The sequence below is a fragment of the Pseudophryne corroboree genome (genome assembly GCF_028390025.1).
Source record: "Pseudophryne corroboree isolate aPseCor3 chromosome 3 unlocalized genomic scaffold, aPseCor3.hap2 SUPER_3_unloc_68, whole genome shotgun sequence".
NCBI classification, from domain to species: domain Eukaryota; kingdom Metazoa; phylum Chordata; class Amphibia; order Anura; family Myobatrachidae; genus Pseudophryne; species Pseudophryne corroboree.
The window spans coordinates 263,532-407,710 of NW_026967561.1; the positions used below are offsets into that span (position 1 = coordinate 263,532).

At 47.2% G+C, this 144,179-nt stretch overlaps 2 protein-coding genes and 1 pseudogene across 2 annotated transcripts; 2 read left to right on the forward strand and 1 right to left on the reverse strand.

Moving 5' to 3' along the window:
* Positions 1-18,657: 18,657 nt before the first annotated feature.
* LOC134984585 (oocyte zinc finger protein XlCOF6.1-like) lies at positions 18,658-24,036 on the reverse strand. The gene is made up of 2 exons (XM_063950136.1): positions 23,939-24,036; positions 18,658-20,137 (listed from the first exon to the last, which is right to left on the reverse strand). Exons 1-2 carry the CDS (start codon positions 24,034-24,036, stop codon positions 18,976-18,978), a joined length of 1,260 nt encoding a protein of 419 aa, XP_063806206.1. The 3' UTR covers positions 18,658-18,975.
* A 29,198-nt stretch (positions 24,037-53,234) lies between these two features.
* LOC134984586 (zinc finger protein 260-like) lies at positions 53,235-95,243 on the forward strand. Its single transcript, XM_063950137.1, has 3 exons — positions 53,235-53,310; positions 90,741-90,852; positions 92,809-95,243. The coding sequence occupies exons 2-3, from the start codon at positions 90,768-90,770 to the stop codon at positions 94,710-94,712; spliced, it is 1,989 nt and encodes a 662-aa protein (XP_063806207.1). The 5' UTR covers positions 53,235-53,310; positions 90,741-90,767; the 3' UTR covers positions 94,713-95,243.
* A 5,331-nt stretch (positions 95,244-100,574) lies between these two features.
* On the forward strand, positions 100,575-100,693 carry LOC134984590 (5S ribosomal RNA; annotated as a pseudogene).
* The last annotated feature ends 43,486 nt before the right edge of the window (positions 100,694-144,179 follow it).

Here is a 144,179-nt window from a genome sequence, read left to right on the forward strand (position 1 = left end):
AATCGTAACAGATACTTGGTAACACACAATAGTAGAAATAACAGGTTTGATCTGGTATGGGACTGCCCTTGAAAACCAGGCTCATAAAAGCCTGGTATTTGTATGAGCAGACAAAGGTACCCGGCACAGGGTAATACGTATCTATGCAAACACATAACAGTTCATATAGCATGTTTTAACCCTTCATTAGGGAAGTAGAAATATTCACTTTTACACTGTAACTATTATAAGGAAATTGATCATATAAAAAGTAATATTTACAAAGCACAGAAGAGTTAACCCTTCACCAGCCCACACGCAGCAAGATGACAGCAGCGAGTCTCATAATGAGTCTCTGTCACTATCCCCGGGACCTGTATTCCATAGTATACAACCTGGATCTCCCCCCCCCCCCTCTCCTCTTCTCCCTCCTCACCCTTATACTTTCCCTTCCACTCACAGTCACATGCCTTGTCCCTGTCTGTGTAACCTCCATCACCCCACATCACTGCCTGCACTGCTGAAAGAGGACTCCAGCCCACACGCAGCAAGAGGACAGCAGCGAGTCTCATGAGTCTCTCTCACTATCCCCGGGACCTGTGTTCCATAGTATACAACCTGGATCTCCCCCCCCCCTCTCCTCTTCTCCTCACCTTTATACTTTCCCTTCCACTCACAGTCACATGCCTTGTCCCTGTCTGTGTAACCTCCCTCACCCCACATCACTGCCTGCACTGCTGAAAGAGGACTCCAGCCCACACGCAGCAAGAGGACAGCAGCGAGTCTCATAATGAGTCTCTCTCACTATCCCCGGGACCTGTGTTCCATAGTATACAACCTGGATCCCCCCCCCCCACTCCTCTTCTCCTCACCCTTATACTTTCCCTTCCACTCACACTCACATGCCTTGTCCCTGTCTGTGTAACCTCCCTCACCCCACATCACTGCCTGCACTGCTGAAAGAGGACTCCAGCCCACACGCAGCAAGAGGACAGCAGCGAGTCTCATAATGAGTCTCTGTCACTATCCCCGGGACCTGTATTCCATAGTATACAACCTGGATCCCCCCCTCTTCTCCTCACCCTTATACTTTCCCTTCCACTCACACTCACATGCCTTGTCCCTGTCTGTGTAACCTCCCTCACCCCACATCACTGCCTGCACTGCTGAAAGAGGACTCCAGCCCACACGCAGCAAGAGGACAGCAGCGAGTCTCATAATGAGTCTCTGTCACTATCCCCGGGACCTGTGTTCCATAGTATACAACCTGGATCCCCCCCCCCACTCCTCTTCTCCTCACCCTTATACTTTCCCTTCCACTCACACTCACATGCCTTGTCCCTGTCTGTGTAACCTCCCTCACCCCACATCACTGCCTGCACTGCTGAAAGAGGACTCCAGCCCACACGCAGCAAGAGGACAGCAGCGAGTCTCATAATGAGTCTCTGTCACTATCCCCGGGACCTGTGTTCCATAGTATACAACCTGGATCCCCCCCCCCCTCTCTCCTCTTCTCCTCACCCTTATACTTTCCCTTCCACTCACAGTCACATGCCTTGTCCCTGTCTGTGTAACCTCCCTCACCCCACATCACTGCCTGCACTGCTGAAAGAGGACTCCAGCCCACACGCAGCAAGAGGACAGCAGCGAGTCTCATAATGAGTCTCTCTCACTATCCCCGGGACCTGTGTTCCATAGTATACAACCTGGATCCCCCCCCCTCTTCTCCTCACCTTTATACTTTCCCTTTCACTCACAGTCACATGCCTTGTCCCTGTCTGTGTAACCTCCCTCACCCCACATCACTGCCTGTGCCCTGTGTATGCTCTCTTGTTATTTACTACACACCCTGGCAGGGTGTCACTTAGATTCGGTGCAGCTGCAGCTCTGGTTTGTCCTGCAGGAGAATGTATTTTGCATAAAATTCCATCAGTGGAGACAGAAACTTACTCCCAGCTAGACATTACCGTGGACAATGGTAGACACAATGAAATTGCCAAGGACTGTCCAGCTTGGGGCAGTACAGATGTAATGGTAGAACAGGCATTACTCACAGCACTAAGGTCATGGATTTGATTCAAACCATGGCCCTAACTATGTGGAGTTTGTATGTTCTCCCCATGCTTGCGTGGATATCCTTTGGTTACTATGGTTTCCTCCCACAATCCAACACTATATTGGTCGGTTGATTGACTCCCCAGTGTGTGCGTGTACATGGCCAGACTAGATAGGCCAAGTGGTTCTTATCTGCCGTCACTTTCTATGTTTCTATGTGTGTGTTTGTGTAGGCTGTATGTGTAGGGTGGCACTGACCCCTGTGGGTGTGTTTAGGGTGGCACTGACCCCTCTGTGCCCTAACAGTGAAGGTTATAACAATAAGTGACAATAGACCCGCCCACAGGTGGAGCTAGACACGCCCTTTAGGCGGAGCATGACACTCCCTCAGCGGTGCATCGCGGAAACTCTTGTACCATCCAGAATCTCCCTGAAACTAGTTTTCTAAAGTAGGCAAGTATGCACTACAAGTGACACATTAACAGGAAATTGTTTCTGTCACCATAGCGACAATTATCTGGAAATAAGATAATACACAGACACATAAAAAGACTCAATGGGAATCTTTTGTTTTTAAACAACTTTATTTCATATCTTTAATACACAGATTTTTCTCTATATTTTAAACTTAAAAAATACTTTACTCTGCACAACATGGATAAAATATCCTTAAATCACAGAAACAATTCAAGTTACATTATAGTATTGCAGGTAAGTATAACAGATAGATATCAGGAGAGCCAAAACCCTATGGGGGTCATTCAGACCCAGCCGCAATAGCGGCCGCAGCACAGTTTGCTGGTGGTGACAAAATGCACATGCGCAGCGGCCGTGCGGACACACACATTGTGGCCGCATCCCTGAGGGGTGAACGCGGGAGGGCCGGGACCATTTTCCAGGGGCTGCATGATGTCACATCTGCGTTCATCTCTGATTAACCCCCTATAAGCTTCCAGAGTGCACCTCATATCTCATCTTTTCCAAGTTACTACAAATGATATGAGATCGGTAGCAGCACTACTTTCAGGATTATTACACAGAACACACATAAAGGCTGACACAGCAAATAACAGTAACACACACAAGAGATTAATTAGAAATAAGGAAGCATAATCATCATTAAGTCTAATTATCAACTGATTCTGTGTGGGACCCATACACCTCTTTACTGCCTCCAGCAGCCCCTGGTACTGTACTGCGGCCATCCACCCTGTCTCCCCCCCAGTACTGCCTCCCACCTTATCTCCCCCCACTACTGCCATCACCCTATCTCACATCACTACTGCCACCGCCCTGTCTCCCCTTACTACTGCCTCCCACCCTGTGTGCCCCCACTACTGCCACCCGCCCTGTCTCCTTCCACTACTGCCATCCGCAATGTCTCCCTCCACTATTGCCACCAGCCGTCTCCCTCCACTACTGCCACCCACCTATCTCTCCCCACTACTGCCACCCGCAATGTCTCCTTCTACTACTGCCACCCACCTATCTCCCCCCACTACTGCCACCCCGCAATGTTTCCTACTACTGCCACTCACCTATCTCCCCACACTACTACCACCCACCCTGTCTCCTCCCACTATTACCACCCACCTTGTCTCCCCCCAACTGACATCTGCCCTGTCTCCCCCAACTGCCACTCACAATGTCTCCTTCCACTACTGCCACCCACCTATCTCCCCCCACTACTGCCACCTGCAATGTCTCCTTCTACTACTGCCACCCACATATCTCCCCCACTACTGCCACCCACCCTGTCTCCTCCCACTACTGCCACCCGCCTTGTCTCCCCCCACAACAGCCATCTGCCCTGTCTCCCCAACTGCCACCCACAATGTCTCCTTCCACTACTGCCACTCACCTATCTCCACCCACTACTGAGACCCACCCTCCCTGTCTCTCCCCACTACTGCCATCTGCCCTGTCTCCCCCCTACTACTGCCACCCACCCTGTCTCCTTCCACTACTGTCACCCACCCTGTCTCTCCCCACTACTGTCACCCACCCCCCTGACATCTAAAGCACTGCTTGGGGATTTATGGTACTACTAACAATCCTTCATCAACAGATGGAAGTACCCAGGGCAGTACAGAGGCAGAAGCTGCTTCTGGTACATGGACCCTGGTCATGTAGGGCTGGGAGAGTCAGTAAGATTATGTAATAGGGCCCTACAGTAAGTCAGTAAGGAGGCAGAAGCTGCTTCTGGTACATGGACCCTGGTCATGTAGGGCTGGGAGAGTCAGTAAGATTATGTAATAGGGGCCTACAGTTAGTCAGTAAGGAGGCAGAAGCTTCTTCTGATACCATGGACCCAGGTCATGTAGGGCTGGGAGAGTCAGTAAGATTATGTAATAGGGGCCTACAGTAAGTCAGTAAGGAGGCAGAAGCTGCTTCTGGTACATGGACCCTGGTCATGTAGGGCTGGGAGAGTCAGTAAGATTCTGTAATAGGGGCCTACAGTAAGTCAGTAAGGAGGCAGAAGCTGCTTCTGGTACATGGACCCTGGTCATGTAGGGCTGGGAGAGTCAGTAAGATTGTGTAATAGGGGCCTACAGTAAGTCAGTAAGGAGGCAGAAGCTGCTTTTGGTACATGGACCCTGGTCATGTAGGGCTGGGAGAGTCAGTAAGATTATGTAATAGGGGCCTATAGTAAGTCAGTAAGGAGGCAGAAGCTGCTTCTGGTACATGGACCCTGGTCATGTAGGGCTGGGAGAGTCAGTAAGATTGTGTAATAGGGGCCTACAGTAAGTCAGTAAGGAGGCAGATGCTGCTTCTGGTACATGGACCCTGGTCATGTAGGGCTGGGAGTCAGTAAGATTATGTAAGAGGGGCCTACAGTAAGTCAGTAAGGAGGCAGAAGCTGCTTCTGGTACATGTACCCTGGTCATGTAGGGCTGGGAGAGTCAGTAAGATTATGTAATAGGGGCCTACATTAAGTCAGTAAGGAGGCAGAAGCTGCTTCTGGTACATGGACCCTGGTCATGTAGGGCTGGGAGAGTCAGTAAGATTATGTAATAGGGGCCTACATTAAGTCAGTAAGGAGGCAGAAGCTGCTTCTGGTACATGGACCCTGGTCATGTAGGGCTGGGAGAGTCAGTAAGATTGTGTAATAGGGGCCTACAGTAAGTCAGTAAGGAGGCAGAAGCTGCTTCTGGTACATGGACCCTGGTCATGTAGGGCTGGGAGAGTCAGTAAGATTATGAAATAGGGGCCTACAGTAAGTCAGTAAGGAGGCAGAAGCTGCTTCTGGTACATGGACCCTGGTCATGTAGGGCTGGGAGAGTCAGTAAGAATGTGTAATAGGTGCCTACAATAAGTCAGTAAGGAGGCAGAAGCTGCTTCTGGTACATGGACTCTGGTAATGTAGGGCTGGGAGAGTCAGTAAGATTGTGTAATAGGGTGCCTACAGTAAGTCAGTAAGGAGGCAGAAGCTGCTTCTGGTACATGGACCCTGGTCATGTAGGGCTGGGAGTCAGTAAGATTATGTAATAGGGGCCTACAGTAAGTCAGTAAGGAGGCAGAAGCTGCTTCTGGTACATGGACCCTGGTCATGTAGAGCTGGGAGAGTCAGTAAGATTATGTAATAGGGGCCTACAGTAAGTCAGTAAGGAGGCAGAAGCTGCTTCTGGTACATGGACCCTGGTCATGTAGGGCTGGGAGAGTCAGTAAGATTATGTAATAGGGGCCTACAGTAAGTCAGTAAGGAGGCTGAAGCTGCTTCTGGTACATGGACCCTGGTCATGTAGGGCTGGGAGAGTCAGTAAGATTATGTAATAGGGGCCTACAGTAAGTCAGTAAGGAGGCAGAAGCTGCTTCTGGTACATGGACCCTGGTCATGTAGGGCTGGGAGTCAGTAAGATTGTGTAATAGGTGCCTACAATAAGTCAGTAAGGAGGCAGAAGCTGCTTCTGGTACATGGACTCTGGTAATGTAGGGCTGGGAGAGTCAGTAAGATTGTGTAATAGGGTGCCTACAGTAAGTCAGTAAGGAGGCAGAAGCTGCTTCTGGTACATGGACCCTGGTCATGTAGGGCTGGGAGTCAGTAAGATTATGTAATAGGGGCCTACAGTAAGTCAGTAAGGAGGCAGAAGCTGCTTCTGGTACATGGACCCTGGTCATGTAGGGCTGGGAGAGTCAGTAAGATTGTGTAATAGGGTGCCTACAGTAAGTCAGTAAGGAGGCAGAAGCTGCTTCTGGTACATGGACCCTGGTCATGTAGGGCTGGGAGTCAGTAAGATTATGTAATAGGGGCCTACAGTAAGTCAGTAAGGAGGCAGAAGCTGCTTCTGGTACATGGACCCTGGTCATGTAGAGCTGGGAGAGTCAGTAAGATTCTGTAATAGGGGCCTACAGTAAGTCAGTAAGGAGGCTGAAGCTGCTTCTGGTACATGGACCCTGGTCATGTAGGGCTGGGAGAGTCAGTAAGATTATGTAATAGGGGCCTACAGTAAGTCAGTAAGGAGGCAGAAGCTGCTTCTGGTACATGGACCCAGGTCATGTAGGGCTGGGAGAGTCAGTAAGATTATGTAATAGGGGCCTACAGTAAGTCAGTAAGGAGGCAGAAGCTGCTTCTGGTACATAGACCCTGGTCATGTAGGGCTGGGAGAGTCAGTAAGATTCTGTAATAGGGGCCTACAGTAAGTCAGTAAGGAGGCTGAAGCTGCTTCTGGTACATGGACCCTGGTCATGTAGGGCTGGGAGAGTCAGTAAGATTATGTAATAGGGGCCTACAGTAAGTCAGTAAGGAGGCAGAAGCTGCTTCTGGTACATGGACCCAGGTCACGTAGGGCTGGGAGAGTCAGTAAGATTATGTAATAGGGGCCTACAGTAAGTCAGTAAGGAGGCAGAAGCTGCTTCTGGTACATAGACCCTGGTCATGTAGGGCTGGGAGAGTCAGTAAGATTATGTAATAGGGGCCTACAGTAAGTCAGTATGGAGGCAGAAGATGCTTCTGGTACATGGACCCTGGACATGTAGGACTGGGAGAGTCAGTAAGATTATGTAATAGGGGCCTATAGTAAGTCAGTAAGGAGGCAGAAGCTGCTTCTGGTACATGGACCCTGGACATGTAGGACTGGGAGAGTCAGTAAGATTATGTAATAGGGGCCTACAGTAAGTCAGTAAGGAGGCAGAAGCTGCTTCTGGTACATAGACCCTGGTCATGTAGGGCTGGGAGAGTCAGTAAGATTATGTAATAGGGGCCTATAGTAAGTCAGTAAGGAGGCAGAAGCTGCTTCTGGTACATGGACCCTGGACATGTAGGACTGGGAGAGTCAGTAAGATTATGTAATAGGGGCCTACAGTAAGTCAGTAAGGAGGCAGAAGCTGCTTCTGGTACATGGACCCTGGTCATGTAGGGCTGGGAGTGTCAGTAAGATTATGTAATAGGGGCCTACAGTAAGTCAGTAAGGAGGCAGAAGCTGCTTCTGGTACATAGACCCTGGTCATGTAGGTCTGGGAGAGTCAGTAAGATTATGTAATAGGGTGCCTACAGTAAGTCAGTAAGGAGGCAGAAGCTGCTTCTGGTACATGGACCCTGGTCATGTAGGGCTGGGAGAGTCAGTAAGATTGTGTAATAGGTGCCTACAGTAAGTCAGTAAGGAGGCAGAAGCTGCTTCTGGTACATGGACCCTGGTAATGTAGGGCTGGGAGAGTCAGTAAGATTATGTAATAGGGGCCTACAGTAAGGAGGCAGAAGCTGCTTCTGGTACATGGACCCTGGTCATGTAGGGCTGGGAGAGTCAGTAAGATTATGTAATAGGGGCCTACAGTAAGTCAGTAAGGAGGCAGAAGCTGCTTCTGGTACATGGACCCTGGTCATGTAGGGCTGGGAGAGTCAGTAAGATTATGTAATAGGGGCCTACAGTAAGTCAGTAAGGAGGCAGAAGCTGCTTCTGGTACATAGACCCTGGTCATGTAGGTCTGGGAGTCAGTAAGATTATGTAATAGGGGACTACAGTAAGTCAGTAAGGAGGCAGAAGCTGCTTCTGGTACATGGACCCTGGTCATGTAGGGCTGGGAGAGTCAGTAAGATTATGTAATAGGGCCCTACAGTAAGTCAGTAAGGATAGCAGAAGCTGCTTCTGGTACATGGACCCTGGTCATGTAGGGCTGGGAGAGTCAGTAAGATTATGTAATAGGGGCCTACAGTAAGTCAGTAAGGAGGCAGAAGCTGCTTCTGGTACATGGACCCTGGTCATGTAGGTCTGGGAGAGTCAGTAAGATTATGTAATAGGGTGCCTACAGTAAGTCAGTAAGGAGGCAGAAGCTGCTTCTGGTACATGGACCCTGGTCATGTAGGGCTGGGAGAGTCAGTAAGATTATGTAATAGAGGCCTACAGTAAGTCAGTAAGGAGGCAGAAGCTGCTTCTGGTACATGGACCCTGGTCATGTAGGGCTGGGAGAGTCAGTAAGATTATGTAATAGGGGCCTACAGTAAGTCAGTAAGGAGGCAGAAGCTGCTTCTGGTACATGGACCCTGGTCATGTAGGGCTGGGAGAGTCAGTAAGATTATGTAATAGGGGCCTACAGTAAGTCAGTAAGGAGGCAGAAGCTGCTTCTGGTACATGGACCCTGGTCATGTAGGGCTGGGAGAGTCAGTAAGATTATGTAATAGGGGCCTACAGTAAGTCAGTAAGGAGGCAGAAGCTGCTTCTGGTACATGGACCCTGGTCATGTAGGGCTGGGAGAGTCAGTAAGATTATGTAATAGGGGACTACAGTAAGGAGGCAGAAGCTGCTTCTGGTACATGGACCCTGGTCATGTAGGGCTGGGAGAGTCAGTAAGATTATGTAATAGGGGCCTACAGTAAGTCAGTAAGGAGGCAGAAGCTGCTTCTGGTACATGGACCCTGGTCATGTAGGGCTGGGAGAGTCAGTAAGATTATGTAATAGGGGCCTACAGTAAGTCAGTAAGGAGGCAGAAGCTGCTTCTGGTACATAGACCCTGGTCATGTAGGTCTGGGAGTCAGTAAGATTATGTAATAGGGGACTACAGTAAGTCAGTAAGGAGGCAGAAGCTGCTTCTGGTACATGGACCCTGGTCATGTAGGGCTGGGAGAGTCAGTAAGATTATGTAATAGGGGCCTACAGTAAGTCAGTAAGGATAGCAGAAGCTGCTTCTGGTACATGGACCCTGGTCATGTAGGGCTGGGAGAGTCAGTAAGATTATGTAATAGGGGCCTACAGTAAGTCAGTAAGGAGGCAGAAGCTGCTTCTGGTACATGGACCCTGGTCATGTAGGTCTGGGAGAGTCAGTAAGATTATGTAATAGGGTGCCTACAGTAAGTCAGTAAGGAGGCAGAAGCTGCTTCTGGTACATGGACCCTGGTCATGTAGGGCTGGGAGAGTCAGTAAGATTATGTAATAGGGGCCTACAGTAAGTCAGTAAGGAGGCAGAAGCTGCTTCTGGTACATGGACCCTGGTCATGTAGGGCTGGGAGAGTCAGTAAGATTATGTAATAGGGGCCTACAGTAAGTCAGTAAGGAGGCAGAAGCTGCTTCTGGTACATGGACCCTGGTCATGTAGGGCTGGGAGAGTCAGTAAGATTATGTAATAGGGGCCTACAGTAAGTCAGTAAGGAGGCAGAAGCTGCTTCTGGTACATGGACCCTGGTCATGTAGGGCTGGGAGAGTCAGTAAGATTATGTAATAGGGTGCCTACAGTAAGTCAGTAAGGAGGCAGAAGCTGCTTCTGGTACATGGACCCTGGTCATGTAGGGCTGGGAGAGTCAGTAAGATTATGTAATAGGGGCCTACAGTAAGTCAGTAAGGAGGCTGAAGCTGCTTCTGGTACATGGACCCTGGTCATGTAGGGCTGGGAGAGTCAGTAAGATTATGTAATAGGGGCCTACAGTAAGTCAGTAAGGAGGCAGAAGCTGCTTCTGGTACATGGACCCTGGTCATGTAGGGCTGGGAGTCAGTAAGATTGTGTAATAGGTGCCTACAATAAGTCAGTAAGGAGGCAGAAGCTGCTTCTGGTACATGGACTCTGGTAATGTAGGGCTGGGAGAGTCAGTAAGATTGTGTAATAGGGTGCCTACAGTAAGTCAGTAAGGAGGCAGAAGCTGCTTCTGGTACATGGACCCTGGTCATGTAGGGCTGGGAGTCAGTAAGATTATGTAATAGGGGCCTACAGTAAGTCAGTAAGGAGGCAGAAGCTGCTTCTGGTACATGGACCCTGGTCATGTAGGGCTGGGAGAGTCAGTAAGATTGTGTAATAGGGTGCCTACAGTAAGTCAGTAAGGAGGCAGAAGCTGCTTCTGGTACATGGACCCTGGTCATGTAGGGCTGGGAGTCAGTAAGATTATGTAATAGGGGCCTACAGTAAGTCAGTAAGGAGGCAGAAGCTGCTTCTGGTACATGGACCCTGGTCATGTAGAGCTGGGAGAGTCAGTAAGATTCTGTAATAGGGGCCTACAGTAAGTCAGTAAGGAGGCTGAAGCTGCTTCTGGTACATGGACCCTGGTCATGTAGGGCTGGGAGAGTCAGTAAGATTATGTAATAGGGGCCTACAGTAAGTCAGTAAGGAGGCAGAAGCTGCTTCTGGTACATGGACCCAGGTCATGTAGGGCTGGGAGAGTCAGTAAGATTATGTAATAGGGGCCTACAGTAAGTCAGTAAGGAGGCAGAAGCTGCTTCTGGTACATAGACCCTGGTCATGTAGGGCTGGGAGAGTCAGTAAGATTCTGTAATAGGGGCCTACAGTAAGTCAGTAAGGAGGCTGAAGCTGCTTCTGGTACATGGACCCTGGTCATGTAGGGCTGGGAGAGTCAGTAAGATTATGTAATAGGGGCCTACAGTAAGTCAGTAAGGAGGCAGAAGCTGCTTCTGGTACATGGACCCAGGTCACGTAGGGCTGGGAGAGTCAGTAAGATTATGTAATAGGGGCCTACAGTAAGTCAGTAAGGAGGCAGAAGCTGCTTCTGGTACATAGACCCTGGTCATGTAGGGCTGGGAGAGTCAGTAAGATTATGTAATAGGGGCCTACAGTAAGTCAGTATGGAGGCAGAAGATGCTTCTGGTACATGGACCCTGGACATGTAGGACTGGGAGAGTCAGTAAGATTATGTAATAGGGGCCTATAGTAAGTCAGTAAGGAGGCAGAAGCTGCTTCTGGTACATGGACCCTGGACATGTAGGACTGGGAGAGTCAGTAAGATTATGTAATAGGGGCCTACAGTAAGTCAGTAAGGAGGCAGAAGCTGCTTCTGGTACATAGACCCTGGTCATGTAGGGCTGGGAGAGTCAGTAAGATTATGTAATAGGGGCCTATAGTAAGTCAGTAAGGAGGCAGAAGCTGCTTCTGGTACATGGACCCTGGACATGTAGGACTGGGAGAGTCAGTAAGATTATGTAATAGGGGCCTACAGTAAGTCAGTAAGGAGGCAGAAGCTGCTTCTGGTACATGGACCCTGGTCATGTAGGGCTGGGAGTGTCAGTAAGATTATGTAATAGGGGCCTACAGTAAGTCAGTAAGGAGGCAGAAGCTGCTTCTGGTACATAGACCCTGGTCATGTAGGTCTGGGAGAGTCAGTAAGATTATGTAATAGGGTGCCTACAGTAAGTCAGTAAGGAGGCAGAAGCTGCTTCTGGTACATGGACCCTGGTCATGTAGGGCTGGGAGAGTCAGTAAGATTGTGTAATAGGTGCCTACAGTAAGTCAGTAAGGAGGCAGAAGCTGCTTCTGGTACATGGACCCTGGTAATGTAGGGCTGGGAGAGTCAGTAAGATTATGTAATAGGGGCCTACAGTAAGGAGGCAGAAGCTGCTTCTGGTACATGGACCCTGGTCATGTAGGGCTGGGAGAGTCAGTAAGATTATGTAATAGGGGCCTACAGTAAGTCAGTAAGGAGGCAGAAGCTGCTTCTGGTACATGGACCCTGGTCATGTAGGGCTGGGAGAGTCAGTAAGATTATGTAATAGGGGCCTACAGTAAGTCAGTAAGGAGGCAGAAGCTGCTTCTGGTACATAGACCCTGGTCATGTAGGTCTGGGAGTCAGTAAGATTATGTAATAGGGGACTACAGTAAGTCAGTAAGGAGGCAGAAGCTGCTTCTGGTACATGGACCCTGGTCATGTAGGGCTGGGAGAGTCAGTAAGATTATGTAATAGGGCCCTACAGTAAGTCAGTAAGGATAGCAGAAGCTGCTTCTGGTACATGGACCCTGGTCATGTAGGGCTGGGAGAGTCAGTAAGATTATGTAATAGGGGCCTACAGTAAGTCAGTAAGGAGGCAGAAGCTGCTTCTGGTACATGGACCCTGGTCATGTAGGTCTGGGAGAGTCAGTAAGATTATGTAATAGGGTGCCTACAGTAAGTCAGTAAGGAGGCAGAAGCTGCTTCTGGTACATGGACCCTGGTCATGTAGGGCTGGGAGAGTCAGTAAGATTATGTAATAGAGGCCTACAGTAAGTCAGTAAGGAGGCAGAAGCTGCTTCTGGTACATGGACCCTGGTCATGTAGGGCTGGGAGAGTCAGTAAGATTATGTAATAGGGGCCTACAGTAAGTCAGTAAGGAGGCAGAAGCTGCTTCTGGTACATGGACCCTGGTCATGTAGGGCTGGGAGAGTCAGTAAGATTATGTAATAGGGGCCTACAGTAAGTCAGTAAGGAGGCAGAAGCTGCTTCTGGTACATGGACCCTGGTCATGTAGGGCTGGGAGAGTCAGTAAGATTATGTAATAGGGGCCTACAGTAAGTCAGTAAGGAGGCAGAAGCTGCTTCTGGTACATGGACCCTGGTCATGTAGGGCTGGGAGAGTCAGTAAGATTATGTAATAGGGGACTACAGTAAGGAGGCAGAAGCTGCTTCTGGTACATGGACCCTGGTCATGTAGGGCTGGGAGAGTCAGTAAGATTATGTAATAGGGGCCTACAGTAAGTCAGTAAGGAGGCAGAAGCTGCTTCTGGTACATGGACCCTGGTCATGTAGGGCTGGGAGAGTCAGTAAGATTATGTAATAGGGGCCTACAGTAAGTCAGTAAGGAGGCAGAAGCTGCTTCTGGTACATAGACCCTGGTCATGTAGGTCTGGGAGTCAGTAAGATTATGTAATAGGGGACTACAGTAAGTCAGTAAGGAGGCAGAAGCTGCTTCTGGTACATGGACCCTGGTCATGTAGGGCTGGGAGAGTCAGTAAGATTATGTAATAGGGGCCTACAGTAAGTCAGTAAGGATAGCAGAAGCTGCTTCTGGTACATGGACCCTGGTCATGTAGGGCTGGGAGAGTCAGTAAGATTATGTAATAGGGGCCTACAGTAAGTCAGTAAGGAGGCAGAAGCTGCTTCTGGTACATGGACCCTGGTCATGTAGGTCTGGGAGAGTCAGTAAGATTATGTAATAGGGTGCCTACAGTAAGTCAGTAAGGAGGCAGAAGCTGCTTCTGGTACATGGACCCTGGTCATGTAGGGCTGGGAGAGTCAGTAAGATTATGTAATAGGGGCCTACAGTAAGTCAGTAAGGAGGCAGAAGCTGCTTCTGGTACATGGACCCTGGTCATGTAGGGCTGGGAGAGTCAGTAAGATTATGTAATAGGGGCCTACAGTAAGTCAGTAAGGAGGCAGAAGCTGCTTCTGGTACATGGACCCTGGTCATGTAGGGCTGGGAGAGTCAGTAAGATTATGTAATAGGGGCCTACAGTAAGTCAGTAAGGAGGCAGAAGCTGCTTCTGGTACATGGACCCTGGTCATGTAGGGCTGGGAGAGTCAGTAAGATTATGTAATAGGGGCCTATAGTAAGTCAGTAAGGAGGCAGAAGCTACTTCTGGTACATGGACCCTGGTCATGTAGGGCTGGGAGAGTCAGTAAGATTATGTAATAGGGAACTACAGTAAGTCAGTAAGGAGGCAGAAGCTGCTTCTGGTACATGGACCCTGGTCATGTAGGGCTGGAAGAGTCAGTAAGATTATGTAATAGGGGCCTACAGTAAGTCAGTAAGGAGGCAGAAGCTACTTCTGGTACATGGACCCTGGTCATGTAGGGCTGGGAGAGTCAGTAAGATTATGTAATAGGGGACTACAGTAAGTCAGTAAGGAGGCAGAAGCTGCTTCTGGTACATGGGCCCTGGTCATGTAGGGCTGGGAGAGTCAGTAAGATTATGTAATAGGGGCCTACAGTAAGTCAGTAAGATTAGAAGAATTAGCAATCCTTTTTCTAGCATACTGGGGGCCACCCATCGCAGGGCAAAGCCATCCAGTATGCTGACCGGCGCCTCCTCCCATTGATGAAACAGAAAATAGTATTTTAATACCTACCGGTAAATCCTTTTCTTATAGTCTGTAGAGGATGCTGGGGTCCATTTTAGTACCATGGGGTATAGACTGTTCCGCAGGTGCCTTCGGCACTTTAAGACTTTTTAACAGTGTGAACTGGCTCCTCCCTCTATACTCCTCCTCCAGAACTCAGTATAGGAACTGTGCCCGAGGAGACGGACAACTTTGAGAGAAGAATTTACATTAAACTAGTGGTGAAATTCACACCAGCTCACACCATACAAAACATGCCACCTTACATGGCCATAACATAACCCATGGTAACGTGCATGCATAACGTAACAGCAACAGCTGCAAAACATCTTAACACATGAGAATCAGTGTAAAACGATAAAACGTAATACTGCAGGAGAAATGAGCACTGGGCGGGCGCCCAGCATCCTCTACAGACTACGAGAAAAGGATTTACCGGTAGGTTATTAAAATCCTATTTTCTCTTACATCCTATAAGATGCTGGGGTCCATTTTAGTACCATGGGGATGTACCAAAGCTCCCAGTACTGGCAGGAAAGTGCTAATGTTCCTGCAGAACTGACTGACCAAATTGCAGCCAAGGTATCAAACTTGTAAAACTTAGCAAACATGTTTGCACCTGACCAAGTAGCTGCTCAGCAGATTTGCAATGCCGAGACACCCCGGGCAGCCGACCAGGACGAACCCACTTTCCTGGTAGAGTGGGCTTTTTCCGAACTCTGTAATGGCAATCCTGCCGTGGAATGAGCGTGCAGAATGGTACCTCTGATCCAGCGCGCAATAGTCTGCTTAGACGCAGGACCCCCAATCTTGTTGGAGTCATAGAGGACAAAGATTCTGTTTTCCTTACCCGATATGTTCTAGTAACATAAGTCCTCAACGTTCTGACGACATCCAAGGACTTTGAAACAGTTGAGGTATCAGAAGCCACTGGCACCACCACAGGTTGTTTGATATGGAAAGAAGACGCAGCCTTCGGAAGAAAGTGCTGACTTGTTCTCAGTTCAGCCCTATCTTCATGAAATATCATATAAGGACTCTTGTGTGACAGAGCCCCTAATTCAGACACTCGTCTGACTGAAGCCAAGACCAACACCATGACCATTTTTCAGAACAGTCCCCCCCCACGTAGTGAGAATGGGACCTGATCAATTATCTTATATCTTAAAGTAGCCATCCCATGCTTGGCTAGCATGAAATGTCGAGCCACCGGTTGATCGCTACTGCCAGTCTTAATAGCCTCCCGTATGGCATAACGATGCTGTGCCATCCTGGTTTTAAAGGTACAATCAGTTTTACCCACATAAGCTAGTCCACATGGGCATGTCAACAGATAGGACTCTACACGTATTGGACTCTATATATATAAAACACATAAATACCCCCACATGTACACACACACAGATTACTGTATGGGATTTCAGGGAGCTTAAACAGTATTATGAGAACCATGCTCCCTGCACCTTAGTGCGTCTCACTACAACATATGGCTGCCAAGATATAAAGATGTACCAGAAGTACCATGCTCCATGCACCTTGCTGGAAGTGGGGAGCGCTTATGGAAGCGGCGCTGTTATTCCCTATAGAACACGCTCCCTGCACCTGCTGTATAGCCCACGCTCCCTGCACCAGCTATGTGCAGGGAGCGGCGTGTGGGAGTGGGACGCAGAGCGGCATGTGGGAGCGCTTATGTGCTGGAAGCGGCGCTATAGAACACGCTCCTCTCTCGGGAGCTGAGAAGCGGCGGCGTGCCTCAGCGGCCGGGCACCTGCGTCAGTGGACGGCATGAGCGGCCAGGCGGCAGGTGTAACAGTGTCCGGCCTGTAACAGCGACAGGTATATCTATATGAGCAGCTGGGCGGCGGGCGGCGTGGGTGCTCTGAAAAAGCAGCGCAGTCTCCTATACACGGCGGGCGGCAGCGAGAGCTGACCTCCCCTGCACTGACCTTGCGGCAGCTGTTGGAAGCTACCGTATGCGGCTTCCGCCACTCAGTTCTCCTGGCGGCAGCGGCGCTGTAAGCGCCCTTAGATAGAAAACCACTCCTGTTTGAAATCTCCTCCACCCAGCGCCTCTGGAGTCATCATGTGGAGGAGATGGCCGTTCAATCCCGGACCTCACTTCTCTGTAAGTGGGAAAGGATCATATGCTGCCTGGCTGACACGGCCGTGCTTCTCCTACAAGCGCCCACGTATCAGCAGCGGCTGGAGGGAGTACAATCCCGGACCCACACTTCTTAGTAAGTGGGGAAGGAATTGTCTGTAAAATAAAATAAAAAAATGAACGTGTAAAAAAGTTAAATCAAAATGGAGCCTTAAGCTCATGATGTGCTTCCCTGAGGCACATAAAAAAACCTGAGGATCTTGGGAGTATGGAAGAGGGAAGAGGAGGGTTACACATTTAAATATTTAAATGCACCTTCCCTGCTAATGCACCGTCCATATCCCTAAGAGTACTCCAGTGACCCCTAGTGGATGAAAAAGAAATATACAACCACAGCGCTTTTATCCAATATGAAGTCCGCAGACCTCAACACAGTATGTGCTCCCCTCTCCTTCTATAACACCCTGGTACTTGTAACATCGATGTGTGAGAAGCAGCGTTCAGGATCAGCACTCCGGCATCTCTGCAGGAGAAAATGGCGCCCAATCAGTATTACTGGCAAGTCTGAGGAGAAGCCCCGCCCCCTGTAATGGCGCGAGTCTACCTCAGTAATACAATATTTATACTGGCAGGGGTATGTACCTCAGTGGCACACATGTATGTACTGTTATGCCAGTGAGAGTAAGGATTTTACCATGTTCCCCAGAGCGCGCCACCCTGCGCGCTCTGCACACTGTGCTGAGACATGTTTGTGCGCAGCGTCCCATGCTGCGCTGGTACCTTTATGCCGCCATGATGACCGGAGGACCCCTCTCGGCAGGTCTCCGGTAAATACTCACCAGCCTTCTGACTTCTGGCTCTGTTAGGGGGTGGCGGCAGTGCTGTGGGAGTGAGCGCTGGCCAGGCTTGGGCTGTGTTCAGTACCCTTCAGGAGCTAATGGTGTCCTGTCAGCGGAAGCAGAACCATTGAACTAAATGAGAAGTTATTCCTACTTCCCCCCCTAAGTCCCACGAAGCAGGGAAGCTGTTGCCAGCAGCTTCCCTGTACAATAATAAACCTAACAAAGTATTTTTCCAGCAAAGCTCTGTAGAGTTCCACTGGTGTGCATCCAGTCTACCGGGCACATTTTCTAAACTGAGGTCTGGACGAGGGGCATAGAGGGAGGAGCCATTTCACACAGCTAAAAATTCTTAAAGTGCCGAAGGCTCCTGCGGAACCATCTATACCCCATGATACTGAAATGGACCCCAGCATCCTCTAGGACGTAAGAGAAATTGCGATTGCTTCACAATTTCTGTTTCATCTTCACAGCTTAGCTTGTCCCCCGTTTGTCCGCATCCCGTTCGCTCCACACCGCACTTGCAATGCTCTATTTTCTCCCTGGAAACGGAGCATTGCCCCCCACCCCATGACCGTCTCTGCCTGATTAACACGGAGCAATCGCATTTTCTGCGCCCCCCCCCGCAGAGAATGCAGACACATGCGCAGGACGGGCGCAGTGGATGCGCCCGCAACTTTTTCTCAATACTTCCATTTGGATCGCACACTGCAACCCAACCTGAATTAGGCCCAGAGTCACCATCTTACAGGCAGCCGGTGAAGGGAGTAGAGAATGGGTGTTATGTGGCAGGGACGGGCTGGTTAAGTAACAGTCTGGCTGCTGCATTCTGTACAAGCTACAAGCGGTGCAATTCTTTTGCTGGGAGACCCAGGTAGAGGACATTGCAGTAGTCTATGTGTGATTATACAAGTGCATGTATGACTGTAGGTAGATCTTCTGAGGGAAAGAAGTGCAGGAGTCTGGCTATGTTTCTCAGATGAGGATCTGATTGTGGCTAATACCTGATGTCAAGTGTCACTCCACCATCCAGGACACCAAGATTCGGTACATGATCAGCATTTTGTAACTCTGAACCCACAAGTGGAAGTCTGGTTGGTTTGCAAAGCTGAGCTGTAGCCCTGCGCTTTGTTGGTGAGCTTCTATCATAAGGACTTGTTTCGCCAGGACTGAATCACAGCCAACTGGCATCACCCACACCTGAAGCTCAGCTAGACAACCATTTAGGATTGGGACTGGTTACTCAGTATCTGGAGCAAAAGACAGGTCATCTGCATAGCAGTGGTAGATGAGGGCATGACATCTGATTATTTCACCCAGTGGTAACATGTATATTGCACAAAGCATAGGAGATAGGATAAGAACCTCGAAGAACATTACATGGCAAGTAGTATACTCCAGAAGACTAAAACGGTTCCTCATACAAAGAAAAAGGTTGCAGGTGCACAATTCAAACATTACCAATTTATTAATAATAATCATTGCAATAAAATTTTGCATTTTTAGCGAGGTTCTTCGCATAGTTATAGGATTGGGACTGGTTTCTCAGTATCTGAAGCAAAAGACAGGTCATCTGTATAGCAGTGGTAGATGAGGGCATGACATCTGATTATTTCACTCAGTGGTAACATGTATATTGCAAAAAGCATATGAGATAGGATAAGAACCCTGAAGAACAACGCATGGCCATGATAAGTATACTCCAGAAGATTAAAATGGTTCCTCACCGGAATGATGTCTATTGTGTCCAACAAGAGCTGATTTATTTCTCAGAACATGGAAATGGCCTCTCACCTGTGTGACTTCGCTGATGTATAACAAGATGTGATTTCCGGATAAAACATTTCCCGCACTCAGAGCAAGAAAACGGCTTCTCACCTGTGTGACTTTTGTTATGTCTAACAAGATCTGATTTGCGTGCAAAACATTTTCCACACTCAGAACATGGAAATGGCTTCTCACCTGTGTGACTTCGCTGATGTATAACAAGTTGTGTTTTCGAGGTAAAACATTTCCCGCACTCAGAGCAAGGAAATGGATTCTCACCTCTGTGACTTTGCTGATGTGCAACAAGTTGTGATTTCCGTTCAAAACATTTCCCACACTCTGAACATGGAAATGGCTTCTCACCTGTGTGACTTCGCTGATGTGTAACAAGTTGTGATTTCTGTGCAAAATATTTCCCACACTCAGAGCAAGAAAATGGCTTCACACCTGTGTGACATCTCTGGTGTATAACAAGAACTGATTTGCATGCAAAACATTTCCCACACTCAGAACATGGAAATGGATTCTCACCTGTGTGACTTCGCTGATGTGTAACAAGTTGTGATTTCTGGATAAAACATTTCCCGCACTCAGAGCAAGAAAATGGCTTCTCACCTGTGTGACTTCTCTGATGTGTAATAAGATATGATTTCTGGATAAAACATTTCCCGCACTCAGAGCAAGAAAATGGCTTCTCACCTGTGTGACTTCTCTGATGTGTAATAAAATATGATTTCTGTGTAAAACATTTCCCACACTCAGAGCAAGAAAATGGCCTCTCACCTGTGTGACTTCTCTGATGTGTAACAAGATTTGCTTTCAATGTAAAACATTTCCCACACTCAGAACATGGAAATGGCCTCTCACCTGCCTTAGCTGCCTGATGGGTGATAAGCTTTGTGTTCTGTGTAAAACATTTGGCATCTACAGAACAGGGAAACACTGTATCTACTGTCAGAGCTGTAACAGATGCACCAATATCAGAGTGATCAGGAGAATATTTCCCAGGATCAGAGGGACCAGCTGATAGAGCTGGATGTATAATTGGGGTAATGGGATTATCTCCTGGAGAATCCGGTCTACTGTCATTATCTTTTATGTCACAATCGGGGATAACATTAGATGTCCTTCTGTGATATTCCTGCTTGTGTGTCCATCTGCTGGAAATAAAATACATTATGGAAATGTGACATTTTCTGTAACAATATTAATCTTGTAAACAAGCGGAGAAGACGACTCTCTGGGACACTTAATTGTAAATGTGTGTATATAATAAAACATAACTTTTAATGAAGGCTTTATCATATTGTGTCTCAGAGTATCATTGTGTCCTCCCTCCTGAGAACACTCACAATAACAAATGTAATATTATAATAAGACTTAGATATATCTCTCTCTTGTACTGGTAACTAACCATGAAGTATAAATGGAGATGTAGTCACTCGCCAAGTCCTATGTCAGCACCAATGTAAAACAATGGATGGGGAACATATCGTATGAATTGGAGATTCTAGCTGAACAATAACATCAGTCGTATGAGCTGATGGATCAGAGAAATGTCTCCTAACGTTACTCCTGGAAGCATTGGTAAGGTAGAATTCCCTTATGTGTGTGCTTATACGCTGGTAAGCCTGTACATGTGTTACTCACCCTTATATAAGGTATATTGCTACAGCAGAGTAGGTGTGGAACAAGGTACTTTACATGCAATACACCATATGATATCCTGTAATCATCATCATCTGCTAGGTTATAATCCACTGTTACACCCTCATCATCAGTGTCTTACATCTATACCCTCAATAGTAATAAGGAAGATGTGTGTACGGTATGATACAGAGAATTACATATCAGAATCTATACAGCTGCCGCCATACTTCTGCTTCTCATACGTGTGCTACTGACAGCAATGAACATCTGAGTGAGAGTGCAGGGAAGACAGCAGAGTCTGATGAGAAAGAGATTGGATCTGCCTTTGCAGAGATGTACCACACCTGTCACCCCTGTTAGTATATAAAATAATAAATAAGAGCGGCGTGGCCTGAGTCCATCCAGACGTACTTTCTGGAGCTCTCCTCACTAAGTGGCTTCTTATCTACCTAATAGCTCTCAGCCGCTGCTGGAACCAAGACCCAATTTATTAAGTCCCCCACTCCTCCTGCCCTAAAGCCGCTCGCTCTGCTCACTCCGAGCACTGTTCACTGTCGCAGCCTAGTGACGCCGCTGAAGCCACTGGCTGAATTTTAGGGATAAGTGCGCCCAGTCTTTCCTGCACGCTCCAAACACCTGACTTGGAGGCAATTTTTCCTTAGGTGGGGGCAAATGCTCTCCCACTCACATGGGTGCGCAGCTCCCACTATTGCTGGAGACAGAACGGGCTGCCCACAGTCACCGAGCCCGGCAATGATATTGGAAAGTGAGGTGGCTGCCATTTTGAATCCTGGTACTCGGCCATCACATGCTTTGCCTTCAATAAGGTGTAAAATTGATATAAGCTACTAAATAAGTGTCCTGATGGCTGGATTGGGGTCACTGCACTAAATTGAAGCATTTGCCTGGAGGTGAAACTACCTTCTATTTATATGGTACCACTATAATCTACTTCCTCTCAGTCTACATGCAGAGCCCAGTATCAAGTATCGTCTGAGTACAGCTCATTACACTCTGATTACAACCTCACAGTATATTATTTTGTGGATTTATCCACTGAATATATTTTGCCATTTGTGTCTCGCTGTGCTGAGTACTTCACGTCTGTGATCACGCTGACCTCTAGTGGAATTTCTCACTCATTACTGTGTTATTTGAGTTGCATTACATCAGGTTTACTTGAAATTTTGTCTCAAACCCCCCCCCCCCCGTCTCCCCAAGAATGTCATTGTGAACAGAGTCATCTTGATGTAACCTCCTGACAGCGTACTACTGCTCCTTTTATTTATAGATCGTTAGTATTTTCCTATCTCTGAGAGGTCTGTCTCTTTGTAGCCGGCTTTCCATACCTCCAAGAAAGGTTAAAAGATACCAAATCGGCCCCACCTGTCCATCTCTTTGGGGGTGTAGTATGGCTGACCGGCATTCTCCTGGCGACGCCGGGATCCCGGCAGCATACCGACGCCGGGATCCCGGCGGGGAGGGGCGAGTGTAGCAAGCCCCTTGCGGGCTCGCTGCGCTCGCCAAGCTGCGGTCGCCACAGGTTCTATTTCCACTCTCTGGTTGTCGTGTACACCCACGAGTGGAAATAGTCCCTGTTGGTAGATATGCCGACCATCGGGAAAGTGAGCCGTCGGGCTCGTGGAGGAGGTTATGTGACTGTCGGTCAGCTGACCGGCGGTCACATGAATACCACCCCTCTTTGGTATCTCAAATTCAGGTGGTCCATCTGAGACCGCTACAACATCATCTGCTTCTTCTTGTCAGGCGCACAGCCCAGCTGTAATGGCTGAAGACATCTTAAGACATCCTAGATGATCCTATTACTCTACGCTCTATACATTCTATGTTATCTACACTTAAGGACTGAAATAACCTCACAACTTAACTCTAATATTCAAGCTTTGAGGTCCAGTATCAGTGAGATTGGCACTCGTACAGACTAAGATGAAAGAGATTGTTGCGTCTCACAAAGATCTGATTTCAGCTCATGACACCCTTCAGGAAGACCCGGTCTCTATTCGTGATAAAGTCATTGATTTAGAAGACAGGTCTCAGAGAAATAATATCAGAATAATGGGCATTCCGAATTCTGTTACAAATGCTGAGCTTTATGATTATGCCATGGTCCTCTTTTCAGAACCTTCCACCAAAGGCTTCTGCCATGGACCTTCTTATTGATAGGATCCATAGACTCCCAAAGTCCAAACAGGCCCCTATCCAAGCACCGAGGGACACTCTGCTCAGGGTCAACTTTTTTCATATTAAAGAATGCATTCTACAAGTCATTTTGTCTTCTTCATCCACAGCTGAGTGCCTGGATAATCTGCAGCTATTTCTGGATATTTCTCATGTGACGCTGGCCAAAAGGCGTCTATTCCACCCAAGGAAATGTGCAATACAAATGAGGCTTTCCTACTAAGATTATTGTGATGCGAAATGGCGCCTTCACAGTGATACCTTCACCCGAGGATGGCCCTGCTATTCTGAAAAAGTGGGATATTCCTGTAGACAGTCTTTCATGACACTTTACCTAAACCAATCCCGGAGGAGTTGTCTTCCGTCTCGAAGTAATATGCTAAAGGAGTAAGACTGTTACAGACACTCAGAGTTTGTTTCCTACTGTAACATGTGCCAACTGGGACTAAGTTACTGGGCATGGATCTATTTTTGGGCCAGATTTATTTGTTCTTATTATGGGTATAAAGCATACAGTATATTTTTTGCTTTATTTCCTTTGCTATTTAATTGCTATATAGTATATGGCCTGACATTCTTCCCACTGTTACGTTTCATAATACCTTTCTAGAATGTTTGGGTGTTCAGGCAAAGCATGACTGACTCGTCTAAGATACTGTTGCCCTTAGAGTGTGGAGTTGGGACTGGTCAGACGTCTGGGCTGGTAAAACACACAGTGACATGATGTAAGGAGAAGAGCAGGAGTATAATAGGGGCTGATGTCTCCTGACTCCCCAACGGGGAAAATACATATTCCTCATTAGTTTGTACTAACAGAGGCTGTAGTATAAGAGATTGCTGTAGTGACTGAGCAAGGAGAATATGTCACTATGTGACTCTGTTCTGTAATAAGTGTTTATTACTCACCTGTGCTGATATCTGTAGGGATCTCCTCCTCCTTACACTGCTGATCGCCCCTCACATACGTCTCTTCTTCTCCCTCTGTATCTTCTGCCTTCATATCAGTCACATACGTCTCTTCTTCTCCCTCTATATCTTCTGCCTTTATATCAGTCACATACGTCTCTTCTTCTCTCTCTGTATCTTCTGCCTTTATACCAGTCACATACGTCTCTTCTTCTCCCTCTATATCTTCTGCCTTTATATCAGTCACATACGTCTCTTCTTCTCCCTCTTTATTTTCTGCCTGTATATCAGTCACATACATCTCTTCTCCTCCCTCTATATCTTCTGCCTTTATATCACTCACATACGTCTCTTCTCCCTCTATATCTTCTGCCTTTATATCACTCACATACGTCTCTTCTCCCTCTATATCTTCTGCCTTTATATCAGTCACATACATCTCTTCTTCTCCCTCTGTATCTTCTGCCTTTATATCAGTCACATACGTCTCTTCTTCTCCTTCTATATCTTCTGTTTTAATATTAGACAGACGTTCTACCTAAAAAAAAAAAAAAAAACACTATAATGATATTTCAATACAGTCAGATTAAACTGAGGTGAAACAGTATAATATCAGTGTATAATACACACAGCTTCTCTACAGATCATATAGTGACAGTCACTTTGGTATATTGGGGAGACCCTAAATCCCACCTACCTGATCCTCCTGTGGGGTCCTGTGATTCTCCTCTGTACAGTTCTGGGAATACAGAGGACAGGGACATCTTTCTGGGGTATCTCTGTTACTGGGCCCATCTGTAGGAGACACACAGTGACTGAGTACAGTGTATATATGTGATTATCAGGTGATGTGGGTATATAGGGGCCCCCATACCTGCTCTCCCCTGTACAATACATGACAGTCTCCTCTTACCCAGTGATGTGAGGGGCCGGTGATTCTCCATCATGACGTTCTTGTACAGACCCCTGTGTTCCTCTATATACTCCCCCTCCTGCATGGAGACATAGACAGTGACATCCTGACACCTTATAGACACCCAACACACACAGTGATACAGTCCTCACCCAGACACATCCCCTGGTGTTACTGTATAATAGCCCATTCCCTGCAGTCATCACCCAGACATGACCACTGGTGTTACTGTATAATGTCCCATTCCCAGCAGTCACCTCTCCAGTCATCGCCTAGACACGACCCCTGGTGGTACTGTATGTCCCATTCCCAGCAGTCACCTCTCCAGTCATCACACAGACACATCCCCTGGTGTTACTGTATAATGTTCCATTCCCAGCAGTAACCTCTCCAGTCATCACCCAGACACATACCCCAGTGTCACTGTATAATGCCCCATTCCCAGCAGTCACCTCTCCAGTTATTACCCGGACACGTCCCATGGTGTTACTGTATAATGTCCCATTGCCGGCAGTCACCTCACCAGTCATCACCCAGACACGTCCCCTGGTGTTACTGTATAATGTCCCATTCCCAGCAGTCACCTCTCCAGTCATCACCCAGACATCCCCTGGTGTTACTGTGTAATGTCCCATTCCCGGCAGTCAACTGTCCAGTCATCACCCAGACACATCCCCTGGTGTTACTGTATAATGTTCCATTCACAGCAGTCACCTCTCCAGTCATCACCCAGACACATCCCCTGGTGTTACTGTATAATGAACCATTCCCAGCAGTCACCTCTCCAGTCATCACCCAGACACATACCCCAGTGTCCCTGTATAATGCCCCATTCCCAGCAGACACCTCTCCAGTCATTACCCGGACACGTCCCCTGGTGTTAATGTATAATGTCCCATTGCCGGCAGTCACCTCTCCAGACATCACCCAGACACGTCCCCTAGTGTTACTGTATAATGTCCCATTCCCAGCAGTCACCTCTCCAGTCATCACCCAGACATCCCCTGGTGTTACTGTGTAATGTCCCATTCCCGGCAGTCAACTCTCCAGTCATCACCCAGACACGTCCCCTGGTGGTACTGTATAATGTCTCATTCCCAGCAGTCACCTCTCCAGTCATCACACAGACACATCCCCTGGTGTTACTGTATAATGCCCTATTCCTAGCAGTGACCTCTTCAATCATCACCCAGACACATACCCCAGTGTCACTGTATAATGTCCCATTCCCAGCAGTCACCTCTCCAGTTATTACCCGGACACGTCCCCTGGTGTTACTGTATAATGTCCCATTGCCGGCAGTCACCTCACCAGTCATCACCCAGACACGTCCCCTGGTGTTACTGTATAATGTCCCATTCCCAGCAGTTACCTTTAAAGCCATCACCCAGACACATCCGCTGGTGTTACTGTATTAATGCCCCATTCCAAGCAGCCACCTCTCCAGTCATCACCCAGACACATCCCCTGGTGTTACTGTATAATGTTCCATTCACAGCAGTCACCTCTCCAGTCCTCACCCAGACACATCCCCTGGTGTTACTGTATAATATCCCATTCCCTGCAGTCATCACCCAGACATGACCCCTGGTGTTACTGTATAATGTTCCATTCCCGGCAGTCAACTCTCCAGTCATCACCCAGACACGTCCCCTGGTGTTACTGTATAATGTCTCATTCCCAGCAGTCACCTCTCCAGTCATCACACAGACACATCCCCTGGTGTTACTGTATAATGTCCCATTCCCAGCAATCACCTCTCCAGTCATCACCCAGACACGTCCCCTGGTGTTACTGTGTAATGTCCCATTCCCGGCAGTCAACTCTCCAGTCATCACCCAGACACATCCCCTGGTGTTACTGTATAATGTCTCATTCCCAGCAATCACCTCTCCAGTCATCACCCAGACACGTCCCCTGGTGTTACTGTATAATTTTACATTCCCAGCAGTCACCTCTCCAGTCATCACCCAGACATCCCCTGGTGTTACTGTGTAATGTCCCATTCCCGGCAGTCAACTCTCCAGTCATCACCCAGGCACGTCCACTGGTGTTACTGTATAATGTCTCATTACCAGCAGTCACCTCTTCAGTCATCACACAGATACATTCCCTGGTGTTACTGTATAATGCCCCATTCCCAGCAGTCACCTCCCCAGTCATCACCCAGACACATCCCCTGGTGTTACTGTATAATGTCCCATTCCCAGCAATCAACTCTCCAGTCATCGCCCAGACACATCCCCTGGTGTTACCGTATAATGTCCCATTCCCAGCAGTCACCTCTCCAGTCAGCAGATGAATAATCTTGTTGGTGAGTTCCTAGAACTTCTGGTCACTGTGTCTCTCATGTATCAGTGAGTGAGGTGGAGGCACCGTGATGGGGCTCTGAGACCTGCTCAGTCCTCCTGACACACGAGGATGGCTGCTGGGTGTCTCATGCTCACCAGATGTCTTCTTCACAACTCTGTGAAATGGGGAGACAGCAATATAACTGTAAATACGCCCAGATCCCCTCACCTCCACAGTCATGTACTTACCAGATAAATCCTTTTCTTTGAATCCACAGGGGGCACTTGAGTACTCTTGGGATATGGACGGTGCGATAGCAGGGATAGGCACATTTAAAAATTTGAATGTGTAACATTCCTTCCCCTTCCATACTCCCAAGATGCCTTAGTGTTTTTTTGCTGATCCAAATAGGAGTGAAAGAGAGGATGAACAATGGAGAATTACATATAACATAACGGACAACTAGAAAGTGGACACATAACATAACAGACAACTAGAAAGTTGACACGACAATAGATAACAATCACCTTAGCATTTGATCAAGTCGGTGAAAATGTGTTACCATAAGAACTATTGAACTTACCACCAGCCAGGAGAAACTGCTCTGGGTGGGTGTCCAGTGCCCCCTGTGGATGTAAAGAAAAGGATTTATCTGTTAAGTACCAAAATCTTATTTTTTTCATCCATTAGGGGTCACTGGAGTACTCTTGGGACGTACCAAAGTTTCCCCCTTGGGCGGGAGAGCTGTTTGGCACCTGTAACACTAGACGGCCAAAGCTAGAAGCTGATGCCGCATAATTATCAAACTTGTAAAAGCGCACAAATGTGTGCACCGATGGCCATGTAACTGCACAGCAAGGTTGTGTCGTAGAAGTTTCCCGACCTGCTGCCCATGACATTCCCACAGAACGCGTGGAATGTGCTGAAACAGATGCAGTCGGTGTTAGACTAGCATGAAAGTACACCGGACGAATGGTCAGGTTAATCTATCTGGCCAAGGTCTGTTTGGAAGCTGGCCAACCTATCTTGACTGCATAATAGAGAACAAAAGTATCCGTTATACGTACTGTTGATGTTCGGGCTACATAAACGCGGAGTGTGCGTACCACGTCCAAAGTAGCCGGAGTACCTGAATCTTCTGAAAAACAGGAACTGTGATTGGTTGACTGATGTGAGAGAAGATACTACCTGTGGTAGAAAAGTGGGATTTGTCCAAAGTTCCGCTCTGTCAGTATGAAATACCAGATACGGTGGCTTGCATGACAAGGCACCCAATTGTGCAACACGCCTTGCCGAAGCTAAGGTTAGGAGAATCACATTTTTCCTAGTTATAAACTTAACATCCACGTGTTGCAAGGGTTCAAAACTTGACTGCAAAAACATGCAAAACTAGATTCAAGTCCCATGGAGCTGTAGGTGGAATGAATGGAGGTTGAACACCTTGCAGGAAATTATGAACTATTGGCAAAAGAGCCAAACTCCTTTGAAAGAAAACTGACAAGACAGAGACCTGCACCGTTAGTGTCGCTAAACATGGTCCTCCATCTAACCCCGTCTGTAAAAAGAGCAAAAGACGGGATAACTTGAAAGAATATGTCGGAAACATCCTAGCTTCACACCAACCGCTCGCCAAATCCTGTGATAATGAGCTGCTGAAACTGGCTTCCTAGCACGTAACATGGTTGGTATAACCAACTGCGGAATGCCCTGTCGTCTTGAGAGTGGTCTCAACAGCCACCCCGTAAAATGCAGCCGCGCTAAATCGGGGTAAAGGAACGACCCCTGCTGTAGTAGGTCTGGACGTAGCGGAATCAGCCAGGGATCATCTGCAAGTAGACCGTGGAGATCTGAGAACCACACTCTCCGTGGCCAATGAAATGCCACTAGTATGACGGTCGTGGACTCTCGTTTGATCCGCTTTAGCAACCGAGGAAGAAGCGGAAAATAAGATTTTACTTACCGGTAAATCTATTTCTCGTAGTCCGTAGTGGATACTGGGGACTCCGTAAGGACCATGGGGAATAGACGGGCTCTGCAGGAGACAGGGCACTTTAAGAAAGAATTAGGATACTGGTGTGCACTGGCTCCTCTCTCTATGTCCCTCCTCCAGACCTCAGTTAAGGAAACTGTGCCAGGAAGAGCTGACAGTACAAGGAAAGGATTTTGGAATCCAGGGTAAGACTCATACCAGCCACACCAATCACACCGTATAACTCGTGATAAACATACCCAGTTAACAGCATGAACAACAACAGAGCATCAGATAACCCTCATGCAACCATAACAAAACCCTTATTGAAGCAATAACTATATACAAGTATTGCATAAGAAGTTCGCACTTGGGACGGGCGCCCAGCATCCACTACAGACTACGAGAAATAGATTTACAGGTAAGTAAAATCTTATTTTCTCTAACGTTCTAGTGGATGCTGGGGACTCCGTAAGGACCATGGGGATTATACCAAAGCTCCCAAACGGACGGGAGAGTGCAGATGACTCTGCAGCACCGACTGAGCAAACACAAGGTCCTCCTCAGCCAGGGTATCAAACTTGTAGAACTTTGCAAAAGTGTTTGAACCCGACCAAGTAGCTGCTCGGCAAAGCTGTAATGCCGAGACCCCTCGGGCAGCCGCCCAAGAAGAGCCCACCTTCATTGTGGAATGGGCTTTCACTGATTTTGGTAGCGGCAATCCCGCCGCAGAATCGTGTTACAGATCCAGCGAGCAATAGTTTGCTTTGAAGCAGGAGCACCCAGCTTGTTGGATACATACAGGATAAACAGCGACTCAGTTTTCCTGACTCTAGCCGTTCTGGCTACATAAACCTTCAAAGCCCTGACTACATCCAGTAACTCGGAATCCTCCAAGTCACGAGTAGCCACCGGCACCACAATAGGTTGGTTCATATGGAAAGATGACACCACTTTTGGCAGAAATTGCGGACGAGTCCGCAATTCTGCCCTGTCCATATGGAAAACCAATTCTGACACACGCCTAGCTGACACACGCCTAGCTGAAGCCAAGGCTAACAGCATGACCACCTTCCACGTGAGATATTTTAACTCCACGGTTTTAAGTGGCTCAAACCAGTGTGATTTCAGGAAACTCAACACCACGTTGAGATCCCAAGGTGCCACTGGAGGCAGAAACGGGGGCTGAATATGCAGCACTCCCTTTACAAAAGTCTGAACTTCAGGAGAAGAATCCAGTTCTTTTTTAAATAAAATGGATAGGGCCGAAATCTGGACCTTAATGGACCCAAATTTTAGGCCCAAGGTCACTTCTGCCTGTAGGAAGTGAAGGAAACGGCCCAGTTGGAATTCCTCTGTAGGAGCATTCCTGGCCTCACACCAAGCAACATATTTCCGCCATATACGGTGTTAATGTTTAGCCGTCACATCCTTCCTAGCTTTTATCAACATAGGGATAACCTTATCCGGGATCCCTTTTTCTGCTAGGATCCGGCGTTCAACCGCCATGCCGTCAAACGCAGCTGCGGTAAGTCTTGGAACAGACAGGGCCCCTGCTGCAACAGATCCTGCCCTAGAGGCAGAGGCCATGGGTCCTCTGTGAGCATTTCTTGCAGCTCTGGATACCAAGACCTTCTTGGCCAATCCGGAACGAGTATTGTTCTCACTCCTCTTTTTCTTATGATCCTCAGCACCTTGGGTATGAGAGGAAGAGGAGAAAACACATAACTGACTGGAACACCCACGGTGTCACCAGTGCGTCTACAGCTATCGCCTGAGGGTCTCTTGACCTGGCGCAATACCTCTGTAGCTTTTTGTTGAGGCGGGATGCCATCATGTCCACCTGTGGCCGTTCCCACCGACCTGCAATCTGCGCGAAGACTTCTTGATGAAGTCCCCACTCTCCCGGGTGGAGGTCGTGCCTGCTGAGGAAGTCTGCTTCCCAGTTGTCCACTCCCGGAATGAACACTGCTGACAGTGCTCGTACGTGATTCTCCGCCCATCGAAGAATTCTGGTGGCTTCCGCCATCGCCACCCTGCTCCTTGTGCCGCCTTGGCGGTTTACATGAGCCACTGCGGTGATGTTGTCTGATTGAATCAGCACCGACTTGTTGCAAAGCAGGACCTCTGCTTGTCTTAGGGCGTTGTATATGGCCCTTAGCTCCAGGATATTGATGTGAAGGCAAGTCTCCTGACTTGACCACAGCCCTTGGATATTTCTTCCCTGAGTGACTGCCCCCCACCCTCGGAGGCTTGCATTCGTGGTCACCAGGACCCAGTCCTGAATGCCGAACCTGCGGCGCTCGAGAAGGTGAGCACTCTGCAGCCACCATAGAAGAGACACCCTGGCCCTGGGGAATAGGGTGCTCAGCCGATGCATCTGTAGATGCGATCCGGACCACTTGTCCAACAGATCCCATTGAAAGGTCCTCGCATGGAACCTGCCGAAGGGAATGGCCTCGTATGACGCCACCATCTTTCCCAGGACTCGAGTGCAGTGATGCACCGACACCTGTTTTGGCTTTAAGAGGTCTCTGACCAGTGTCATGAGTTCCTGAGCCTTCTCCGTCGGGAGAAAAACCTTCTTCTGGTCTGTGTCCAGAATCATGCCCAGGAAGGGCAGACGCATCGTAGGAATCAGCTGCGACTTTGGAATATTCAGAATCCAGCCGTGCTGTTGTAACACTTCCCGAGAGCGTGCCACACTGATCAGAAACTGCTCTCTGGACCTCGCCTTTATGAGGAGATTGTCCAAGTATGGGATAATTGTGACTCCCTGCTTTCGCAGGAGCACCGTCATCTCTGCCATCACCTTGGTAAATACTCTCGGTGCCGTGGACAGACCAAACGGCAACGTCTGGAATTGGTAATGACAATCCTGTACCACAAATCTGAGGTACTCCTGATGAGGTGGATACATGGGGACATGAAGGTAAGCATCCTTTATGTCCAGAGACACCATAAAATCCCCCTCCTCCAGGCTTGCGATGACCGCTGTGAGCGATTCCATCTTGAACTTGAACCTTTTCAGGTATATGTTCAGGGATTTTAAATTCAATATGGGTCTGACCGAACCGCCCGGTTTCGGTACCACAAACAATGTCGAATAGCAACCCTTTCCCTGTTGAAGGAGGGGAACCTTCACCACCACCTGCTGGAGATATAATTTGTGAATTGCTGCTAGCACTATTTCCCTCTCTATGGGGGAAGCCGGCAGGGACGATTTTAGGTAACGGTGAGGGGGCATCACTTCGAATTCCAGCTTGTATCCCTGAGACACAATCTCTATAGCCCAGGGATCCACCTGTGAGTGAACCCACTTGTGGCTGAAATTTCGAAGACGCCACCCCCCTTCCCCCTGGCATGGCCTGTGGAGCCCAGCATCATGCGGTGGATTTAGTGGAAGCCGGGGAGGACTTCTGTTCCTGGGAACTAGCTGTGTTGTGCAGCTTCTTTCCTCTACCCCTTCCTCTGGCAAGAAAGGACGCACCTCGGACTTTCTTGCCTCTTTGTGATCGAAAGGACTGCATTTGGTAATACGGTGCTGTCTTAGGTTGTGAGGGAATATATGGTAAAAAATTCGACTTTCCAGCCGTAGCTGTGGAGACCAGGTCTGAGAGACCGTCCCCAAACAATTCCTTACCCTTGTAAGGTAAAACCTCCATGTGCCTTTTTGAGTCGGTATCGCCTGTCCATTGCCGAGTCCACAGGACCCTTCTGGCAGAAATCGACATAGCATTTATTCTAGAGCCCAGAAGGCTAATGTCTCTTTGGGCATCTCTCATATATAGGACAGCGTCTTTTATATGCCCCAGGGTCATTAATATAGTATCCTTATCCAAGGTATCAAGTTCCTCAGATAAGGTATCCGTCCATGCTGCTACAGCACTACACACACAGGCCGACGCAATTGCCGGCCTTAGTAAGGTACCTGAATGTGTATAAATGGACTTCAGGATACCCTCCTGCTTTCTATCTGCCTCATCTTTTAGGGTGGCCGTATCCTGTGACGGCAGGGCTACCCTCTTGGATAAGCGTGTTAAAGCTTTATCTACCCTAGGGGAGGATTCCCAGCGTAACCTGTCCGATGGCGGGAAAGGATACGCCATAAGCATCCGTTTGGAAATCTGCAGTTTCCTATCTGGAGATTCTCAAGCCTTTCTCACATAACTCATTTAACTCATGTGAAGGGGGAAAGGTCACCTCTTGCCTTTTTCCCCCATACATATAAACCCTCTTGTCAGGGACAGGGTTTTCCTCTGTGATGTGTAACACATCTTTCATTGCTATAATCATGTAACGGATGGCTTTAGTCATTTTAGGCTGCAACTTTGCATCATCGCCATCGACACTGGAGTCAGAATCCGTGTCGATATCTGTGTCAACAATTTGGGATAGTGGGCGCTTCTGAGACCCTGACGGCCTCTGCGCTGTAGGATCAGGCATGGGTTGAGACCCTGACTGTCCCAAGGCTTCAGCTTTATCCAACCTTTTATGCAAAGAATTAACATTATCATTTAAAACCTTCCACATATCCATCCAATCGGGTGTCGGCACCGTCGGCTGCGACCCCACATTCATTTGTACCCGCTCTGTTTCCACATTGCCTTCCTCATCAAACATGCCGACACAAACGTACCGACACACCACACACACAGGGGATGCTCTTTTTGAAGACAGTTCCCCCACAAGGCCCTTTGGAGAGACAGAGAGAGAGTATGCCAGCACACACCCCAGCGCTATATGTCCCAGGAATCACACAGTAACTTAGTGTTAACCCAGTAGCTGCTGTATAATTGTTTTTGCGCCAAATTTATGTGCCCCCCCCTCTCTTTTTACCCTCTTTCTACCGTGATTCTGCAGGGGAGAGCCTGGGGAGCGTCCTCTCAGCGGAGTTGTGGAGAGAAAATGGCGCTGATGAGTGCTGAGGAAGAAGCCCCGCCCCCCTCAGCGGCGGGATTCTGTCCCGCGTTCTGTGTAAAAATAATGGCGAGGGCTCATGCATATATACAGCAGTGATCGCGCTGAGACCAAAAAAAAGTGGGTCCCAGGGACCCCTCACTTTTAAAAATTGGGGTCCTACCTGTCCTTTTCTGGGTCCCATCGGAATGAAGGTTTTAATTAGTCTTATTAATGATTCAAATCTAAAAACACAAACTTGATTTGGATACTATAAAAGGGGTGCAAGGGGGAGGATGGGGTGACGATGCTGCTGGGCTGTGTAGCATACAGGACACCCCGCACTTTAGATGTAATTAGACATTTTGGTGACCTTGTGGCAGAAAGAGAATCGGTTCTCCTGCACCGATACTGAAAACTGCGGCAGTGCGCGGCGAAGGCGCGCTGGAATTTTTTAGGGGCGTAGCTTCGTGGGGAAGGGGCGTGGTCACATAATAGTACCAATTCACATTATTCCACACAGTATACACGTTATACACATTGCAGCAGGTAGAGCACGTTATACACATTGCAGCAGGTAGAGCACGTTATACACATTGCAGCAGGTAGAGCACGTTATACACATTGCAGCAGGTAGAGCATGTTATACACATTGCAGCAGGTAGAGAACGTTATACACATTGCAGCAGGTAGAGCACGTTATACACATTGCAGCAGGTAGAGCACGTTATACACATTGCAGCAGGTAGAGCACGTTATACACATTGCAGCAGGTAGAGCGCGTTATACACATTGCAGCAGGTAGAGCACGTTATACACATTGCAGCAGGTAGAGCACGTTATACACATTGCACCAGGTAGAGCACGTTATACACATTGCAGCAGGTAGAGCACGTTATACACATTGCAGCAGGTAGAGCACGTTATACACACTGCAGCAGGTAGAGCGCGTTATACACATTGCGCCAGGTAGAGCACGTTATACACATTGCAGCAGGTAGAGCATGTTATACACATTGCAGCAGGTAGAGCACGTTATACACATTGCAGCAGGTAGAGCACGTTATACACATTGCAGCAGGTAGAGCACGTTATACACATTGCAGCAGGTAGAGCACGTTATACACATTGCAGCAGGTAGAGCACGTTATACACATTGCAGCAGGTAGAGCACGTTATACACATTGCAGCAGGTAGAGCACGTTATACACATTGCAGCAGGTAGAGCACGTTATACACATTGCAGCAGGTAGAGCACATTATACACATTGCAGCAGGCAGAGCACGTTATACACATTGCAGCAGGTAGAGCACATTATACACATTGCAGCAGGTAGAGCACGTTATACACATTGCAGCAGGTAGAGCACGTTATACACATTGCAGCAGGTAGAGCACGTTATACATATTGCGCCAGATAGAGCACGTTATACACATTGCGCCAGGCAGAGCACGTTATACACATTGCAGCAGGTAGAGCACGTTATACACATTGCAGCAGGTAGAGCACGTTATACACATTGCAGCAGGTAGAGCACGTTATACACATTGCAGCAGGTAGAGCACGTTATACACATTGCACCAGGTAGAGCACGTTATACACATTGCAGCAGGTAGAGCACGTTATACACATTGCACCAGGCAGAGCACATTATACACATTGCAGCAGGTAGAGCACGTTATACACATTGCACCGGGTAGAGCACGTTATACACATTGCACCAGGTAGAGCACGTTATACACATTGCAGCAGGTAGAGCACGTTATACACATTGCAGCAGGTAGAGCATGTTATACACATTGCACCAGGTAGAGCACGTTATACACATTGCAGCAGGTAGAGCACGTTATACACATTGCACCAGGCAGAGCACGTTATACACATTGCAGCAGGTAGAGCACGTTATACACATTGCACCAGGTAGAGCACGTTATTCACATTGCGCCAGGCAGAGCACGTTATTCACATTGCGCCAGGCAGAGCACATTATACACATTGCAGCAGGCAGAGCACGTTATACACATTGCAGCAGGTAGAGCATGTTATACACATTGCAGCAGGTAGAGCACGTTATACACATTGCACCAGGCAGAGCACATTATACACATTGCAGCAGGTAGAGCACGTTATACACATTGCAGCAGGTAGAGCACGTTATACACATTGCACCAGGTAGAGCACGTTATTCACATTGCGCCAGGCAGAGCACGTTATTCACATTGCGCCAGGCAGAGCACGTTATTCACATTGCGCCAGGCAGAGCACGTTATTCACATTGCGCCAGGCAGAGCACTTTATACACATTGCGCCAGGCAGAGCACTTTATACACATTGCGCCAGGCAGAGCACGTTATTCACATTGCGCCAGGCAGAGCACATTATTCACATTGCGCCAGGCAGAGCACGTTATTCACATTGCGCCAGGCAGAGCACTTAATTATATGATTAAAAAACAGGACAACATTATTAAATAATACATTTTCTGTATGTAATGGCTTTATGGTGAATGGCTTTATGGTGCCGCTATAATAGGAGCCCCAGACTGGATTTAGACACTACAAAAGTGTTGTGGGGGAGGGAGGGTGGCAATGCTGCTGGGCTGTTATCATATCAAAAGTATGCATTCAGGATCCTGGCTGTTGGGATCCCAGCAGCCGTAATTCCGATGCCGGAATCCTGACAGCCACCACAATACCAACGCTGGCATCCCGAGGAGATCAGCATCCCGGCAACGATATCCTGACAGTCAGGATCCTGAAGGGAAGTATGCACTACAGCCACTGGTTTAGCTTGCGGGTGGGGGGTTAGGATATGGTGTTGGGGAGGTTAGGGTTAGGCTGCAGAGAGGGGGTATAAGTGTTAGGCGCTAAAGGTGGGTACACACTATTAGATATATCTGCAGATCAATTGATCTGCAGATATATCTATGTACGGATCGGGCAGTGTGCTGTGCATACACACTGCCCGATCCGTCGGGGGACTGACGTCATGAATTGGGCAGGCGGGCACTTGCGCCCGCCCAGTTCACCTGTCAATCACCGCCGGCCACCGCAGCATGTGTACGGGCGGTCGGACGACCGCCCCGTACACACACAGCGACGCGCCAATATATCGTTAGATATATTGGCTGTCGGCTGTGCTGCGGGGCTGATGCGATACGTCTGTGAACGACGGAGTTCACAGACGTATCGCCCGTACACACTGGCCGACGGTCCCGCGATGTTTCGGCCGTTCATGAGAACGGCCGATACATCGACCAGTGTGTACGGGCCTTAAGGGGGTGGGTTAGGTTTAGGCTGCGGGAAATGGAGGGTTAGGGGTGGGAGGTTAGGGTACCCTCTGCACTCGTCACTCTTGTCAGCTTTGCTGCGATCGAGATGCTGGTGTCGATATACTAAATGCCAACATCCTGACCTGATGACTTTGGACACTTGGTACAACCAATGGATTTGAGTCATGCTACCTGTAATTTATGTGCTGACTGATCAACTTCAGTGACACTAACTGTGCTGGCTGCCTGTACAGTAACCAGCGGCAACCAGCAGTAACCAACAGCAACCAACAAAGGCAGCAAAAACAGTGAGTGTCACTGAAGTTGATCAGTCAGCACATAAATTACAGGCAGCATGACTCAAATCCATTGGTTGTATCAAGGGTCCTGTATGCTGCAGAGACCAGCAGCACTGTCACCCTCTCGCCTCACCCCCACTCCATACCACAAAAATGTTGCGTTTAATACATGTTTGCCGGCGCCATGCAGCCCCCATCTCCGCCATCCCACCGATATGAGCAGCCCCCCAGCCGCCACCGTAAGTCCAGCTCACCCTTCCGCGGTCTCCGGCGTTCAATTTCCCCGCAGCACAGTGTGTAGCGCCGCAGAGCCGTCCTTGCTCTCTGTCCGGCTCCCGTGAAGCTGCAGCGGGTGATCGGCGGGGGGGCGCGTCCTCACTCTGTCCGGCTCCCGTGAAGCTGCACTGGGTGATCGGCGGGGGGCGCGGGCGCATCCTCACTCTGTCCGGCTCCCGTGAAACTGCACTGGGTGATCGGCGGTAGGGGGGGGGGGGGGGCGTCCTCACTGTCTGTCCGGCCCCCTTCAAGCTGCTGCAGCAGGTGATCGGGGGGAGTGTGGGAAGCCGTCCTCACACTCTGTCAGGGGGGAAGGGGGGGGGCCGCGCTGCGCTGCCACAAGAGAACTTAAACAAGATGACCAGCTTCAGCGGAGCGCGTCCCAGGGGACTCACACAGTTTAGAAAAGTGAGTCCTCCGGAGCACAGATCAGGGTAAAATACGCGCTATAGTGCGTATTTGCGAACACTGTACAGTGCCCAGTTGTATATATGCTGCTTTTGCCAAGAGGTACCTAATTGCTGCCCAGGGCCCTCACCCCCCCCCCCCCCCCCCAGGGCCCTCACCCCCCCCCCCCCCCCCTGCGCCCTACAGTGACCGGAGTGTGTGGGTTTAGTATGGGAGCAATGGCGCTCATATGAAGACTGGAGTCTTCTGACGCCGATTTCAAAGTCTTCTTGCTTCTCACGCTGGCTTCTAGCTCTGCGAGGGGGATGGCGGCGCGGCTCCGGGATCGGACGACCAGGGGTGCGTTCCTGTGTATGATCTCTCTGGAGCTAATGGTGTCCAGTAGCCTAAGAAGCGCAACCTAGCCGCAGTTAGTAGGTTTGCTTCTCTCCCCCTCAGTCCCACGTAGCAGAGAGTCTGTTGCCAGCAGATCTCTCTGAAAATAAAAAATCCTAACAAAATACTTTCTTATTAGCAAGCTCAGGAGAGCTCACTAAGGTGCACCCAGCTCGTCCGGGCACAAATTCAAACTGAGATCTGGAGGAGGGACATAGAGGGAGGAGCCAGAGCACACTAGTATCCTAATTCTTTCTTAGAGTGGCTTGTCTCCTGCGGAGCCCGTCTATTCCCCATGGTCCTTACGGAGTCCCCAGCATCCACTAGGACGTTAGAGAAAAGGTGGAAATAGATACACGAGGCTGTACGGCCACGCTATGGTGAGAGCATCCACTGCCGCTGTCTTTGGATCTCTTGTTCTGGACACATAACTGTCTGATGATTATGGCGAGAAGCCATTAGATCCACCTTTGGGTAACTCTACCGCTGGACTAACATCTGGTACACTTCTGGATGTAAGGCCCATTCACACTTGATTTTTATTTTTAAGTTGACAATCCAAACGTACTGAACTGGTACACTGTACAATAGTAAGGCATGTTTAAGAAGTATTTGTTGAGACGAAGCCTTGATGAGAAGGTCATCTAAGTACGGAACGATTATCACTCCCAGGGATCTGAGATGAACTATCATCACAGACATCACCTTTGTGAATAACCGAGGCGCTTGTTGTGCTGCAAACTTAAGTACGCCTGATGCGGTGGCCAAATTGGAAAGCAAAATCATGAATTGCTGTGGTTCTAAACCTGCAATCACTGACCGTAGGGATTCCATCTTGATTGTGTAGTAAGTGATGTACTGATTGAACCCTTTTAGGTTCCATATCTGTGTGACCGAGACATCCGCTTTTGGTACTACAAAAAGATTGGAATAAAACCCTTGACCTAGTTGGTGTACTGGAACCAGAACCAAAACTCTGTACGAGAGACTGAATAGTGGTCTGCAGACCTGCTCACTTGTCTGCTGACACAGGCAGACGTCTTGAAAACCGCAGCGGTGGTAGACAATCAAACTCAATTTTGAAACCTTTGAAAACAAAATTGCGGATCCACCTGTCTGTGATATCTGAAGCTATGCAAAGTGAAACTGCTGAAGGCGTGCTCCCACAACTGAAGAGCCAAGATGGGCTGGAAGCCCGTCATGCCACTGGCTTGTCAGCGCCCTTTGTGTCCTGACGACGGTTAGTGGTTTGTTGAAAACCACGTCCCTCTGCATGGTTGCTCCTCTAGCCCAGCCTCGAAATGACCGAGGTCTAAAAGATTTGTACGCTGGTCCATCGTATTTCCTTTTAGGAACCGGTGCAGGCAATGGCAGGAAAACAGATCCCCCCCATCCCCCATTGACTGAGACTCTATTTGTTCAAATCAGGACCAAATGACATCAGTAGAAGGCAACGCCTCTATTCCTCGTTTTGACTCTGCCTCGGCCTGTCAAGAATGCAACCACAGCGGCTGTTGGGCCGCAAACCAAGAACAAACTTGTCCAACATCCAACGAGGCCATACCTAAATACTCAACCAATTCACAAATGGGATCGGTAAGAAATATAAGCTGGTCTGAGGGAAAACCCTGTTGTAGGCCTAACCTGAGTGCACCGCACTGTGTTATAGAGGAAATCTATGATGGTCACTGTGCCACCTACTAAACACCCCTGCCCCCTCCAGTGGCCGTGTGTTGTAGGACTGACATATTGCTGTAAGAGGAAGCAGGTGTGTAACCTTTGTGTGAAAATGGCGTCCCAGCATGTGCATGGCTATAACCTATGTACCCCCAAAAGCACTAATAACCTAGGCTTAATAGCCTGTTATGTCCCTTATAGCCCTGGCAACCATCCCTTATATTTAGTGGAACCGCTGAACTAGGGACTGCCATGACCTCCCCCAATGCTTAAAGCAGTGAGCCGCACCTAGCTTCTTCCACCCCCCCCCCGCATTGTATACCAAGCGCCGGCTCTGAGTGACGGTGCCCTGCAGCAGCAGCACATACCCACCGTGGTCTGTGCGCTTGTGGAAGCTGGAGAGCGGGTAGATGTGTGATGTGATGGGCGCCCAGCAACGGCAGTGTGATCTGTCCACTGCTGGGAGCCGCGAGGTGTAGCCTGACAGGTGCCCAGCGGCAGAATTATTTGACCTCTGCTGGAAGCCGCTTCCCAGTTGTCTAGAGGGGCAGATTATAGAGGTCAGTGGCAGTGCTGTTTGGAGCTGCGCTGCCAGGTGTTGGGGAGTGGGGAGGTGTGGAGCGACACAGAAGCCCAGTGGCAGTATGTGTCTGACCGCTGGTGGGAGCCGGGAAGAGGGGGAGTTTGATCCAGTAAAGCTATACCTTAGTAAGCAGCTCGTGCAAATCACGTTTCCCGCACATGGAGGGGCGGCAGCAGGAGCTAACTGCCCCACAATCACAGCGACAAACAGGTCCAACGGAGCGGCATAAGCTGACCGCCCGCTCCTTACCTCAGTGTAATGTGGAGGTTCTGACGGGGCTTCTCTCTAAGCTCCGTCCAGCTTTTGCAGCCATGGCTGAATCAGCTAATGCTGATGAAGGTCTATGGGGGGCTTCTCTGTCTAAGCACCAACAAGCCTTCGCTGCACAACAGCAGCACACACTCCCGAACCCACGCTTGTTAATAAGCTGGGAAGGGAGTGTGATTGACACAAGAAAAATTATTTAGAAACATTTAAAGTAAACCCTGGAATGACTCCAGGATGCGACCTTCACTGGTGAAGGCACAAAGAACACTGAGGCATCTTGGGAGTATGGAGGGGGAAGAGGGTTACACATTTAAATATTTAAATGTGCCTATACCTGCTATCGCACCGTTCATATCCCAAGAGTACTACAGTGCCCCCTTGTGGACAAAAAATAAATAAGTGATGTCACCGTGACACTCCCAGATCCCCTAACCTCCCCAGTCATGTCCCTGTATTATTACTATAGATATAAGTGATGTCACTGTGACGCTCCCAGATCCTCTCACCTCCCACTCACGCCCCTGTATTACTACTATAGATATAAGTGATGTTACTGTGATTCTCCCAGATCCCTCTCACCTCCCCAGTCATGTCCCTGTATTATTACTACAAATATAAGTGACATCACTGTGACACCCCCAGATCCCCCTCACCTCCCCATTCATGTTCCTGTATTATTACTATAGATATAAGTGATGTCACTGTGACGCTCCCAGATCATCTCACCGCCCACTCATGTCCCTGTATTATTACTATAGATATAAGTAATGTCCCTGTGACACCTCCAGATCCCCCTCACCTCCCCAGTCATGTCCCTGTATTATTACTACAGATATAAGTGATGTCACTGTGACACCTCCAGATCCCCCTCACCTCCCCAGTCATGTCCCTGTATTATTACTATAGATATAAGTGATGTCACTGTGACACTCCCAGATCACCTCACCTCCCCAGTCATGTCCCTGTATTATTACTATAGATATAAGTGATGTCACTGTGACACCCCCAGATCCCCCTCACCTCCCCAGTCATGTCCCTGTATTATTACTATAGATAATAAGAATTTACTTACCGATAATTCTATTTCTTGTAGTCCATAGTGGATGCTGGGACTCCGTCAGGACTATGGGGGATAGCGGCTCCGCAGGAGACTGGGCACAAAAGTTAAAGCTTTAGGACTACCCGGTGTGCACTGGCTCCTCCCCCTATGACCCTCCTCCAAGCCTCAGTTAAGATACTGTGCCCGGACGAGCGTACACAATAAGGAAGGATTTTTGAATCCCGGGTAAGACTCATACCAGCCACACCAATCACACTCAAAAACTTGTGATCAAAACCCAGTTAACAGTATGATAACATGAGGAGCCTCCAGAACAGATGGCTCACTACAACAAAACCCGAATTTTTGACAACAATAACTATGTACAAGTATTGCAGACAATCCGCACTTGGGATGGGCGCCCAGCATCCATTACGGACTACGAGAAATAGAATTATCGGTAAGTAAATTCTTATTTTCTCTGACGTCCTTGTGGATTCTGGGACTCCGTCAGGACCATGGGGATTATACCAAAGCTCCCAAACGGGCGGGAGAGTGCGGATGACTCTGCAGCACCGAATGAGAGAACTCCAGGTCCTCCTTAGCCAGGGTATCAAATTTGTAGAATTTTACAAACGTGTTCTCCCCTGACCAAGTAGCTGCTCGGCAAAGTTGTAAAGCCGAGACCCCTCGGACAGCCGCCCAAGATGAGCCCACCTTCCTTGTGGAATGGGCATTGACAGATTTTGGCTGTGGCAGGCCTGCCACAGAATGTGCAAGCTGAATTGTACTACAAATCCAACGAGCAATAGTCTGCTTAGAAGCAGGAGCACCCAGCTTGTTGGGTGCATACAAGACAAACAGTGAGTCAGATTTCCTGACTCCAGCCGTCCTGGAAACATATATTTTCAGGGCCCTGACTACATCCAGCAACTTGGAGTCCTCCAAGTCCCTAGTAGCCGCAGGCACTACAATAGGTTGGTTTAGGTGAAACGCTGAAACCACCTTAGGAAGAAATTGAGGACGAGTCCTCAATTCCGCCCTATCCGAATGAAATATCAGGTAAGGGCTTTTATATGATAAAGCCGCCAACTCTGATACGCGCCTGGCTGAAGCCAGGGCCAACAACATTACCACTTTCCATGTTAGATATTTTAAATCCACTGTGGCCAGTGGTTCAAACCAATGTGATTTTAGGAATCCCAAAACCACATTGAGATCCCAGGGTGCCACTGGGGGCACAAAGAGAGGCTGTATATGCAGTACCCCCTTGACAAAAGTCTGGACTTCAGGAACTGAAGCCAATTCTTTCTGGAAGAAAATCGACAATGCCGAAATTTGCACCTTAATGGACCCTAATTTTAGTCCCATGGACAGTCCTGTTTGCAGGAAATGCAGGAAACAACCCAGTTGAAATTCCTCTGTCGGGGCCTTCCTGGCCTCGCACCACGCAACATATTTCCTCCAAATACGGTGATAATGTTGCACGGTTACATCCTTCCTGGCTTTGATCAGGGTAGGGATGACTTCATCAGGAATGCCTTTTTCCTTCCGGCAGAAATGGACAGCGCACTTACTCTTGATGCCAGAGTGCAAATATCCCTCTGTGCATCTCGCATATATAGAAATGCATCCTTTAAATGCTCTATAGTCAATAAAATACTGTCCCTGTCCAGGGTATCAATATTTTCAGTCAGGGAATCCGACCAAGCCACCCCAGCACTGCACATCCAGGCTGAGGCGATTGCTGGTCGCAGTATAACACCAGTATGTGTGTATATACTTTTTAGGATATTTTCCAGCTTCCTATCAGCTGGTTCCTTTAGGGCGGCCGTATCAGGAGACGGTAACGCCACCTGATTTGATAGGCGTTTGAGCGCTTTATCTACCCTAGGGGGTGTTTCCCAGCGCGCCCTAACCTCTGGCGGGAAAGGGTATAATGCCAATAATTTTTTAGAAATTATCAGTTTTTTATCGGGGGAAACCCACGCTTCATCACACACCTCATTTAATTCATCTGATTCAGGAAAAACTACGGGTAGTTTTTTCACACCCCACATAATACCCTTTTTGTGGTACTTGTAGTATCAGAAATGTTCAAAACCTCCTTCATTGCCGTGATCATGTAACGTGTGGCCCTACTGGAAATCACGTTTGTTTCCTCACCGTCGACACTGGAGTCAGTGTCCGTGTCGACTGACTGAGGTAATGGGCGCTTTAGAGCCCCTGACGGTGTTTGAGACGCCTGGACAGGCACTAATTGATTTGCCGGCTGTCTCATGTCGTCAACAGTCTTTTGCAAAGTGCTGACGCTATCACGTAATTCCTTAAATAAGACCATCCACTCAGGTGTCGACTCCCTAGGGGGTGACATCACTAATACAGGCAATTGCTCCGCCTCCACACCATTTTCCTCCTCATACACGTCGACACAAACGTACCGACACACAGCACACACACAGGGAATGCTCTGATAGAGGACAGGACCCCACGAGCCCTTTGGAGAGACAGAGGGAGAGTTTGCCAGCACACACCAGGGCGCTATATATATGTAGAGGGACAACCTTATATAAGTGTTTCTCCCTATATAGCTGCTTGTATAATTATTTTTGCCAAATGAGTGCCCCCCCTCTCTTTTTTACCCTGTTTCTGTAGTGCAGGACTGCAGGGGAGAGTCAGGGAGACGTCCTTCCAGCGGAGCTGTGAGGGAAAATGGCGCTTGTGTGCTGGGGAGATAGGCTCCGCCCCCTTCTCGGCGGCCTTTTCTCCCGCTTTTTTAAGGAAAACTGGCAGGGGTTAAATACATCCATATAGCCCAGGAGCTATATGTGATGTATTTTTTGCCATAAAAGGTGTTTATATTGCGTCTCAGGGCGCCCCCTCCCAGCGCCCTGCACCCTCAGTGACCGGAGTGTGAAGTGTGCTGAGAGCAATGGCGCACAGCTGCGGTGCTGTGCGCTACCTTTATTGAAGACAGGACTTCTTCTGCTGCCGATTTCTGGACCTCTTCTGTCTTCTGGCTCTGTAAGGGGGCCGGCGGCGCGGCTCCGGGACCCATCCATGGCTGGGCCTGTGATCGATCGCTCTGGAGCTAATGTCCAGTAGCCTAAGAAGCCCAATCCACTCTGCACGCAGGTGAGTTCGCTTCTTCTCCCCTTAGTCCCACGATGCAGTGAGCCTGTTGCCAGCAGGACTCATTGAAAATAATAAAACCTAACTTTAACTTATTTTCTAAGCAGCTCAGGAGAGCCACCTAGATTGCACTCTTCTTGTTCGGGCACAAAAATCTAACTGAGGCTTGGAGGAGGGTCATAGGGGGAGGAGCCAGTGCACACCGGGTAGTCCTAAAGCTTTAACTTTTGTGCCCAGTCTCCTGCGGAGCCGCTATCCCCCATGGTCCTGACGGAGTCCCAGCATCCACAAGGACGTCAGAGAAATAAGTGATGTCACTGTGACACCCCCAGATCCCCCTCACCTCCCCAGTCATGTCCCTGTATTATTAGTATAGATATAAGTGATGTCACTGTGACATCACCACCACTCCCAATGTATAATAATAATAAAAAATAATACCAGGACACCACAAGCTGCTCCCCCGTTATAATAATAACCATACATAAAAACCTGCTCCCCCTGTATTATACTAACAACAGGACACCATATTCTGCTCTCCCTGTATACTAATAATAAAATGACACCATAGGCTGCTCCCTCTGCAAAAAAATAATAATAATAGGACACAACAGGCTGTTCCCAATCTATAATAATAATAATAATAATAATAACAACCACAACAACAACAACAAGACACCACAGGCCGCTCCCTTTTGTATAATAATAATAATAACAACAACAACAGGACATCACAGGCTGCTCCCCCTGTATACTAACAATAACAGGACACCACAGCCTGCTTCCCCTGTATAATAATAATGACAGGACATTATTATTATTATTCTAATTATAATAATAAGTGGATACCACAGGCTTCTCCTCCTGTATAATAATAATAATAATAATAATAATAATATTATTATTATTATTAGTAGTAGTAGTAGTATTATCATCATCAACAACTGCACACCAGAGTCTACTACCCCTGTATAATAATAATAATAATAATAATAATAATAATGCTTCCCCTGTATAATAATAACAGGATACCACAGGCTGTTCCTACTGTACAATAATAATAACAGGACACCACAGGCTGCTCCCCCTGTATAATAATAATATTAATAATAATAATAACTGTACACCACAGGCTGCTCCTCCTGTATAATAATAATAATAACAAGACGCCACAGGCTGATCCTTCTGTATTATAATAATAATAATAATTACAACAACAACAACAACAACAGGACACCACAGGCTGCTCCCCCTGTAGAGTAGGATGCCACAGGCTGCTCCTCCTGTCTATTATGACAACACATGATGCTACCCCTGTATATTATTGCAACACAGACTGCTCTTCCTGTATACTATGACAACACAGGTTGCTCCTCCTGTATATTATGACAACACAGGCCACTCCCCCTGTATACTATTGACAGCACAGGATGGTACCCCTGTATATTATGACTACACAGGCTGCTCCTCCTGTATACTTTGACAACACAGGCCGCTCACCCTGTATACTTTGACAACACAGACCGCTCCCCGTGTACAGCACAATGCCACAGGACACAACACCTGCAATGTCCCGTGTATAAAATTACGGTAACGGTGGGGTCTGCGCCACCTGTAGTATGGTAATGGCGGCGTCTCCTCCACCAGTATTACGGTAACAGTGTGGTCTTGTGCCACATGTATTAAGGTAACGGCGGGGTCTGCGTCACTTGTATTACGGTAACGGTGGGGTCTGCGCCACCTGTGTTACGGTAACGGCGGGGTCTGCGCCACCTGTATTACGGTAACGGTGGGGTCTGCGCCACCTGTATTACGGTAACGGCGGGGTCTGCGCCACCTGTATTACGGTAACGGCAGAATCTGTGCCACCTGTGTTACGGTAACGGCGGGGTCTGCGCCACCTGTATTACAGTAATAGGACACTAGAGTGTCAGCCACCTGTACAGGGATAATGCAGCACCAGAGGCTGCTCCAGCTGCACTATAACAAGGCACCAGAACCTGACACCAGAGCTGCTCAGCCTATAGAATAATAATAATAATATCATTACCTGCTGCCAGACACAGCAATGGCTGCTCTCTGCTCCTGCTGCATTGTGGGAATGATAGAAGGAAGGCGGAGCTCAGACCAGTGGAAAATGGCCGCCCCTCCTGACGTCACTACACGGCCAGGGAACCTATTGCTGCTGCAGCTGATGCCGGACTGGTCTACAAGAAAATGGCCGCCGGACTCCGGCACTGAGGACATATGTGGTAATATTCCTATTATAGCTTTACAGAGGACGGGGCTGTGGCCTGTGACAATACTTCCGAACTTAGCGTTCCACATACAGTGTCCGTGGAGATCAGGTAATGGCGTCTTACTATACAGGAGGAGCAGCCTGTGGTGTCCTGATATTATTATTATTATACAGGGGGAGCAGCCTGTGGTGTCCTGTTATTATTATTATACAGGAGGAGCAGCCTGTGGTGTCCTGTTATTATTATAATACAGGAGGAGCAGCCTGTGGTGTGTTGTTATTATTATTATTATAATAATAATACAGGGGGAGCGGACTGTGGTGTCCTGTTATTATTATTGAGAGGGAGCAGCCTGTGTTGTTGTTGTTGTTATTATTATACAGGGGGAGCAGCCTTTGGTGTCCTGTTATTATTATAAAGGGGGAGTAGCCTGTGGTGTCCTGTTAATAAAGACATATGTTATTATTTTTATACAGGGGTGCAGCCTTTCGTGTCTTTGTTATTATTATTATTATTATTTTTATTATATGTAATTGTGGGGATTGAAAATATTGCTCAAATTCTAGGCTATATTAAAGCAGAGACCATAATATCCCTGGCATGTGAAACAGATGATAATTGGAGCAGTATGAAGCAAATGTATATCACACACCTGGGAGCGTCACTGTGACGTCACTTATATCTATAGTAATACAGGGACATGACTGGGGAGGTGGGGGGACCTGGGAGTGTCACAGTGACATCACTAATATCTATAGTAATAATACAGGGACATGACTGGGGAGGTGGGGGGACCTGGGAGTGTCACAGTGACAAGAGAAAGAACGTAGACTTCTTTGTGGGCGCACTCTTGTGAAGAAATAATGAGATATTCTCAAAGAATAAAACATAACTTTTATTACAAATTATTAACAATTTATTCAATCTCCTGAGAACAAATAATGTCTCTTGCCGCCTTTCCCCTGCCTGTCTCCTGCCACCTTTCCACTGCCTGTCTCCGTCCGCCTTTCCCCTGCCTGTCTCCTGCCACCTTTCCCCTGGCTGTCTCCTGCCGCCTTTCCCCTGCCTGTTTCCTGTCACCTTTCCCCTGCCTGTCTCCTACCACCCCCACCCTGCTGCCCACCTGCCTGTCTCCTGCCGCCTTTCCCCTGCCTGTCTCCTGCCACCTTTCCCCTGCCTGTCTTCTGCCACCTTTCCCTGCCTGTCTCCTGCCGCCTTTCCCCTGCAACATTTTCCCTGCCTGTCACCTGCAACCTTTCCCCTGCCTGTCTCCTGCAACCTTTCCCCTGCCTGTCTCCTGCAACCTTTCCACTGCTTGTTTCCTGCCACCTTTCCCCTGCCTGTCTCCTGCCTATCTCCTGCCGCCTTTCCACTGCCTGTCTCCTGCTGCCTTTCCCTGCCTGTCTCCTGCCACCTTTCCCTTGCCTGACTCCTGCCGCCTTTGCTACACCATCGGCTGGATGTGTGAAACCTGAGGTCACGGAGACTGTACGCCGCAGCTCCATGAATAAGGCCATGAAATTTCCCTCAGGAGACCCTGTCCCTTCACAACCAATTCTCACCCTTACACCACTCAATGGCTGCAGCCATACTCGTCTGACAACTCAGGACACATAGAGCACATGCTCCGTACGGGTCCTGCACATGAGCGGTATACCGAACATCAGTTCATTGTGACTCCACCCACAATAGCGCTACAATCTAGATCAGGCCCACTATGCAGTACAGCCTTATGGGGCTGGGTCACAGGAACCTCGGAGACACTGACCAGGACTCTATGGCTGTGGGGAAATAGGAGACTTAATGGCCACTCTATTCCACATTTACTATGTACATGTGCAATATGTTTTATGTATTATATTTATTCTAAGGAACTCCAGCTGTCGGGAACGGAGTTTTTACTACACATCACACGTTCTGTATTCTCTCTGATTCACAAGGATGGACAAGGACAGGAGTCACAGGACTGAGAGTATAATAAATATCACCCTGGAGATCATCTACCTGCTGACTGGGGAGGTGAGTGGATCTGGGAGCGTCACAGTGACCTTATATCTATAATAATACAGGGACATGACTGGGGAGGTGAGAGGATCTGAGAGCATCACTGTGACCTTATATCTATAGTAATAATACAGGGACATGACAGGGGAGGTGAGTGGTTCTGGGAGTGTCACAGTGACCTCACTAATATCTATAGTAATAATACAGGGACATGACTGGGGAGGTGAGTGAATCTGGGAGTGTCACAGTGACATCATTTATATCTATAGTAATAATACAGGGACATGACTGGGGAGGTGAGGAGATCTGGGAGCGTCACTGTGATGTCACTTATATCTATAGTAATAATACATGGACATGACTGGGGAGTTTGGGGGATCTGGGAGCATCACAGTAAAATCACTTATATCTATAGTAATAATACAGGGACATGACTGAGGAGGTAAGGGGATCTGGGAGTGACACAGTGATGTCACATATCTATATTAATAATACAGGGACCTGACTGGGGAGGTGAGAGGATCTGGGAATGTCACAGTGACATCACTTACATCTATAGTAATACTACAGGGACATGACTGGTGAGGTGAGGGGATCTGGGAGTGTATATATCGATATTTGATGTCTCCACCATTACACAGGATTACACAATAGTGAAGAAGACATCCAATGAGTATGAGACACCCAGCAGCCATCTCCGTGTATCAGGAAGACTGAGTAGAACCCAGAGCCCCATCACGGTGCCTCCACCTCACTCACTGACACATGAGAGACACAATGATCAGAAGATCCTGGAACTCACCAACAAGATCATTCAGTTGCTGACTGGAGAGGTGACTGCTGGGAATGGGGCATTATACAGTAACCCCGGGGGACGTGTCTGGGTGATGACTGGAGAGGTGACTGCTGGGAATGGAGCATTATACAGTAACACCAGGGGACGTGACTGGGTGATGACTAGAGAGGTGACTGTCGGGAATGGTAGATTATACAGTAACACCATGGAATGTGTCTGGGTGATAACTGGAGAGGTGACTGCTGGGAATGGGACATAATACAGTTACAGCGGGGGACGTGTCTGGCTGAAGACTGGAGAGGTGACTGCTGGGAATGGTACATTATACAGTAATACCGAGGGACGTGTCTGCATGATAACTGGAGAGGTGACTGCTGGGAATGGGGCATTATACAGTAACACCAGGGGATGTGTCTGGGTGATGACTGGAGAGGTGAGTACTGGGAATAGGACATTATACAGTAACACCGGGGAACTCGTCTGGGTGAAGACTGGAGAGGTGACTGCTGGGAATGGGATATTATACAGTAACACCAGTGGATGTGTCTGGGTGATCACTGGAGAGCTGACTGCTGGGAATGGGACATTATATAGTAACACCAGGGGATGTGTCTGGGTGATGACTGGAGACGTGACTGCTGGGAATGTGACATTATATATATAGTAACACCAGGGGACGTGTCTGGGTGGTGACTGCTGGGAATGGGACATTATACAGTAACACCAGGGGTTGTGTCTGGGTGATGACTGGAGAGGAGACTGCTGGGAATGGGGCATTATACAGTTACACCAGGGGATGTGTCTTGGTGATGACTGGAGTGGTGACTGCTGGAATGGGGTATTGTACATATTATACAGTAACACCTGGGGATGTGTCTTGGTGATGAATGGAGAGGTGACTGCTGGGAATGGGACATTATACAGTAACACCAGGGGATGTGTCTGGGTGATGACTGGAGAGGTGACTGCTGGGAATGGGGCATTATACAGTAATACCAGGGGATGTGTCTAGGTGATGACTGGAGAGGTGAGTGCCGGGAATTGGGCATTATACAGTAACACCGGGGATGTGTCTGGGTGATGACTGGAGAGGTGACTGCTGGGAATGGGGCATTATACAGTAACACCAGGGGACGTGTCTGGGTGATGACTGGAGAGGTGACTGCTGGGAATGGGACATTATACAGTAACACCAGGGGATGTGTCTGGGTGATGACTGGAGAGGTGACTGCTGGGAATGGGACATTATACAGTAACACCAGGGGATGTGTCTGGGTGATGACTGGAGAGGAGACTGCTGGGAATGGGGCATTATACAGTAACACCAGGGGATGTGTCTGGGTGATGACTGTATCACTGTGTGTGTCATGTTCCTATAAGGTGTCAGGATGTCACTGTCTATGTCTCCATGCAGGAGGGGGAGTATATAGAGGAACACGGGGGTCTGTACGAGGACGTGATGATGGATAATCACCGGCCCCTCACATCACTTGGTAAGAGGAGACTGTCATGTATTGTACAGGGGAGAGCAGGTATGGGGGCCCCCTATATACACACATCACCTGATAATCACATATATACACTGTACTCAGTCACTGTGTGTCTCCTACAGATGGACCCAGTAACAGAGATACCCCAGAGAGATGTCCCCGTCCTCTGTATTCCCAGGACTGTACAGAGGAGAATCACAGGATCCCACAGGAGGATCAGGTAGGTGGGATTTTGGGTCTTACCAATATACCAAAGTGACTGTCACTATATGATCTGTAGAGAAGCTGTGTGTCTTATACACTGATATTATACTGTTTCACCTCAGTTTAATTAGACTGTATGCAAATGTCATTATAGTGTTTGTTTTTTTTCTTTTTAGGTAGAACGTCTGTCTAATACTAAAATACCAGATATAGAGGGAGAAGAAGAGACGTATGTGACTGATATAAAGGCAGAAGATATAGAGGGAGAAGAAGAGACGTATGTGACTGATATAAAGGCAGAAGATATAGAGGGAGAAGAAGAGACGTATGTGACTGATATGAAGGCAGAAGATATAGAGGGAGAAGAAGAGACGTATGTGACTGATATAAAGGCAGAAGATATAGAGGGAGAAGAAGAGACGTATGTGACTGATATGAAGGCAGAAGATATACAGGGAGAAGAAGAGACGTATGTGACTGATATAAAGGCAGAGGATATAGAGGTAGAAGAAGAAAAGTATGTGACTGATATAAAGGTAGAAGATATAGAGGGAGAAGAAGAGACATATGTGACTGATATAAAGGCAGAAGATACAAAGGGAGAAGAAGAGACGTATGTGACTAATATAAAGGCAGAAGATATAGAGGGAGAAGAAGAGTTGGATGTGAGAGATATGAAGGCAGAAGATATAGAGGGAGAAGAAGAGACGTATGTGACTGATATAAAGGCAGAAGATATAGAGGGAGAAGAAGAGACGTATGTGACTGATATAAAGGCAGAAGATACAAAGGGAGAAGAAGAGACGTATGTGACTGATATAAAGGCAGAAGATATAGAGGGAGAAGAAGAGACGGATGTGAGAGATATGAAGGCAGAAGATATAGAGGGAGAAGAAGAGACGTATATGACTGATATAAAGGCAGAAGATATAGAGGGAGAAGAAGAGACGTATGTGACTGATATAAAGGCAGAAGATATAGAGGTAGAAGAAGAGACGGATGTGAGAGATATGAAGGCAGAAGATATAGAGGGAGAAGAAGAGACGTGTGTGACTGATATAAAGGCAGAAGATATAGAGGGAGAAGAAGAGACGTATGTGACTGATATAAAGGCAGAAGATACAAAGGGAGAAGAAGAGACGTATGTGACTGATATAAAGGCAGAAGATACAGAGGGAGAAGAAGAGACGTATGTGACTGATATAAAGGCAGAAGATATAGAGGGAGAAGAAGAGACGTATGTGACTGATATAAAGGCAGAAGATATAGAGGGAGAAGAAGAGACGTATGTGACTGATATAAAGGCAGAAGATATAGAGGAAGAAGAAGAGACGTATGTGACTGATATAAATGCAGAAGATATAGAGGGAGAAGAAGAGACGTATGTGAGGGGTGATCAGCAGTGTAAGGAGGAGGAGATCCCTACAGATATCAGCACAGGTGAGTAATAAACACTTATTACAGAAGTCACATATTCTCATTGTTCAGTCACTACAACAATCTCTTATCCTACACCCTCCTCTGTCAGTGCAGACTAATGATGGAAATGTATCTGCCCAGTGGTGCAGTGGTGTAGTCTAGGACCATCAGCCCTGTTTTCAGTTGGGTGTTTATAAAACAACTCTTGTGGCTGGCCCCACCATTGGATACAATGGAGTGCCTATGCGCTACATTGTATCTTCAGTGCGCAGCCTGACTGACAGTTCAGGCACGCACAGCCAATCAGGAGAGTGCCGTGACGTGGCGCTCCCTGATTGGCTGAAGGGACCTTCTGTGACAGGAGTCACGGGGGGTCCCGCTTGACGGGAAAAGGGGTCCCATGTGTAAACATGGGACCCCTTTCAGTGCGTGGTCCGGGTAATGCGTTTTACTATTTTGCCAAGTACGTGGATTACAAACAGAAGAGGACCGATCTACACAGGATTGTTGTGAGTATAATTTTATTTACAGGTACCACGTGGATTCTACGTGGAGAAGGGGACCGACTCTTTGTGTCAACATAGGTAAGTATGTGTGTATGTCGGTGTGCATGTATGTAATAGAGTTGTACTGTCACGGTGTGTGTGTCCTGTTTTTATTTGGGTATTTTTTTGTAGTAGAACTACAGGTACCAGCGGGCCCGTTTCCCCCCCGCATGCTGGTACTTGTGGTTCTCCAAGTACCAGCTTGCGGGGGAGGCTTGCTTGGACTTATAGTTCTGCTACAAAAAACAATATTCTTTTTTTTAGACAAAAGGCTATCAGCCTCCCATCCGCCGCCCTTGGATGGGGGGGGACAGCCTCGGGCTTCACCCCTGGCCCTTGGGTGGCTGGAGGGCCGGGACCCCTTGATTTAAGGGGTCCCCACTCCTCCAGGGTACCCTGGCCAGGGGTGACTAGTTGGGGATTTAATGCCAGGGCCGCAGGGACCTATATAAAAGTGTCCCCCGGCTGTGGCATTATCTCTCTGACTAGTGGAGCCCGGTGCTGGTGTTAAAAATATGGGGGACCCCTATGCTTTTTGTCCCCCGTATTTTTGGCACCAGGACCAGGTGCAGAGCCCTGTGCTGGTTGTTAAAATAAGGGGGATCCCCTGACAATTTTTCCCCTGTATTTTTACAACCATGACCGGCTCAAAGAGCCCGAGGCTGGTTGTGCTTAGGAGGGGGGACCCCACGCAATTTTTTTCTGAATTTTTACCACTTTAAAAACTGATTTAAGGTACACAATGAAGCCCTGCACGGATCTCACAGATCCGGCCGGGATTTCTTGTGTTTTGTCAGGCAGTGTTTTACTCATCACTCCCGTAAAACACTGCCTGACATTACGAATCACATCGACATCGGAAAAAACGAATGAGGAAAACTCGGTAGCTTAGTAAATGACCGTATCAGAATTCAAAATTTGCAGCAAAATGCACCCGATACCATTCGAGATCAAACACCCTTAAAAACGGCTAAAACACGAATATTAGTAAATAAGCCCCCTGGTGGCTACAGATGTCATACTTAGAGAAAGGACATCCTTTTTTGGATTCTGGATTGGGTGGTCCTCACATCTTCAAGGTCGGTGTACTCCAGACAAAAGTTGCTTGCCAATCAACGTCCTGGAACTTCGGGCACTCTACAGCGCTTTCTTTCAGGCTCAGGATCTCCTCCAAGGCAGGCCTGTTCAGATTCAGTTCGACAATGTCACTGCAGTTGTCTATCTAGACCACCAAGGGGGCACTCTCAGCCATCTGGCTATGGCAAAGGTGGAGCGCACGCTCCAGTGGCCTGAGACTCACCTTCCAGCCATCTCAGCTGTGTTTCTACCAGGAATCCTCAACTGGGGAGCAGACTTCCTCAGTCGGCAGAATGTCCACAGCAGCGAATGGGCTCTGCACCCTGAAGTGTTCCAGAACCTGGTAAACAGATGGGGTCTGCCGGATGTAGACCTCATGAACTTGCATCACAATCACAAGGTCCCAATCTATAGATCCAGGACCAAAGATCCGCAGGCAGCATTCGTGGACATTTTATCAGTACGGTGGACCTTCCTTCAGGGATACCTGTTTTCTCCAGTATCGCTGTTACCCAGATTTCATTGCAAGTTTAAACGTGAAGGAAGCCCCATTATACTGATTACTCCCATATGGCCTAGGCACCATTGGTCCGCTGATCTGCAAAATGTATCCATAGACATGCCATTCCTACTGCCACAGCGAGCAGACTTGTTGTCTCGGGGTCCCTGTCTGCATCGGAACCTGGCTCGACTGTCTTTGATGGCTTTGCTCATGAGTCATCAGTCTTCAGAGCTATGGGGTTCTCGGATGCAGTGATATAGACCATTTGCGTCTTCAACCCGCATCTATTACCTGATTTGACATGCTTATTTTCAGTGGTGTGCGCCTAGGCGCTATGACCCTCCTACCTTTTTAGGGTCTCCAAGGTACTGGCCTTTCTACAAGCAGGGTTAGACCTTGGTCTTTGCCTAGCATTCCTGAAAGTACAAGTTTCTGCACTATCAGTGTGGTTTCAATGACAGATTGCTCCACTACAAGATGGGCGTACCTTTTTTCAAGGAATACTCCATATCCAGCCTCCCTTTGTACATCCAGTGGCCCCTGGGATTTATCCCTTGTCTGGCAAGCTCTTAAGACTTCCCCATTTGAGCCTTCAGAGTCAGTGGACCTTAAGTGGCTGTCTGTAAAGGTGTTATATCTCCTGGCTATTGCCTCTATGAGAATGGTGTCTGATTTAGGAGTGCTTTCCTGTCCTTCGTTTCTGATCTTCCATCAAGATAGGGCAGTTCTCCAGACCAAGGTGAGGCACCTTCCTAAGTTGGTGTCCAAGTTTCATCTAAATACAGAGATAGTGGTTCCAGCCTTTTAGTCCTTGTTATGCACACCAGTGCCAGCAGGAATGTACTGATGTCTGAACGGAGAGGGATGCAAAACAAATGAACTCACAGACAGACTGGGGAATATGACATTACATACACAGAAGGTGATAGAGTAACAAAATAAACACAAAGTGAACATAGAAGCCCAAAGGCTAAGAAACTTGGTGTCTCCCTAGTATTAGGAATGCTCAGATGGAAAGAAGCGAGATGTTGTGATTTAATACGTAGAGAACCCAAAATGCTGTTGCTAAGGGTAACAGCAAAACCCTAAAGGGTTACCAACGGGTGTGGCAGTAAACTCCTTGGTCAGAGATGGAATAATAGACACAAGGAGAGTCTCCACAATCCTAGTCCTCACTTGCAGTGCACCGGTTCAGCTTACTGCCACTAAACTGACACCTGGACACCTTGCACAGTGAGAAACGATTTTGGCAGGCAAGTCTGAGAATACAGCCGCAAACTTGCTAGGTTCACAGAATAGCAAAAGAACCCCAGCAGGTTAAACGACTGACTCCAGTCTTACTGCTAGGTCTGGATTGGCAGAGTGTAGTACCAAATCCCAAGGCCTATTTGCAGTAAGCAACAAGCAAATACAAAGTTACACAGTACTAGCTAACTTTCAGGAACTGACTAACCAACAAAGATTCAGCTGTATCTGCCTAACCTGAGAAGAGGGTTTATATAGCAGGTGCTGTCCACGCCCCACTCAGACCTCACAGACTGTGAGCACAAAAACCAGCACCGGATCCCCTGCCGTGCCGAACCTGTAACCACTGCACAGCAAAAGACCCGAACCGGAGTATCAGCTGCGCTCAGGTTACTCCGCTAGCACTTGCCTCCCGGTTGCCATGACGACGTGGCAGCACAGGGCAGGAGACCCTAACAGTCCTATTGGCTGGTGAGGCCTTGGAGGTGGTTAATAAGGATTTATGTGGAAAGTACCAGAGTGATTAGGAAAACGGATTCTCTATTTGTCCTGTATGGATTCTATCAGCAAGGTTGGCCAGCTAGTAAACAAACGCTGTCCAGGTGGCTTTGCATGACTATTGCAGAGGCTTACATTCAAGCTGATCTTCCTGTTCCGGTCTCTGCTCATTCAATACGTTCAGCAGGTCCCTCATGGGTGGCTCGCTGAGGTGCTACTGCTGAACAACTCTGCACGACAGCTACGTTGTCTTCTATTAACACGTTCCTGAGGTTTTTATGCCTTTTGATACCTTTGCCTCTCAGGAAGCTTCCTTAGGGCGTCGGATTCTCCTGTCTACTCAGGAGCGTCCCCACTCTTAGGGGAAACTGCTTTAGGACATCCCCAATGTAAGGACTGTGGATCACTATGGATCCTGATGAAGAAAACAAGAGTTTTGTTAGACTTACCATGGTGAACTCTTTTTCTTCGAGGTCCATAGGATCCACAGTGCGCCCACCCTGACACACCTGTCTTGGGGAAATACTTTTCTCTTACGTCCTAGAGGATACTGTGTGTGTGTGTGTGTGTGTGTGTGTGTGTGTGTGTGTGTGTGTCCCTTTCACAATCATGTCCAGGGACTGTATCTCTTGTACTGCAGTATGTCTCTCATCCCCTGAGGACTCACTACCCTGCACCCAAGATAGTGCTCCCTCTCAAGCTAGTGGGGCTGAACCCCCGTGGTTGGCTTCTATTAAAAGGATGATTTCTAATATTTGCACTAAGCTATCTCATAGTGAAAGGGAGACACAATTCTTAAGGCAGTCTATGGATAACCTGATCAACAAAGATTCAGCTCCCATACCTGTGTCTCAATCCCTCGCCATTTGCCTACAAAAGTGTACTCTGGCCCAAGTCATGCAGGGTGACACTGATCCGGATCCGGATAATATGGATGCCAGTGGGGGGGGGGGTGCTGCCTGTCACAGGGTATCCAGGCCCTCATAGAGGCGGTTAGAACTGTCTTACATATTCCTGTCAGGGCAGAGGAAGTAATTGAGGAATATTACTTTAATACAAAAAAAGAAATCCTCAGCTACTTTTCCGGCTTCAAAGGCGTTAAATGTCCTCTTTGAAGAAGCTTGGGTGAACCCTGACCAAAAATGTCAGATCCCAAAAAGGTTAATTTCTTCCTTCCCCTTTACTTTGGAGGATAGAAAAAAAAGGAAAAACCCATCGATAGTGGACGCATCTGTGTCCAGGTTGTTGCGAAAGATAATCTTACCGGTTCCCGGGGCGGCGTCCTTAAAGGATGCGGCTGACCGTAAGGTTGAGACCACTCTCAAATCTATATACTCGTTGGCTGGGGTAGCCCAGAGACCCAATAATGCTTGTGCATGAATCACTACGGCAATTGCAAGATGGTCTGATAATCTAATTGAAGATTTAGATTCACTAACCAGGGATGACATTATTTTACTCCTACAGCACATCCAAGATGCTGCTAACTTCATGGTGGAGACCATAAAAGAAATTGGTTTACTCAACGCATGCACCACTGCCATGGCAGTGTCAGCACGCAGGGAATTGTGGCTTCGCTCTTGGACTGCGGATGCAGATTCTAGAAAAGGCGTGGAGAGCCTACCATTCACGGGTGAGGCTCTGTTTGGAGATGAACTAGATACTTGGATATCTAAGGCCACTGCGGGTAAGTCTACATACCTTCCTTCTGCAGCTCCCCAGCTAGGAAAACCTACTCTGCTCCGACTTTGCAGTTCTTTTGGACAGCTAAATTTAAAAACAAGTCCAAGGGTTCTTCTACAGCCTTCAGAGGCGGTAAAGGTAAACCCAGAATAGCCGTAGCTGCAGGTTCTCAGGAACAAACCTCTGGTACTGCTTCCTCAAAGCCTTCAGCATGACAGTGGACCACACTGCCTGGAAGACAGGCAGGTGGGAGCCCGGATACATTATTTCAGTCACATCTGGGCAACGTCATGCCTAGATCCCTAGGTGAATGATCTTATCGCACAGGGATACAGACTGGAATTTCAAGAACTACCACCTCCCAGATTCTTCAAATCCGGCTTACCAGCTTCTCCAGAAGCAAGTTTGACCTTACAGGCAGCAATTCAAAAACTGGTACAGACTCAGGTGATTGTTCCAGTTCCACCTCACCTAAAAAACAAGGGTTATGATTCCAAACTGTTTGTGGTGCCGAAACTGAACGGTCCGGTATGACCCATTTTAAACCTCAAGTCTCTGAACCCATATTTAAAGGTGTTCAAATTCAAGATGGAGTCTCTGAGAGCGGTGATCTCAGGTCTAGAGGATGGGGAATTCCTGATGTCTCTGGACATCAAGGATGCGTACCTTCATGTCCCGATTTGGCCGCCTCATCAGGCTTATCTCAGGTTTGCGTTACAGGAATGCCACTACCAGTTCCAGGCACTGCCATTTGGACTCTCTATGGCGCCACAGGTGTTCACCAAGGTGATGGCAGAGTTGATGTTGCTCCTCCACTTGCGGGGAGTGAACATAATACCGTACCTTGATGACCTGCTAATCAAAGCACCGTCCAGGGAGAAGTTGTTACACAGCATTGCCCTCTCAACGACGTTACTCCAGGATCACGGGTGGATTCTGAACCTGCCAAAATCTCACCTGGAACCAACACGGAGGATTTAGTTCCTGGGAATGATACTGGATACAGAGGCGCGGAGGGTATTCCTCCCAATGGAAAAGGCATTGGTGATCCAGTCGATTGTACGGGACGTTCTAAGGCCGACCCGGATTTCGGTGCACCTGTGCATTCGCCTCTTGGGGAAGATGGTGGCCCCTTACTGATCTCTGCAATATGGAATGTTTCACGTAAGGCCCTTCCAGCTGGATCTGTTGGACAAATGGTCCGGATCGCATCTCCACATGCACCAGATGATACGTCTGTCGCCAAGAGCCAGGATTTCTCTTCTGTGGTGGCTTCAGACTTCTCACCTAGCCGAAGACCGAAGGTTCAGGATTCAAAATTGGATTCTGCTACCCACAGACGCAAGCCTCTGTTGTTGGGGAGCAGTCACCCAAGGGGAACAGTTCCAAGCAAAATGGTCAAGTCAAGAATCTATTCTTCCGGTGAACATTCTGGAACTTGGGGCCGTATACAACGCCCTTCTACAGGCATCCCATCTTCTTCAAGATCAGGCCATACAAGTTCAGTCGGACAATGTTACGGCAGTAGCATACATAAACCGACAAGGCGGAACGAAAAGCAGAACTGCAATGTTAAAGGTAAAAAGGATTCTCCTCTGGGCATGAAGATATGCGGTGGCGTTGTTGGCAATCTTCATTCCGGGAGTGGACAACTGGGAAGCGAACTCCCACGGCAGACATGACCTCCATCCAGGAGAGTGGGGCCTTCACCCGCAGGTGTTCGAGTCCCTGGCACTTCGGTGGGGAATTCCCCAAATCGACAAGAGGGCCTCTCATCTCAACAAGAAGCTTAAGCGATATTGTTCCAGGTTGAGAGACCCGCAAGCAGTGGCTAGCGGACTCTCTGGTGACTCAGTGGGTCTACCAGATGGTCTACTTGTTTCCACCACTTCCGTTAATCCCAAGGATTCTCAAAAGAATAAAAAGGGAAAAGGTTCAAGCAATTCTTATTGCTCTGGACTGGCCAAGAAGGGCCTGATACGCGGATCTACTGGAGTTGCTCCTGGAGGACCTGTGGCCTCTTCCTCTTCGAGAGGATCTTCTACATTCGTCTATCAAGACTTACCGCGGCTAAGTTTGACGGCATGGAGGTTGAGCGTCAAATTCTAGCCCAGAAAGGGATTCCGGATAAGGTTATTCCAACCTTGATCCAAGCCAGAAAGGGGGTAACGGCTAAACATTACCACCGTATTTGGAAGAAATAAGTCTCTTGGTGTGAGAACAGGAAAATTCCTGTGATGGAATTTAAGCTGGGACGATTTCTCCTTTTTCTGCAGGCAGGAGTGGATGTGGGCCTCCGTTTGGGCTCCTTGAAAGTCCAGATTTCGGCCTTGTCCATTTTCTTTCAGAAGAAATTGGCATCTCTTCCTGAGGTTTAGACTTTTTTGAAGGGTGTTCTGCACATCCAACCACCCTTTGTGCCTCCTATGGCACCTTTGGATCTCAACGTGGTGTTGCAGTTCCTCCAATCGGATTGGTTTGAGCCTTTACAGGCAGCGGACGTTAAGTTTCTTACGTGGCAGACAGTTACACTGTTGGCCCTGGCTTCGGCCAGGCGCGTGTCGGAACTGGCGACATTGTCTCACAAGAGCCCCTACTTGATTTTTCATGAGGATCGCGCTGAGCTCAGAACTCGTTAGCAGTTCCTTCCTAAGGTGGTGTCTGCATTTCACATCAACCAGCCTGTTGTGGTTACGGTGATTACCAACACCTCTGCTTCTTCAAAGTCCTTAGATGTTGTGAGGGCTTTGAAAGTTTTTGTGAAGCGGACGGCTTGTCACAGAAAATCTGACTTGCTGTTTGTTTTCCATGATCCCAATAAAATTGGGTGCCCTGCTTCAAAGCAGTCTATTGATCGCAGGATCAGGCTTACTATCCAGCATGCTTATTCTACGGCAGGCTTGCCGGTGCCGAAATCGGTTCAGGCCCACTCTACTTGGTTGGTGGTTTCTTCCTAGGCAGCTGCCACGGGTGTCTCTGCTTTACAGCTTTGATGAGCGGCTACTTGGTCAGGGTCGAACACGTTTGCTAAGTTCTACAAGTGCGATGCTTTGGCCGCTGATGACCTTCAGTTTGATCAATCAGTTCTGCAGGAACCTCCGCACTCTCCCACCCGTTTTGGGAGCTTTGGTGCATCCCCATGGTACTAAATGGACCCCAGTATCCTCTAGGATGTAAGAGAAAATAGGATTGTAATTACCTACCGGTAAATCCTTTTCTCGTAGTGCGTAGAGGATGCTGGGCACCCGCCCGGTGCTTCGTTTTTCTGCACTGTTACTTGGTAAAGTATTATTGTTGGTTCAGCCATTGCTGTTCCTTTTCAAGTTTGGTTAGCTTGGCTTTCCTCTTGGTTGTGTGTGCTGGTTTGAATCTCACTACTGGAATATACAAAAAGAAGAAGCAGGAACTAGCGCTGCATAGTACACATAAATCTGGAGGTGATCCTTTGTAGTTTCTGTGGGATCCACTACTTTATCTCTCTGTGGAATTACACTTACAGCTAATTTCTATCACGCGTGTCCATAAAGGTATCTTTATATCTGAAACAATGTGCTGTCCCCACACAAATAAAAACGGTACACACTTACAGGATATTTCTGTCTTGCGTGTCCATAAAGGTATCTTTTACTGCATGAAGATATTCAGTAGCGGAAAGGCCCCCAAAAGACTTCACATGATATATAGGTATGCAGGACAACTTACATTAGCTTCCTTTCCCGTGTGCCCATAAAGATATCTTTTATCTGGTACGTCGTCCCAAAGAAGGATTCAGCAAGATGATTTCCACAAGAGAAAGTTGTGGAAATCATCTTGCTAAATTAAAGTGTTAAAAATCTCAAAAAAAATTTGCGTGGAGTCCCCCCTCCTAAGCATAACCAGCCTCGTGCTCTTTGAGCTGGTCCTGGTTGTAAAAATACGGGGGGGAAATTGACAGGGGTTTCCCCCCATATTTTAACAACCAGCACAGGGCTCTGCGCCTGGTCCTGGTGCAAAAAATACCGGGGACAAAAAGCGTAGGGGTCCCCTGTATTTTTAACACGAGCACCGGGCTCCACTAGTCAGAGAGATAATGCCACAGCCGGGGGACACTTTTATATTGGTCCCTGCGGTCCTGGCATTAAATCCCCAACTAGTCACCCCTGGCCGGGGTACCTTGGAGGAGTGGGGGCCCCTTAAATCAAGGGGACCCCCCCCTCCAGCCACCCAAGGGCCAGGGGTGAAGCCTGAGGCCCCCCCCCCCATCCAAGGGCGGCGGATGGGAGGCTGATAGCCTTTTGTCTAAAAAAAAGAATATTGTTTTTTGTAGCAGAACTATAAGTCCCAGCAAGCCTCCACCGCAAGCTGGTATTTGGAGAACCACAAGTACCAGCATGCGGGGGGGGGGGAGGGCACACTGGTACCTGTAGTTCTACTACAAAAAAATACCCAAATAAAAAAAACCCCACACACACCTTGATAGTAAAATTTGATTAAACATACATTACACATTACATTCATACATACTTACCTATGTTGACATGAAGCAGTCGGTCCTCGTCTCCAGTAGAATCCCGGGGTACCTGTAAATAAAATTATACTCACAAAAAATCCTGTGTAGATCGGTCCTCTTTAAGTTTGTAATCCAGGGACTTGGCAAAATAAAAAAAACGGATTACCCGAACCACGCACTGGCGGGACCCCCGTGACTGCTGTCAAAGAGGGTCCCTTCAGCCAATCAGGGAGCGCCACGTCATGGCACTCTACTGAGCTGTCAGTCAGGCTGCGCACTGTAGATACAATGTAGCGCATAGGCGCTCCGTTGTATCCAATGGTGGGAACTTTGCGGTCTGCGGTCGACCGCGAGGTTAAGTGGGGTCACTCTTGTGGTTGGCCCCACTTAAGCTTGCGGTTCCTGTAAATTCTTGGGCTGTCTTGCATGAACTGCACGTTTGAGATCTCCCCAGAGTGGCTCAATGATATTGAGGTCAGGAGACTGAGATGGCCACTCCAGAAGCTTAACTTTATTCTGCTGTAGCCAATGACAGGTCGACTTGGCCTTGTGTTTTGGATCATTGTCATGTTGGAACGTTCAAGTATGTCCCATGCGCAGCTTCCGGGCTGATGAGTGCAAAATGTTACTCCAGTATTTTCTGATAACATGCTGCATTCATCTTGCCATCAATTTTGACCAAGTTTCCAGTGCCTTTGTAGCTCACACATCCCCAAAATATCAGTGATCCACCTCCGTGTTTCACAGTAGGAATGGTGTACCTTTCATCATAGGTCTTGTGGACTCCTCTCCAAACGTAACGTTTATGGTTGTGGCCAAAAAGTTCAATTTCTCCTTCGTCCTAGAGGATGCTGGGGACTCCAAAAGGACCATGGGGTATAGACGGATCCGCAGGAGACATGGGCACACTATAAGACCTTGAATGGGTGTGAACTGGCTCCTCCCTCTATGCCCCTCCCCCAGACCCCAGTTAGATTCTGTGCCCAGAGGAGACTGGTCACACTATAGGGGAGCTCTCCTGGGTTTCTCTAAAAGACTTTGGTTAGATTTATTTTTTTCAGGGAGCACTGCTGGCTGCATCGTGGGACTGAGGGTAGAGAAGCAGACCTACCTCTGTGAGACTGATAGGCTCTGCTTCTTAGGCTACTGGACACCATTAGCTCCAGAGGGTCCGATCACTTGGGTCGCCTAGCTGCTCGTTCCCGGAGCCGCGCTGCCGTCCCCCTCACAGAGCCAGAAGATCGAAGACAGGTGAGTAACCAAAGCAAAGAAGACATCTGAAGGCGACAAGGACTTCAGTCTTCCTGAGGTACCGCGCAGCGGTCACGCTGCACGCCATTGCTCCCGCACACACAGGCACTGCATGGGTGTGCGCCCTGGGCTGCAATATAAACCTCTTTTGGGCAATATCTGGCTAAAATAAAGTGCATAGGCACTGTTTTGAGACCCCCGCCAGTATTATTATAGCGGGACCGAAGCGCGCCTTGTAGGGGGCAGGGCTTCCTCCTCAGCTCTGACCAGCGCCATCTTCTCTCTACAGCTTGCTGCAGAGACGCTGCTCCTGGCCCTTCACTGCTGTCACAAGTAACAGGGTGCTAAAAATGAAGGGGGGGGGGCACATAATTTGGTGATTGGTTGTATTATATTACAAGCGCTTATAGGTCTGGGGCATTGTGCTTTTCAGACAGGTGTGGCGCTGGGCGTGAGCTGGCAAACTCCTTCTCTGTCTCTCTGAAAGGCCTTATTGTGGGTGTGTCCCCTTTAGCCCAGTGTGTGTGGGGGTGTCGGTACGTGTGTCGACATGGCAGAAACTGAATGCTCTTCCCAGGAGGAGGTTAGTGTGAGAGCTGAACAAAATGAAGGAGCGACTCTGTCGGCACCGCCGACTGCTGATTGGGTTGATATGTGGAATGTGTTGAATACCAGTCTGGCTTTGTTGCATAAGAGGTTGGACAAATCTGAGTCTCAGAACCAAGCATGGAGGCAATCCATGGGAGACGTGGTACCACACTCTCAGGCCCCCTCGGGGTGCCAAAAACGTTCATTTACCCAGATAGCAGACACTGATACCGACACGGATTCTGATTCCAGTGTCGAATATAATGATGTGAAGTAACATCCTAAGGTGGCTAAGAGTATTCAGTACATGATTGTGGCTATAAAAGACGTGTTACATATTACGGAAGATCCCGCTGTCCCTGAGACAAGGGTCTGTGTGTATAAGGGGAAGAAACCGGAGGTTACATTCCCTCCCTCTCATGAACTGAATGCTCTTTTTGAAAAAGCCTGGGAAACGCTAGACAAGAGGTGGCACATTCCCAGGGGAATTGCTATGGGATACCCGTTTCCTTCTCAGGATAGGGTTGAGTGGGAGGCCACACCCACGGTAAACAAAGCTCTAGCGCGCTTATCCAAGAAAGTGGCGCTACCATCTCCTGAAATGGCGACCCTTAAAGATCCTGCTGATCGGAGGCAGGAAGCTACCTTGAAATCTATTTATGTCACGACAGGTACACTCCTCAGACCGGCTGTCGCTTCGGCGTGGGTGAGTAATGCGATTGAAAAGTGGGCGGATAACTTGTCATCGGACATAGACACCCTGGATCGAGATAGCGTGCTGTTGACTCTGGGTCACATCAGGGATGCTGCAGTCTATTTAAAAGAGACGGCGAGAGATATTGGCCTCTTGGGATCAAGGGCCAATGCCATGGCAGTCTCGGCTACAAGGGCGTTGTGGACTCATCAATGGAATGGTGATGCTGATTCTAAGAAGGCTATGGAGGCTCTGCCCTATAAGGGTGGGGTTTTGTTTGGTGAAGGCCTTGCGGACCTGGTTTCTACAACTACCGCGGGTAAGTCCTCTTTTCTGCCTTTTGTTCCTCCACAGCAAAAGAAAACGCCTGCATATCAATTGCAGTCCTTTCGGTCGCAGAAATTCCGGAAAGGACGTGGGTCATCCTTCCTTGCGGAAAGAGATAAGAGGAAAAATATCGCCGGCTGTGGCAAGCTCCCAGGAGCAGAAGTCCTCCCCGGCTTCTGCCAAATCCACCGCATGACGCTGGGGCTCCCCTGCGGGAGTCCGCATCGGTGGGAGCGCGTCTTCAACTCTTCAGTCAGGTCTTGCTTCTCTCGGGCCTGGATTCTTGGGTACTGGAAATTGTGACCCAAGGTTACAAGCTGGAGTTTCAATTCGTTCCCCCATGCTAATTTTTCAAATCGGCCTTGCCAGCTTCTTTTCCGGAAAGAGAGGTAGTGTGTGCGGCAATACAAAAGCTGTGTCAGCAGCGGATCATTGTTGAGGTTCCCCCGTCACAGCGAGGAGAAGGGTTTTATTCAAGCCTGTTTGTGGTCCCGAAGCCGGACGGCTCGGTCAGACCAATTCTGAATTTAAAATCCCTCAATGTGTATTTGAAAAGTTTCAAATTCAAGATGGAGTCTCTCCGAGCGGTGATCTCTAGTCTGAAGGGGGGGGGGGATTTTATGGTGTCAGTCGACATAATGGATGCTTATGTGCATGTCCCCATTTATCCTCCTCATCAGGCGTACCTGAGGTTCACTGTTCAGGATTGTCACGACCAATTTCAGACGTTGCCGTTTGGTCTTTCCATGGCCCCGAGGATTTTCACCAAGGTAATGGTGGAAATGATGGTACTCCTGCGCAAGCAAGGGGTCACAATTATCCCGTACTTGGACGATCTCCTGATAAAGGTGAGATCACAGGAGCAGTTGCTAAAAAGCCTTGCGCTCTCCCTGCAGGTGCTGCAACAGCATGGCTGGCTCCTAAATTTGCCAAAGTCACAGTTTATTCCGACAGCTCAGCTGTCGTTTTTGGGCATGATCCTGGACACGGAACGGCAGAGGATTTTCTCCCGTTAGAAAAAGCTCAGGAAATCCAGAACATGGTCAAGGAACTTCTGAAACCGCCAAGAGTGTTGATTCATCAATGCACTCGAGTGCTGGGGAAAATGGTGGCGGCCTACGAGGCCATTCTGTTTGGCAGGTTCCATGCAAGAACGTTTCAGTGGGACCTACTGGACAAGTGGTCAGGGTCCCATCTACAGATGCACCGGAAAATAACTCTGTCGCCCAGGACCAGGGTTTCTCTCCTGTGGTGGCTCCAAAGTTCTCACCTTCTAGAAGGTCGCAGGTTCGGCATCCAAGATTGGATTCTGGTGACCACGGACGCGAGTCTCCGAGGTTGGGGAGCAGTCACACAGGGAAAAAATTTCCAGGGAAAATGGTCAAGCCAGGAGGCTTGTCTGCACATAAACATTCTGGAATTAAGGGCAATTTACAACAGCCTGCTACAAGCGGAACATCTTCTTCGCGACCTGCACGTCCTGATTCAGTCGGACAACATAACAGCCGTGGCGCACATAAAACGCCAGGGTGGGATGAAGAGCAGAGCGGCGATGACGGAGGCCACCAGGATCCTTCGCTGGGCGGAAAAGCATGCAAGCGCTCTGTCAGCGGTCTTCATTCCAGGCGTGGACAGCTGGGAAGCAGACTTCCTCAGCAGACACGATCTCCATCCAGGAGAGTGTGGTCTTCATCAAGAGGTCTTTGCAGAAGTGACAAGTTGTTGGGGACTTCCTCAAATAGACATGATGGCGTCGCGCCTCATCAAGAAGCTGCCGACATATTGTTCCAGTTCGAGGGACCCTCAAGCAGTAGCGGTAGACGCTCTGGTGACACCGTGGGTGTTTCAGTCAGTCTTTGTGTTCCCTCCACTTCCACTCATCCCAAAGGTGATAAGGATCATAAGAAGTACAAGGGTCCAGGCAATACTCGTTGTTCCAGATTGCCCACGGAGGGCCTGGTATCCGGATCTTCAGGAATTACTCACAGGAGATCCCTGGCCTCTTCCTCTAAGACAGGATCTGTTACAGCAGGGACCATGCATGTTCCAGGACTTACCGCGGTTGCATTTGACGGCATGGCAGTTGAACGCCAAATCCTAGCCAGAAAGGGTATTCCCGGGGAAGTCATCCCCACTCTACTTAAGGCTAGAAAGAAGGTAACGGCGAAGCATTATCACCTTATTTGGAGAAAATATGTGTCTTGGTGTGAATCCAAGAAGGCTCCTACGGAAGAATTTCAGCTGGGTCGGTTCCTCCATTTATTGCAAGCGGGTGTGGATACGGGCCTGAAGTTAGGCTCCATTAAAGTGCAGGTTTCAGGATTATCAATTTTCTTTCAAAGGGAATTGGCTTTGCTTCCAGAAGTACAGACCTTTGTGAAAGGCGTGCTGCACATCCAACCTCCATTTGTGCCCCCAGTGGCACCGTGGGACCTTAACGTGGTGTTACAGTTCCTTACGTCACATTGGTTTGAACCTTTACAAAGGGTTGAGTTGAAATTTCTCACTTGGAAAGTGGTCATGCTATTGGCCTTGGCATCCGCAAGGCGGGTGTCCGAATTGGCGGTTTTGTCTCACAAAAGCCCCTATCTGATTTTTCATGAGGATAGAGTGGAGTTGAGTACTCGTTAACAATTTCTAGCAAAGGTGGTTTCTTCATTTCACATGAACCAACCTATTGTGGTGCCTGTGGCTACTGAAGCGTTGGCTAATTCAAAGTCCCTTGATGTGGTCAGAGCTTTGAAAATTTATGTAGCCAGAACGGCTCGGGTGAGGAAAACAGAGGCTCTGTTTGTCCTGTATGTGGCCAGGAGCTACTCAGAAACTGCTAAGAAATTTCTATTCGCAATTATGCTAATCTTTCATTCGCTATTCTGCTAAGCTAAGATACCCTCCCAGTGGGAGGCGGCCTAGCGTGTGCAATGCTGCAAAAAGCAGTTAGCGAGCGAACAACTCGGAATCACCCCCATAGTTATTGTTTAAGTTACACAAAGGTTGTGTTTGGTAAAAGTCAGTGTTAGGATCTCCTGCTCTGTGCTGCCACGTCACCATGGCAACCGGGAGGCAAGTGTTAGTGAAGTAACCTGAGCGCAGCTGATACTCCGGTCCGAGTTTTTACTGTGCAGTGGTTACAGGCTCTGTGCACGGCAGGGAATCCGGCGCTGGTTTTGTGCTCACAGTCTGTGAGGTCTGAGTGGGGCGTGGACAGCACCTGCTATATAAACCATCCTCTCAGGCTAGGCAAATGCTTCTGAATCTTTGTTTGTTAGTCAGTTCCAGAGAATTAGCTAGTACTGTGTGACTTTGTATTTACTTGTTGCTTACTGCATATAGGCCTTGGGATTCGGTACTTCATTCTGCCAATCTGGACCTAGCAGTAAGACTGGAGTCAGTTGTTTAACCTGCTGGGGTTCTTTTGCTATTCTGTGAACCCTGCAGGTTTGCGGCTGTACTCTCAGACCTGCCTGCTTAATCCTCTCTCACTGTGCAGGGCGTCCAGGTGTCAGTTTAGTGGCAGTAAGCTGAACCTGTCCCCTGCAAGTGGGGGTTAGGATTGTGGATACTCTCCTTGTGTCTATATTTCTATCTCTGACCAAGTAGTTTATTTCCACACCCGTTGGTAACCCTTTGGGGTCTTTTCTGTTGCTCTTAGCAACATCATTTCGGGTGCTCCACATGTTAAATCACTACATCTCGCTTCATTGTCCGCTCTATTCCATCTGAGCATTCCTGACACTAGGGAGACACCCAGTTCCTGAGCCTTTCCGGCTTCTCCGTTCACTTTGTGTTTATTAGTTATTACATAGAAACATAGAATTTGTCGGCAGATAAGAACCACTTGGCCCATCTAGTCTGCCCCTTATTTTTTTTATATTATTTTTATATCACTAACCTTATTTGATCCTTATTTCTTTGTAAGGATATCCTTATGTCTATCCCATGCATGTTTAAATTGCTCTACTGTCTTAGCCTCTACCACCTCTGATGGAAGGCTATTCCACTTGTCCACTACCCTTTCTGTGAAATAATTTTTCCGCAAATTTCCCCTGAACCTCCCCCCCTCCAGTCTCAGTACATGTCCTCGTGTCCTATTGCTTCTCTTCATTTGGAGAATGTTTCCCTCCTGGACTTTGTTAAAACCCTTCATATATTTGAAAGTTTCTATCATGTCCCCCCTTTCCCTTCTCAGCTCCAAACTATACATATTGAGATTTCTTAGTCTTTATGGGTATGTTTTGTGATGTAAGCCATGCACCATTTTAGTTGCCCTCCTTTGTACAGTTTCTAATGTATTAATATCCTTTTGAAGATATGGCCTCCAGAACTGAATACAGTATTCTAGATGAGGCCGTACCAATGACCTATACAGTGGCATTATTACTTCTTTCTTTCTGCTGCTGATTCCTCTCCCAATGCAGCCAAGCATCTGACTAGCCTTCCTCATTGCCTTGTTACATTGCTTACCTGCTTTTAAGTCATCTGAAATAGTGACTCCTAGATCCCTTTCCTCCTCAGTAGTTTTCAGTATAGTGCCATTAATACTATATTTAGCCTTTGGATTTTTGAGACCCAAGTGCATGATTTTGCATTTTTGGGCATTAAACTGTAATTGCCAGACTCTTGACCATTCCTCTAGTCTACTTAGATCATCAATCATTTGTTTTACCCCACCTGGTGTGTCTACCCTGTTGCATACCTTTGTGTCATCTGCAAAAAGGCATACTTTCCCTTTAATGCCATTTGCAATGTCACCAATAAAGATATTAAAAAGCACTGGTCCAAGTACAGATCCCTGGGGTACTCCACTGGTAACATTTCCCTCCTGTGAATGCACTCCATTTACCACAACTCTCTGTTTTCTATCCTTCAACCAAGATCTTATCCATTCAATAATCCTAATATCCAATCCCAAACTTTCAAGTTTATTTAGCAGTCTGCGATGTGGAACTGTATCAAAAGCCTTACTAAAGTCTAGATAAACTATATCCATGGCTCCACCTTTATCCATCACTTTAGTCACACAAACAAAAAAGTCAATAAGATTTGTTTGACATGATCTCCCCCCAGTGAATCCATGCTGTTTGGGATCCAGTATATTGCTGGATTTGAGATGATCTACAACTCTTTCTTTTAGGAGTGTTTCCATCAATTTCCCTACTACTGATGTAAGACTCACTGGTCTGTAGTTGTTTGCCTCTTCCTTGCTTCCACTTTTGTGCAGTGGGACTATGTTCGCTCTTTTCCAGTCACCATTTTATTCCATCACCTTCTGTGTATGTTATGTTATACTGTCTGTGAGTTTGTTTGCTCCGCATCCCTCTCTGTTCATACACCGGTATACTGCTGTTAGCACTGGTGTGCGTAACATATTCAGCAGCCTTACGCCTGTTGAAATTTTGTGGGAATATGGAGCATACCCCTCAAAATACTTTGCAACAGGTGGTCGATCAGGTGCAGGTCCTGACTCGACAATTTAATGAGATGTCTATTAAAATGAACACCCCGCAGGCCGCTAGCAGAGCTCCCGCAGCAGCAGCGGCAAGTTCAGGGGTTAAGGAGACGAAAGTAAATCTCCCGGATCGTTTTTCTGGAGATCGCTCGCAGTTCTTTTGTTTCAAGGAGAGTTGTAAGCTATATTTCAGGCTTAGGCCCCAGTCTTCTGGGTCGGAGATTCAGCGGGTGGGCATGGTGGTTTCCTTGCTACAAGGAGACCCACAGCTCTGGGCATATGGGTTGCAGCCTGACTGTCCGTCGCTTAAAAGTGTTGATGCTTTTTTAACGGCACTGGGCATTTTGTATGATGACCCTGACAAGATGGCTTCAGCCGAGGCTCAGATTACGGTCCTTAAGCAAGGGCGACGGCCAACTGAGGTTTATAGTACTGAGTTTTGGAGGTTGGCTCATGATACCCAGTGTAATGACCCAGCCCTGAGAAACCAGTACCGAAGGGGTCTTTCTGACCAGATAAAGGACCAACTGGTACAATATCCCTCGCCTGATAGCTTAGATCAGCTCATGCAGTTATCCATCCAGGTGGATAGACGGCTGAGAGAGCGTAGGCTTGAAAGGGAGACCGCAGTTTCCTTTTTTCCCAAGGGAACCTCAGACTCTGAGGAATATTCAGAGGAGCCTATGCAGATTGGGGCTACCCGCCTCTCCTCGTGTGAGAAGACGCGGAGGAGACAGCAGGGTTTGTGTTTGTACTGTGGGAATAAAGGTCATGTTGTAGTATCATGCCCAGAAAAGCTGGAAAACTTCAGGGCCTGAGGGTGATGGGAAATATCCTGTCAGGCCAGAAGTCAGAATTTCCCAAAAATACTTTTCTCATTCCGGTGACTTTGGAGATCCTCGGCCAAACTGTCAAGACTGAGGCCTTTGTTGACAGTGGGGCCGATGGGGTTTTCATGGACCGTCAATTCGCCCTGGAGCACTCTGTTCCCTTAGTACCTTTGGCATCGGAAATTGAGATCTGTGGGTTAAACGGGGAACCATTGTCCCAGGGTAAAATTACCTCCTGCACCAGCCAAATTCCTTTGTTTATTGGAGCCACACACTCTGAAAAATTGTCTTTCTATGAGACTGTCTGTTCTTTTGCCCCATTGGTTTTGGGATTACCCTGGTTAAGGGCCCATAACCCTCAATTTGACTGGGTCTCTGGGGAGATTCTTAGTTGGGGTAGTGATTGTTTCAGGAGTTGCTTGAGCCTTCCAGTCAGGCTCTCGCAGCTAAGTTTGCCAGGATGTTATGCAGATTTTGCGGATGTGTTCTCCAAAAAAGTTGCGGCGGTACTACATCCCCATCGCCCCTATGACTGTGCCATTGATTTGTTGCCGGATGCTAAGCTTCCCAAGAGCAGGTTGTACTTACCTGTCACGTCCTGAGGCACAGGCTATGGCAGAGTACATTCAGGAGAACTTGGCTAAAGGATTTATCAGACCCTCACAGTCCCCAGTTGGGTCGGGGTTATTCTTCGTGGGTAAAAAGGACGGTTCGTTGTGACCCTGCAATGACTTCAGGGAATTGAACCGTATCACGATTAAAAATTCGTACCCACTGCCTCTCATTTCGGTTTTGTTTGACCAGCTTCGTACTGCCACCAATTTTTCTAAGATTGACCTACGCGGTGCTTACAATCTAATCCGAATAAGAGAGGGGGATGAATGGAAGACTGCCTTTAATACCCACTCAGGGCATTATGAATATTTGGTGATGTCTTTTGGGCTCTGTAATGCCCCGGCAGTCTTCCAGGAATTCATGAACGATGTGCTCAGGGAATATTTGGATAGATTCTTAGTTGTTTATCTAGATGACATATTAATCTTCTCCCATTCCCTGGAGGAACATCGGAAGCATGTACGCTTAGTCCTCCAGAAACTCAGAGACCACCAGCTTGGGGCGTAGCTGGAGAAGTGCGAATTTGAAGTCCAGCAAATCGCATTTCTAGGGTACATTATCTCCTCAGAAGGTTTCCAAATGGAGGGTTCTAAGGTACAGGCAGTCCTGGATTGGGTGCAGCCCACTAGTTTGAAGGCGCTTCAGCGTTTTCTGGACTTTGCGAATTTTTATAGACGATTTATCGCTGGATTTTCGTCTATAGTGGCCCCCTTGGTGGCACTCACTAAGAAAGGGGCGGATGTTGCTCACTGGTCTTGTGAGGCCAAAGCGGCCTTTGCCCGTCTCAAAAGGGCATTTGTCTCGGCCAAGGTGCTGCGACACCCAGATCCAGAGCGTCCTTTTGTGGTGGAAGTGGATGCCTCTGAGATAGGTATTGGGGCAGTGCTCTCTCAGATGGGGGTGTCTTATAATCGCCTTCATCCCTGTGCTTACTTTTCCCGTAAATTTTCGTCTGCCGAGATGAATTATGATGTGGTTAACCGGGAATTGTTGGCTATAAAGGATGCACTCGGGGAGTGGAGACACTGGCTTGAGGGGGCTAAGTTTGTGGTCTCAATTCTCACCGACCATAAGAATCTGGCATATTTAGAGTCAGCGAAGCGTCTCAATGCCAGGCAGGCACGATGGGCTTTGTTTTTTGCTCGCTTTAATTTTTTGATAACATATCGCCCTGGGTCAAAAAACATCAAGGCTGATGCGCTCTCGCAGAGTTTTGCTCCAGTCCAAGAGACCACCGAGGAGCCATTACCCATTGTGTCCCCATCATGTATTAAAGTGGGCATTACCCAGGACCTCTTGTCATTAGTCCTTAGAGCACAGGAGCAGGCTCCTCCAGACCTTCCGGTAGGTCTCTTCTTTGTGCCTCCTAGATTAAGACAGCGAGTGTTCCTGGAATTCCATGCCAAGAGGTCGGCAGGGCATCCGGGTATTGCCAGAACTCGGGAGTTGCTATCTAGGGCGGTGTGGTGGCCCTCGGTGGCTAGGGATGTGGATCAGTGGGTTCGGGCATGTGACGTTTGTGCCCGAAATAAAACTCTTAGAGGGGTTCCTGTCGGCCCATTACATCCATTCTCTATTCCATCTAAGCCATGGACCCACATTTCCATGGATTTTGTGGTGGACTTGCCTAAATCCGCGGGGATGACAGCCATTTGGGTTGTCGTTGACAGGTTTTCGAAGATGGCGCATTTTGTTCCATTGGTTGGGTTGCCATCGGCCAGACGCCTGTCTGAGTTATTTATGCAGCATGTTGTGCTCCTCCACGGGTTGCCACTTGATGTGGTCTCTGACCGTGGATCCCAGTTTGTGGCCAAATTCTGGAGGGCATTTTGTTCTGATCTCCAGATTTCTGTGAGTTTGTCGTCAGGCTACCATCCACAGTCTAATGGGCAGACTGAGAGGGTGAACCAGTCCTTGGAGCAGTTCCTCAGGTGTTATGTCTCCAAGTGTCATACTGACTGGGTTGCTCATCTGTCCATGGCGGAGTTTGCCTATAACAACGCGGCTCACTCTGCTACAGGGATCTCTCCCTTCATTTGTGTGTATGGGCATCATCCTAAGGCCAATTCTTTTGACCCCCTGGATTCCACGCCTGGTGGTTCCTCTGTGGTTTCGGCCCTTAGGGGTATTTGGAGGAAAGTGAAGAAAGCCCTTGTGTCTGTGTCATTAGTGACCAAAAGGGTTTTTGATAAGTGGAGAAGACCCTGCAGCTTCAAATTAGGAGACTTCGTCTGGTTGTCCACCAAGAATTTGAAGTTGAGACAGCCATCTCATAAGTTAGGCCCCCGGTTCATCGGCCCTTATAAGATCACCAGGGTTATCAATCCGGTGGCATTTCAGTTAGAACTGCCCCGTTCTTTGGGTATTAATAAAACATTTCATTGTTCCCTTTTAAAACTGGCGGTTAGTAATCCTTCTTCCAGTAGAAGACCTTCTCCTCTTCTGATACGGGGTCAGAGGGAGTTTGTGGTTGAAAGGGTTCTTGACTCCAAGATGGTTCGGGGTCGGCTGTCATTTTTGGTGCACTGGAAGGGGTATGGCCCGGAGGAGCGGTCGTGGGTGCGCAGTTGTGATCTTCATGCCCCCAGACTGATACGCTCTTTCTTCTCGCAGTTACCCGATAAACTCGGTGGTAGGGGTTCTTTGACCCCTCGTCAGAGGGGGGGTACTGTTAGGATCTCCTGCTCTGTGCTGCCACGTCGCCATGGCAACCGGGAGGCAAGTGTTAGCGAAGTCAATAACAACAAGTGTGGACCACCTTGCGCACCCTCTTGGTGACCGGGTAAAAACGGGGTTAACAGATATAAAAATATCCTCAATGTTCCACTCTCCCCTTTATTTACTGGGATATTTTAGTGATATAGTCCAAATATAATTTCAACGAGCGGACTCCAACCTCAGATGTCCAATTTCTTGTTCTCTTAGTCTCTCCTTTCTCCAAATGGGAAACCAATTTCATGTGGACCCCAAAAACAGAAAAGAAAGGAGAATATATAGAGTAATATTGTTTTTATTCAAGAAATTTAAAATTTATATATAAAATCGGTATTTCCCACAAAGGATTTAGGATAATAAACTTAAATACATATACAGCAATCCACCAAGGATTGGGCTAGTATGCGTACCGGATTTCATGGGGTGTCATGAAATGTCCACCCTAAACAGCATGTTAATATACCAAGGATTCCCCTCGATCTTTCCAGGTGCTGTATCAGTCTCAGGATCTGCAGTATCCAGGAGATCAAATACCGGCTCAGTGCAGTCTCCCCAATCAGATCACCAACGCGTTTCTGCCCTCAAGGGAGCCTTTTTCAAGGTGTGAGGTGGACTTTACTGCTCTGGGTTTTTATGCCCCCCAGAGTGATCTGATTGGTTGTTACTGCACACAGCCTAATTGGTGTCTTTGCTGTCTAATTTTCTATCTAACTCCTTCCCTTTTTGCTTTAGAGTGTGCAGGGGATTTGTAAAAGGTCTCAAACCAAATTTGGAAACTAAGATGAACAATAAATCGAGTTTTTAAACCCGATTTGCGGCGTGCGTTCCAAACCCTGGAACGCACGCCACTTCCACTTCCGCTCTCGAAATTTTTTTCCGGCGTGCGCTCCATACCTAGAGACGCACGCCACTTCCTATTCTATGTACACTCCTTCCGGCGTGCGTTCCAAACCCGTGGAACGCACACCGCTTCCTGTAGCCGTCTCTTCTCGTAGCGGCTCACTGTGAGAGAGGAGGTTTGGTTCAAAAAACCTTCATTACCGTGTTCCATCCTCAAAGGTATAATGTACTCTCTATACAGTGCACCTACCCCATAATGATAAATAGGGCAACTATACATCCAAATACAAAAAACGAAAACGTAAAGAACATTAGTACATCTTAAATATCAGTGCATGTAACAACAATACATGTACAAAATTCATGCATAATAAATTCTGAACATTTTTAGAATCAATTAAAAGATATATCCCTAATTTAAAACATATTTTTTGACCAGATTTGAATATAAATAAAAAAAAAAAATTAAAATAAAATAGTTTAAAACACTTTGAGCAAAGTCATCAAATTCAAATAGGATATTATAAAAACCATTTGAGCTCAAATTCTAAATTTAAACCTTTAGGAGCTAAAGTCCCCATATCAAAAATACATTTCATTTCCGCTTGTGCTAATGCTTCCTCTGTATTTTGTTTCCTCCAATGATTACTCACTGTTTTTATCCCTATTACTTTTTTTAGACATTTGTGGTCACAGGAATGTATCTCTTTAAAATGGTTCGATACTGAATGATTAGGATAACCTTTTTTGATATTTCGCAGGTGTTCTGCCCACCGCTCTTTTTAAAGATCTGGATGTACGTCCTATGTATTGCAGCCCACAACTGCACTCTACCAAATGAATGCAATTTTTTGTGTTGCATGTTATAAAATCGAGAATACGGTACACTTTTCCTGTAGATTTTGATTGTACCTCTTCCACTTTACTGGCTTGTGTGGTGTGGTGTCTGCACATATTGCAGAGTCCACACCTGTGGAAACCCTTGGTTTTTATTCTTCCGGATTTTTTTGGACCTACGGCACTTTTTACTAATTTCTGTTTTAGATTTGGTGCCTTCCTATAAATAAATTTCGGTTTAGACGGTAAAATGCTTTTTAAAATTGGATCTCTATTCAACAAATGCCAGTGTTTGTAGAATATTTTTTCTACTTCTTTGTGCTGGCTATTAAAAGAAGTGATAAAAGGTAAAACTATATCATCTTTTTTGTCTTTGATATTTGTTTTTAAGAGGTCTTTCCTTTCTATTGCTCCAATTTCTGTAATGTATTTATTCAAGGTGTCTTTGTCGTATCCTTTTGCCACAAATTTTTGCTGTAAACTTCTTGACTGGTCCTGGAAAGTGCTCTGATCTGTGCAGTTGCGCCTCATCCTTCTAAACTGGCCTTTGGGTACATTTCTTATCCAATTGTGGTGATGATTACTTTTTGTAGAAATATATGAATTGCTATCTGTGGGTTTAAAATACGATTTAGTTTTCAGTATACCATTCTCTATATATATCCAAAGATCTAAAAATTGTATCTCAAGAGGGCTGGTATTGAATGTTAAAAATATATTAAAATCATTAATATTTAAAGAAGTACAGAAAGAATTCAACGAGGAATCATCCCCTTCCCATATAAAAACAATATCATCGATAAAGCGATGCCAAAGCCTGATGTTCTTCAAAAAGGGATTGTTTTCAGACCAAATATATTCATCCTCCCATAGTCCCATAAACAGGTTGGCATACGCGGGGGCAAATTTTGTGCCCATAGCGGTTCCTTTCTTCTGTTGGTAAAACTTACCGCTATACCAGAAAAAATTATTATTTAAAATAAATTTTATACTATCTAAAATGAACTGGATTTTCTTTTCCTCCAAGTTGCTCCTCAGGAGATGATGTTCAGTTGCTTGCACTCCTTTAGTGTGATCAATAATAGTATATAAGCTACTCACATCTGCAGTCCCTAATATGAAATTAGGCTGCCATTCTACCAGTTCTAATTTTTTAAGTATATCTCCTGTGTCTTTAATATAGGATCTTAATTTTAAAACTTCCGGTTGGAGGTGATAATCCACATAGTGGGACAAATTTGATGTTACCGAATTAGTTCCCGCCACAATAGGTCTACCCGGGGGATCTTCCAGACTTTTGTGGATCTTCGGTAAGACATAAGAAGACTGGGAGTGTAGGATCTTTTATGTTGATATAACTTTCTTCTTTCTCTGTTAATATTTCTTCTATCTTATACTTCAAAGAAAAATTCTTTAATTCTTTCTGGATCCGTTCATTTGGGTTACTTCTTAGGGTAATATAGGTATCTTTATCATTTAGTTGTTTCTTAATCTCATTATCATATTTTACAGCGTCCATGATCTTTGGACTATATCACTAAAATATCCCAGTAAATAAAGGGGAGAGTGGAACATTGAGGATATTTTTATATCTGTTAACCCCGTTTTTACCCGGTCACCAAGAGGGTGCGCAAGGTGGTCCACACTTGTTGTTATTGTCTTGAACGTTTCTGGTGAGTGGGATCACCTGGACCACTACTGCTGCACTTTTGAGTTGGGGCGCTGTGTTTTTTTACAAACTTGTTGTTATGAGCCACGGCTGTGGCTCATTCCTGTTTTGCAGTTTTGTTCTGTATTTCATGTTATACTTCTGTTTATGTTCCCCGTGGGTGTCATGGGGTGCTCGGAGCTCACCCTTAAGGAGGGGATACTGTTATGAACCACAGGTAGTGGTTCATTCCTATTTTATGTTTATTTAGTTGTCTTGCATGCCAGGATTTCCCATTGCTCTGTTTTGGATTACTCTTGTCTGCTGCCGCTGGTGAGTCTGTGTAATTGCAGCTTGTTCCATGTGTTCTGCCTCACCTGGCTGCTGATTGCATTTTGTCAGTTGGAATCATGCAGTGGGCCAGCTGCTCTGGATTGTTTAATTAGGACTCTCTGTTAAAAGCACTCCCAGGACTCATCACAGACGCCGGTGATAGCTTCCTGTTTGCCTGATTCTGCTGCAGAGAGAGTTCCCAGTCCCGGTCTGTTCGTTTGTTCCTGTTCTCAGTGATCCTGTACTCGGAAGTTACCATCTGTTCCTGGAGTCTGATCGAGCACCTTTAACATCTGGTGGTGTTCGTGAGTCGCGGCGCAGCCGTGTGTTGCGGCTTGTCCGCTATTATTTATTACTTTGTTTATATTGTGTTCTGGAGCTTTGCGGAGGATTCTGCTTCCACAAGATCCACTCTGGTGTCCAGCGGTGCCGGATAGGAGTGTCGGATCAGTGGATCTTTGGTTGTCCTTTTCCCTGGCGGCTAGTCCGCACATACCTTTTGATTTAGTTAAGTTAGCTTGTAGCCCCTGGCTTGGTTGCTTAGTCAGAGGGCCTCTTGTTATCATCCTGTCTCGGATTTCCCTTTGTCTCTCATTAAGACCGGGGGGCACCGGAGTTGGGCAGACATAATCCGCCTTTCAAACGTGGCTGCCAGGGGCTCAAGAAACCATAGTCTCGCAAGGGATTTCTGATAACACGGGCGAGACAACGGAGTTAGGGTGCCAGGGGTTACTAGGCTTTCCAGCTCCCACAACCTGTATTTCATTCCTGTACTCAGATCTCTGCCATAAGATCTTCTCCAGTCTGGAGTACAGGAATCGTAACACTTGTATTCTAAGTGTTAGCGAAGTAACCTGAGTGCAGCTGATACTCCGGTCCGGGTTTTTACTGTGCAGTGGTTACAGGCTCTGTGCACGGCAGGGAATCCGGCGCTGGTTTTGTGCTCACAGTCTGTGAGGTCTGAGTGGGGCGTGGACAGCACCTGCTATATAAACCATCCTCTCAGGCTAGGCAAATGCTGCTGAATCTTTGTTTGTTAGTCAGTTCCAGAGAATTAGCTAGTACTGTGTGACTTTGTATTTACTTGTTGCTTACTGCATATAGGCCTTGGGATTTGGTACTTCATTCTGCCAATCCGGACCTAGCAGTAAGACTGGAGTCAGTTGTTTAACCTGCTGGGGTTCTTTTGCTATTCTGTGAACCCTGCAGGTTTGCGGCTGTACTCTCAGACCTGCCTGCTTAATCCTCTCTCACTGTGCAGGGCGTCCAGGTGTCAGTTTAGTGGCAGTAAGCTGAACCTGTGCCCTGGAAGTGGTAGTTAGGATTGTGGATACTCTCCTTGTGTCTATATTTCTATCTCTGACCAAGGAGTTTATTCCCACACCCGTTGGTAACCCTTTGGGGTTTTTTCTGTTGCTCTTAGCAACATAATTTCGGGTGCTCCACATGTTAAATCACTACATCTCGCTTCATTGTCCGCTCTATTCCATCTGAGCATTCCTGACACTAGGGAGACACCCAGTTCCTGAGCCTTCCGGCTTCTGCGTTCACTTTGTGTTTATTAGTTATTCCATCACCTTCTGTGTATGTTATGTTATACTGTCTGTGAGTTCATTTGCTCCGCATCCCTCTCTGTTCATACACCGGTATACTCCTGTTAGCACTGGTGTGCGTAACAGTCAGGCTATTGCTGATCTGTTTTGGTTCACACTGTTAACTGGGTTTAGTTGAATGCCATGTTGTACGGTGTGGTGTGATGTGAGCTGGTATGTATCTCACCCTTAGTTTAACAAAATTCTTTTCCTCGAAATGTCCGTCTCCTCTGGGCACAGTTCCTATAACTGAGGTCTGGAGGAGGGGCATAGAGGGAGGAGCCAGTTCACACCCATTCAAAGTCTTATAGTGTGCCCATGTCTCCTGCAGATCCCGTCTATACCCCATGGTCCTTTTGGAGTCCCCAGCATTCTCTACGGACTAAGAGAAAAGGATGTAACGGTAGGTATTAAAATCCTATGTTTGGTCTCATCACTCCAAATGACTTTGTTCCAGAAGTTTTGAGGCTTGTCTCTGTGCTGTTTGGAGTATTGTAAGCGGGATGCTTTGTGGCATTTGCGTAGTAATGGCTTTCTTCTGGCGACTCGACCATGCAGCCCATTTTTCTTCAAATGCTTCCTTGTGCATCTTGAAACAACCACACCACTTTTTTCAGAGAGTCCTGTATTTCAGCTTAAGTTATTTGTGGATTTATCTTTGCATCCCGAACAATTTTCCGAGCAGTTGTGGCTGAAATATTTGTTGGTCTACCTGACCGTGATTTGGTTTCCACAGAATCCATCATTTTCCGCTTCTTAATTACAGTTTGAACACTGCTGATTGGCATTCTCAATTGCTTGGATATCTGTGACAGGACGGTACCGTACGGAAGCACTCGCCGCTTGCCGCGTCCCGTCGACTGCGCACAGAATGGAAGGTCAAGCCGCACGAGGCCTGACCACATAGGGGATTCCGGCTTACCGTCAGTAACCGCCTGCTACTGACTCCACCCACTGCGCTGTGGGCGGGTTCTCGCTGCCACCACCAAACTCCTAACCTGCCGTGACGTTTGGAACCACGGTTCTGCTCTGTATGTGCCGACGCACTGCCTTAACACACCTGTGTGGTGTTGACGAATCCCCACTAGCCACTTGCTAGGTCTCTACCGGTAGCTGGCGGAAGGCGGGGCTTGGAGACGTCAGGTGCTTCCATGGACAGCCGGAGAACGGGGCTAGGTTTGGCCTAACCCTGTAGGTCACAAGATGAAGCAGTCTTCTTGAGGCAAAGATGTTTATTGCTCAAATAACCTTTAAAAAGGCTCCTCCCTATTGCTAGGGGCAACAGCATACAATCAGATGTTTTCAGCAGAAGAAGATGTTACAATACACTCCTATGGGCCAACTGCCCTTCTTTTATCCCTCTCCAAGACCCCTTACCAAGCCCGCCCTGTGGTGCACAACCAATCAATGTTTACCCATGAGCTGTGCATGCTTTGGTCTCATGCACAGCTTTACATTGTTCCCTATGGACAGTGGGGAGTGGTCGGTCTCCTTTGACTCTCCCACCTTGGAGAATCAGGATACTCCCCGGTGCCGTCCAGTCTGGCTGGGGGGAAGTTTTCCCTCCTAAATCTGACTTCCGGAAACCTGCCCGGGACCCCTCTCACTGCCTGCAGCCTGGATTTGGGCTCCAGAGCTGGGCAGCCTGGCTCCCCGGTCCAGGTTTCTTGGCACTACGGGTGATCTCCATGGAGCTCCAAGAAACCACTCAGCCTGTTTCCTAGCTGAGCTGCTTCTCTTTCTCCCTGTGCCCCTTGGAAATGTGAGGCTGGATGGGAAAGCATTCTGTTTTTGGGGAAAAGGTCTGGGAGAATCCATCAGCCTGCACAGCTATGGATTCCCCCCTCCTGGGACACACAACCAAGTAAGTGCAATTTACCTTTAAATACATCACATTTAAATCACCCTGTACATGTTATACATTTAAATACACTCTGAGCCTGCACAGGCTCCACGTACCTAGGCACTGCAGTGCCTTACAACACACTGTCTGGTTTGTGGAATACTGTGTACTAGCCCTGCAGCCTGGCTGCTAGGGCTCTCTGCGTGCTGGAGGTATGGGGCTGGCTTCCCCCACCCTCCAGCCTGTCTGCCTGCCACTGGGGTCCAGGGAGCTGGCTCTCCCTGTCCCCCCAGTGTGGCACTACTTTTGTGGCCCCGCCGCACGCAGCGGTGCACCCCCCTGTACTGAAGCCCGGCGGCCCGGGACACTTGTCCCGGCCGCCGTGACTCTGGCTCTGTTGTAGCGCTGAGGCGCCGGGAGCGTAGCTCCCGGACCCCAGCGCTCATCAGCCTGCTCAGCAGCCTAATTGCACCCACGCCGCTAGGGAGCCGGCTAGCCCGGTCCCCCATGAGCGGCGCCTGTCTGGTAGCCTCGCTGCGCAGGGAGCCAGCTAGCCCGGTCCCCTGTATGCGGCGCTGGATCCATGGTGCCTCGCCGCAGTGTCCGGCGGGGAGGCGGGCTGTGGCACACCCCCCTCGCCGCCCAGCAGCCCGGGACGTCCGTCCCGGCGGCTGCGGCTGGCCACCCGTGCTGGGCTGAGGCGCCGGGAGCAGAGCTCCCGGCCCCCAGCTGCGGCTCTCACAGAGAGCACTGAAGCGGGAGCCGAGCTCCCAGCCGCAGCGCTCACCCTTCTCCCCGGCGCGCACACCCCAGTGCGCCCAGGGCTTCACCGACCGCTGCCGGGAGCGGAGCTCCCGGACTCCGCCGGTCAGCGGCTGCCTTCTCTCCCCCGGCGCGCACACTCTGCTGAGCGCGCAGGGGGGCTGTCCTCCCTGCCGTGGTCTCCGGAGAGGTCTGGGACCACGGCACATCTTAAAATACAATTTAAACATTTAATACAACACGGCGCCTAGCGCCCCATACATTTTCAAATCTGGCGCCAAGCGCCCATTGTCTGTAAAAATGGCGTCGGGCACTAGGGGTTAACCCCTTCAGTGCTGCAGGCGGCCATTTCCCTCGTGGCTGGGGTCCCTCCGGCCACAATATCTTTTTATATCTCTTTCCTGTCCCCCCAGTGTGGCACTACTTTTGTGGCCCCGCCGCACGCAGCGGTGCACCCCCCTGTACTGAAGCCCGGCGGCCCGGGACACTTGTCCCGGCCAACGTGACTAAGGCTCTGTTTGAGCGCTGAGGCACCGGGAGCGTAGCTCCCGGACCCCAGCGCTCATCAGCCTGCTCAGCAGCCTAATTGCACCCCCGCCGCTAGGGAGCCGGCTAGCCCGGTCCCCCATGAGCGGCGCCTGTCTGGTAGCCGCGCTGCGCAGGAGGCCGGCTAGCCCGGTCCCCTGTATGCGGCGCTGGATCCATGGTGCCTCGCCGCAGTGTCCGGCGGGGAGCCGGGCTGCGGCACACCCCCTCGCCGCCCAGCAGCCCGGGACGTCCGTCCCGGCGGCTGCGGCTGGCCACCCGTGCTGGGCTGAGGCGCCGGGAGCAGAGCTCCTGACCCCCAGCGGCGGCTCTCACAGAGAGCACTGCAGCGGGAGCCGAGCTCCCAGCCGCAGCGCTCACCCTTCTCCCCGGTGCGCCCGGGGCTTCACCGACCGCTGCCGGGAGCGGAGCTCCCGGACTCCGGCGGTCAGCGGCTGCCTTCTCTCCCCCGGCGCGCACACACTGCTGAGCGCGCCGGGGGGCTGTCCTCCCTGCCGTGGTCTCCGGAGAGGTCCGGGACCACGGCACATCTTAAAATACAATTTAAACATTTAATACAACACGGCGCCTAGCGCCCCATACATTTTCAAATCTGGCGCCAAGCGCCCATTGTCTGTAAAAGTGGCGCCGGGCACTAGGGGTTAACCCCTTCAGTGCTGCAGGCGGCCATTTCCCTTGTGGCTGGGGTCCCTCTGGCCACACTCCTCCCCCCCCATTCAAGCGGGTCAACCAGGGACCCATGTCCTAACGATTTGGGTCCTGGTCCCGCAGTCCGTTGGGGTGAAGGGGACGCTACCTGGGGGGTGTAGGCTCTGGCCTAGACAGTTCATCCATAGTGTAGTGGGCCTCTCTTTGTGGGTGCACAATGTTCAAATAGTCCACCTGAAGTCCAAGTTCAAGGCTCCACCACAAAAGTCTGTCAAATTTCCCCAAGGTAGGTTGCAGCCATCTAACAGGTAGGTGGTAAGTCACCACGGTGGGGGGCCGGTTACAAACAAGTGCCACCCAAGGTGTCCCAATTGTGGCATACCCCACTTCCCACCATAGCAGTTTTCTGCGCAAACAGGCCACAGGGTGCTCCTGACCATATGGCTCTTTCTGGCTCGGTACTGCTCCCAGTCCGTGCAGTGGCGCAATAGTTCGTAACACACAGTCCTGGTCAAGAATGTGCGCCGTCAGCACTGGAGCGGGTACCCGAGCCTCCTTCAATGACTGGAATGCCAACTCGCAAGCAGGTGCAAAGTCCACTGACTTGGGAATGCCCTTCCTAGCCATCTCTGTCAAGGGGTTCACTACAGGACTAAAGTCAATGACAACATGTCCGTAGGGCCTTACAGGTTCTAAGGTCAGTACCGGTCTGGGTGATGTGGGTCGGGGACAGCCTCTGGTTGCCTCCACCCCCTCTGGGTTGGGCCTACCCCTGTCTCCTTCCACATGGTGCCCCAGGCACTGCACCTTCGTCATACCTATCTAGCAACTGTCTGCCCTAACTGTCAGACCTGCCCTCCAATCCTCTTCTGTCGACCTATGACTCGGGAAATCTACCCTGTCACCTAGGCCTACTCTTCCCTCCTCATCCGCTACCTGTGCCACAGTGATGGCGGCCAGACCACCAGCCTCTGGATCCTGTGTGGCATCCAATACAGGGAGGCTGCGTGTCTTCCCCGATCTACTGTGCACAGGCAGGGGTCCTACTATGTCCACAGCAACTTGCTGCAAGGGTTCTCCTATGGGCAGAGGCCCAGAGACAACACAACCGCTGGAGTGCCCCGGCTGCCAACGCATGGCACTAGCCTTACAGTTGGTCTGGGCGTCATCCGACATTCCAGACCAGGGTAAGCTCTGTGTCTGGCACTTCAGGGTACGGTCTGTCTCCGGGTTACTGTCCAAAGGGGTTTCACTGGCAACCGACACCGGTTGCGCAGGAAAGTTCCCTGAGGGGACCAGTTGGACACATTCCCTATCTGGTCTATCCCCTCCCACTTTCCGGGCTACCCTGTACCTTAACCCTTGCCGCCAGGTCAACCTCCCCGCCCCAACCCTGTCAAGGCCGCTGCCAGAGTGGCGCCTCATGCCTTTCGGGGATGGGTCAGAGAGTTGAGCCTCCCTACACTCCTGCCTGTGGCCCTCAATCTCTCCTAAATTGGGACACTCTACAGGGGGATCTAGGTGGGGACTACTAGGGTCAGTCTGGTAGGGGTCAGTCATGGAAAAGTCAGTGTGGTTTCTCATACTCACCGCCGGAGTTGGCAAACCATTTGGGTCAGGAGCATCATTGGGCACCCCCACAGGATCAAACGAGCTGGAACCGACATCCTCTGCGTTGCTAGGGGACGTGGGCATACCAGAGGCAAAAGGCATGCGGGGTCGATGTGCTGATCTAGCCGCTGTAATCTTTTCCTCTGGGCTGGTTGATGCTGTGGTTGGCTGTGCTGGCAGTTGTCTAGCAGCTGTAGTATTTTCCTCTGGGCTGGGCTGTGCTGGAGTAGCTGATGTCAACGGTGGGTTTGGAACTTGACTCCGGGGAATGGCACCAACAAACGTAGTGACGATCCCACCACCCAGATCATTTCCTAGGACCACATCAGTTGGGAGACCATCCATGACGGCAACTTCTCGCAACTCTGGTCCAGCTCCCCAGTCCAGGTAGACTCTTGCCATGGGAACCGCTTTTTCTGTTCCTTCTGCCAGGGTGACCGTGGCAGTGCGACCCTGCAATACTGCAGCAGGATCTATAAGGTGGGGGCTCACCACAGTTATTGAGGCCTTCTCCCTGCATGGGTCCAACGTGGACTGGCTGCAGGTGCCTCCACATGTTGTGTAGGGGCTGTTTGGCCATGCAGGTGACTCCGCAGAGTGCACCTGTCTCTCGCCACACTCCATCGGACTGACTGGATGGGGAACAGTCTCTGTAGGCCCATCTCCTCTCGACAAACAAGCGATCCGGGCTCCAGCACTCGGATTTGGGGCACGAGTCTGGGGTGCTTGGGATGCAGGACAGTTCATCCTCAGATGTCCGATTTTCCCACAGCCGTAGCACTTCTTCTCCAGTCGTGGCACCGATGATCTCTGATCAGTTGCAGGGACGCTGCGGTGCGGTTGCTGGCTAAGAGCACCCGGGTTGGAAGATGCTTGTCTTTGGGGGTGATGAGCTGAAGAGGGGGGTCCCCTTGGTGGTACAGTCTGTTGGAGCTGGCTGCTGGCGGGGCGCTTCTGCCCCCGTGGCCGAATTGCCACATACTTGTCTGCTAACTGGGCAGCCATCTTTAAGCTGGGTGGCTCCCGATCTAGCACCCACTCCTTCACTTCTTGGGCGCACCTGCGGTAGAACTGCTCCCTGCAGATCAGGTCGATCAGTGCGTCCCATGTAGTGGCTTCCGAATCCTTCACCCACTTCACCACGTACTGCCGCAGCTGGGTGGCGAAATGCTCATGGGTGCTGCTAGGATTCTTGGGCAAGTCTCTGAACTTCTTCCTGTAAGACTCTGGAGTGATGAAGAATCGCTGGAGGAGGGCCTTCGCGACTTCGTCGTAGTTCCCACAGTCCTCCGTCGCCACTCCTCGATAGGCCTCCAAGGCCTCTCCATGCAGAGTGGGCACAAGGTGTCTCACCCACTCCGACTTGGGTAGATCGTGTAGTTTGCAAGTCCTTTCAAAAACTTGTAAATGTCCATCAATGTCCCCATCACTGTCTGCAAACTTGGCAAACTGAACTCGTCCTGAACTGTGCACAACAGCTGACAACGGATCCCGGGGTACCACGGCCTGTGGTGCCCGCTCATCACGCCACATCTGGATGATGATCAAGCGCTCTTGCTCCGTTGCCCTTTCCCCCAATTCCGCTAGCCGATCTGCTAGGGTATCCGGGCCGCCCCCCTTGGGACGTTGGGATCCTGGCCCTGCTAGGGATTGCTGGGAAACATTGCTGCTGTGAGAGAGGGCGGGGCTTGTGGTTCTCACCGGTTCTGTACGAAGGTCCACTGGTGGGCCGTCCTCTGCGATGCTGATGCCGTCAGTGCTTTCCACCTCCGCCCGATGAAACTCCTCCCAGCTCCTGAGCGCCGCCTGCATGACGCTCCTGGACGCGTTGGAAGGGATATCCACACCCTTCCCCTGGCATACGATCTCCAGATCCTCCTTGGACATTCCGCTGAATTCCGCCATCTTGTGCGTTCTCCTGCGCTGCAGTTACTCCTCTCCTGAGTAACTCGGCTTCTCCAATCGGGTGATGAAAAGCCGCCTGGGATTATCCCACCACTATGCCACCAATTTATGTGACAGGACGGTACCGTACGGAAGCACTCGCCGCTTGCCGCGTCCCGTCGACTGCGCACAGAATGGAAGGTCAAGCCGCACGAGGCCTGACCATATAGGGGATTCCGCTTACCGTCAGTAACCGCCTGCTACTGACTCCACCCACTGCGCTGTGGGTGGGTTCTCGCTGCCACCACCAAACTCCTAAACTGTCGTGGCGTTTGGAACCACGGTTCTGCTCTGTATGTGCCGACGCACTGCCTTACCACACCTGTGTGGTGTTGACGAATCCCCACTAGCCACTTGCTAGGCCTCTACCGGTAGCTGGCGGAAGGCGGAGCTTGGAGACGTCAGGTGCTTCCCTGGACAGCCAGAGAACGGGGCTAGGTTTGGCCTAACCCTGTAGGTCACAAGATGAAGCAGTCTTCTTGAGGCAAAGATGTTTATTGCTCAAATAACCTTTAAAAAGGCTCCTCCCTATTGCTAGGGGCAACAGCATACAATCAGATGTTTTCAGCAGAAGAAGATGTTACAATACACTCCTATGGGCCAACTGCCCTTCTTTTATCCCTCTCCAAGACCCCTTACCACAGGGGGTAAGCCCGCCCTGTGGTGCACAACTTACCCATGAGCTGTGCATGCTTTGGTCTCATGCACAGCTTTACATTGTTCCCTATGGACAGTGGGGAATGGTCGGTCTCCTTTGACTCTCCCACCTTGGAGAATCAGGATACTCCCCGGTGCCGTCCAGTCTGGCTGGGGGGAAGTTTTCCCTCCTAAATCTGACTTCCGGAAACCTGCCCGGGACCCCTCTCACTGCCTGCAGCCTGGATTTGGGCTCCAGAGCTGGGCAGCCTGGCTCCCCGGTCCAGGTTTCTTGGCACTACGGGTGATCTCCATGGAGCTCCAAGAAACCACTCAGCCTGTTTCCTAGCTGAGCTGCTTCTCTTTCTCCCTGTGCCCCTTGGAAATGTGAGGCTGGATGGGAAAGCATTCTGTTTTTGGGGAAAAGGTCTGGGAGAATCCATCAGCCTGCACAGCTATGGATTCCCCCCTCCTGGGACACACAACCAAGTAAGTGCAATTTACCTTTAAATACATCACATTTAAATCACCCTGTACATGTTATACATTTAAATACACTCTGAGCCTGCACAGGCTCCACGTACCTAGGCACTGCAGTGCCTTACAACACACTGTCTGGTTTGTGGAATACTGTGTACTAGCCCTGCAGCCTGGCTGCTAGGGCTCTCTGCGTGCTGGAGGTATGGGGCTGGCTTCCCCCACCCTCCAGCCTGTCTGCCTGCCACTGGGGTCCAGGGAGCTGGCTCTCCCTGTCCCCCCAGTGTGGCACTACTTTTGTGGCCCCGCCGCACGCAGCGGTGCACCCCCCTGTACTGAAGCCCGGCGGCCCGGGACACTTGTCCCGGCCGCCGTGACTCTGGCTCTGTTGTAGCGCTGAGGCGCCGGGAGCGTAGCTCCCGGACCCCAGCGCTCATCAGCCTGCTCAGCAGCCTAATTGCACCCACGCCGCTAGGGAGCCGGCTAGCCCGGTCCCCCATGAGCGGCGCCTGTCTGGTAGCCTCGCTGCGCAGGGAGCCAGCTAGCCCGGTCCCCTGTATGCGGCGCTGGATCCATGGTGCCTCGCCGCAGTGTCCGGCGGGGAGGCGGGCTGTGGCACACCCCCCTCGCCGCCCAGCAGCCCGGGACGTCCGTCCCGGCGGCTGCGGCTGGCCACCCGTGCTGGGCTGAGGCGCCGGGAGCAGAGCTCCCGGCCCCCAGCTGCGGCTCTCACAGAGAGCACTGAAGCGGGAGCCGAGCTCCCAGCCGCAGCGCTCACCCTTCTCCCCGGCGCGCACACCCCAGTGCGCCCAGGGCTTCACCGACCGCTGCCGGGAGCGGAGCTCCCGGACTCCGCCGGTCAGCGGCTGCCTTCTCTCCCCCGGCGCGCACACTCTGCTGAGCGCGCAGGGGGGCTGTCCTCCCTGCCGTGGTCTCCGGAGAGGTCTGGGACCACGGCACATCTTAAAATACAATTTAAACATTTAATACAACACGGCGCCTAGCGCCCCATACATTTTCAAATCTGGCGCCAAGCGCCCATTGTCTGTAAAAATGGCGTCGGGCACTAGGGGTTAACCCCTTCAGTGCTGCAGGCGGCCATTTCCCTCGTGGCTGGGGTCCCTCCGGCCACAATATCTTTTTATATCTCTTTCCTGTTTTATACAGTTCAAATACCTTTTTACTGCATATCCTTTGACAATTCTTTTGCTTTCCCCATGACTCAGAATCCAGACACGTCAGTGCAGCACTGGATGAAAGATGCAAGGGTTTTTCAGGAGTCCAGAAGCACACTGACCTTTTATATGAACACACTGATAACAAGCAAACAGATCACAGGTGAGGATGGTTACCTTTAGTAGCCATTCAAACCCGTTTGTGTCAACTTGGTTGCATGTTATCAGGCCAAAATTTTTTGTAAACTTTTGATCAGGGTCATTTGGGTAGTTTCTGTTGTCATTACGATTTAAAAAGAGTAAACACAGTTGTTTGACAATAAATGGCTTCACCCAACCACTAACCATGGGTGAAAGAAAAGTTTGTGAGTTATCATTCATATTCTCTGACAAATGGCCAGAAAATCACTAATTCTGCTAGGGTATGTAAACTTATGAGCACAACTGTATATAAGCTAAATTGCTGTGAGCTTTAGACCAGGTAGCAGCATACCTAAAGTGCAACACTAATGTGATAGCTGTTTTTATGGTAATTATTTTGAGCAGTAGAGTAGGACTTGCAGTATAGTGGGGTCTCTTGTTGGGGGCTGCAGGCTTAAATGCATTGGTCAATACGTGGACTAAATCTCCACTGTTTATTATTGTTAGTGGTTATAGTGAGTGCAGAGGCCCAGTGACATAGATATAATATACTAATCCACAGCACTCACCGTTCCTAGATTTGGGGTGCAACACAGTATGTGACCACATTGTTTAAATAAAATCCCTGGGGCTCTGCACTCACTATATTAACTAACAATAATAAACAGTGGAGATTTAGTTCACGTATTGACCAATGCATTTAAACCTGCAGCCCCCCCCCCCAGATTACCTGCATTGTATCTATTAACACCCAATTAAAATCCAATGGTTTTTTATTACTTTATTCAGCTCTCTATACACTTAACTTTGTGTTTAATATTTCAACAATTTAGTTTACATACTTTACTGTACTTAATAAAGGTTATATATTATTTATTAGTGCGCCGAACAGGACAGCACTTTCTCTTCTTTGGTGTTTTAATGATTCATTATTGCAAAGCCCATGTCACCTCTAGTAATCCCACATGAGCGTCCATGTCACCTCTAGTAATCCCACATGAGCGTCCATGTCACCTCTAGTAATCCCCCATGAGCATCCGTGTCACCTCTAGTAATCCCACATGAGCGTCCATGTCACCTCTAGTAATCCCACATGAGTGTCTGATGTCACCTCTAGTAATCTCACATGAGCGTCCACGTCACCTCTAGTAATCCCACATGAGCGTCCATGTCACCTCTAGTAATCCCACATGAGCGTCCATGTCACCTCTAGTAATCCCACATGAACGTCCCTGTCACCTCTAGTAATCCCACATGAGCGTCCATGTAACCTCTAGTAATCCCACGTGAGCGTCCGTGTCACCTCTAGTAATTCCACATGAGCGTCCGTGTCACCTCTAGTAATCCCACATGAGCATCAGTGTCACCTCTAGTAATCCCACATGAGCGTCCATGTCACCTCTAATAATCCCACATGAGTGTCTGTGTCACCTCTAGTAATCCCACATGAGCGTCCATGTCACCTCTAGTAATCCCACATGAGCGTCCGTGTCACCTCTAGTAATCCCACATGAGCATCCGTGTCACCTCTAGTAATCCCACATGAGCGTCCGAGTCACCTCTTGTAATCCCACATGAGCGCTATGTCACCTCTAGTAATCCCACATGAGCGTCCGTGTCACCTCTAGTAATCCCACATGATCGTCCGTGTCACCTCTAATAATCCCCCATGAGCGCCAATGTCACCTCTAGTAATCCCATATGAGCACCCTTGTCACCTCTAGTAATTCCACATGAGCGCCCATGTCACCTCTAGTAATCCCACATGAATGTCCGTGTTACCTCTAGTTATCCCACATGAGCGTTCAGTGTTGATCAAGCTCAAGTCTAAACATCCTAGCTTTTTTGTTTTTTTAATAAACATAAAAGCAATGATTGCAGGTAAAAAAAAAATGTCAGTTATAGAATTATATATTGTATCCTGTAACACCCTGTGTCTTGTCTGCTCATTTTATATATTAATGTATTTTATTTCCAGCAGATGGACACACAAGCAGGAATATCTCAGAAGGACATCTATTGTTATCCCCGGATTGTGACATAAAAGATGACAGTAGACAGGATTCTCCAGCATTTAACCCCATTACCCCAATTATATATCCAGCTCTATCAACTGATCCCCCTGATCCTGGGAAATGTTCTCCTGATCACTCTGATATTGGTGCATCTGTTACAGCTTTGAGAGTAGATACAGTGTTTCCCTGGTCTATAGATACCAAATGTTTTACACAGAACACAAACCTTATTACTCATCAGCCAGCTAAGGCAGGTGAGAGGCCATTTCCATGTTCTGAGTGTGGGAAATGTTTTACATATAAATCAAATCTTGTTACACATAAGAGAAGTCACACAGGTGAGAAGCCGTATTCCTGCTCTGAGTGTGGGAAATGTTTTGCATTGAAATCAAATCTTATTAAACATCAGAGAAGTCACACAGGTGAGAAACCGTATTCCTGTTCTGAGTGTAGGAAATGTTTTGCACGGAAATCAACTCTTGTTACACATCAGAAAAGTCACACAGGTGAGAAGCCGTATTCCTGTTCTGAGTGTGGAAAATGTTTTGCATCGAAATCATATCTTGTTACACATCAGAGTAGTCACACAGATGAGAAGCCATATTCCTGTTCTGAGTGTGGGAAATGTTTCACAAAGAAATCAGCCCTTGTTACACATCAGAGAAGTCACACAGGTGAGAGGCCATATTCCTGTTCTGAGTGTGGGAAATGTTTTACACAGAAATCAGATCTTGTTACACATAAGAGAAGTCACACAGGTGAGAAGCCGTATTCCTGCTCTGAGTGTGGGAAATGTTTTGCATCGAAATCAAATCTTATTAAACATCAGAGAAGTCACACAGGTGAGAAACCGTATTCCTGTTCTGAGTGTAGGAAATGTTTTTTATCTAAATCAAATCTTGTTAAACATCAGAGAAGTCACACAGGTGAGAAACCGTATTCCTGTTCTGAGTGTAGGAAATGTTTTACACAGAAATCAGATCTTGTTACACATAAGAGAAGTCACACAGGTGAGAAGCCGTATTCCTGCTCTGAGTGTGGGAAATGTTTTTTATCTAAATCAAATCTTGTTATACATCAGAGAAGTCACACAGGTGAGAAGCCGTATTCCTGCTCTGAGTGTGGGAAATGTTTTGCATCGAAATCAAATCTTATTAAACATCAGAGAAGTCACACAGGTGAGAAACCGTATTCCTGTTCTGAGTGTAGGAAATGTTTTTTATCTAAATCAAATCTTGTTAAACATCAGAGAAGTCACACAGGTGAGAAACCGTATTCCTGTTCTGAGTGTAGGAAATGTTTTGCACGGAAATCAGATCTTGTTACACATCAGAGAAGTCACACAGGTGAGAAGCCGTATTCCTGTTCTGAGTGTGGGAAATGTTTTTTATCTAAATCAAATCTTGTTATACATCAGAGAAGTCACACAGGTGAGAAGCCATATTCCTGTTCTGAGTGTGGGAAATGTTTCTCACAGACATCAGCTCTTGTTACACATCAGAGAAGTCACACAGGTGAGAAGCCATTTTCCTGCTCTGAGTGTGGGAAATGTTTTGCACAGAGATCACATTTTGTTACTCATCAGCATGCTCACACAGGTGAGAGGCCATTTTCCTGTTCTGAGTGTGAGAAATGTTTCGCATATAAATCAGCTCTTGTTACACATCAGAGAAGTCACACAGGTGAGAGGCCGTATTCCTGTTCTGAGTGTGGGAAATGTTTCACACAGAAATCACATCTTGTTACACATCAGAGGAGTCACACAGATGAGAAGCCATTTTCATGCTGTGAGAGAAATAAATCCGCTCTTGTTGAACATATTAGACATTACCCAAGCACGGAACCATTTAAATCTTCTGGAGTATAATTATCACTGCCATGCAATGTTCCTCAAGGGTCAATCCTATCTCCTATGCTTTATGCAATATACAGTCTGGTCCATATATATTGGGACATCGACACAATTCTCATATTTTGGGCTCTATACACCACCACAATGGATTTGAAATGAAACAAACAAGATGTGCTTTAAATGCAGACTTTCCGCTTTAATTTGAGAGTATTTACATCTAAATCAAGTGAACGGTGTAGGAATTAAAAACGGTTTTTATATGTGCCTCCCACTTTTTAAGGGACCAAAAGTAATGGTACAGACTAAACAATCCTAAATCAAACTTTGTTGCAAATCCTTTTGTCAGTTACAGCCTGAAGTCTGGAACGCATAGACATCACCAGATGCTGGGTTTCATCCCTGGTGATGCTCTGCCAGGCCTCTACTGCAAATGTCTTCAGTTCCTACTTGTTCTTGGGGCATTTTCCCTTCAGTTTTGTCTTCATCAAGTGAAATGCATGCTCAATCGGATTCAGGTCAGGTGATTGAATTGGCCATTGCATAACATTCCACTTATTTTCCTTAAAAAATACTTTGGTTGCTTTTGCAGTATGCTTCGGGTCATTGTCCATCTGCACTGTGAAGCGCCTTCCAATGAGTTCTGAAGCATTTGACTGAATATGAGCAGATAATATTGCCCGAAACACTTCAGAATTCATCCTGCTGCTTTTGTCAGCAGTCACATTATCAATAAATTCAAGGGAACCAGTTCCATTGGCATCCATACATGCCCACGCAATGACACTACCGCCACCATGCTTCACTGATGAGGTGGTATGTTTTGGATCATGAGCAGTTCCTTTCCTTCTCCAAACTCTTCTCTTCCCATCACTCTGGTACAAGTTGATCTTTGTCTCATCTGTCCATAGGATGTTGTTCCAGAACTGTAAAGGCTTTTTTAGATGTTGTTTGCAAACTCTAATCTGGTCTTCCTGTTTTTGTGGCTCACCAATGGTTTACATCTTGTGGTGAACCTTCTATATTCACTCTTGTGAAGTCTTCTCTTGATTGTTGACTTTGACACATATAGACCTATCTTCTGGAGAGTGCTCTTGATCTGGGCAACTGTTGTGATGGTGTTTTTCTTCACCAGGGAAATAATTCTTCTGTCATCCACCACAGTTTTCCGTGGTCTTCCGGATCCCTTTGGTGTTGCTGAGCTCTCCGGTGTGTTCTTTCTTAAAAATGTTCCAAACAGTTAATTTGGCCACACCTAATGTTTTTGCTATCTCTAAAATGGGTTTGTTTTGATTGTTTAGCCTAATGATGGCTTGCTTCACTGATAGTGGCAGCTCTTTGGATTAGATTAGAAATGCAAATGTCACAGCTGGAATCTACTCCTGACCTTTTACCTGCTTAATTGATGATGAAATAATGAGGGAATAGCCCACTCCTGTCCTTGAAATAGCTTTTGAGTCGATTGTCCCATTACTTTTGGTCCCTTAAAAAGTGGGAGGCACATATAGAAACCGTTGTAATTCCTACACCGTTCACCTGATTTGGATGTAAATACCCTCAAATTAAAGCGGAAAGTCTGCAGTTAAAGCACATCTTGTTTGTTTCATTTCAAATCCATTGTGGTGGTGTATAGAGCCCAAAATATGAGCATTGTGTTAATGTCCCAATATTTATGGACCTGACTGTACATGCTACCACTGGGTGATATAATCAGACCTCATGGCCTGGTCTACCACTGCTATGCAGATGACCTGCTTTTTGCTCCATGTACTGAGAACCTAATACCAATCCTAAATGGTTGTCTAGCTGAGCTCCAGGGGTGGATGATGCCAGTTGGCTGTGATTCAGTCTTTGTGAAACATAATAGAAGCTCACCAGCAAAGGACAAGACTACAGCTTTACCAACCATCTGGATTTATGCTTTGGTGTTTGGTTTGAACATGTGCTGAATCTTTGTGTTGTCCTGGTATGTGGCTGACACAGACATCAGGTATCTGCCACATACAAATACTCATTCTTCCATCTGTGGACCATAGCCAGAATCAAGCACTTGATTCCCTCAGATGTTCGTAGACTACTGCAATGCCATCTACCTGGGTCACCCAGCAAAAGAATTACAGAGCTTGCAGCTAGTACAGAATGCAGCAGCCAAGCTGTTACCTAACCAGCCCGTTCCTGCCACATAACACCCATTCTCTACTCCCTTCACTGGCTGCCTGTAAGATGACAAATCTATTTTATAATTGGCTAACTGACCTTCCCAGCCCACATTACATGGTCCAAGGTACTAGAAGCAGCTTCTGCCTCCTTACTGCCCTGCTTGCTTGCTTCTACAGATGAAGGACTGTTACCAGCAGTACCAATAATCTCCTGTAATTTATTTAAGGGTCAAACTTTTAGTTTTGCAGCCCTGACCATGGAACTCACTGCCTTGCATAGTCCAAGAGGCCTCCACACTAGAGACCTTCACAAGCAGACTGATGACTGTTACGTTTTTCATTAATGTATTTACAGATGGGTCCTCCGTTATCTTGACTGTTTCTGCACCTAGACGGAGGTTTAGTCACACCTAGGCAATAGCTTAGGTTCCTGAGTTTAATCATGGACAGGCGCGATGAGGCATGACTGGATATTCAGCATGCAATACACATCTCCACCACTGGGTGGCTAATGCTTCACTAATCCAGTACTTTAGTTTGAATAGCAGCAGATTGATCTTCTGTACAAGCTCTGGCAAATGGTCAGTGACGACTGTAATGTTAATATACAGTCCTGTACTGCATAGTGTACACACAGATGGTGACCAATGGTCAGACGGACAGAGTAAAAAAGAAAAAATAGTTTATTCAGATGCAAACTAACATGTTAAAACACTTGTGTAAGCAGACGCAACTAATGTGTGAACACTTGTGTATGCAGACGCACCTAATGTGTGAAAGGAATAATGTAGCAAATTGACTTTACAGTATGTAAAGTGCACAAAATGAGCATCCGAGTCCCCTAATGGCATAAACAAACACCAATGGGAAGGAATCGCTCTTTGCAGTACTTTTACACATGAACTTGAGAATCTTCCATGCAGTGTTGTGGGCTAGCGATGAAGGCTCTCATCTGCCACGCTGAGAGTCCCGGGTTCGATTCCCAAAATGTCAGGTTATTTTTGTATTCCCGTGACATCAACTTTATCATTATTTTTTTTCTGTGTAATCCATTGTAAAACATTCAAAGGAAGGGTGCACACAGGTTTCACACAAATCGGGGTAAATCTGCAGGAGTGACTCATTCGCTATCTAACATACACAGCGGTAATGAGCACCTATAGACATACCAGTAAATATAAATTAGTGTATTCTGATGCAACTAACTGTTCGAGCAACAGTACTGTAGATCGTCGGCGTTAGAGAATCTGTGTTGTACATTATAAGCTGTTCGTTCTAATTAGTACTCTAATAGAAAAAACTGTACAGAGATACTAAGGACAGTGATTTGGCATCCAGGAACTTAGGGATGAGCTTTTATTTCTCTCCATTATACTTAATACTACGGGATTTGGACGCTCACATATCCCAAACATCAATAGACCATACTGTACCTGTAACACGTTCGTTTGCATCTGTATATGCTGTACTATTTGCACCTGTACTGTATATACTGTTATAGACTGTATGACATACTGTAGCGTAATGAGACGCACCAGTAAAGTAGTTCTTACGCTGTAGTTCAGTATTGTATGTTAATGGAGACCACACGCTTGCGCATTGGTGATTTAAAAAAGCGACATCTGGTGGATGATCTTAGGTATTACACTCAAAGGTAACGCCAAACGCTCTGTGTGCCTTCCTACGACTAGGCGCGCCTCCTTGCGCCCAGGTACGCTGCGTATGCCTGATCGCGACTAACGCCTCAGCCAGCCAAGATAACGGAGGACCCGTCTGTATATTTAGTTCCTAAATAATACATCCCAAATGCTTAGGTCTTTTTTCTGCTGTTTATTTTGTATCTTGTGCTTTGTGTGAATGTCTAATACCAGTTTCCACAATCTGTATTGCTGCACGACAATATGGCGGCCATTGGAACGTGTTTTCACTTCTAGTTTGCCTAACTTGTTGCAGACACTCATCTTGATCAGGAGTGTCGAGTGTTTTCTGATACAAGATCCTGTCCATATATACCCTGTACATTATCATGTGCATTAGAGTCACCCAGGTTCCATCTGCGGTGGTTTGTTGTATGTTACATCTATATGGTGCGGATACTCCCCTGTATGATTTCATAATAAAAGCTTTTGTCTGCATCTAATTATTGCATTAAAGCTTTTATTTTTTATTCTGTTTTATATTCCCGTCTGAGTAATTACGCCATAATGTCTAATCTCGGAGTGGACCCCAGAAGATGTAAAGAAACCGTGTAAGTTTACCATCATTCTGTTTCGTGTAAGCATACAGGTTAGTGATGGCACGGTGGTCACTGACCGTCACATTCAGGTGGTATAATGGAAGTGGGAATGTCTGGGCTTATTCTAGTCTACTGCAGAAATAAAAAACTCAGCCTTTATCCTGCTTAAAAAAATTACAAAGCACATAAATCAAGCTTCGTAGGACAAGACAGTGTCCACATTAATGGTGGCACATCATATGGGCCCTCATTCCGAGTTGTTCGCTCGTAATTTTTTTTTTGCAACGGAGCGATTAGTCGCTAATGCGCATGCGCAATGTTCGCAGTGCATCTGCGCCAAGTAAATTTGCTAATAAGTTTGGTATTTTACTCACGGCTTTATGAAGAAATTTCTTCGTTCTGGTGATCGGAGTGTGATTGACAGGAAGTGGGTGTTTCTGGGCGGAAACTGGACGTTTTATGGGTGTGTGCGAAAAAACGCTTGCTTTTCTGGGAAAAACGCGGGAGTGTCTGAAGAAACGGGGGAGTGTCTGGGTGAACGCTGGGTGTGTTTGTGATGTCAAACCAGGAACGAAACTGACTGAACTGATCGCAGTGTAGGAGTAAGTCTCGAGCTACTCAGAAACTGCAAAGAAATTTCTATACGCAAATCTGCTAATCTTGCGTTCGCAATTCTGCTAAGCTAAAATACACTCCCAGAGGGTGGCGGCTTAGCGTGTGCAAAGCTGCTAAAAGCAGCTAGCGAGCGAACAACTCGGAATGAGGGCCATAGGCTGAAGACCCATGCTTCTGGTATATATGGCATAACTCACTCTTTGCCCACAAAAACCTTCCTTTCACCATTCACAATGTCCACCATTGCCCCTTAAGAAGGGACACAACTTTCCTTTGCTTGTTCCACCTCCTCCTCTACAGAGCCCAGGACCACCTTCATGTTTGTCAAGGGGCGCTTGGACCCCGAAACGTCGGATCACTTGTGTGTGAAATACACTTGAATCTCAAACAGACTTGGAGTGCCGCCTGCTTTGTTGTTTACTATATATATATATATATATATATATATATATATATATATCTTTAGGATTGTTGAAGTATCTTCAATTTGTGATTTTGCTAAAATATGATAAAACCACAGGATATCTGCTTTTGGGAACTAATGTTTATTGGAATTTTGTGTGCTAAATCATATACACCCAGAATTGGGGATTAATCCCTGTTAGACAATTATATATAATCTGTGTGTTTCTCATTGAACTGAATTTTATGCATTATTGGGGATCAATCCCTGTTATATTATCATACTCAGCTATTGTACTTACATCACTGCCTGATTTCTTTTGCTCTCATTAGTATAACAATCAGCACAAATGTTGCTTAATGCTCTGTTCTTGTACCAACAATAATTCAGACATTTATGATATGCTCAAAATAATGTGTATGAGTATCCGCACACTGGAATTGACTGCACAGATTGGAGATTTAGCCACCTACGGTCAAACCGCACTGAGTATGCCCAATCTCGTCTGATCTTGGAAGCCATACACTGCAGGGCCTGGTCAGTACCCGGTTGCGAGACCACGAGGGAATACTAGGTACCGTAGGTATTTTATTCTCCAGTCATTTGTGTCCTTCCGATTTTCTGTGCAGATCCAGGTATTTAATTTCTACTTTCCTTTTCAATTGTGCTAGTCTGACAGGCTACAGCTGAACCCAACGGAGTTACCCTATTCCCAATTAAAAAAATTATCAATTAAGGAAATCTCTAGACCACTAAGGGAATAAAGATAAATTCGCTCATCTAAATCCTATCGCTCGAAATTGTAGCAATTATGCTTTGAAAAATTATTCATCTATATTTGCCTTCTCCCTCTCTTTTTAAGTATATCTCATAAAAGTTAAGTATTCATTTTCTCATATTTCATCATCTTATTAATTAATTTTTTCATAAGTGTGCCCTGGAAAAGATATATAGCTGCCTTTGTCTTTTTTCTCTTATAAAAGACCACACCCCTTGTTATAGGATACTAGACATCGCCTTCCAACCTTTATCTGACCCTTCCTATCATGCAACGGCGAATCCCTTAGTCCTGGAACTGTTTAAACTATTGATACTCGCTGATGTGGTGCAAGGGAGTTATATCTAAAATGTACACTATTTGGGTTAAATATGTAATGTTCTAATAAACCTCTACGCGCTCACAAACTCCGTCGTAAATACCCATATCACGCGCATGATCGCAGGAGCGATCCTACGCAAATTGCGGATATGTGCACGCACGGCGGATTGAGTGCACGCGCAGCAGGCATGTGCATGGGGTTAGTACAGGGCATATGCATTACAATATTTTTCGACTTTTACATTTGTTAATACCAGGTATAAGATTGCATTGTACCTGGTGGGTTCCTCAATTAGTTGAACTAAGTAGTTATCATTAAGTGTGTTTAAGAACCTATTACCCCTAGCAGTATCACATGAATCGTTTTTCCAGTTTTTCTCTGGATATTTAAAATCTCCCATCACTACCATGTCTCCTACTCCTGCTGCTCTTTCAATTTGCTTCAGTAACAATTCCTCGTTAGATACATTAATACCAGGCGGCCTGTAGCATACTCCTAATACTACCTTTTTTATTCCCTTTTAGCCACATGCAATTTCTACCCCATAGCATCTCGACCGTATCTACAGTCTCCTCCTGCAAATCCTCCCATATATCAGTTTTTAAAAATGGTTTTACGTAAAGGCACACCCCTCCACCCTTAAGTTGCCTTAAGTTTCTTGCCTAATTCCCTATAGTCTTTTTTTAAGGACATCCCACCTTCTGCTGACTTTGTCATTGGTGCCAACATGCACAAAGACCACCGGGTCTTTCCCAGCCCCTCCCAACAATCTATCTACCCGGTCCGCGATGTGCCGCACTAGAGCACCCGGGAGACAACAGACTGTACGGCGATCATGGTCCGGGTAGCAGATTGCTCTATCTGCCTTCCTGATGATAGAGTCCCCCTACCACCACCATCTGACTAGGTACCTCACTATCTTTTGTCCCAACTGTGCCAGAGGGGCTGCTCCTCTGGATGCTAGAGGGAGCAGTCCCCTCCTCCACCGTCATTTCCTCAGTATCATCCTCCGAATCTTCGTCCTGCCGTGCAAATTTATTCGGTTTGATAGTCCGAAGATGTCGAGGTCAACAAGTATCCAGCCAAGAGTCATTACCTTCACTATCTTTATGCACTACTTTCTCCGACTGATCCTCCCTGGTGAATACTGAGGAAAAAAATTGTTCAGTATTTCCGCTTTTATTTTATCATTGTTTATTAAAGCTCCCAATTCATCTTTTAATGGGCCTACGTTCTCCTTCTTTAACCTTTTACTGTTTATGTATTTATAAAACGGTTTAGGATTGCTTTTACTCTCTCTAGCGATTTGCTTTTTGTTTACAATTTTTGCTGCGATTATTACTTTTTTGCATTTTTTATTGCATTCCTTGTAATGCTGGAATGACTCCTCCCCTCCATTAGATTTAAATGTTTTGAAAGCACGCCTCTTTTTAGCCATTGCTTCTTTGACCTCCTTATTAAGCCACATTGGTTTGTTTTTAGTACTCCATGCTCATGGGAATGAATTTGTGAATATGAGCATAGGAATGAATTTGTGAATATTGCTATCAAGCAACCCTTTCAAAGCATCCCACATTACTGTTGTGTCTTTACCATGAAACAAAACTTCCCAATCAATCTCGTTTAGTGCCTGTCTCAGCATATTGAAATTAGCTTTTCTAAGGTTAAATGTTTTAGTTGTTCCCTTATAGCTGTTTCTTGATACTGATGTCGAATGTGATCATATAGTGGTCACTGTTTCCCAAAGTCTCCCCAACTTTAGTGTTTTATATAATGTCCACATTATTGGTAATAACTAGGTCCAGAATAGTTTTACCTCTAACCATATAAAAACATCGATGTATATTTTATTTCTAAAATAATTAAGATCTGGTGTGGTCACAACACCCTCAACTGCATACCAATTATAATTTAATAATTCTCATTCGTAAAATTAAGTGTGCTGATTAGAATAATGTCCAGACCGGCAATATATTATGCCACAGATTCAGTCCGTAATAGGATCCTTTATATTAATTTACACCCAATGATAGAAGGACACCGGTGTTTTCATCCAGAAACTGTGCACCACAAATAAGTACAGTCACAGGTACCTTTGCTCACTCTGTCCCTTGTGCTTGTAATACGGGACCTGTTTGCAAGTTTGAGGAGCTTTAAGTGTGACCCGAGCGTCCCCGGAATTACACGGTGTAATGGACAACTGTTACCTGTGCGTTGTAGCGGTGTGGTGCATATGTGAAACAGCTTCTGTGTCCGTGCAGCAGGGTGAAGAAAGGTTTCCGTACGGGCAGCCCGACAGTTCTCACGAGGGGGCTAATACTGTTGCTCAACCCACTTCAGCAGTCAGCCGCCTCGCTACTCCGGCTTCCAAAGATCACTGTTCTCTCCGACACTGTGTGAATATAATTTCCACGATTTGCTCGTAGCAGGTGCCAAGTGCTCTGGAGATGCCGGGGGACGGTCTGGACAATTCAGCAGTCAGCAGTCACTTAAACAAGGAGTCCTAGACGCGTTTCGTAACATCCAGTTACTTCTTCCATAGGCGGTACCGCACCGGTGTCCTTCTATCATTGGGTGTAAATTAATATAAAGGATCCTATTACGGACTGAATCTGTGGCATAATATATTGCCGGTCTGGACATTATTCTAATCAGCACACTTAATTTTACGAATGAGCATTATTAAATTATAATTGGTATGCAGTTGAGGGTGTTGTGACCACACCAGATCTTAATTATTTTAGAAATAAAATATACATCGATGTTTTTACATGGTTATATGTTTAAATAAATATTTACAATTAAGAATGGTGTGGAACAATTAATTGGTTCTATAGCGCGACCTCTTTTCCATTTAAATCATAATTGCTTTATTGAAGCCATTAGAGACAGGCTTCTGGGGTCTGACGAAATAGAACCATTTTTCTTATGATCACAAGGTGGCAGAATTTTATACAACATTTATCATTTATATCGCTTGCGCCATCAGGTATAATCTTTTCTAGTTTTACCTCTAGTTGGGTCCTCGACTAATTGAGTCAAGTATAGATCCTTTAATGTATTTAAGAACCTGCTGCTCCTAGTTTTTACACAAGAATCGTTACTCCAATTTATATCAGGATAGTTAAAATCCCCTAACACTAGGATGTCCCCCATTCCCGCAGCTTTTTCAGTTTGATGTAAGAGTTGTTCCTCGTCATGTACACTAATATCTGGTTACTTGTAGCACGTGCCAATGACTAGTTTCTTTACCTCTGTGCCCCCACTTGTGATCTCACCCCATAGCGACTCCACGTTATCTCCAGCCTCCCTGAAAATACCCTCTATTAAGTTTGGTTTTAGAGATGGTTTAGGAAAGAGACATACCCCTCCTCCCCTTTTGGTAGCCCTGTCCCTCCTGAAAAGAGAATATCCCTCCAAATTCGCAACCCAGTCGTGAGAGTCGTCCCACCATGTTTCCGTAATACCTATAATATCATACTGAGACTTTGATACAAGCCATTCCAATTCCCCCATTTTACCCGATAGGCTTCTTGCATTCACAAGCATACATCTTAGCTTAGCCTCTCCATTACCCGTGTTTTAGTGGTATCTTATCTATATTTACAAGAGCCTTTCTAGACTTACCTTTACTGACTGTTATTCTACTCCCTCCCTTTCCACCCCATCATGCTTAATACAGACTTCCTCACTACTATCTCTATCTGACCTATTAAGACTTTCTAACCCCCCCCCCTGATGTTAGTATCCTCCCTTATGCTATGCACATTACATTCTATATACCGTATTGCTGAGCCATATACGTCATTAGGTGATAAATTGGGAATATCTTGGGCAATACCTGTGTCAGTATTTCCGGTGTCAATACCCATGCAAATACCCTTGCCATCTGACCTTATGCTCCCTACTTCTCCACCCCCAAATTGTTCACTACCCCCATCCTTACTGCTCTCCCTAATTAACCCGCAGCTTCTAGCTAAACCCTCCCCCCAGGCTCTTAGTTTAAAAGCTCCTCCAACCTTCTAACCATCCTGCCCCCCAGCACTGCAGCCTCCTCCTCATTCAGTTGCAATCAATTGCGACAAAGATGGCGCCTGACTGAGAAGTCCGCCCAGTATTCCAGGAACACAAACCTTCCTACATCAGTCTCTAAGCCACACATTTACCTCCCTAATCTCCCTCTGCCTCCCTGGGCTAGCGCATGTCACTGTTAATATTTCAGATAATATTACCCTAGATGTTGTCACAACTGAGGGCCTGAGCTGACGGGAGGCAGCCTCAGTTGTAGGGGCTGAGATGTACCGGAACCTGGGAGGTTGTATCAGACCCCTGGACATGTAAGTAACATGAATAATAACTGCCCGAAGGCGTGACCACGACAACTTAGATAAAAGTCAATGATGTTTATTATGACAACTCCGCATCACAGCAGCAATAAAAGAAAACGTAAAAGTCAGCAAAGAATAAATACAGTTCCTGAGTACTACAGCATGGCAGGAGCCACAGGGCACTGGTAGTGTGAGATAGTTCTTATGATCTTCTAGATGGAAAGTCCTTACCAGGCCCGGCTGTAGCAATGGAGATAACCCAGGATTGTACCAGCTGGTGTTCCAGGAAGAGCTGGGTTGCTGAAGGTAAAACAGCTGCTGTGGATACTGGCTGGAACCAGACTGTTGTTAGCACGGAGTGGATACTGGCTGGAACCAGTTAAATAATAAATGAACTTTGGGAGCGATGAAATGTGAACTGAAATGTAGAACTTGAGAGCGGAGAAATAATAATTCCAGTGGAGAGTGGTAAAGTGTAGAAAGGACACCGGCCCTTTAAGGGAAGCTGTACTCTGCTGGAAGCTGAGGCTGGAAGCAGGTAGTGTTGTAGCTGGAAACAGATGAATCCACAATGGATTGGAGAGTCAGGCTACACCGCAGGTGGAATGCTGGTGCGGGTCTCTATGGTGGAAGTCTTGAGACAGGAGCTGGAACCTGGAAGACAATCATAGAAGAGAGACAAACAGGAACTAGGTTTGACAACCAAAGCACTGACGTCTTCCTTGCTCAGGTACAGCTTACTTATACCTGCAGCAAGGAAGGGGTTGGCTAGGCAATTATGCAAATCAACAACACAGACAGCAGATTGGTGGAAATGATCAGATGACAGAATCCAAGACGGCTGCGCCCATGCAGACACTTGGAAGGAAGTTTGGTTTGTAATCCATGTGGTCTGGGAAACAGTAATGGCGGCGCCGGCCACCGGAGACAGGAGACGCCAGGCTGATAGATGCACATTTAACCACGCGGGCACAGCGGAGGCCGCGGCTGATGAAAAGACCACTCTGCATGTGGAAACTCAGGAACAGCGGAATCCGGTCCTGGAACGCTGAGCCCGCCTTAGGAGGCATCTGAAGGGTAAGTAATGGCGTCCAGATACCCGGATCGTGACAGCACCCCCCCCTTTAGGAGTGGCCCCAGGACACTTCTTAGGCTTTAAAGGAAACTTTGCGTGGAAATTTCGGACCAAGGCAGGAGCATGGACGTCAGAGGCATTGGTCCAAGAGCGTTCTTCAGGACCATAGCCCTTCCAGTCAATGAGATACTGAAGTTGACCGTAACGGTGACGTGAGTCCAGGATCTTGGCCACTTCATACTCAATGCCTCGTTGAGTTTGGACTTTCGGAGTTGGTGGAAGTGAGGAATGAAACCGATTCAAGATTAGCGGTTTCAACAGGGAAACATGGAATGTCCTGGGTATTTTTAAGAAGGGAGGTAACTGGAGTCTGTAAGCAACAGGATTGATGACTTGATCAATTTTAAAAGGACCGATGTAGCGAGGTGCAAACCTCATACTGGGAACTCAACCTCAAATTCTTCGTGGATAACCATACCCGATCACCCACCTTGAGAGCAGGAACTGCGCGACGCTTCTTATCCGCAAACTTCTTGTACCTGAACGATGCCTTGAGCAGAGCAGATCGTACGCTCTTCCAGATATTGGCAAACTGATGCAAGGTGATATCCACTGCGGGAACAGAAGTTGCTGGAAGCGGTTGGAACTCAGGGACTTTAGGGTGGAATCCAAAGTTGGTGAAGAATGGTGTTGAGGAAGATGAAGAATGATACTGGTTGTTATGACAGAACTCGGCCCAGGGAAGTAATTGAACCCAGTCATCTTGAGAGGAGGACACATAGATGCGGAGGAAGGCCTCCAAGTCCTGATTCACCCTCTCAGTTTGACCATTGGTCTGAGGATGGTAAGCCGTGGAAAACTTTAACTTGACTTGGAGGACTTGACATAAACTTTGCCAGAATTTGGCTGTGAATTGAACTCCTCGATCTGAGATAATTTCTTCTGGAAGACCGTGGAGTCGGAAGATCTCTTGTATGAATACTTGAGCCAACTTGGAAGCTGACGGAAGACCGGTGAGAGGAATGAAGTGTGCCATCTTGGTGAACCGGTCAACTACCACCCAGATGGTATTGAACTTGTTGCACATGGGCAAATCTGTAATAAAATCCATCGACAAATGGGTCCATGGTCGACGGGGAACAGATAGTGGAACCAGTTGCCCCGCAGGCGACTGGCGGGATACTTTATGTTGAGCACACTTTGGGCAAGATGCAATAAACTCCAAAACGTCCTTTTTCAGAGTTGGCCACCAATAGGACCTAGAGATAAACTCCAGGGTTTTTTGGATACCTGTATGTCCGGCAAAACGGGAAGCATGGGCCCAATGCATGAGCTTCTTCCTTAGTGTCGGCTTCACAAAACTTTTCCCTGATGGGGGCGTAGAGTCCATCCCTACCGTGGAGAATGCCAACGGATTTAGAATAGGATGCTTGTCTGAAGACTCTGACTCATTTTCTTGCTCCCATGAGCGGGAAAGGGCATCGGCCTTGCGATTCTGAGAGCCCGGACAGAACTGGAGTTTAAAGTCGAACCTGGAAAAGAAAAGTGCCCATCTGGCCTGACGAGGGTTGAGACATTGTGCGCCTTTTAGATATAGAAGGTTCTTGTGGTCTGTAAGGATGGTGATTGAATGAGAAGCTCCCTCCAACAGATATCTCCACTCCTCTAGAGCGAGCTTGATGGCTAGCAACTCCTGGTCGCCAATGGCATAGTTGCGCTCCGCTGGGGAGAACTTCCGTGAGAAGAAACTGCAAGGATGTAAATGACCATCTTTAGCCCTCTGAGATAACACCGCTCCTACTCCAACGGAGGAGGCATCCACCTCTAAGATGAAAGGAGAGTCGATGTCAGGCTGTTTCAGGACAGGTGCAGAGATGAACCTCTGTTTTAAAAGATGAAAAGCTTGCATGGCTTCTTCAGACCACTTGGACGGGTTAGCACCCTTCTTGGTGAAAGCAGTAATAGGCGCCACAATGGTGGAAAAGTCTCGTATAAACTTTCGGTAATAATTGGCGAACCCTAAGAACCTCTGGACCCCTTTGAGGGTTAAGGGTACCGGCCAATTCTGGATTGCTTGTAGTTTCTCAGGATCCATCTCTAGTCCGGAACCGGACACAATGTACCCTAGAAACGGAATGGACTTGACTTCAAAGACGCATTTCTCTAATTTGCAGTAGAGATGATTGACACGGAGACGGGACAGAACCTCCTTTACCCAGAAACGATGTTCCTCTAAATCGTTGGCAAAAATGAGGATATCATCTAGATAGACCACGACATGACGGTATAGAATGTCTCTGAAGATCTCATTGACGAAATGCTGGAAGACAGCTGGAGCATTGCTCAATCCGAAGGGCATGACGAGGTACTCATAATGTCCGTCACGGGTGTTAAATGCGGTCTTCCACTCGTCACCCTCACGGATCCGGATGAGATTGTATGCACCTCTCAGGTCCAGCTTTGTAAAGATGGTAGCTCCGCTAACTCTGTCAAAGAGCTCAGTAATCAGGGGTAAAGGATAGCGGTTCTTGATGGTAATGTCGTTCAAACCTCTGTAGTCGATGCACGGCCGCAGACCACCATCTTTCTTCTTTACAAAAAAGAAGCCTGCGCCGGCTGGAGAAGAAGAAGGTCGAATGAACCCCTTTGCTAGGTTCTCTTTAATGTATTCCTCCATAGAATGTGTCTCGGGGAGAGACAACGGATGAGTTCGGCCTCGAGGTGGAACCTTCCCTGGAACGAGATCAATCGGGCAGTCCCATTCTCTATGAGGAGGAAGGATATCAGCAGAAGCTTTACTGAACACATCCGTGAAATCTTGATATGGAGGAGGTGGAACATCAGACGACCTGGGGGAGGAAGAACAGACAGGCAACACTTTAAACAAACATGTCTTAGTACAGGAGGAACCCCATGCCAGGATTTGCGTAGTCGTCCAATCAATTGTAGGATTGTGAAGACGGAGCCATGGAAGGCCCAGGACCACAGGATGTGTGGCTCTTGGAATCACTAAAAATGAAATAAGTTCGGAATGAAGAACTCCCACTCTCAGACGAACTGGTAGAGTCCTTAGAGAAATAACTGTATCAAAAATTTTACTGCCATCCACAGCAGTTAAGGAAAAGGACGAAGGAAGTCTCTCGGTGGGTAGGGACCACCGTTTAACATAGGCTTCAGTAATAAAGTTCCCAGCTGCTCCGGAATCCAGGAGGGCAATGACGTTCTGATAACGTTGAGCAACTTGAAGCGAGACTGGGAGGTTACAATCTTGAGGAGATGGAGAGGAGATCATTACTCCTAGCCGGCCCTCTCCTTGGCGAGCTAGGATTTGGAGTTTCCCGGACGTTTGGGACAGGCATTAATGGTGTGAGACGGAGCTGCACAATACAGACAGAGAAACTCGGAGAGACGTCTTCGGCGCTCAGCAGGAGTTAAACGGGAACGGACAATTTGCATGGGTTCATCTGTAGTTGGTGACAGTTGGCGAGGAGGAGGAGTAGAAGATTTTGGAGCAGATGATCTTCCACGCTCAGTTGCTCTCTCTCTGAAACGTAAGTCAACTTTCGTACAAAGTGAGATTAGCTCATCTAACTTGGAGGGTAAGTCTCTGGTAGCTAACTCATCTTTAATACGCTCGGATAAACCATGCCAGAATGCAGCATACAGGGCCTCGTCGTTCCATGCCAGTTCGGATGCCAGGATCTGGAACTGTATAAGATATTGTCCTACAGTACGTGATTCCTGGCGTAAACGGAGAATCTCAGACGAAGCTGAAGTTACCCGGCCTGGCTCGTCGAAGATGCGCCTGAATGTTGACACAAATGCAGTGTAAGAAGATAGCAGGGTGTCGGACCTCTCCCATAACGGTGATGCCCAGTCAAGGGCTGAGCCACTGAGAAGAGAAATAATGTAGGCAATTTTTGTACGGTCACTGGGAAAATTGCCAGGTTGTAGCTCAAACTGAATCTCACACTGGTTGAGAAATCCCCTGCAGAATCTTGGAGATCCGTCAAATTTTGCTGGCGTTGGAAGATGAAGACGTGGAGCAGAAATGGGTAAGGTGGGTGGGGTTATAGCTGGAGTCACTGTGGTTGACGCACCAGACGCGCCTGATCCACGGAGAGTTGTCTGAATCCCATCCAGCCGAGTAGAGAGATCCTGGAGACAGCGGATGATGTGGCCCTGTGCAGCCTCCTGATGTTCTAGTCGGGCTGCCAGTTCTTGCATCGGCCTGGCCGCTTGATCCTGGTCTCCGGCTGGATTCATTAGGTCAGTGCTTACTGTCACAACTGAGGGCCTGAGCTGACGGGAGGCAGCCTCAGTTGTAGGGGCTGAGATGTACCGGAACCTGGGAGGTTGTATCAGACCCCTGGACATGTAAGTAACATGAATAATAACTGCCCGAAGGCGTGACCCCGACAACTTAGATAAAAGTCAATGATGTTTATTATGACAACTCCGCATCACAGCAGCAATAAAAGAAAACGTAAAAGTCAGCAAAGAATAAATACAGTTCCTGAGTACTACAGCATGGCAGGAGCCACAGGGCACTGGTAGTGTGAGATAGTTCTTATGATCTTCTAGATGGAAAGTCCTTACCAGGCCCGGCTGTAGCAATGGAGATAACCCAGGATTGTACCAGCTGGTGTTCCAGGAAGAGCTGGGTTGCTGAAGGTAAAACAGCTGCTGTGGATACTGGCTGGAACCAGACTGTTGTTAGCACGGAGTGGATACTGGCTGGAACCAGTTAAATAATAAATGAACTTTGGGAGCGATGAAATGTGAACTGAAATGTAGAACTTGAGAGCGGAGAAATAATAATTCCGGTGGAGAGTGGTAAAGTGTAGAAAGGACACCGGCCCTTTAAGGGAAGCTGTACTCTGCTGGAAGCTGAGGCTGGAAGCAGGTAGTGTTGTAGCTGGAAACAGATGAATCCACAATGGATTGGAGAGTCAGGCTACACCGCAGGTGGAATGCTGGTGCGGGTCTCTATGGTGGAAGTCTTGAGACAGGAGCTGGAACCTGGAAGACAATCATAGAAGAGAGACAAACAGGAACTAGGTTTGACAACCAAAGCACTGACGTCTTCCTTGCTCAGGTACAGCTTACTTATACCTGCAGCAAGGAAGGGGTTGGCTAGGCAATTATGCAAATCAACAACACAGACAGCAGATTGGTGGAAATGATCAGATGACAGAATCCAAGATGGCTGCGCCCATGCAGACACTTGGAAGGAAGTTTGGTTTGTAATCCATGTGGTCTGGGAAACAGTAATGGCGGCGCCGGCCCCCGGAGACAGGAGACGCCAGGCTGATAGATGCACATTTAACCACGCGGGCACAGCGGAGGCCGCGGCTGATGAAAAGACCACTCTGCATGTGGAAACTCAGGAACAGCGGAATCCGGTCCTGGAACGTTGAGCCCGCCTTAGGAGGCATCTGAAGGGTAAGTAATGGCGTCCAGATACCCGGATCGTGACAGATGTCCTTGCCTTAAGTTTTTTGCCTAAGTCCCTATAGTCTTTCTTAAGGACATCCCACCTACCACTAACTTTGTAATTGGTGCCAACATGCACCAAAACCGCTGGGTCTTTACCAGCCCCTCCCAACAATCTATCTACCCTGTCCGCGATGTGCCATACCGAGCACCCGGAAGACAACAGACTGTATGGAGATCACGGTCCCGGTAGCAGATTGCCCTGTCTTCCTGATAATAGAATCCCCTACCACCACAATCTGACTACGTACCTCATTATCTTTTTTCCCATCTGCACTGGAGGGACCGCTCCTCTGGATGCTAGAGGGAACTGTCTCCTCTGGTTCTGTCATTTCCTCACTGCCATCCTCAGAATCTTTGTCCAATTGGGCAAATTTATTGGGGTTTGGTAGATCGGAGATATCATGTCTTCCCCTCCCCCTTTTTTCCTTCTAACTGTGACCCAGCTGTCTTCCTGATCTTCCTCATCTACCAGTGATCCCCCTGCAACTGTTAGGCGCCGGGGTCCGCTTGTCCGCGCGGCCCGGCGCCTAGCAACTAGGGAAGCCGTGCGTGTTCAGCCGCCGGCTCCCTAGCAACGCTAGACGCCGGGCGCGCTGAGCCGCACGGACCCTAGCAACAGGGACGCCACTGGCGGACCGCGTTCCCCGTTGCTGGGCTTAATGAACAAGCACATACATCTGTCCTCCGGCCGTGCAGCAAGGCAGCTGCACGGCATTTATTCCAATCAGGCTCTAAGCAGCTGATTGGAGGACTCCCTGTTAAGTACCTTCCCAGGGCTTCTCACAGACGCCGGTAACAGCTTCCTGCATACTGCTTTGGTTTGCTGAGAGTCTGTTTCCAGTCCTGCTGTATCCGGTCATTCCTGTCCTCAAAAGTCCTGTATTCGGGAGTTGTCATCTCATCCCAGGAAGTCGTTTTGTTCCCTGGAGTCCTGACTGATCACCGTTTAACATCGAGTGGTGTTTCGTGAGTTGCGGCTCTGCCCTGTGTTGCGGCTCAGCCGCTTTATCTTTATATCTTCTGTTGTTGGAGCATTTGCGGAGGGTTCCGCTTCCACAAGTCCTCTCTTGAACTCGGCGGTGCCGGGTAGGAAAGTGGACAAGTGGATATTTTGGTTGTCCTTTTCTCTGGCGGTTTTTCCGCACATATTCTAGTTTTGAGTTAGCTTGTAGCCCCTGGCCTGGTTGTTTAGTCAGAGGGCCCCTTGTTATCACCCTGTCTCGGATTTCCCTTTGTCTCTCACTAAGACTGGGGGGCATCGGAGTTGGGCAGACATAATCCGCCCTTCAAACGCGGCTGCCATGGGCTCAAGCAACCATAGTCTCGCAGGGGATTTCTGACAGCATGGGCGAGACAACGGAGTTAGGGCGCCAGGGGCTATTTTCCATTCCCGCTCCCTTTCCCAGCATCTCGTTCCAGTGCTCCGGTCCTCGCAATAAGATCTCCTCAGACCAGAGTGCTGGAATCATAACATTATTACCGGCCATACCAAAAAATTAAAATTAAACAGGGCTTTAATTTTTTGCCTCTCATTCAGTTTTTGTTAAAAATTTTTGGCCTCATGAATCCGACAGGTGTAGGGCCAAATCCTGGCCAGTTCTTAGTCAATCAGATTCAAGAACTTACTCAGATGGTTCAGGATCTTTCGCTTCGGGTGAGGTCGCAGGAAGATCTTTTGCGAGCCTTCCTAAAGGTAGTCCCTGAACCAAAGATGCATTTGCCTGACCGTTTTTCTGGCGATAGAAAATTATTTTTTAATTTTAAGGAATCCTGTAAACTTTATTTCCGTTTAAGACCCACTTCCTCAGGTACTTAATCTCAGCGGGTTGGGATTATTATTTCTTTACTCCAGGGGGATCCTCAGACCTGGGCATTCGGTTTAAGGGCAGAGGATCCTGCATTGTTGTCAGTAGACGCTTTTTTTTAAGTCTCTAGGGCTTTTGTATGATGACCCGGATAGAGAGGCGTCTGCTGAAAGTCAGTTGCGCGCTCTCAAACAGGGTAGAAATCCTGCAGAGGTTTATTGTACTGAGTTTTGCCGTTGGTCGAACGACTGTGGCTGGAATGACCCAGCCCTACGCAGTCAGTTTCGCCTTGGCTTATCAGAGTCTATAAAAGACAGTCTCCTCCAGTAACCCGCTCCTGAGACTCTCGATAAACTCATGGAGCTTTCTATTAAGATTGATCGTCGTCTCAGAGAGCGGAGGGCTGAAAGAGGAACACCTGTAAGGTCAAGTCCGTGTGTTTATTCCATTCCAGAAGACGTAGAGGAGCCCATGCAGATGGGTCTCTCCCGGCTGTCTCCAGAGGAAAGAGCCAGAAGGCAAAATTCCGGTCTTTGTTTGTACTGTGGTGGTAAGGGACATTTTGCTCGTAACTGTCCGAACAAGTCGGGAAACGCTTTGACCAGGTGAATTGTGAGGGGGTTCACCTAGGTCTGCAGCTTATCTCCTCGAATAACTCTTTTAGTCCCAGTTAAAGTTTCCTTTGGCAGCCCAAGTTCTTTGGTGTCGGCTTTTGTCGACAGTGGAGCTGCAGGAAACTTTATGGATTTAACTTGGTCTAAGGCCTTAGACATTCCTCAGTTACCATTGGGTAGGTGTGTCACCATGCATGGCTTAGATGGGAGTCCGCTTTCCAATGGGGTTATTTCTCACCGTACACCTCCCGTGCTACTTACAGTAGGAGCTTTACATTCCGAAAAAATTGAGTTCTATCTTACACATTGCCCAGCAGTTCCAGTTGTTCTGGGTCACCCTTGGCTGGCCTTTCATAATCCCACCATTGATTGGCGGTCCGGGGAGATTTCACAATGGGGTACTTTTTGTGGTAAGGAATGTATTTAGTTTCCAGTCAGAGTAGCAGCTATCATTCCAGAACTCATTCCTGTGGAATACCAGGAGTTTGCCGATGTTTTCTCCATAGGTAATGCGGACATTCTGCCTCCCCATCGGCCTTATGATTGTGCTATTGAGCTAATTCCTGGTGCCGCATTGCCAAAGGGAAGATTATATGCATTGTCCGGGCCAGAAACTTTGGCTATGAATGACTATATTCAGGAGAGCTTACAGAAAGGTTTTATTAGACCATCAAAATCCCCTTTAAGTGCTGTTTTTTTCTTTGTGGGGAAGAAGGATGGCTCGCTTAGACCATGCATTGATTTTAGAGCCCTGAATAAGATCTCAGTCAAAAACACCTATCCTTTGCCGTTGATTTTTGTACTATTTGATCAGTTACGTTCTGCTGTGATTTTTTCTAAAATTGACCTGAGAGGAGCTTACAACCTCATCCGAATTAAATCTGGAGATGAGTGGAAGGCGGCTTTCAGTACTCAGTCAGGTCACTACGAATACCTGGTGATGCGGTTCGGCCTGTCTAATGCTCCAGCAGTTTTTCAAGACCTCATAAATGATGTGCTCCGTGACTTCCTAGGGAAATTCGTGGTCGTTTATTTAGACAACATCTTGATTTTTTCTGAATTGATGGAACAACATATCACCCAGGTGCGTCTGGTTCTTCAAAAGTTACGTGAGAATTATTTATATGCCAAGCTGGAGAAGTGTGAATTTCACGTCACGGAAGTATCTTTTTTAGGGTACATAATTTCCTCTCAGGGATTTTGCATGGAACCCAAGAAGCTTCAGGCCATCCTTAATTGGGCGCAACCCACCAATTTAAAAGCAATTCAGCGCTTTTTAGGGTTTGCGAATTATTATAGGAGGTTCATTCATTCTTTTTCTGACCTGGTAGCTCCCATTGTGGCTCTGACTAAGAAAGGAGCGGATCCTACCAACTGGTAGCATGAAGCTGAGTTGTCCTTCCGGGCCCTCAAATAAGCCTTTGTCTCAGCTCCAGTCCTCAGACATCCTAATCCGGAATTGCCCTTTTGTTGTGGAGGTTGATGCCTCAGAGGTTGGAGTGGGGGGCTGTCCTTTCTCAAAAGGATCCGGAGTCTTTGGAGTTACATCCTTGTGCCTTTATGTCCAGGAAGTTCTCCTCCGCTGAATCCAATTATGACGTTGGTAATCGGGAGTTACTGGCGGTAAAGTGGGCTTTTGAGGAGTGGAGGTATTGGCTGGAAGGAGCAAAGCATACTATTTAGGTATTGACTGACCATAAGAACCTGCAACACATTGAATCAGCTAAACGGTTTAATGCCCGGCAGGCACGTTGGGCATTATTTTTTACTTGTTTCAAATTTATTATCACTTTCAGGGCTGGTTCCAAGAATACTAAAGCTGATGCCCTGTCACGTAGTTTTCTTACGGTTCACAATAACAATCCTGTTGTTACCCCAATACTTCCATCTTCGGTCATCCGGGCAGGCCTCACACAGGATTTATTTACCCAGTTAAACCAGCTTCAACACCAAGCTCCTAGATTTACTCCTGCTGGTCGTCTTTTCGTTCCTGAATTTTTGAGAGCTACTGTTTTAACTGAATTCCATGACAACAAGGTTTCAGGGCATCCGGGAATCACTAAGACATTGGAGTTAGTCTCTCGCTCAGTATGGTGGCCTAGTATGTCCAAAGACGTTAGGGAATTTTTTTTTCATGTCCGGTTTGTGCACAGCATAAGGTTCCCCGTTCCTTGCCTATCGGGCAACTTATGCCCTTAAGTGTCCCTCTCAGGCCATGGTCTCATATTTCCATGGATTTTGAGGTTGACCTTCCCCTTTCAGCCGGATTCCGAGTCATATGGGTGGTAGTGGACCGTTTTAGTAAAATGGCTCATTTTATTGCTCTTCCCCGATTGCCTTCTGCTCAAGGGTTGGCAGTTTTGTTCCTCCACCATGTGTTTTAGGCTTCATGGGTTACCCACTGATATTGTTTCTGATCGGGGTCCACAATTTATCGCACAATTCTGGAGATGTTTTTGTGCTTCATTAAAGATGAAACTGTCATTAACATCCGGTTATCACCCACAATCCAACGGGCAAACCGAACGAGTTAACCAGTCATTGAAACAATATCTGCGCTTGTATTCAGCCAAACTCCAGAATGATTGGTCCGAGTTTCTTCCTTTGGCTGAATTTGCTTACAATAATTCCTGTCATTCCTCCACTAAAGAGTCTCCATTCTTTTCAGTTTTTGGTTTTCACCCCAGAGCTAATTCTTTTTTTCATCATTTTCCAGTCTCCTCGCTGGCATTGACCTCCCAGCTCAGAGCAATTTGGAAAAAAGTGCACCTTGCTCTCAGACAAGCGGCCTTTCGAGAGAAGAAATTTTCTGACAGGCTCCGACGTCCTTGCACCTTTAAGGTGGGAGATAGGGTGTGGTTGTCGACTCGCAACATCAGGCTTCGACAATCCTCGGCTAGACTGGGACCCAAATTTATTGGGCCATTTCTTATTATTAAAAGAGTCAACCCAGTTGCCTTTCGGCTACGTTTACCAAGATCTCTCAGGATTGGAAATGCGTTTCATTGTTCCCTGTTGAAACAATACGTTTCTTCCAGTAGGTTTCCTCGGAGGATCTTTCAGGGTAGATCTCCAGTGGATGTACAGGGACAGCAGGAGTTCTTGGTAGAGAAGGTTCTCGATTCCAAATTATCCTGGGGTCGGCTTTATTTTTTGGTTCACTGGAAAGGCTATGGTCCGGAGGAAAGGTCTTGGGTCCTGGATAAGGATCTTCATGCCCCTAGGCTCAAGAGGGCATTTTTTCGGGAATTTCCTCAGAAACCTGGCTTTAGGGGTTCCTTGACCCCTCCTCAAGGGGGCGGTACTGTTAGGCGCCGGGGTCCGCTTGTCCGCGCGGCCCGGCGCCTAGAAACTAGGGACGCCGTGCGCGTTCAGCCGCCGGCTCCCTAGCAACGCTAGACGCCGGGCGCGCTGAGCCGCACGGACCCTAGCAATGGGGATGCCACTGGCGGACCGCGTTCCCCGTTGCTGGGCTTAATGAACAAGCACATACACCTGTCCTCCCGGCCGTGCAGCAAGGCAGCTGCATGGCATTTATTCCAATCAGGCTCTAAGCAGCTGATTGGAGGACTCCCTGTTAAGTACCTTCCCAGGGCTTCTCACAGACGCCGGTAATAGCTTCCTGCATGCTGCTTTGGTTTGCTGAGAGTCTGTTTCCAGTCCTGCTGTATCCGGTCATTCCTGTCCTCAGAAGTCCTGTATTCGGGAGTTGTCATCTCATCCCAGGAAGTCGTTTTGTTCCCTGGAGTCCTGACTGATCACCGTTTAACATCGAGTGGTGTTTCGTGAGTTGCGGCTCTGCCGTGTGTTGCGGCTCAGCCACTTTATCTTTATATCTTCTATTGTTGGAGCATTTGCGGAGGGTTCCGCTTCCACAAGTCCTCTCTGGAACTCGGCGGTGCCGGGTAGGAGAGGTGGACAAGTGGATATTTTGGTTGTCCTTTTCTCTGGCGGTTTTTCCGCACATATTCTAGTTTTGAGTTAGCTTGTAGCCCCTGGCCTGGTTGTTTAGTCAGAGGGCCCCTTGTTATCACCCTGTCTCGGATTTCCCTTTGTCTCTCACTAAGACTGGGGGGCATCGGAGTTGGGCAGACATAATCCGCCCTTCAAACGCGGCTGCCATGGGCTCAAGCAACCATAGTCTCGCAGGGGATTTCTGACAGCACGGGCGAGACAACGGAGTTAGGGCGCAAGGGGCTATTTTCCATTCCCGCTCCCTTTCCCAGCATCTCGTTCCAGTACTCCGGTCCTCGCAATAAGATCTCCTCAGACCAGAGTGCTGGAATCATAACAGCAACTCCTCCACTGTTCTAGCTAAACTTTGCTTGAGATTGTGAATGCTCCTTAGTAGCATAACAGTCCGCTCTAGATCAGTTACCTAGGCTTCCAGGGCGGCCGTACGCTCACATCTCACACAGATGTACCCACACTCAGACTGTTGTGCCAGGTGCGCATACATCATGCACGACATGCATTGCGTGAGATTACCAATCTCGGCCACACCCATTTTTTAAATTAGTGCTAACTCCCTGCTACCTTCTGAAAATCAAAACGAGTGGGACAATCAATATAAGGTGTATATACAGAACAATAAATAAATAAAATAAAGGAATAAGGGACAATAATATATATATATATATATATATATATATATCAATCAATAGACCGCACAGACACCAAATTTCCTCAAATCAATCCATGGGTGCTCGGTGAATGTAATTCAATATGCGTAAATCCTCACCAACAGACTCCAACCGGGGCTATGATCAGGTAAAACCAGCACTCCACCATTCAAAAAAGTTATTTTAATGATCCTTTCAATGTTGAGACAAGTTCAATTATGCGTAGATATGAAATGTACTTATCATTCTTTATAATGCAGCATGATTCAGCATATCCTGGGGACCAAATCCAAACCAGGAGCGGCTCCCAACAGCCGTTTCGGACAAAACCGTCATCAGGGGAGAATCCTAACATTCAAACACAAAACATGCACTTATCTACCCTTAACAATTATTACACAGTGTGTTCACCTGTCAAATGGCCCTTGCGAACACTCCCACCACTCAGCTTATCGTTCCTGCTCCACGTGCAGCCCGCATCACCGGAGTCCCTCCAGATGACGTCAACCACATGCGCCAATCCAGGTGGACGCAGCGGTTCATCAGGCCACACACGGTGAGTCACCAGCCTCCAGGCAACGCTGGATCTGCCGTCAACGTCGTCACGTTGTGACGCGGCCGCGACGGCAACCGCGTTGCCGGGCAACGGGATCACTCAACGCAGGAAGGAACGTCACTTGGATAATCCAGTGACGTTGCCGGTGCATACTTCTCCGTTGCCTAGCAACAGGGACAGCTACACCTCAGCCGATGTGGGAGAGAGCTCAAAGTGGGTACATGGCATTTTCTGCCCAAGTTCACATATACAAACAAAATGGTACTGGGATAGAGCTGATGTATATATCTAACAATCAGCCACCAGCGCCAACCACAAAATATGTGACATGTCAGAATTGAATAGTCGGCATGCACTGGTATATAAAAACACTTAATGATAAATCTTTCATAATACTATAATCGTGCCAAGTGCAGCACATCTATCAATTCATGACAGGTAACAACTTATTGATACCCAACCCACCATAAAAACCGTGCATATCAACATGGAGTTATTAACTGCCAACACCCCTATCAGAACCAACACCTGTTCCTAAATCAATCCTAATAACTGGTCTAAGTATTACGTCGGACCTGGATCATTACAAGTACCCATCAAGTATACTATTGTAGATATGGTGTTAATAAAAATTCCTCATTAAGACCTTCGGGTGCAAGCGACTTTAGTTGGTAAATCCATCTACTTTCTTGCTTAAGCAGCATCCTGCCTCTGTCACCTCCTCTCCTCAATGGTGGAATGTGATCAAGAGGCATGCATTTGAAGTCCTTTATGTTATGTCCACACTGCGCAAAGTGCTTGGCTACGGGTGGAGTGCTTGGTTCTACTTTCGTAATTGCCTTCTTAATTGATGATCGGTGCATGGAAGTTCGCTCCTTGAGCATACGAATAGTCTTGCCTATGTATACTTTTTTACACGGACATATGATCGCGTATGTGACAAACTTAGTCTCGCATGTCATTCTGTGTTTCAAAGTATACACATCACCCCTGGTCGGGTGAACAAATTTGTTCCCTGTCAGCATATAGCTGCAATTAGCACAGGAACCACACTTATACGATCCCACTTGCGGATTGAGCCAGCCCGTATTGTTTGCCACTCTCGGGCTGATATCTGAGTATGCTACACGTTCTTTGAGATTCTTACTCCTCTTGTAGCTGAATAGAGGAGTCTTCTCACATACTCCGCCCAATGCTGGATCTGTACGCAAGATGTGCCAGTGTTTAAGTATGGACTTTTTCACCAACCCAGAGGTAATGGCATATGTGCTAATGAAGACCATGCGGTCCAACTCCTTTGCCTTATTGCAAGGTGTCTGTAGATCATCTCGTTTCCGTTCAAGGCATCTGGTGACTGCATTCTGTACCTCTCGTTTATCATAGCCCCGGTCAATGAAGGTCTGTCCCATCTCAGCCAAAGCCTCAGGTAACTTGGTGACATCTGATGTAATACGTGCCACTCTCAACAATTGTGAGAATGGCAATCCCTTCTTTAAAGGCTGCGGGTGGAAGCTGGATGCCAGCAACAAAGTGTTTTTATCCGTTGGTTTCTTAAAGATACTTGTGGAAAATTTATCATTAAGTGTTTTTTTATATACCAGTGCATGCCGACTATTCAATTCTGACATGTCACATATTTTGTGGTTGGCGCTGGTGGCTGATTGTTAGATATATACATCAGCTCTATCCCAGTACCATTTTGTTTGTATATGTGAACTTGGGCAGAAAATGCCATGTACCCACTTTGAGCTCTCTCCCACATCGGCTGAGGTGTAGCTGTCCCTGTTGCTAGGCAACGGAGAAGTATGCACCGGCAACGTCACTGGATTATCCAAGTGACGTTCCTTCCTGCGTTGAGTGATCCCGTTGCCCGGCAACGCGGTTGCCGTCGCGGCCGCGTCACAACGTGACGACGTTGACGGCAGATCCAGCGTTGCCTGGAGGCTGGTGACTCACCGTGTGTGGCCTGATGAACCGCTGCGTCCACCTGGATTGGCGCATGTGGTTGACGTCATCTGGAGGGACTCCGGTGATGCGGGCTGCACGTGGAGCAGGAACGATAAGCTGAGTGGTGGGAGTGTTCGCAAGGGCCATTTGACAGGTGAACACACTGTGTAATAATTGTTAAGGGTAGATAAGTGCATGTTTTGTGTTTGAATGTTAGGATTCTCCCCTGATGACGGTTTTGTCCGAAACGGCTGTTGGGAGCCGCTCCTGGTTTGGATTTGGTCCCCAGGATATGCTGAATCATGCTGCATTATAAAGAATGATAAGTACATTTCATATCTACGCATAATTGAACTTGTCTCAACATTGAAAGGATCATTAAAATAACTTTTTTGAATGGTGGAGTGCTGGTTTTACCTGATCATAGCCCCGGTTGGAGTCTGTTGGTGAGGATTTACGCATATTGAATTACATTCACCGAGCACCCATGGATTGATTTGAGGAAATTTGGTGTCTGTGCGGTCTATTGATTGATATATTATTATCCTGGACATTGGATTCAGGCTGCACCACGGTTTTATTTATTATTTTTCATTTTATCTTGTTTTGTGAATTTGTCAGTCTTTGATGTATGTATTTCACATTGTGATTTTTCATCATGGAGTTTAATGCTGCCGACATATCCGGAACTAAACGGTTCCTAGATAAGGACATATCTAAAATTCTGTTTGCAAACACTGATCAATTGGCGTTTGATAAAGACAGCCCTAGTGAAATCAATGATGACTTATTAAGACTACGCAAAAGATTCATTGAATTAGAATTGCACGGGCTGACATTATCACAGTACCATAAGGATGGTCTTATCCCCCGTGGGTTTAGGATTAAAAACCAGCCCACTTTGGGGCGCAATTGTAAGGAGTTTTGCAAACAGTGGTGTTTAATTTTGAATCAATGTAGCTTTGATTTAATGCTATTAGTTATACAACAAGTTAACACTGATATGAGAAATTTAGAGAAAGAGATCAAGAGTTGTGAGGCAGCTGGTTTGGAGATTTTGAAAGCTGATACCAGCATAGACTGGTTATCCAAACTTGATGAGAGCTTGACCACCTTTAAGTCTGAATTGTTGTCCTTTAAGAAAGTAAAATACAGGAAGGTAAAAGAGGATTATAGAGACCTTAAGGTTTACCCTTGGTTATTTGGACCAACTAATAGAAAACAATGGAGAGCAGGACAGGGCCAATGTAGGCGACCAATCAGACAGTTCACGGATATTGAATCCAACACATCTCAAAGTGATTCTGATGGCTCAAGTAAACAAAAGCAACAACATTTTTTAGGGGCCAAGATTTACACACGCAGCAAGAAAACAGTAGACAAAGAACCAGGAAACACTGCAGGAGAGGGGGGATCAAACACAAAAAATCAAAAAGAGACCAAGGGAAGTCGGAAATAGTAATTTACAATCTTTCCACACACAATTTATCCGAGTCAGAAACAAGTGTGTTATCCAGAGGTTTATCATTTGTACAGACACATCAGCAGAAACCGTTTGATTTTGAAGTGGAATTATACAGATTTCACAGGCAGTTAAGATTAAAGGATTTTTTCAATAAAAGAGCGAATGTGTCTAATAGTACAAATGATCAATCTGTCGGTACCCCATTCAAGGTCCCCAGCACATTTGATCCACCCTCTAGCAACGCTTCCATTGAAACATTCATGAGATTGGTACGGTTAGACACGCTGCCATTAATCCATAATACCAGGATTAAACATTCAAATTTGAGTAAAAATGAGCTTGTAGCCATCAAGACCCTACATGACAATAATAACATAGTCATCCGCCCCGCCGATAAAGGCGGGGGGATAGTAATACTCAATAGGACTGATTACATAAGGGAGGTCATGCGACAATTGTCGGATGAAACGTGTTACAAAAAACTCACCTTTGACCCTACTGAGAAGTTCAAGAGGGAAATAGATTCTGTCATTAAATTGGGTCTCAACAACAGGTGGATTGATGACCAAACTGTTGGTTTCCTCACCCAGGCCTACCCGAGGATCCCGCTTTTGTACATCTTACCTAAGGTTCACAAAAGCCTTGTGGATCCTCCGGGTAGGCCCATTATTTCCTCTAATGGGTCATTGAGCCAGCCGCTGTCACAGTTTGTGGATTACCACCTTCAACCGGTGGTTCAGAATACCCCGTATTTCATAAAGGATACATCAGACTTTATTACTAAATTAACTCACAGTGGTCCCCCACCATGTGGACGTCTACTGGTGACCATGGATGTCACCAGTTTGTACACCAGTATTAAACATAGTGAGGGAGTGGAAGCAGTAAGACAGGCCATCACAAGCAGTCCACACTATTCTGGTCCACCAGTTGATTTTCTTTTATTATTGATTGAGCTCATTCTACATAAAAATTATTTTTTGTTTAATAATTCATTTTTTTTACAGTTAAATGGCACTGCGATGGGGTCCAATATGGCCCCATCGTATGCAAATTTGTTCATGTATGAGTTCGAAGTGAATAACTTTATGCAGGATTCAGTTTTTTCAAAATACATTAGATTTTATGTTCGTTTTATAGATGATTTATTTTTTCTGTGGACTGGAGGTGTTAAGCTTTTGAATCAATTTGTTGATAATTTAAATGCTGGTCCTGGATCGATCAAGTTTACCCACAAGTATAGTGACACCCAGATTGAATATTTGGATGTATTGGTGGGCATTGACCAAGAGAAATTTTCCACAAGTATCTTTAAGAAACCAACGGATAAAAACACTTTGTTGCTGGCATCCAGCTTCCACCCGCAGCCTTTAAAGAAGGGATTGCCATTCTCACAATTGTTGAGAGTGGCACGTATTACATCAGATGTCACCAAGTTACCTGAGGCTTTGGCTGAGATGGGACAGACCTTCATTGACCGGGGCTATGATAAACGAGAGGTACAGAATGCAGTCACCAGATGCCTTGAACGGAAACGAGATGATCTACAGACACCTTGCAATAAGGCAAAGGAGTTGGACCGCATGGTCTTCATTAGCACATATGCCATTACCTCTGGGTTGGTGAAAAAGTCCATACTTAAACACTGGCACATCTTGCGTACAGATCCAGCATTGGGCGGAGTATGTGAGAAGACTCCTCTATTCAGCTACAAGAGGAGTAAGAATCTCAAAGAACGTGTAGCATACTCAGATATCAGCCCGAGAGTGGCAAACAATACGGGCTGGCTCAATCCGCAAGTGGGATCGTATAAGTGTGGTTCCTGTGCTAATTGCAGCTATATGCTGACAGGGAACAAATTTGTTCACCCGACCAGGGGTGATGTGTATACTTTGAAACACAGAATGACATGCGAGACTAAGTTTGTCACATACGCGATCATATGTCCGTGTAAAAAAGTATACATAGGCAAGACTATTCGTATGCTCAAGGAGCGAACTTCCATGCACCGATCATCAATTAAGAAGGCAATTACGAAAGTAGAACCAAGCACTCCACCCGTAGCCAAGCACTTTGCGCAGTGTGGACATAACATAAAGGACTTCAAATGCATGCCTCTTGATCACATTCCACCATTGAGGAGAGGAGGTGACAGAGGCAGGATGCTGCTTAAGCAAGAAAGTAGATGGATTTACCAACTAAAGTCGCTTGCACCCGAAGGTCTTAATGAGGAATTTTTATTAACACCATATCTACAATAGTATACTTGATGGGTACTTGTAATGATCCAGGTCCGACGTAATACTTAGACCAGTTATTAGGATTGATTTAGGAACAGGTGTTGGTTCTGATAGGGGTGTTGGCAGTTAATAACTCCATGTTGATATGCACGGTTTTTATGGTGGGTTGGGTATCAATAAGTTGTTACCTGTCATGAATTGATAGATGTGCTGCACTTGGCACGATTATAGTATTATGAGAGATTTATCATTAAGTGTTTTTATATACCAGTGCATGCCGACTATTCAATTCTGACATGTCACATATTTTGTGGTTGGCGCTGGTGGCTGATTGTTAGATATATACATCAGCTCTATCCCAGTACCATTTTGTTTGTATATGTGAACTTGGGCAGAAAATGCCATGTACCCACTTTGAGCTCTCTCCCACATCGGCTGAGGTGTAGCTGTCCCTGTTGCTAGGCAACGGAGAAGTATGCACCGGCAACGTCACTGGATTATCCAAGTGACGTTCCTTCCTGCGTTGAGTGATCCCGTTGCCCGGCAACGCGGTTGCCGTCGCGGCCGCGTCACAACGTGACGACGTTGACGGCAGATCCAGCATTGCCTGGAGGCTGGTGACTCACCGTGTGTGGCCTGATGAACCGCTGCGTCCACCTGGATTGGCGCATGTGGTTGACGTCATCTGGAGGGACTCCGGTGATGCGGGCTGCACGTGGAGCAGGAACGATAAGCTGAGTGGTGGGAGTGTTCGCAAGGGCCATTTGACAGGTGAACACACTGTGTAATAATTGTTAAGGGTAGATAAGTGCATGTTTTGTGTTTGAATGTTAGGATTCTCCCCTGATGACGGTTTTGTCCGAAACGGCTGTTGGGAGCCGCTCCTGGTTTGGATTTGGTCCCCAGGATATGCTGAATCATGCTGCATTATAAAGAATGATAAGTACATTTCATATCTACGCATAATTGAACTTGTCTCAACATTGAAAGGATCATTAAAATAACTTTTTTGAATGGTGGAGTGCTGGTTTTACCTGATCATAGCCCCGGTTGGAGTCTGTTGGTGAGGATTTACGCATATATATATATATATAAATTGATAGGATAAGGATAAATTTAGTACAAATACAGGAACTCAACAATAAAATACAGTAATGGACAAAGGAAGACAATCAGTTATACAACACAGTGGGAAAAGCTAATAGGGAAAGTTAATACTTATCTGCTCCACTGATCTGTGCACAGAAGTTGTTCTCCCCGGCTGCAGGCTCCCTTCCCCACCGGCTGCTGGCTCCCTCCGGCCACTGCTTCCTCCTGACTATTGTCTCTCCCTGGCCGCTGGCTTCCCCCTTGCTGCCGGCTTCTGGCTCCCCCCGGCTTGCGGCTCTAGCACCTTGCCGCTCTGTCCTTGTGTGCGCCCTTATGTGTGCGCACCCAGCGTCACTTCCGGTTCCGGTCGCTCGATGCTCTATCTCAGTAATAGGTTTCTCATACATACTTGAAATGTATTTGTAGTTGATTACGTGCTCCTATTACTTATTATACTAATGTATATTGCCTGTGATTGCTGCATTTACTATAATTCTATCAGTTTTTTCTGTCTATTCCGATCTTCAATGCTTGTACAAAGCAGGGTAGGGTCGGATTTTATGTCACTTTGACAAAATGTAAAGTGATTACAGCACAATTTGTGTAGTACACTGTGCAAGTGTGTGATTATTTATCATGTCTAAGAGCAGCAAGGGTGAGGAAAATACACTCATAGCAGCACCAATACTCATATCATGTCTGTCAAAGCTGGGTTAACCTCTCGGGATCTGGTTCAGAAAAATTGTTTTAACTTTCATCAAAGTCTCTTAAAAAATCTAAGGAGGACACAGGTGCAAGTTGAACCACCATGGGCTACCTTTGTACAGACATTATCCAGTATAGCTCAGTGGATAATTCCAATGTCTGTACCAGGGATAGGTTACACTATTAACCCTTACATGCAGCATTCCACCTGAGGTTTATCACATCCAGCAGTGGAAGCAGCAGCCTCTCAACAAAAACAGGCTGAAAGGACAGTGGTAAGTAAAGCACATAGACATGAAACAACATCTTCACAGTCTACACATGCTTCAGATGAGGATTCGTTGGAGAATGAAGACTGATTACACTCCATTTCTGCATACGCAGTTGAGGAGGAAGGTCTCGGCTCAGTGGACATACCTGAGTTAATTAAGGCAATGAAAGCCATTCTATCCTTACAAGAATCAACAGAGTCTGTGTTAAAATCCAAGTCACCTGTGTTTAAATGTCCCAAAACAGTCAGGACTGAGTTTCCTGGGTCAGAACAGCTGAAGGAAATTATGGAAGAGGCTTGGGCTACTCCCAGTAAGAAATTTAGAATTCCAAGGAAATGTAATTCCAATTATCCTCTACCCCTACAACCACTTTCTGCAACATCACAATGGGATCCCAAAGGGCCTTCAGGTCTTTGGTATGAGACACTTTGAGACGAATATTCGAGGTGGGGATATAGATGGCAGTCTCCTTAGGTTTGAAAGCCAAATGATATTCCTAATGGGATGTCAACATCCAAGAGGTCTGAATGAAAACAACAGTTACTTACCTTTTTAGTGAGATTGAACGTACGTCAGGAGAAAACTTGATCCTGTTGTATACCATTATGAGATCCAGTGTGTATCCAGGAGTTTTCCCTTTTGAGTAAATGATTACCTGTCGGATACGTCCACCTACTCACAAGTTCAAGTGATGATCCCCTGGGATTTGAGAGATCAAATGTAAATGACAGCTACCTATCTATTTTATAATGGGGGAACTATGACTCTGATATATACCATCATATGACTTATTGTTTTTTTTTGTCATTCTAGGATTCTGTCTCTTGAGAAATTGATTACTTACTTGTTATGTCCATATATATACATGGACTCAGTTGAGGGTATTTTGAGATCACATTCATTATTATATATTAATAGACATGTCTATTTCATATATATTTAGGGGATGATTTGTACTTATAAATCCATTGTAGGGGCTAGATTCCTGTACGTGTCCCTTATTTTATGCATATTATCAATACCTGTATTGCTAACTTCAGATTTGATCCATATAGGAGGAGTATATAGTAACATATTCATTATTAGATGTGGTGTTTTAGGGAAGAGCCCTGGATATACTTTAACATAGAATTTATTCACCTATGCAGGGAATACATGAGTATGTAACCTATTTGAGGCTAGCATTCAAATAAGTCCACACAGACCATTAGGCATTGGGTAGTAGACACTTTGAGGTGAACATCCGAGGTGGGGACACAGATGGAGATCTTCTCAGGTTTGAGGGTCAATGGCATCCTTAATGGGACACCAGTATCCAAAAGGGCTAAAGGAAAATAATAGCCACTTACCTTATTTTTGAAGATTGAACATACATTAGGTAAAAATGTGATTTGATACATACCATCATGTGACCCATTGTGTACCCGGAATTCTCCCTACTGAGCAATAGACTACTTACCTGTTACACTCATTTATTCACAAATCCAAGTGATGATACCCTGAGATTTAAGAGATAAAATATAACAATAGCCACTTACCTTTCAATGATGGGGTAATTAAGATCTCGACGCACACCATGATACGTTTTATTAATCGATAGCTCTCATGGGATTCCTTCATTTGAGAAATTGATCACTTACCCGATGTGCCCACACATTTATGGATTCAATTGCGGGTACTGTGGGACCAAATTTACTATATGTCGGCAGATATCTGTCTAATTCTATACATTTCTAGTAGATGACACGTTCATTAGATTTTTTTCTTGCAGAGGTCAAAATCTTACTTATATGTCTTATATGTTACAAATACTATTAATAACCATATTGATAAAGAAGGACTCAAAGCTTTAGATTAGATCTATATAGAAAGAGCATACAGCAATATACAATTCACCAGATGTGGTAATTTAGGGAAGATTTTTGCATATACCTTATCATAAATTCATCCATATGTGTAGGGAATTTATAGGAAAATCATATTGAGTCCTCACAATCGGTTTAAATACTCTAATATAAATGTATATATATATATATATATATATATAAAAAGCAGGTAGGTCCGGCTCTCCCATTAGAATTACAGAAGCACTGGGTGCCCTCACATGGAATGAATACATACAGCGGGTTTGGTGCGGCACTCCTAGCGGCTGTCACAAATAGGCAAAAGGGTCCTCGGTGTGGACAACGTTTCAAAGCAGTTTAATATAGCTTTTTCGTCAGGTCATATGACCTGACGAAAAAGCTATATTAAACTGCTTTGAAACGTTGTCCACACCGAGTACCCTTTTGCCTATTTGTGACAGCCGCTAGGAGTGCCGCACCAAACCCGCTGTATGTATATATATATATATATATTATTATTTTCACCTTCACTTTTCTGCACGTTTATTTTATATAGCTTTTACTTCATTCATTTCACATGCTTTGTTTATTCTGCACATTCACATTAATTTATATAATATTTCTCACCACTCAATTTTGATAATTAATTTAATTAACAAGTAAAAATGTATACACTCTAAGGTCATTGACCAATATTTTGTTTTGCACCTATCACGGTCATAATTCTTAAATCACCATCACTCATACACATATAATATAAGCATTAAACCGCAGGACCATTAATATATTCATGCTCAGCATTAGCTAATAAATCCCAACACCAGAATTACCAGTCTAGGATTTCTATAAATGTATGATCCCCCTTCCATCTAAACTTATCTTATGATGGAGAGATATTATCCTAGAGATCATAATATGCAATTAAACGTTTAATAATATATGTAATTATACCCCCAAAAATCCAGTTTATGTAGTACAAATTCTCTAAGATTCGATTACGTATAGATTCTCATCTGCTGAATGTGTTATTTAATTTCTCCTTTTATTTAACTCATGTTGATCCCCGGGATCTATTATGATCTGAGAATCATCTACCAGGATTGGACGTTTTAGACACATGACATGTGTGAGACAATCAGCGCTGCAGAAGTAAATAGGAGCCTTGGAGAGGACGATGTGATGCGCGATCACATGCTCACACACCCGTCCGTGATTGGCTCCCCTTTCCTTTATAGTCATTCTAGGTAGGGCAATCGGGTTTGTCCTGAAGAAGCTGGTGTGAAACGTGCACGTCGGTTGGCGTTTTCAAAGCGGCATTGATATGCCTGCTTAATTCACTGTGAAAAATGTTTAAATTTAATCTAATGATGTAAAGAATTGTGTAACAATACGACCAGAAATATCCAAATGAATGACAACCAATCTAGTTTATCTATGAGATGTAAAGTGAGACAATACTTGAAGATAGGTTAGCACATACACACCTCAGGTTATCCGCGATATATAGTAAACTTCATGTGGTGGAACTAGCACAGCACAGCGTATCTGTGATTTAATGGCTCCTTGAGAACATTTCCTATGATAGGCTTTCTTAGAAATACGGAGTCTCACATATGAGTGTAATTGAATCAATGTAATACGTGATATCAGGGCCATAACTAGGTGTGTGCGGAGGGGGCACCACACATAGCGCTGCAGGCTAGGGGGCGCTGTTGGTGGCACTTGTCAATTATCTGCTTTAATTACTTTCACTTGCAGCTTCCCCTCTTTTTGAAGTCCAGCATCTCCTGACTGCACCTGTCTCCTACCTTGTCGCCTTCTGTCGCTAACACCTAAACAACATTCATAAACTCAACTTCAGATTTCTTTGTTATTCAGTCACACTATCCTTTATTACATTTAAAAATTCTGACATACCCGGAATTCAAACCCACTGCCTGTGGCACTGCAGTCAGACAGTTTATTCATTGAGCTATCTGCCCTTGCATAGAAAGGTAGATCATTCTAAGCTAGAGAATTCTATTTGAAGCTTACCTTGTACTTTGTGAAAGAATGATCAGCATTGCGGCTGAGCAGATCTATGCAGTGTGTGGCCGCAAGAGATTGCATGTGTGGCTGCACACTACATAGATCTGCTCAATTGCAATGCTGATTATGTTTTTATAATCTTACAGTAGCTTCGTATAGTGTACATAGTTTTTATGCAGGATCAAAAAGCTCAATGAGTAGGGTGTTTGATTCGAATTCAACGGGTTATAGGTTTGAATCCTGGGTATGGCAGTATATTGAAATGTGTTAATTAATAAAGGGTATTGTAACTAAATAACAACAAGCTTTCTCTGTCTATTATATATATATAATGTGGAAAGGATGTCATAGCATTGTCATGCCCCTTTCCAACGAGTCATGCGCCTTATGTCCCAATTGGAAAAATGTAAGGGGGGGGGGGGGCACCAATTCTCTCTCTGGCACAGAGCACCAAAAAGTCTAGTTACAGCTCTGCGTGATATACAGTAGCGGATCTTGCCATGGGCAAGCAGGACTTTTGCCCGGGGCGCCGCCTTCTGGAGGGCACCGTCGCCGTCCGGAGGGCGCCGCACCATGGCAAGATCCGCTGCTGATGTGCCGTCTGCCCCCCACCGTGAAGGAAACTAGACACGTAGCGTCTAGTTTCCCTTCGTGGAGAGGACGTTTACTGTGCGGTGCGCGATGACGTCATCGCGTACCGCACAGCAAAGGTCCTCTCCATGAAGGGAACTAGACATGAAGCTTCTAGTTTCCCTTCATGGAGAGAACCTTTGCTGTGTGGTGCGCGATGACGTCATCGCGCACCGCACATAATTTCATCGGTGCTACTACTGTACAGGGGGCGTAAGTGACAACGCCCCCTGTATGAAGCCACGCCCCCATCGCCTGCCCGGGGCGCACAAAACCCTTGAGCCGGCCCTGGTGATATACCTGTGTTAGCTGGTCTATATGCATATGAATTAACATGAGACCTAACCAATATATGTATTAGTGCCTCCTTCATTAATATTCCATATCACGGAATTTAATGACTATATAGTGTCAGAAATATAAGTAAGATCACATGCGATATAGCATGCCATAAGGACACATATCACATGGGGATGTAATTGCATTTACTTAAATTAATTACCCTGTACAAACATTCCTGCAGCAGCACCTAATCACGTATCTCAGCGGCTTATGTAATAGTGTATGTGTAACCACGTATGTGCACATTATCAACTTTATGCACGTATTCCCCATAACAGGATTTTACAAGTGTACGCTGCTGATTATTTGAGCATATTAACAACATCTACAGCAGGAATAGATGTAATTATAGGGTACAGAAGGGGACATCATTTCTCTGTCAAGTAACACCAGCACAAAATATATCATATCTACAATACCTAAAGGGACGATTAAATTAATTCTACTCTATTACATGCTCCTTTAGAAAGGGAAAAGTCCAAGCCACATAAAACTAGAATAGTGTGGCAGCATCTGATAACAGCACAGTAACATTGTATGATGCAATAAATTACAGCACGGCTCCCCTCAATTAGCCTTTAGCTACAGGCTTTATATGTTATACATACCTGCTATTGTGTTCACACTATGGAGTATATGCAATTGCGGTAAAATTTCGGCTGGAATTCGACCGTTTTTAAATTCGACACAATTCGACAGTCACATACTCTCCCGCCGGGACCCGAATTCAACATATTCAATAAAAAACGGATTCGACAGTCCCGCTGTCGAAAAACGGACCAATTGACGGATAGTGTGCGTCCTGGATTCGACTTTTTGGAATGCTCAAAAATGTTTAAAAAACTCAGAAAAAAATTGCGTGGGGTCCCTCCTCCTAAGCATAACCAGCCTTGGGCTCTTTGAGCCGGTCATGGTTGTAAAAATATGGGGTGAAAATTGACAAGGGATCCCCCGTATTTTTAGAACCAGCACCGGGCTCTGCGTCTGGTCCTGGTGCAAAAAATATGGGGGACAAAAGATATAGGGGTCCCCCGTATTTTTAACACCAGCACCGGGCTCCACTAGCTGAAGAGATAATGCCACAGCCGGGGGACACTTTTATATCGGTCCCTGCGGCCGTGGCATTAAATCCCCATCTAGTCACCACTGGCCAGAGTACCCTGGAAGAGTGGGGACCCCTTAAATCAAGGGGTCCCCCCTCCAGCCACTCAAGGGCCAGGGGTGAAGCCTATATAGAGGTGAAATCAATCTGACCACAGTGCACCTGATTTGAGGGTCAGAACAGGACTGACATTACACAGAAAAGTCAGTACACATACTAGCAGTCAGTCACATGTTAAGGCATTAGACATTGTCATATAAGAATACAACCTCCATAATAACTTATACATAAGTAGGAAAATTGTACTTCTGTTTAACTGGTTCTTTTTCAACATAACATGCTGAAAACACAGTAATATACAGGTCTCATATGCAATAGGTACTAAAAATTAACAGTGCACACTAAGAAGTAGAAGGAATTTTTAGTACTGTATACCCTGCCTCCAGGGAGCGGGATACAGGGAGACTCACCACACTTCCATATCCAAGCAAAGATGCTCGTAAGACGCTGAGTGGATTCAGACGCTACTGGTGTACACTGCCCCTCTTGGTAACTGATAACGGACACGGATGCTCACCAACGGACACGGACGCTGAGCGACTCCACGTGCATGCAGACACTAAAGGCCTGCGACTCGGTCTGGGCGGGTTTACATCCAGTGTACACAACTGCAGCGTCTAAGCTGCGACCGAGTACCCTCGTGGTAGCGTCTGAGCCGGAAGTGAGGTCATTCAGTTCATGAAACTAGAGACACGCGGGAAATGGCCATGAACTCGGAGGAGGGACGGCCAGGAGAGCGTCTGAAACCCCCTGTTGACTTAAACTCCCAGGATCGCGGCCTCACCTAGTCCTGGCGCCTATGATCCCCAGAGCTTAGCGCTGTCACACTCGAGATGTTCGGCGCATCAACACACTGTTTGCAGTCTCCACCAAATCAGTGTAGCTGTGTCCGTGTCCCCCCTAGTAAGAGGAAGCCCATAGACTCACCGTCTCCCCATGCTCCGGCCACAGCCTGGTAACGTCTGCTGGACCTGCTAGAACATCCGACATAGACGCCCGTCGAGACAGCACTGTACCGCGAAGGTAAGCGTTGTTGCGACCCGGTGGGGAGTTGTTGGAGCGACTCTTTCTAATATGCGTTTAAGACGCTGTTAAGAGAAGTCGCTCAAAAACCAAAACAGTAAGTCTATAAAAATTTAAAGTAATGAAAACTTGAGGCTGCTTTCACAGCAGCCCTGTGACCATGCGGCTCCTGCCGCACCAAGCAAAAAACTGATCTGACTGAGTCAGTGGGCGCGACTATATAGTGGAGGCCCCAATGCATCCTGGGAGGCCAGAAAGCTTGTGACCGTGTTGGTGCCATTTTCGCTGTCGCTCGACAATATCCCAATGTTATCCTGTGGATAATCCTGTGGACCCAGCCAGAGAAATAATATGTATAGCATAAAGGAGGATAATAACATCAGGGAGGGGGGGTTAGAAAATCTTAATAGGTCAGATAGAGAAAGTAGAGAGGAAAGCTGTATTAAGCATGATGGGGAGGAAAGGGAGGGAGTAGAATAACAGTCAGTAGGGGTAAGTCTAGAAAGGCTCTTGTAAATATAGATAAGATACCACTAAAACAAACGGGCAATGGAGAGGCTAAGCTAAGATGTATGCTTGTGAATGCAAGAAGCCTATCGGGTAAAATGGGGGAATTGGAATAGCTTGTATCAAAGTCTCAGTATGATATTATAGGTATTACGGAAACATGGTGGGACGACTCTCACGACTGGGTTGTGAATTTGGAGGGATATTCTCTTTTTAAGGAGGGATAGGGCTACCAAAAAGGGAGGAGGGGTATGTCTCTTTGTTACACCATCTCTAAAACCAAACTTAATAGAGGGTATTTTCGGGGAGGCTGGAGATAACGTGGAGTCGCTATGGGTTGGGATCACAAGTGGGGGCACAGAGGTGAAGAAACTAGTCATTGGCACGTGCTACAAGTAACCAGATATTAGTGTACATGACGAGGAACAACTCTTACACCAAATTGAAAAAGCTGCGGGAATGGGGGACATCCTAGTGTTAGGGGATTTTAACTATCCTGATATAAATTGGAGTAACGATTCATGTGTAAAAACTAGGAGCAGCATGTTCTTAAATTCATTAAAGGATCAATAGTTAACTTAATTAGTCGAGGACCCAACTAGAGGTAAAACTATTCTGGACCTAGTTATTACCAATAATGTGGACATTATATCAAACACTAAAGTTGGGGAGACCTTGGAAAACAGTGATCACTATATGATCACATTCGACATCAGTTTCAAGAAACATAGCTATAAGGGAACAACTAAAACATTTAACCTTAGAAAAGCTAATTTCAATATGCTGAGACAGGCACTAAACGAGATTGACTGGGAAGTTTTGTTTCATGGTAAAGACACAATGGAAATGTGGGATGCTTTAAAAGGGTTGCTTGATAGCAATATTCACAAATTCATTCCCATGAGCATATTCACAAATTCATTCCCATGAGCAGTAAAGACAGGAGTACTAAAAACAAACCAATGTGGCTTAATAAGGGGGTCAAAGCAGCAATGGCTAAAAAGAGGCGTGCTTTCAAAACATTTCAATCTAATGGAGGAGTCATTCCAGCATTACAAGCAATAAAAAAATGCAAAAAAGTAATAATCGCAGCAAAAATTGTAAACGAAAAGCAAATCGCTATAGAGTAAAAGCAATCCTAAAAAGTTTTATAAATACATAAACAGTAAAAGGTTAAAGAAGGAGAACGTAGGCCCATTAAAAGATGAATTGGGAGCTTTGATAAACGATGATAAAATAAAAGCGGAAATACTGAACAATTTTTTTCCTCAGTATTCACTAGGGAGGATCAGTCGGAGAAAGTAGTGCATAAAGATAGTGAAGGTAATGACTCTTGGCTGGATACTTGTATCCTTGAGAGACTAAGCAAAATAAAGATTAATAAATCACCAGGCCCAGATGGTTTTCATCCGAGGGTTATTACAGAGCTTAGGTCATAACTAGCAAAACCCCTATACTTGATTTTCCACAGTTCAATCAGATCAGGCAAGGTACCTAAGGATTGGCGCATAGCGGAGGTAGTGCCTTTATTTAAAAAAGGAGCTAAAAATAATCCTGGTAATTATAGACCAGTTATCTTAACCTCTATAGTGGGCAAATTATTGGAAAGTATTTTGAGGGATAGCATAGAGGATTATCTGCAGGTTAATAAGATTATTAGCAAAAGTCAGCCTGGGTTTGTAAGGGACAGATCATGTCAAACTAACTTAATTCGTTTCTACGAGGAAGTGAGCGAGAATCTTGATCAGGGAAAAGCAGTGGATGTGGTGTATTTAGATTTTGAAAAGGCCTTTGAAACAGTGCCTCACAGGAGACTGATCATCAAATTAAGGGAACTTGGTCTAGGATATACTATTTGTACATGGATAGGTAATTGGCTGGATAACAGAGCACAATGAGTAGCGGTCATCAGGATGTTCTCCAGCTCGGCACTAGTAGTCAGCAGAATACCACAAGGGTCCGTACTTGGCCCGCTACTGTTCAATATATTTATCAACAATCTAGAAATAGTCCTGGAAAGCACAGTGTCAATCTTTGTGGATGATTCTAAGCTGTGTAAGGTAATTAATTCAGATAGCGATGTGGAGTCTCTACAAAATGACTTATTTAAACTTGAAGCCTGGGCGTCTAAATGGGGAATGAGGTTCAATATAGAAAAATGCTAAATTATGCATTTTGGGACAAAAAACACAATATTGTGTTCAATTTTGGGCACCATATTATAAAAGAGATAAGAGAACTAGAAAGGGTTCAAAGGCGGGCTACTAAATTGATTAAAGAGTACGCAGCGACTAAGAGGTGACATTAATATCTTCAAATATGTAAAGGGTCAGCACAAGGAGCTAGCAGCGGATTTGTTTATTAAAAGAACTTTGTATAGGACACGTGGGCACTTGCTGAGGCTAGAGGAGAGAAAATTCCGTATACAAAGTAGGAAAGGGTTCTTCACGGTAAGGGCAATAAAAATTTGGAACTTCCTCCCGGAGAAGATAGTAATGGCAGACTCTGTAAATGTATTTAAAAACCGATTAGACAAATTTCTAACTGGAAAGGGTATCCAGGGTTATAGCATTTAACACAGTGACATTAATCTGGGAGTGGTAAGAATCATTGTTGTCAACTGGTACCAAGACATTACATCAGCAGGTACATTATAATATGATCAGCTGATCACAGAATACAGGTTAAACCCGATGGGCATTTTGCCTCTTTTCAACCTCACTAATTATGTAACTATGTAACTATTACCTTATATAGGAGTTTAACTGTATTCAGACGCATAGCAAAAGAAACAACAGTAATAATTATTAGACTCATATGCATCCGGCACTTATTCAACTATTCATACTCAAAAGGTAGATAGAGACTTAGTGCTGTATTACCTGGCTATTACCGATCAATACGTTCGCAAACGCTGAGTGGATCCAGATGCTAATAGTGTACACACTCGCCCCGTGAACCTACAGTGAACACAGACGCCCAAGAGAACACTGCCGCACCAGTCACACAGCCGCCTATGCTGCGACTGGGTCCTTTTAGATACACAGTGTCTCAGACGGAAGCCGGAAAACCATTCATGGCAGGAGACTCTGAGGAAACTGGTCATGAACCAGGGGAGGGGCAGCCGGGGGAGAGTCTGACTCTCCACTGCTGACATCAATCCCAGGGATCGTAGCCTCATACTACCTCTGGAGCCTATGATCCCAAAGGCCTAGTACTATGATCATAGGCCTAGCCTATGATCCTGAAGGCCTAGCTACCACCCTAGGTGGCAGCCACATCAGTGACTGTTTGGTAGTCGCCACCAAAACAGTGCAGCTGTGTCCATGTTCCCCCTCTAAGCAGAACTGATGCCTTACCTTCTCCCCATGCTCCGGCCACAGCCGGGTAACTTCTGCTGGACTTGCTAGTATATCCGACACAGACTCCCGCCAAAAAGTCACTGTACACGTGGGTAAGCATCGTCACGACTCGGCGGGGAATTGTTGGAGCGACTCTTTCTAAGGTGCGTGTAAGATGCTTTTTAGAGAGATCACTCAAGAAAAAGACTATAAAAATAAAATAAGAATGCTTATAGCTGCTAAAAACCAGAAGCCCTCTTGACCATAGTCTCGCTCCTGCCACACCAAACAAAAAACTGATTTGCCTGAGCCAGGAGGTGGAGATATATGGATGGGCCCACTGCATGCTGGGAGGCCAAAAGCTTTGACCATTTGGTGCAAATCTGCTGTCGCATCATCATATTCCAATGTTATCCTGTAGATAACCTGTGGACCCTGCAGGAGAAACAACTGTTGCAGCAGCTGGGAGTTATGTAAATGAGGAGCTGGTGCAGCTGGTTAATAAGCTGAAGGAAATCACAGGATCTATACAGCAGCTGCAGCAAATAAAGAGTCAAAAGTTATCATAATGCTGATTCCATGGACCTGTGTGAGGTTGGCCAGGATGCTGATGCAATGAGTTCCAGCTTAGATGTGGAGAGGTGGCTCTGTAGGAGAAGGTAGATCTGAGGACGGGTAACAAAGTGCCAGATGTGGCAGCTTCTAGGTACACTTTGTGGATCTGGTGGTGGCTGTGGTCTCTCAGGGTCTGGTCTAGGATTGGCCATCATCCATTGATTATCAGGAATCATTGATTGTCTATACCCGATATATAGTTTTACCATCAAAGGCAGACAGCCAGGTAGTTACCCGCCATCGATAGTAGCTGTGAAGATACTGGGTTCCAAATCACTGAGGCACAGTGGTAGATGAAAATCCAACAGTGGTTTATTGAACAGAATGGGTTATAAACAGCTCAGCACACCTCTGTAATCCAATTCCACATGACAATGCCCACCACAAACTCCTGACAGAACATCACTTCTTAGTCAAGGAGCATAGAATCTCTTTCAGCTCTCTGCTTATATCTACTTATACCCCCCAGAAGCTTCATATTACATGGGGTGTGTGTGACTTCTTTCTCTAAGAATCTTACAGCATTGGAATACAATACATATTCTAATCAAGGTGATTACATCAGCCAGAGAGCAACCATGTCTGGTCAGCTCACTGTTGGACAATAGGGAGTAAACAAAAAGGGACAATGGTACCTTATATGACTCACCCTTTGAGTGTCCACTGTGGTGGTAGTAAACAATAGAAAACTAGGTCTAACATGAATACATTATCCAAAGGGTAACAGATAACGTAACACAATTGGATATATTAACAATATTAAGGTTGATTTAAACACAATATTGGGTGAGCAGTAATGGACATGTTATGGAAAATGAGCAAACAGATAAATTGAATGTATAGGGATATGGGGATAAAAATAAGAATTTACTTACCGATAATTCTATTTCTCGTAGTCCGTAGTGGATGCTGGGGACTCCGTAAGGACCATGGGGAATAGCGGCTCCGCAGGAGACTGGGCACAAAAGTAAAAGCTTTAGGACTACCTGGTGTGCACTGGCTCCTCCCCCTATGACCCTCCTCCAAGCCTCAGTTAGGATACTGTGCCCGGACGAGCATACACAATAAGGAAGGATTTTGAATCCCGGGTAAGACTCATACCAGCCACACCAATCACACCGTATAACTTGTGATCTAAACCCAGTTAACAGCATGATAACAGAGGAGCCTCTAGAAAAGATGGCTCACTACAGCAATAACCCAATTTTTGGTAACAATAACTATGTACCAGTATTGCAGACAATCCGCACTTGGGATGGGCGCCCAGCATCCACTACGGACTACGAGAAATAGAATTATCGGTAAGTAAATTCTTATTTTCTCTGACGTCCTAGTGGATGCTGGGGACTCCGTAAGGACCATGGGGATTATACCAAAGCTCCCAAATGGGCGGGAGAGTGCGGATGACTCTGCAGCACCAAATGAGAGAACTCCAGGTCCTCCTCAGCCAGGGTATCAAATTTGTAGAATTTTACAAACGTATTTGCTCCTGACCAAGTAGCTGCTCGGCAAAGTTGTAAAGCCGAGACCCCTCGGGCAGCCGCCCAAGATGAGCCCACCTTCCTTGTGGAGTGGGCATTTACAGATTTTTGGCTGTGGCAGGCCTGCCACAGAATGTGCAAGCTGAATTGTACTACAAATCCAACGAGCAATAGTCTGCTTAGAAGCAGGAGCACCCAGCTTGTTGGGTGCATACAGGATAAACAGCGAGTCAGATTTTCTGACTCCAGCCGTCCTGGAAACATATTTTCAGGGCCCTGACAACGTCTAGCAACTTGGAGTCCTCCAAATCCCTAGTAGCCGCAAGCACCACAATAGGTTGGTTCAGGTGAAACGCTGTCCTCAATTCCGCCCTGTCCGAATGGAAGATCAGATGAGGGCTTTCACAGGATAAAGCCGCCAATTCTGACACGTGCCTGGCCCAGGCCCGGGCCAACAGCATGACCACTTTCCATGAGATATTTTAACTCCACAGATTTAAGTGGTTCAAACCAATGTGACTTTTGGAACCCCAAAACTACATTGAGATCCCAAGGTGCCACTGGAGGCACAAAAGGAGGCTGTATATACAGTACCCCTTTTACAAACGTCTGAACTTCAGGTACTGAAGCTAGTTCTTTTTGGAAGAAAATTGACAGGGCCGAAATTTGAAAACTTAATGGACCCAAATTTCAGGCCCATAGTCACTCCTGCTTGCAGGAAATGTAGGAATCGACCCAGTTGAAATTCCTCCGTCGGGCCTTACTAGCCTGCACCACGCAACATATTTTCGCCAAATGCGGTGATAATGTTTTGCGGTTACATTCTTCCTGGCTTTGATCAGGATAGGGATGACTTCATCCGGAATGCCTTTTTCCTTCAGGATCCGGCGTTCAACCGCCATGCCGTCAAACGCAGCCGCGGTAAGTCTTGGAACAGACAGGGTCCTTGCTGGAGCAGGTCCCTTCTTAGAGGTAGAGGCCACGGATCCTCCTCTTGAAGTTCCGGTTACCAAGTCCTTCTTGGCCAATCCGGAGCCACGAATATAGTGCTTACTCCTCTCCATCTTATCAATCTCAGTACCTTGGGTATGAGAGGCAGAGGAGGGAACACATACACTGACCGGTACACCCACGGTGTTACCAGAGCGTCTACAGCTATTGCCTGAGGGTCCCTTGACCTGGCGCAATACCTGCCGAGTTTTTCCCAACGGTTTATAATCATGTGGAAGACTTCTGGGTGAAGTCCCCACTCTCCCGGGTGGAGGTCGTGTCTGCTGAGGAAGTCTGCTTCCCAGTTGTCCACTCCCGGAATGACTACTGCTGACAGTGCTATCACATGATTTTCCACCCAGCGAAGAATCCTTGCAGCTTCTGCCATTGCCCTCCTGCTTCTTGTGCCACCCTGTCTGTTTACGTGGGTGACTGCCGTGATGTTGTCCGACTGGATCAACACCGACTGACCTTGAAGCAGAGGTCTTGCTAAGCTTAGAGCATTGTAAATGGCCCTTAGCTTCAGGATATTTATGTGAAGTGATGTCTCCAGGCTTGACCATAAGCCCTGGAAATTCCTTCCCTGTGTGACTGCTCCCCAGCCTCGCAGGCTGGCATCCGTGGTCACCAGGACCCAGTCCTGAATGCCGAATCTGCGGCCCTCTAGAAGATGAGCACTCTGCAACCACCACAGGAGGGACACCCTTGTCCTTGGTGACAGGGTTATCCGCTGATGCATCTGAAGATGCGACCCGGACCATTTGTCCAGCAGGTCCCACTGGAAAGTTCTTGCGTGGAAACTGCCGAATGGGATCGCTTCGTAGGAAGCCACCATTTCTCCCAGAACCCTTCATTGATGTACTGAGACTTGGCTCGGTTATAGGAGGTTCCCGACTAGCTCGGATAACTCCCTGACTTTCTCCTCCGGGAGAAACACCTTTTTCTGGACTGTGTCCAGGATCATCCCTAGGAACAGAAGACGAGTCGTCGGAATCAGCTGCGATTTTGGAATATTGAGAATCTAAACGTGCTGCCGCAACACTACCTGAGATAGTGCTACACCGACCTCCAACTGTTCCCTGGATCATACCCTTATCAGGGGATCGTCCAAGTAAGGGATAACTAAAATTCCCTTCTTTCGAAGGAGTATCATCATTTCGGCCATTACCTTGGTAAAGACCCGGGGTGCCGTGGACCAGCCCTACGGCAGCGTCTGAAACTGATAGTGACAGTTCTGTACCACAAACCTGAGGTACCCTTGGTAAGAAGGGTAATTTTGGGCATGAAGGTAAGCATCCTTGATGTCACGAGACATCATGTAGTCCCCTTCTTCCAGGTTCGCAATCACTGCTCTAAGTGACTCAATCTTGAATTTGAACCTCCGTATGTAAGTGTTCAAGATTTTAGATTTAGAATCGGTCTCACCGAGCCGTCCGGCTTCGGTACCACACAGTGTGGAATAATACCCCATTCCCTGTTGCAGGAGGGGTACCTTGATTATCACCTGCTGGGAATACAGCTTGTGAATGGCTTCCAAAACTGCCTCCCTGTCAGAGGGAGACGTCGGTAAAGCCGACTTTAGGAAACGGCGAGGGGGAGACGTCTCGAATTCCAATTTGTACCCCTGAGATATCACCTGAAGGATCCAGGGGTCTACTTGCGAGTGAGCCCACTGCGCGCTGAAATTCATTGAGACGGGCCCCCACCGTGCCTGAGCTTGTAAAGCCCTAGCGTCATACTGAGGGCTTGGCAGAGGCGGAAGAGGGCTTCTGTTCCTGGGAACTGGCTGATTTCTGCAGCCTTTTTCCTCTCCTTCTGTCACGGGGCAGAAATGAGGAGCCTTTGCCCGCTTGCCAACGAAGGACTGCGCCTGATAATACGGCGTCTTATTTTGAGAGGCGACCTGGGGTACAAACGTGGATTTCCCAGCTGTTGCCGTGGCCACCAGGTCTGAAAGACCGACCCCAAATGACTCCTCCCTTTATAAGGCAATACTTCCAAATGCCGTTTGGAATCCGCATCACCTGACCACTGTCGTGTCCATAACCCTCTACTGGCAGAAATGGACAACGCACTTATACTTGATGCCAGTCGGCAAATATTCCGCAGTGCATCATGCATATATAGAAATGCATCTTTTAAATGCTCTATAGGCAATAATATACTGTCCCTATCTAGGATATCAATATTTTCAGTCAGGGAATCCGACCACGCCAACCCAGCACTGCACATCCAGGCTGAGGCGATTGCCGGTCGCAGTATAACACCAGTATGTGTGTAAATACATTTTAGGATACCCTCCTGCTTTCTATCAGCAGGATCCTTAAGGGCGGCCATCTCAGGAGAGGGTAGAGCCCTTGTTCTTACAAGCATGTGAGCGCCTTATCCCCCCTAGGGGGTGTCTCCCAACGCACCCTAACCTCTGGCGGGAAAGGATATACTGCCAATAACTTTTTAGAAATTATCAGTTGTTATCGGGGGAAACCCACGCATCATCACACACCTCATTTAATTTCTCAGATTCAGGAAAACTACAGGTAGTTTTTCCTCACCGAACATAATACCCCTTTTTGGTGGTACTCGTATTATCAGACATGTGTAAAACATTTTTCATTGCCTCAATCATGTAACGTGTGGCCCTACTGGAAATCACGTTTGTCTCTTCACCGTCGACACAGGAGTCAGTATCCGTGTTGGCGTCTGTATCTGCCATCTGAGGTAACGGGCGCTTTAGAGCCCCTGACGGCCCATGAGACGTCTGGACAGGCACAAGCTGAGTAGCCGGCTGTCTC

Bases quoted from the DNA above. Each gene is read 5' to 3' on its own strand.
- LOC134984585 (XM_063950136.1), bottom strand. From the start codon at position 24,036: ATGTATGTGACTGATATACAGGCAGAAAATAAAGAGGGAGAAGAAGAG. The intron at 20,138-23,938 runs GTATGTGACTGG...TATTTCCAGCAG, and splicing joins ATAGAGGGAGAAGAAGAGAC to ATGGACACACAAGCAGGAAT.
- LOC134984586 (XM_063950137.1), top strand. From the start codon at position 90,768: ATGAAAGATGCAAGGGTTTTTCAGGAGTCCAGAAGCACACTGACCTTT. The intron at 90,853-92,808 runs GTGAGGATGGTT...TTTTATTTCCAG, and splicing joins AACAAGCAAACAGATCACAG to CAGATGGACACACAAGCAGG.